This window comes from Uloborus diversus, chromosome 3 (genome assembly GCF_026930045.1).
Source record: "Uloborus diversus isolate 005 chromosome 3, Udiv.v.3.1, whole genome shotgun sequence".
NCBI classification, from domain to species: domain Eukaryota; kingdom Metazoa; phylum Arthropoda; class Arachnida; order Araneae; family Uloboridae; genus Uloborus; species Uloborus diversus.
The window spans coordinates 72,923,827-73,068,005 of NC_072733.1; the positions used below are offsets into that span (position 1 = coordinate 72,923,827).

General features: G+C 33.1%; 2 protein-coding genes across 2 annotated transcripts; one reads left to right on the forward strand and one right to left on the reverse strand.

Annotated features, from left to right (window-relative positions):
* Positions 1 to 7,772: 7,772 nt before the first annotated feature.
* On the forward strand, positions 7,773 to 110,986 carry LOC129218497 (cyclin-Y-like protein 1). Its single transcript, XM_054852783.1, has 9 exons — positions 7,773 to 7,901; positions 38,327 to 38,557; positions 47,827 to 47,901; positions 55,721 to 55,752; positions 62,969 to 63,157; positions 69,502 to 69,621; positions 102,773 to 102,939; positions 104,827 to 104,989; positions 110,870 to 110,986. The coding sequence occupies exons 2-9, from the start codon at positions 38,413 to 38,415 to the stop codon at positions 110,984 to 110,986; spliced, it is 1,008 nt and encodes a 335-aa protein (XP_054708758.1). The 5' UTR covers positions 7,773 to 7,901; positions 38,327 to 38,412.
* Positions 110,987 to 123,422: 12,436 nt separating this feature from the next.
* LOC129218795 (uncharacterized) lies at positions 123,423 to 125,523 on the reverse strand. The gene is made up of 3 exons (XM_054853117.1): positions 124,374 to 125,523; positions 123,687 to 123,828; positions 123,423 to 123,540 (listed from the first exon to the last, which is right to left on the reverse strand). Exons 1-3 carry the CDS (start codon positions 125,521 to 125,523, stop codon positions 123,423 to 123,425), a joined length of 1,410 nt encoding a protein of 469 aa, XP_054709092.1.
* Between the last annotated feature and the right edge of the window lie 18,656 nt (positions 125,524 to 144,179).

The following is a 144,179-nucleotide window of genomic DNA, read 5'->3' on the forward strand; positions in this document are numbered from 1 at the left end:
TTGTTAAATTTACATTGCATTTTCTGACTTTTTAACACTTATGAACAAAATTATCATTAATTAAAGTATAACATAATTAAGAATATCACACTTAGTAATTATTTTTGTAAATTTGTACTTGTTTTCATTCAGAGTTAAACTTTCTGTCTCCTGGCAGTTATTTTTAAGTATTTTCTTTCATTCAGAAGTTTGAAATCAAATTGGTACATTTTGTCAATAACTTCTAGATACAGCCGAAAATCTATAAACCGCATAACTTCCCTAAAAAAACAAAAAAGATGTGTATTTTCTTTTTTGAAAACTCTATTTCTGCATTCTGCAAACAATCTCACTTTAACGTCATCAGAGGTAGCCATTCTTCTAGACATGAAATTGCGTTTCCTACCTTTTTTTTTTTCGATCAAAGAAACTGGATAAAATTTTATTTCTACCTGAGAAAAAGTTGGGTTATTGACTTATTGTACTGGGTCTTGGTAGCCAGTGGCTACTATTCAGAATTTCTAGTCTAGAGCAGTGTTCCCCATACTGTGGCCCATGACAATGGACTTGCTTTAGGCCAGTGGTTCTCATTTGGTGGATTCGCGAATCCCTGGGTGTCCGCGAAAAAAATATTGTATTGGCATATTTTTAACATGCCTGTTTCTGATGAAGTCTCATGTTCAAGCGGATTTGGCTCCTTTTTTATTATTCGCTTGTCTCTCGCACATTCAATACTCAGCACGAAAATGTTTGCATACTTGCTGATATAATTACATTTAAAGAATTTAGTCATTTACATTAGAAGAAATATATAATGTTGATCATGTTTTCATTCCTGCCAATGTTGGTAACCACTGGGTCTTGTTGGTATTAAGAAATAAAGACAAGGTAATTGATTTTTATGATCCTATGAATGTAAAATATTCTAGTCATTATTTTAGTTTTATATCATCGTGGAAAATATATTTTTGTAAATTGTTGCACATTAATGATTTAGTTGTCCATTTTCCAGGTAATGTTAAGCAAGTTGATGGCATAAGTTGTGGTGTTTTTGTTTGCTATTTTGTTTCCCAGATTTGTCGAAATCAGAGTGTGAAATCACCATTTGTTGTGCATAATTTCCGAAGATTCATCTATGAAACTATAAGTGGAGTAACGTTAACACATTTAAAACATAGTAAGGAGTAAAATAACCTGCTCCTCATTTCTTTTTCTTTTTTTTCACAGAAGAATGACAAGTCAACATCCCTCCTCTCCCTCCCCCCCCCCCCTAAAAAAAAACCAAAAGAAAAAAAAGGGAAAAACTATATAAAAAAAGAGAAAAACCAAAAGAAAGAAAAAAAAAGAGAAAAACCAAAAGAAAAAAAAAAGAGAAAAACCAAAAAAAAAGAAGAGAAAAACCAAAAACAGAACAAGGAAGTTAAGAGGAAGCTGATCATCTTTCTCTTCAGGACTGGAGACAGGAGTATCTCAAGTCCGACAGTTGACACCTCAAAATTAAAAACACTTAGGTATGATGCATGTGCTGGATAAAAAAATCCTGGAATTTTTGTACAATTTTATTTATTTTATTTCTCGTTTAGTTATTGATTCTCAGTGGCAGCTGCTGAAGAGACTGCTCCTGGAACCCCCTCATTTCGACTGGCAAGACTTTGTTTAAATTAGTCGGTGCATAGCGTTTTGTGGGTAAGGTGCATGGTGCATGTGCTGGATGAAAAAAATCCTGGAATTTTTTTTTTTTATTTAATTTATTTCTTGGTCAGTTTTTGATTCTCAGGTTGCAGCTGCTGAAGAGATAGTGCGCAGTGAATAGTGTTTTGTAGGTAAGGTGCATGGTGCATGTGCTGGATGAAAAAAATCCTGGAATTTTTTTTTTTTTTTTTATTAAATTTTATCTCTTGGTTAGTTATTGATTTTCAGGTTGCAGCTGCTGAAGAGACAGTGCGCGGTGAATAGTGTTTTGTAGGTAAGGTGCATGGTGCATGTGCTGGATGAAAAAAAATCCTAGAATTTTTTTTATTTTATTTAATTTATTTCTTGGTTAGTTTTTGATTCTCAGATTACAGCTGGCGAAGAGACAGTGCTCCTTGATCATTTTATTCCGACTGGCAAAACTTCTTTTAAGGTAGGCGGTACATAGTGTTTTGTAGGTATGATGCATTGCTGGATGGAATAATCCTGGATTTTTTTTTAATTTTATTAAATTTTATCTCTTGGTTAGTTTTTGATTTTCAGATTGCTGCTGCTGTAGTAACGAAATGTATATTTACATGTTTTTAATGCAAATCTGTATTTTTCTTAAAGGTAACCAATGACCAGTGCTGCCAAGTTAAAAAGGAACAGTCTCAAAAGAAGAATTGAAGAGTTGGTTTTTTTTTTCTGAGTGTGTTAATACGGAATGGCTACATGACAGAGAGAGTTGGTGTGTTCTATTCTATCAATTCCTCTGCGGTAGCTTTTCAGTGGACACATATTTGATGCTTAGCTGTTCATTAGTTTTTGAATTGGATGTTTTGTACTTCCCTAACCACAGAATGAAATAGCCTTTACTATGAAAACACAGATTTCAGAGTTATTAAGTCAACTCATAATTATTAACAACTTCAGGGACCTTGAAAGAAAATTAAAGTTATGGAGGGTGAAATTTATTGATAGTTCAAATTTCCAAACATGTATATTTAAGCATGGATTGTCTCTTAAAAGACTCTCTGGGTGCACACAGCTTAACTTCTATACTAACAAAATGTACATGTTTTTAGAGCAAATCTTTTTTTTTTTTTTTAAGTTAACCAATGACTAGTGCTGCCAAGTTTAAAAGCAGCTGTTTCAAAAGAATTGAAGAATTATAATTTGCATGTACGATACTGAATGGTTACATGACAGCTAGATTTGCTGTTTTGTATTTCACCAATACCTATGTTGTAAGTTTTCAGTGTATGCACACTCCCAGAAGCAGAATTTTTTCAGCAGTGTTAGGTATTATATAAATTATGTTAACATCACAGAAGAATCATTTTCTTTCTGTTGTAATTGCAGACATTTACAGAAAAATGAGTAAGTTGGAAAAAAATCACAAGCATTCATTTCTCTTATGATTCCAACATAGAAGATATTCAGAGAATACAAGATGTACAAGTGTCATGCAAAATTTGCAGATAATTCGGATACAAGAAATTTACATGTAACTTATTTAAATAAAGGGTAATGCATAACCTTTAAAATTTCGTGCATTCAGAATGATGGAATGGATTTCAAATTTGTCGAAAGCTATTTAACAGAAATATGATCAGAAATTTTGGTGTATGATTTCATAATCAATTATTGACATTAACTTAGATTATTAAATAACCTGGGGCACCCTGAACCTAACTTTTTTGGAAGGGGTAAATTAATCAAATTAACACCAAATTATGTAAATAAAATACCAATACGTGCATGCATATATCTATAAAAATAGACATTAGGCATAATTAGAAAAGGATTGCAACATTACAAAACTGTCTTCAAATTTCCTGAAATTAGCCGAATAAGAAGCATTTTGTTCACAGGGACCTTCCATTTAAGGCTACTTGTTACTGCAAACTTTCATGCATGGCAACGTGATACAAGTTGGGAAGAGTATATGATTTAAGGAAAAACACTATAATCCATAAGTTAAATGCGAATAGTGACTTAAATGAAGAACTAAACCAGTTGATTTTTTTTTAAATGTTGATTGAAATTCTGATTTTAAAAAAAATTAAAATGTTCAAAAGAATGAATTTGATAGGCATAAAATTCTAAGTCTTCTTGTTAGGAAAAACAATAGATGAACAAATATGAATTATAAACAATATTACCAATTGTTGAATATTTATATTGTTGTTAAATAAAGTAAATTGAAACTGAAGAGGGAAAATATCAAAGTAGCAATAAAGTAAAAGAAAAGAACTTGCAAAGGGTATACAAAACAAGATGTTCCATTTCAATTAAATTAAGTATTATGAATGGGATTTGTTGGGAGCTAAGCTATATATTTAATCATTCATTAAAAAAAAAAAACTACTCATACAATCCTCTTCTAGATCCATTAAATTAAAAAAAGAAAAAATATTCATATTAATAAGACAAGAACTCCAAAAAAAGAAAAAGTCTGCTTTTCATTCCCTGATGAATTTTATTAAAGATGATAAGTCAAGAAGCAGGTACAGTCGACGCTCCACCTTCGTCCCACAGAAAAAGGTTTTTTAATGAGTAGTCGTTATAAGAGGTGGAATTAAAAAAAATATACACAGCATCAAGCGCGTTCCATTGCTCCAATAAAATTGGCAGCTTTTCAAAGATTCCAAAAAATGCCCAAATTATTTTTTATTATTGAAATTTTAAAGAAAATTCTGGGTGTAAAATATTGAACAGATTTTAAAGTAGAAAAAATAGGAAAATACTTAACATTTATTTTCTGATGAGGAAATCAGAAACAGTTGTTTACTTTTTCAGCACACACAATTTTCCATTTCAGTTATAGATGATAAAGTATTTTTCTGGCCTTTCAAAGAAACATTTAAAAGTCCCTCCAGCATTCGAAACATTTTTCATACTAGAAACTTTGTTAAGCCTCAATTTCTTCTTCATCTGATCATGATGCATCAAAATTGCTTTTGTGCACAATATTGGGAGATAGTTCATCTTCTAACACATGTTTGACACATTCTAAATCATTGTAGATTTTAGCATAACCGTCAAAGTTTTAACGCTTCATCCAATTTTATTATCTTAGAAATATTTTACAGTATTTCATCTTCATCAAAATTTTCACATTGGATTGAGATTCCATCTCCATTTCAATATAGATTCCATTTCCTTTCCAAATTCAGTATGATGAAGCAATTCGTGCTGGTTTTTTCTGAGGCTTCATTTCACATGGTGCTTTAGAGAGGTTCAAAGCTGTAAAGATATCCACTTTGTAATCTTCACCTTCGTTTAGTGCAGAAATGAACTCATAAAAAAACCCGTGATCCAAACACCGAACTAGCAATACATCTGTCAACCCTTTTTTCCTTAGGAATAAAACAATTTCACTTTTTTCCTCCCTGTATTTTTTTCTGTGCCAAGGTGAGTGGTATTTACCCAATCCCCCTTTCAAAGTTGGGTCGAACACTGAACTGAAAACCCCATGCAGCTGTCTGTAAACAATAATCAAGGTCATTTCAAGCTACAAATTTGTTTTATTGGAGTGATTTTTTGTTCATCATTTACTCATTTGCCTTTGACGCGTTCAATACTTTAAGCATGGAAATGTTATCCTACTTGCTGACATATTTTACCTATAAAGAATTAATTCTGTCCCCACAAGGCCCAAGTTTTACCACTTTCATTGAGACTCAGAATTGAAGATATGGCAAAAAAGTTCCACTTTTAATACAATGTATAATTAGAAGAAAGAATATTAATACTTTAGTTTTCTTAGTAAAAAGAAAATTCAATTAAACATGATGAAACATTGCATGGACCTTATGCAAGCGTGTGAAAAATCTTTAGTTAATTTTCTTTACAATTTGAGTGCGATGAAGAGCTATCGTACTTCACCTGGTGTGCCCTAGTGTAATTGCGCTGATATGTTATTATAATTTTCTCACTTCATAAACTACAATTTACTTCCAGCGTTGTTGCTGAAAACAGAGAAGGTATAGCCAGAGCTGGGCTTTACGAATGTGGGGCCCCATTGAAGAATTCTGGCGGGGCCCTTTAGAGAAGGATTGAATTTAATTTGAGATACCAAAAAAGAATGAAGGAGGTCTATAAGTTCAAAATTCGTCACATGTGTGTTGGTGGTTCTTCTTAAAACATAATTGGTACTTGGTAACTCGGCAACTCGGTACTCAGCCGAGTAGTGAAAGGCCGAGTACTCGGTCAAAGTGCCACTCGGTACATCTCAATTCCACTCCATTCTGCAACTATGTCAACATAGGTTGATAAAGACTGAAATTGGGTTCGTTTTGGGGAGCTTTCACAACATTTCATAAAAATTCGTTTGCTTAAAACTGCTTTATTCAACTTATAAGCTCAACCAACTCCCCCCGAAAACATACCATAAATATTTAAAATAATTGCTCGACCTGAATTATAAATCAAGCTTTCAATTTACTCCCTGCGAAATCCTTTAAGCGAGAAGGATTGCAGGTTTGTGAAAGCTAAAAATTCTCAAAATGGATATTTTACAAAATAAAAAATACAAAAGAAAGGAAAATATCCAAAACTAGCTTTTTTTTTTTAAATTTTACAAAAATAAAGTTCAAACAATATTCTATCTTTAACAAAAAGCGGACACAAAAATAAAAACCTGGAACGACTTCCCTTTTTTTTAATATACAAATTATTTGCATTCGTACTTCTATTTTCTGACAAAAAAAAAAAAAAAAAAAAAAAAAACAAGCTTTCTTTTCACACGTCATCTGAATAACAGAATCAAATACACTCTCGATCTTTGTTCTCCTTTATTAACTCAGTTTGCATAATGTGCTGCACAATTTTCAAAATTTTTCCAACCGGTTTAATTTATTTACCATTTACCATTATTATTACCATAAATATTTAAAATAATTGCTCGACATGAATTATAAATCAAGCTTTCAATTTACTCCCTGCAAAATCCTTTAAGACAGAAGGATTGCAGGTTTGTGAAAGCTAAAACTTCTCAAAGATAGATATTTTACAAAATAAAAGATACAAAAGAAAGAAAAATATCCAAAACTAGTTTTTTTCTTGAATTTTACAAAAATAAAGTTCAAACAATATTCTGTCTTTTACAAAAAGCGGACACAAAAATAAAAACCTGGAACGACCTCCCTTTTTTTTTTTTTTTAATACACAATTTATTTGTATTCGTACTTCTATTTTCCGACAAAAAAAAAAAAAAAAAACAAGCTTTCTTTTCACACGTCACGTCATAACTGAACAACAGAATCAAATACACTCTCGATCTTTGATGTCCTTTATTAACTCAATTTGCATAATAGGCTGCACAATTTTCAAAAATTTTCCAACCGGTTTATATTTATTTGCCTAGTTGTCATAAAAAATCATGTTTTCCCAATTCAACAGGACACGTAACCACTCGTCAAAGGTAAACATGAAGTCGAAGTTAGAGTATGCAATTTCTTCGACTTCTGAGCTTTATTTATTTAAGCTCTTTTCGTTTCTAAAAACTAATTGTACGATAAAACGTAAGGTTTTAAACAGTTCTAAACAGAAATACAAACAGGATAAGTTTGATACAATTTACCATTGTTTACGTGTATATTAATGTTTCTGTAATACCTTTTTCTTTAACTGTAGCCTATTAATAATATATCTTAGCTGTATCCGTAACGTCTCTTTCAGAATTATTTAAAAGTGATAATGTCGCCAATCTAGCAACCTTCTGGCAACCTTTCTCGTTTCCAACTCCATTTCCACTTCCTGTAATCTGTCGCGTTTTATTATATGCTCCAGACACCTCCATGCATTTTTTTTTCTCATTTCACTTGATTTCGTTAAACTCCCAGTAGTTTTTCAAAAAAGAAAATTTATACAGCATTAAATTAATTTTACTTTTAAAATTTTAAGAAAGCAATTGAATTTTTAATGCAAGAACCATTTATTGCAAAGCAATTCAAAGCAAAGAGCATTTTGCAATATTTTACATTGTTAGCTTAAATAGTAGGCAACATTGTCGTCGTGGCCGGCAACAATTTGTTCTGTTGAGAGTGGATTACGGAAAATTGTTTTGATATTTGATGTTATAAATTCTTAAGAACATATTAGCAGGAAAATGAGTTTGTATAAAGGTCGCCATCAAAATTATTTGGGGCTTCATCAACATCCAAGACTCACACCATAGTAAATTGTGAAGCTTAACTGCATGAATCTCATGCTCACAAATGAAAATCTTTCAAATGAAACTGGTGTGTATAAATAATTTTCCGTACTCATAATTTAAAAGCAAAGAATTTATCTTTCTATCTTTTCGAAAGCATCTAAGAATACAGTAGTTGTTGTCTGTTACTTCTCGTTTTTATTCGTTAGGCAGCGCTTCATTAAAATCATAATTTTTCCTTATTTATATCTGGGTTATCTGAAGTAATTGTTTAGTTAGTTTTATCGTAATCTAACTTTTTCAGGCGAACTTATCCATAGCTTCTTTTTCCGTGTGTTCCGTTTTATTGGTCTTTCAAAGTTATCTTTCGTAAGTAAACCTTCCTGTGACATACTTCATACACGATTTTGCATATAGAGTGTATTATGTATTTTGTCAAATATGATCACAAACGTTTGCATCTATCTCCTGTTGCATTACAAAGTATTTGTTGTCAGTTATGAACACTCTTTGAAGCATAATTTCATGGTTTTGTTTTTAAAGTTAAAAGGGATCACTAGTGGCATATCCTTCAAAATAACATTTATATCAAAATTTATTTCATGTATATCGTTGGTGCAATGAGTTTTCGAAATAAAAAAGCTTTTTTTTTTCAATTTCACCCCAAAAGTTCCATTTTATTGATGTTCATAGCATGTAGAATTTTAACAAAACTGTAAACATTCAATTTAGTTCAAAAGTAGTAGGGATGCAGGGATTAAGGATTTTGAATTGGTTAGCCAGTAAATTAGCCAAATTTTAAAAGTATAAATAGAAAAAATATTTAATCAAAGAATGATTTGAAGTAAAACTTAATTATTGACAATCTTTTGAGGATAAAGAGAGATTTTTTTTTTCTATGGAAATTTCAAAGAATTTTCTGTTTGCCAATAAATTTGTCAGATTAGAATTTTTTCCGATGAATTTACGATTTTATTTCATTTGGTGCAGTGGCAAATGTCCTCGGGATGCACGAGATATCCGGCAACTATTCGGTATCCGGCCTATTCGGCTGATTCTTTAATTATCTGATCTGGACAGGATATCCGGTACTAATGTGGGGGTTATCAGGTGCATATGTAGGGATTATCCAGTTTAATGGAAAATTTTTAATTGACAGTTTCAATTTTTGATAAATCTCTTGGACGATGTAATTATTTCATGTTTCCTTCATTATTTTTTGCTTTTAATGTCGGTGGCCAAATTATTAGGGACACTTTCAAATTCTGAAATTTTCATGTTTAGACTCACTTTTTGAAGAAATAACTTGCTTGAACTTTTTTTAACTTGCTTGAATTTTAGAAAATATATACAAGATATGAAAATCATGCCAGATAGACGAATTAACTGATTCCAGCACCAGAAAGAAATTTTTATATTGTAATGCAGTGCTAAAAGCGCAAAAGCTTGTAAAAAATATTGAAGACAAGTTTTGAGATTACAATGAGTCTGTTCTTTCAGTGAAAAAGATGCGATTAAGTGGATAAAAAGTCATGCATTCCATTCAAAAGCTCATATATTGTTGCATTAAAAAAAAGGTTCCTTGTAACCAGTAGCAGGGGAGGGGGCTGAGTCCGCACCGAGTGACACTTAATATAAAGGATTTCATATTTTATAAAAAATATAAATACTTAAATTCTAATTTCTGTAAATTATGTTTAATCTAATACATTTAACAAAAATAGAGTGACCAATATTGCTGAGGGAGAGGGAGGTTATATATGGCATCTAGAAGTACCGTCAAGCTCGCTTGTAACCAAGAAGGAACAGCAATATTTTCGGGTTATAACCAAGTGTTCATAGAAATATTTAAGGGAAAAATCATAAAAATTCGATCATAGTTCATTTGTTTTGTTTTTTTAAATAAATTTTTTCATTGTCGAATGCATTGGTTAATTTACTTTGAACTGTTTTACTATGTCTTTCTTGTGTCATTGTTTATTGGAGAAAACACATGACCTGGATTCCAAGAAAAGATTTTAAAAAGTAGTTTTTCCGAGTTTTGTTCATAAAAAGGTCTTTATCACTTGTTTTCAGGATTTATAACTCCAGACTACCTTTATGTTAACTTTAGGATGTTAAAAGTGATTTTCCAAGAAAGGATTTGTCGCACTGGCTAGGAATTAAACATTTTATAAATAACTTAAATATTGCTCGCGATATTCAGGGCGCGAGAAATGCTCCCATAGACTTAACATTGTACCAAACAAATATTTCTGATTTCATCGTTAAATCAGGGTTCATTATTACCGAGTTTAAGTGTATATGAGTATTTTTAAGTACACATTTGGCAAAAAATGATGAAAAAAAGTCCGTGGAAAAAAATTTCATTGTAAAACGTATTAGAAAATATATCACCAATTCTCGTGCAAACCGCCGAACAATGGCATATAAGAAGGGGTCCGTGTCAAATCATCACAGGGTTTATAACGCACCGTCACGAAACTGGATGAAACTTGGTACATCTAGAGATTTAACCTAGTTATGAATGAAAATGTGAATTTTTTTTTTTCAACCCATTCAAAAATTATTAATTATTCAAATTTTCGTTAAAAAATTCTACACTTTGAGACGGTTAAGCCTCATTTTGTCAGAAACTATAAAAGATACAAGCTTAAAATTGGTCTTGTTTTAAAGCTCTTTTAATCTGCTTTACTTTGATGTAAAACTTGATGAAATCAAAAAATATTTTAAAATTAATTTTAATTTTTCAAAAATGGACAATTTTAAAATTCTTAAAAAATTTATAAAATTACTTTGTGTTATCCTCTCACATCTCACCAAGTTTCTTAATGGGATGAGTTGATACAAAAAGGACACAGAAACTTCACATATATATCCAAATTTTCGCATTTTGGAGAAATGGCTTTCTGATAGATCGATCAAATATTATTCCAAATTATAAAAATCAGCCCAGCAAACTATAAATGGACTGCTAATAGCAAGGTAAAACCTTCAAGTGACTTACATAAAAATTGAATGAAATATAATAAATTAAAAAAAAATATTTTTTAAAAAATCATATTAACTAATTTTTCAGAAAAAGAGAACATCAGCGTTGTCCCAGGTTTACTGGAATTTTTTAGTCTCTCAGCTGCAAAATCTTTATAATTTTGTTCTTTTCTTCAGCTGGTAGAGTATATGTTCGTCCTGTTGGCGTGATAGGATTTACTTTGCAATTTATGTCCAAACAAGGTATCCAAAGAATGGTACTGATAAGTATGAAAATAAAGAAGGTTCTGGTGGGTGGAGGAAAGTGACTTTTACTTCATTCTCTTCATTTTTGGCCAAAGCATAACTTAGCCACTATTTTTTATTATAGGGTCAGACGGGGCAATTATGGGTCAAAACCCCATAACATCTCGATATTTTCTTAAGTATAAAAGAAAAAACGTTTTTATTTGCCATGGAGTAAGCTTACACAATTCAGAAATGATTTAAATAATCCCTTTACCTAAAATTGCATTATTATTTATTTTGTTTAATTTAAATGATTGACTAAGAATTACCCTGGATCGGGGCAAATATGGGCCACTCCCTTTTTTTAAAGTACATCATATCAAAAATAATTAACTATTCTAAATTATCATTTCTTAACCCATAAAGAGATTTTTGAATGAAGAAAATTTTTATGTTTAAGAAATAACACATTATATTTGAAATAATTTGATGTTTTTCTTACTAGTCTACTACAATTGGTTATGCTTTTTGCTCTAAGCTCACGATTCGGGGAAGAAATTTCTTTAATAATTGTATGATACCTTCATCAATCATGATTCTATAAACTGCAAGGGTTTTTCTTTTCAATTTCAATTAATTAGACAAAAAATTGCACTTATTTCTAATTACTTTTTTATTTGAGCATTGGATTTCTCTTGCAGTTAGAAGATAGACAAGGGAGTTTAATTTTTTATAGATATCGAATTTGTCTCCTTATTTGGTACTAAAGTGATTTGCATTAATTTGTTGCTTATTTTGGTTCTTGATGTGTGCCATAATTGCATGCTGACACAGTTTATCTTCAAAGCTGAAATTGATTTACTGGCCAAAAGGGCATGTTACTTCAGCTACAATTGAAGATGATATATGAGTATCATCCAATGTTGCTTTTAGAGGATTAAAATTTCTTTTTGAGAGAGAGTTTTGATTGATGTTTAAGTTGATGTTAATACTGGTATTATTTTCATAAAAATAAATGAGAAAAACATCTAAAATATCAGAAAATATACTGACCCAGAGTTATCCCGTTGACCCAGAATTACCCCACTAATCTGGCGTATAAATCAGTATACTTTTATAATATTTTTTTTTAATGAACGAAAAATTTATGTAGGCATGAAAAGCTTAGACCATTTGTTATTAAAAAACAGCACCAACAAAATTGTTCCTTTAACAGTGTTTCACCGACACGAATCTTGAAAAAAATTATGATTTTCCAAAATAATCTTTTTTGGAGATGTTTTTATTGAAGTGTTGAATTTTTTTTTTCTCTTGTTTACTTCACTGTTGCATTGTTTTCGACTTTGGTATAGGAAAATTGAACTTATAAGGCTGACTTAGCATAATTTAGTTTTTTTGTAAAAACATTTTTTAACAGTAAAAAGTTGGTGACCCTTATTTATCCCGGAAAGAGAGTGACCCATAATTCCCTCGTGTGACCCTATATGAAATAACATATCCATTTTGACCTTTCATCGTTGCCAAAATAACCCTTTCTCCAGTTCAGATGACAGAATATTAGGTTGATGATGGAGAAAACGAAAATGCTTCACAGCTGGAGGGAATAAAAGCATGCAGGTTTTGGGTATTGGCATTGCTTGCTGGAAATGGAAACAACGAGAGAGCTCTTTTGCATATTCAATATATTAATTTTGGGGTGGTGGAACTGAAGTTCATGTACATTGAAAGGTCAGATTTTGCCCTTTGGTACAGTTGCATAGGTGTCGTAGTTTGTTTTTTGCATGGCACATGAAGGCTTGCCCTTGCTGCTTCGCTTTTTAGTGTACCACCCACGCCATCACATGGGCTTTTACTGCAAGCAGTGGCAGGAAAATGCCACCCCGGCTTAATACTAAAATCTTTCATGGCAGCATAGATTTAAAAAGTTTTTTATTTTTGTACTGTGTAGCTGATAAATCGGAGAAATAAAAAAAAATGTCCCACCCGATTTTCCAATTTTGATTAAAAAAAAGCATATATATATATATATATATATATATATATATACAGTCGAGTCTTGACATATGCGAGGGATGTTTTCCAAGACCCCTCGCGTAAGTCGAAATTTCGTGTTGTGGAAAAGGGTATGTGTAAAAACTTTTATAAACATACCCATGTAATCAAAGACACTTGAAAACACCACCTCAAACTGTTGAAAACCATTTTTCAACTGTTGGTCGCTGGTTAGTGGACTGTATAACTTATTTTAAGAAATAGCTGAGGCTGATACAATTTTAATTTTGCTTGATTTATTGAAGAACAATTATATTGTATACATCATGCCGCCGCAGTCTTACAGTTTCTGTCCGATGGTCCCAGAGACTACAGTATAAAACTGCAATCCCAGAGGCATTGCCACAGGAAAAGTATAAAGATATAAATTTGCATATGCACAGTAAAATACATACTCCCGGCATTGAAATTGATAGATTTCAAAACTATTTACCAATAAAATTATCAGTAAAATACCATAAAATTTACACCATAAAAATGAACATATATGAAACTCAATTAAATTTAAAACAGTCAAACATGAAAATATGTATACACAATAAAGCAAATATACTTTACACTAAACTCTTTCGATTTGATTTCTGATTATTAAAAGGTCTTCGTAAGAGTCACGTTACCCATTGTGTGTTTTAAATGATATTTAATTGATTTGACACCAAATTGAGATTTAGGTGGAATAAAATTCCATTTGATTCTTTCAAAGCTAATAAATTTTGAAGTCTCATCTGGTTGACTCACTAAATTTTGCAAACGATAGAGTTCGTTGTGAGCACCAATATATGTTTTAGCGTTATCGCTGAATAGTGATGTGGATCGGGTAAATACCCAGCGGGTAGGTAAATATTTTTTGGGTATTTACCCAAGGCCTGGGTAAATACCCAAAAACCTGGGTATTTTATAAAAAATGCAAAAAAGTGAATGAGAAGTTTTTTAAAAATCTAAATATGAAATAATTGGTAAAACCGATATTTACATATGTATTACACAGTTTATAATATTTTTTATTGAAAGACTTGATGAAATCATGAAAGAAACATATCGTGAACCAAAGAATCTTTCTTTTCAATGTCATAATTGGAGAAGTATAAGCAATTCATTATGAACTTCAGGATTTCAAAATTACAATCTAGGTTAGTCGTATCCAAAATGAAAAAAAAGGAAGCATGAGGGATGTTTGGAAGAATAAACTGAGAAGTTATTAAGACACTATGGTGTTATTTTTTTTATTAATATTTAAGTGATAACATGGAAAATATAGAAACAGTTTTCACATTAATAAGCAAAAAAAAAAAAAAGCAAAATTTTCTTTTCTGTTACCTTGCTCATTTGCATTTGTTCCCCTGTAGGGTGGGAAGGTAAATATTTTTTTGGTAGGGTAAATCCCCTAGTAATTGCGCATTTTGCAAAAAAATTTTAGGTAGTATTAAAAGGTGACTATTTTCTTTTTTAACATAAACCCTAAAATAAAAGATTATGAATTTTAAATGTTTATGTATATTATGTGTGTGTGTGTGTATATATATATATATGTGTGTGATACAGAATACACCTGAACAATTGAACTAAGTTTGGAGGAAATTTCTGCATAAGATATAGGTGGGCAGTTCTCAAAAGGTGGGAACAAACACAGACCTCAACTTTGAAGCTTCAACAGCAAATAACTTTCATTTTAATTAACTCAAAAATTTTTGAGTTAAACTATAATACTGTATAGAGACAAGAATTGACATAAATTATGGAAAAAATGCTCTTCAAATGCCCTTAAAAAAATATTTTCTTTGCTAAAAGGTACAATTTTGGACCTACCAAAACGTTAACTGAGCAAATGTACCATTAAAAAAAAATTATTTTTTAATTATATCCATACATTTCAAAAAAAAATTAAAGGTATGAATCTTACACTGAATAACTTTTTGTTAATATTTTACACAAATAACAAAAGTAAAGATAGATTATTTACTTTGTAAACGATTTTTAAAAAATGTAACTTTGAAATTTGATGTATGTCCAAAAGTTGCAATCTTTACAATGCTATTATTTGAGAACTAAGTATATGATGTTTTCGTTTTAAAGGTATTTATCGATCGTCAGAATCAATTTTTAATTGTTTAAAAGTGTTTTCATAAGCTTTTATGCAGTATCTTAGAAGAAAAATGATTTTTCTTAAACATACATGTGAGATGTCCAAATGGCGTTACGATCTTGACGCCGATAATTCTGTCCGTTTATTCATAATTTTTGATGATCCACTGTCTTCTAACCTCAATAAAAAAGGTTATTATAATGTTATCTTCTTTAATCCATTGGTATTTTGCATAATTAATACGCTACACATTGAACAATGCATAAATTATAGTAGTAACATGTCCTGCTATGATCGAACGAAAGCCATTTTGCGCTAACATCGCCAAGCAAACTTCCGCTGGCAACATTGGCGACAACACAGTATACGATACGCTAAAGGTTACCAGAGGGGAATTCCAGTCTGACAAAAGGGAAGTTGCAACCTATTAAATGTTCATATTTTGGTTATTTGATATTGTTAATTGACCCTCAAAACTAAAAAATTCACCATCGCCGAATTTTAAAACACCGTGGTTGATTTTTAATGAATTTTTAAAAATCCACGAGCAAAAGTGCGCGCTTCTGAAACGTCACTAGCCTACGTCACAGGGCGCGAATGGGCAGCCTCCCGCCGAAGATCCCTTGTTTTCGCTAGGAAGATTTGGAGCGTACTGATATTTTTATTTTTTAGAAATTCAATCATCCTTTTGAACACACTATGGAGACCGGATTCGTTAAAGCACAATCTAAATAATCTTCCTCATGTAACATCAATGAGGATATTCGAATATTTCCGAGAGGATGAGAGGTTTAATGTTCCAGAAACGCAAAGGAGATAAGCCTTTTACGTTTCGTCTTCGAAGTCGAATGCGTGACCTTCGGTGTTCCCCCCTACCGGAAGAGCGCATGACGTCACTTCCTATGCCATCTGACGTCACAGGCGCTTGAACTTTAAAAATTAATTTAAAAAAAAACTACTTATCGTATCGCAAAATTTTTTTCACCTATGATGTTCATACATGTTACTCTATCATATAAAAATAAAATTGAAAAATCGAAAACTTCCCTAATGTAGTTTATCGTCAGCTGTACCACTTTTGGCGACTTTATCACCTGCGCTAGCAATTCCCCCCCCCCCTCGCTTTTATTAGTTTAGGGGTTTTTTTTCTCCTTTCTTTTGGAAACATAATTGAACAATCTCCAAATAGAAATACAAATTTCTTTTTTCAACAATTTTTTTTAAGACATCGTTTTAATTCTTATGACAATAGAAAGAATATTCATTATTAAAACTGATGTCACTTTTTACATTTGTATTATTTTTAAATTAAATAATTGTTTTAATTCTCGAATTTTTTAGAGTTAAAAAAAATTCGTCTGCAGTTGATTTGTGAACACATATCAGTTGGTTATTTTCATTCTGTCTTGAAATTTGAGAGATAGTAAGTCTTGTGAATTAACATGTTTTGAAAAAGTGCTTTAAACAATTTAGTTAAGTTCTTGTGGAATTAACGTGTATTTATATGATTTTTGAAGTCATTATTGATTTTTAATACCTATTTGAAAACGGATTTATTGCAAAGTTTAATGCTCACACGAGATTATATCTCCTAGAAGTAGAACAAAAAGTGAGGTTCTGGTAGAAGCACATTCTACGTTTGGAAAATATCTGCAGAAAATGAAAGTTAATAATCCAGAAAAATACAAATGTTATTTAATAAAGGAAGCTGCAAGAAATAAAAAAGCAAGAGACAAATTATCTGAAGAAAAGAAAACCATTCGAAAAGAACAAGCCCGTCTTCGTATGCAGAAGTTGCGTGAAAAAGGAAAAGCTGGGAATCGAACTGCAATACGCTCAACCTTTCAGAAGAAAATTAAAGATATGTCTCCAGAAGAACGAAAAGAATATGATCGTATAAGGAAAAGAGAATCCAGGGCTAAAATGAGCCATCAAAAGAAAAGAAGGGTTCTTGAAAGGGAAAAGAAGTATAGAAGTAATCGTGCTACTATGAAACAGCTTCAAAATTCCAAAACAGAAGTACCTGCAATAAAAATACAGCCTAAAAATTCTAAAACAGAAGTGGCTGTTGCAAAGAAAGAGCTTCAAAATTCAAAAGCAGAATTGCTTTCATGTGTCAGTACTATTCCTTCTCACTCATCAATATCTCCATCAGTACGTTCCCGAACATCAAGGATACGTAAAAGCCTGCCCAAATCTCCTACTAAATATGCAAGCATGATAAAAAGTTTAATCCGGTCATGTTCAATAGAAAAAAAGCATGCTTTAAGAAAAATTGGAATACCTAGCCCTAAGAAGACAAAAGATCCAAGTCATATTGAAAGAGAAATCAAGAGACAGGCTAGCATCTTAAAACAGAAAAGAAATTTAAAAGATTTAAGCAGGATGAAGATGTTAAAAACCATTTCTCAAGTTTCTCTGAAGATCATTAAACGATCAAAACAAACTATAAATAGTGTACCATACAAGCATAAAGTTTTGAAAGTTCCTCGAGAAAAAATTATTAATTTCTACAAAAGAGGAGACATAAGCAGACCTTTGCCGTGCAAAAAAACAGTTAAGAAATTTAAAGTTATGTACCTAATGGAAACCACTATATTAAATGCATTCAACCGTTATAAAAAGGAATTTCCATAGGACTGTATAGGTTACAGCAGTTTTGCAAGAATGCGGCCTAAAAATGTAAAAATTACAGGGTCAAAAGACTTAATTACATGCATGTATGAATATTGTGTGAATCTATTGTACAAATTGGACTGTCTTCGTCGCCTTGCCCCTCATAATGGGCCTAATTTTCCGAAATTGCCAAGCACTGTATATGAGTTAAATGAACTAAGTATGTGCCAGGAAAGGTCTTTGCTTTGTGCTGAAAGAGAGTGTGGCGACTGTAAAAACAAAATAAACATCGAATTATTGGATAAAATTGAAAACTGTTGTGCAAATGTTCCAACAAAGTGGCATCGGTATGAAAAAACTGAACGATTAGTTCTGAAATCATCAGAGTCACATAAGTCAAACCAAGAAGTTAAAATTGTGAAGGACTTAGTGCAAAAATGTGGAGATGGTAAAACTTTTACTGAGCGAATTACGTGAAGAACTGCAACCTTTTGGCATGCATTTGTTTAATGCAATGTGGCAGTTGCAGCAATTTAATTCTCTGATCGATAACTTATGTGACGAATGGCTGGTAACGGTAGAAGACTTTTCAGAAAATTTTCGAGTCAAATACCAGTTAAACCCTCAATCGTCATACTGGGATAATAAGGGCATTACTTTACATCCTACTGTATGTTTTTATCGAGATCCCCAAACACAGAAAATTATAAGGGAAGGTGTAACTTTAGTTACATCTGACTTGGTACATGATCATTTTGCAGCCGATGTGTTCCGTACCAAGGTAGTTAACCATATTATAACCAAAAGAAGTCTAAAAATCAAGCGTCATGTCGGATGGTCTGATGGATGTGCCAGCCAATATAAAAGTTGTGAAGTTTTTTTTGATTATTCACTATACCCTCAAACCTTTCAACATGACTACGAACACCATTTTTTTGGCTTTCGACATGCAAAAGGGCCTTCTGATGCAGAAGGCGCAGTAATCAAAACATGGGTCGATAGGCAAATTGTCCATACAGGTTGCCTGATTCAGTCAGCGGAAGACTTTGTCCAGATTTGCCAGGAAATGCCAACATCGATGCAGAATGGAAAAAAATTTAAAACTGAGCAGGCAGTAATTTTAGTTCAAAAAGCCGAAATCGATCATGCTCGACAAGGGACCAGACAACCAGCTAAGACTGTCAAAGGCACTCAAAAAATTCATGCACTTCGAGCAACAAATGACATTGGACTTGTGGAAATAAGACCGAGGTCGTGTTTCTGTACGCACTGCAAAAATTTGCAGCCATGTGTCACAAGAGAAGCCGGTGAACAAAAAATTGTTTCTATAATCAGCTCTGCTCCAGATACTGGGTCTCCACAATTAAATGAAGAATATGAAATGGGTGACTGGCGTTTTGTCATATATGATGAAAATTTATGGCCAGGAGTTATTGAGAAAATCACAACCATTAATAGTGTTAGGATGTATTCCTTAAATTTCTTAACTCCTCAAGGTGATATTAATTGTAATAGATTTCGCTACCCAGAGAAGACAGATGTTGCAGAACTGCAGTACGAAGATATACTTCTGAAATCAACGTCTCCACCTCATCCTATTACTACAAGAGGAGATTTTTCTTTTGATAAAGAAATTATAGCTCACTGTATCCAAAAAATGGTTTAGTGTAAATAAATTAAAAAAAAAAAAAACTGAAGTTTAACAGCAACGGCATTAGAAAAGGACAGCATTAGCAAAAATTTGCAGACACGTGTTTCTGGATTAAAGGGAATTGCTTTTTCAATGTAAAGAAAAATGAAAACAGTTTTTGTTTGATGCCTTTTAATTCACATGCGTGTGCCATTGAAAAAAAGATTCCCTGTAACACAGAAACACATGTCTGCATTTTTTCTTGTTTTGCAAACTTAGTGCCTTTAAAACATTGTACTTAAAATTTCATTTTTTTGTGTAAAAATATTTATTACTTTCTTAAAGCACATTTTGTTTATTTTTCCTTTAAAAATGTATATGTCGTATTTATTTGTCTCCATTTTTATTCCTTATTTGTCTCAATAAATCAAACTACGAGTCGGAATAGTTATTTCCATGAAGCTTTTTTTTTAACCTTTCATCAACTTATTCAAAATCATTCCAAAACTTTATTATATGTAAAGAGCAGTATGTACAGCCATTCAAGTACTTCATTAATATCCTCTTTGCTATTAAATTGCAAAATTCAAAAAGTAGTAAATAAAATTTTCATTGGAAAAGTTAAAAATCATATTGACAATTGTCAAAAATGGTGAAACTTGCATTATGATGATGTCCAAAATCCGTTACCTACAGGGCAACAATGTCCAAAATACGTTACCTACAGGACAACAATGTCCAAAATCTGTTACCTACAGATTGCTGATTTAATTTGCCAATTAACAATTTTTACAAATACCTGCTGTCTTTTCATGTTCATATATTGTGTTCCAGGTATGTATACTATAGAATAAAAGCAAAATTGATGTCAAATTTGAAAATTTTTGAAATTGTTCAAAGTTAACTTTTTTGTTCCCACCTTTTGAGAACTGCCCAGGTAAATAAATAGTAATAATAAATTGAGCGACATTTCGTTACATTTTGATGTCATGCTGGGACATATTACTGGGTTATAAAAGACTAGGACCTTAAAAAATTGATGTTTGCTTTTTTTTGTAACCAGTTAAGCTCTTTTTCTTTTTGTAGAATGGCTTTTTATATCTGAAATTTGGCTATCAACGTTGATTAGGCATATCCAACACATTTAATGTGAATATCATATTAGATTGCTAAGCTGTTTCACACAATAATTCTTTAAATCTGTGATCAAAATACAATTTTTGGGCAAAAATTTATTGTTTTGTATATGATTGGTTGTATATATACATAATAGAATACATACAGAAAAGTATTTTAGTTGAATATAAATTTTTGAAATAAATACCCGGGTATTTACCCATTTTGGGTATTTACCCGGGCATATACCCGGGGTATTTACCCCTAAAAATAAATACCCGTGTATTTTACATCACTATCGCTGAATAAACCAGCATATTTTCCAAGACAAGACAGAAATCTTTTTAGTAATGCAAAAAATGAATCAGATGTTAAAGCCGACACAATTTCAAATTGAAAAGCATGGGATGATAAACATACAAATATTGTAAATACCTTTTGCAATGCATCTTTAAATTGATATTTAATTTTAATATAGAATAGACCTACGAAGTCAGTGCCAGCATTCAAAAAAGGGAAAGGTTTGTTTGCAGCGTTCGGGTGGGAGGTCTCCCATTTTATGTTCTAAAATTTGTGGTTTGTATTTTGAACAAATCACACATTCATGTACAATTTTCCGAGAGAAATCTCTCCCTTGAATTATCCAAAATTTTAATGTAAATGCATGCAATAGTGCTTGCACACGTAGATGGGAAATTCTTACGTATAAATCTAATAAAATAAGTCTTGATAACTTATGATTTTTAGGCAATGCTATTGGATTCTTTGCATCAAAGGGTAATTTGGAATTTGATAAGCGACCTCCAACTCTTATGATATTTAAACCTTTATCATGAAAAGGTAACAACAATTTTAATTTACTTGAGATTTTAACCTGTTTTCCCGAACTTAGCTGCAGAAAGTCATTATTAAGACATTCATGCTGAACAATCGATAAAAGTTTCAATTCACTGGCAGTGACCTCATCTGCAGTAAAAGGTCCAGCCTTCTTTATTTCATTCTTGCAGTTATAAATGAACCTAAGAATATAACTAAATACATTAATTAATTTTCGATAATTATTACTCATATTCAAGGAATTTCCCAAAAACACGTTTTTTGTAACAACTAAAACAGTTTCAAGAATATCCTTCAATTCACTGAAATATAACGATTGATTGAGATCATTCAGTTCAAAAGAATGTTCACTTAATAGAGGTATTAAAATCTCTGATTCTTCCCACCTCTGCTGATTTGACAAGAGAACACCTGCATCTTGTCCACGGGAAATAATATCTGCTATATTATCTTTGGAAGAGGTATGTTGACACTGGTGATTTTGATCCATAGGTTGACTTACCTTCATTCTATTGGATACAAACGGCTTCAACTTCGCGGGATGGGTTTTAATCCAGGTGAAAACAGTGGTCGAATCACTATACAAGTAAATATGGTCTATTTGCAACTGTAACACAGGTACAGTCTTGGATGTAAGTTGCGCTAATAGAAAGACCGTTGACAACTCTAAACGAGAAATTGTTGAGGTCTCTAGAGGAGCTACCGCTGATTTATTGCACAAGAGACTCGTCGTATTTACGCATCTATCGAATTCAAGTAGACAACTGATCCAATGGCTTGTCTTGAAGCATCAGCGAATCCGTGTCGCTGAATAGTAATTGCATTAGGAAGAGGATTAGATCTTGGAATTTGCACTTGATTTACAATTGAAAGTTGTTTTAAACAGCTCCACCACTCTTTAGGGGGATAAGGATCCGACCAGTTGAGTAACAACACCCAGTCTCTGAAAGAACATTTTTTCCTTCAAAATGAATGGTTGTATTAGACCCTGGGCGTCGAAAATTCTAGAAATCGTAAAAAGAACTTCACCTTTCATGTAATTTTCCTTGAGATTCACAGTCACTTTAAATGTAAAATAATCCGAACTTGAACGCAACATTTCCAATGTCTTGCCAGTCATTTCTTGAGGTGTAAACGAATGTTCAAAGTTTGTGTGTAGTAAGTCGGGATGGTTACACCGATTTATGGAGTTCCATTTATTCTTTATGCAAAACTTGAATGAGATCAGACTGTAAGAACTTTGCCTGATCCAAATTTTCCGATCCTGAGAGAACGTCATTGACACAAAAGTCCCCGCGTGTGACTTCACATGCATCGGGAAAATCTTTATGTCCTTCATCTATCAAAGCCCTTAGAGTGCGAGTGGCAAGGAATGGCAAATGTATTTCCGCGACATCTCGGGAGCTTCCCAAATTGCTTAATGACCTACTCTTTTCCTCTATTAGAAGTTTTACTAAATCTCTACCAGAAACATCACGTTTAGCCATTTTACTGAAATATTCCTCGCTATACAACTCTTTAATATAAACTTTCTGATTTATCCCACTATTTTCAGGAAAGGGTTCAATCTCAAGAAATCATTGAGTTGCACGATTTAAATTTTCTTGTTCGGAAGTTAAACCCGCAAGGAAGTTTGTTTTTACGTTATTCATCATTCCAGATGACTACAAATCCGAACACAGTATTTTGCAAAAACATCGAATTATCATTTAATTTAAATCTCCCCGGCTTAAGTAATTCGAAAAAGAATTCGCACCCAATCAATACATGAATTTTACCAGGAATAAAAAATTCAGAATCCGCTAATTTTATTCCGCTGGGGAAATCCAATTGCGATACATCAAGACTAGTCATCGGCGTTAGTCCCGTAATTTTTGGCAAGATTAAGAAGGTAGTCGTTTTTGAATTATCTCCCTTCGCGTTCGAAATTGTAGCTGTTACTGACTTTTTTGTTACTGACTTTCTGTACCATTAATACCAGAAATAAAAAGATTCGATGTTTCCTTTTTTAGCCCAAGTAATTTAGCAGCTTCATAAGAAATGCAGTTTACAGAACTACCACTATCTAAAATTCCTCTCAATTTAACTTTCATTCCACGCGAATTGGTAACATATATTGAAACGTACTTAAAGTTTCAGATTTCTGACCTTGAAGCACACTGACGAGTGACGCTTCTTGTTTATACAATGATTCTTCTATCGCGGAAAACGAATTGTTAACATTTACATTTGAAGGTACCAATTTACCGCAATTATTGCCTTTTTTCATAATGTAGCAATGTATTATGCCTTTCAAAGCATACAGAGCATTTTAATGTTGATCGACAATCAGCTTTGTGTTGCCTTAAACAATTTTTACACAATTTATGTGTCTTTATAAATTCTAAGCGCTGTGAAATATCTAAATTGTTAAACTGGTTACATTTAAATAAAGATGGTTCCTTACACAGAAGGCAAGGTTAAATGTTTTTATCGGCATTAATTAATAAATTCCTGGGTTTTAACTTAGGATTTCGAAACTCTTTTACATTTTTGTTAGAAATATTCGTATTTAATTGATCAAGTACATTAGATCTATTATCTATAAATTGTAATAATTCATCTAATGACGGAATTTCTTTAGTAGCTACAGATAGTTCGTATGCCTTTCTAGTATTTTTGTCTAGCTTTTGAAGAACGATGTTTGTTATTATCGCATTTTAAAGATCATTACATTCTAAATTAAGCGCTTTTAAGCCTCCTAAATTCTTTTTAACTTTATCAGATAAATTTCTCAATAATTTTGAGTTTGCGAAATTTATTTTTTCTAATTCCAATATTTCCTGAATATGGAGATCCACAATTGCGCGTTTATTTTTATACCTAGACTCCAATGCACTAAACAAGGATTTAAACGTGTCCTCACTAGTTTCTAACATTTTTGCTTTACCTTGTAAGGCAGCTTTTAAATAGAACAATTTTTGAGTTTCTGAAATGTTTTCATTAGCAGAAATCATGGATTGAAACTAACCCTTAAAGTTAGCAAATTCTTCAAATTTACCGCTAAATTTAGGTAACGGGATAGTAGGCAATTTAGGTGCCAAATCAAACTTTAATGAATTGATAGTGCTAAAGTCTTCAGTTTTAGACTAATTCGTTTCATCAGTAAATCTCGTAAGGAAATATTTAATGTTTACCTCCAGAGTTACGCAGATTGAATCCAATTCCACGAAGATTTCATCACACTCGATTTCTTCTTTTTCATCCAACTTTAACTCACCATATAACTTGAAGAGCCTTTTCAATTCTTGTTTTATTTCCGAGATAGCACTTAATTTGTTTTCGCATTCAACTTTAGTCTTCTCACACAATTCTTTATCGTTTTCGTCGAATTTAGTTGTAAGCGTGAGCTTTGGTTTTACGCGTCCCCTTAATCGGTTCAACTCAGCTTTATTATACGTTTTTGCCATTAAAGCCACATTTGTAATATTAGGGCCAATAATTTTTCGAAATTAAAACTTCAAAAACACAATTTTAAGGGATTTTTGATGTTGTTCTGTAATTGGAGTATTTCCTCTGGAAAATTCGCGAAATTGTTGACTTGAAAATGAAATTTTAAATGCTCCGTAATGCTTCTGGTGTGTGAGGGGGGAAGAGGGGATCTTCAGAGGATCAATATTTTGAACACTTTCTTATTTTCAGACGAACTAAAGGGGAAAAAAAAGAATAGGGGGGGGGGAATTAGCTTATCAATAAGCTGTTGCTTTTGAATATTTTTAATTCAAAGATTTATTTTTAAAAGAAATCAAGATCTTTCCCTAACATTACTATTAATTTCTAAAAATCACTTTGTTTTCCTAAAACATGTTCTTTTCTTTTCATCAATAATAAAGGTTTTGAAAAACAATCAACTCAGCATTCTGGTGGAGGCTGTGGGCCCCCTTTCTGGTTGTGCCACTGTTCTATTTTGACCCGTCTATTTCATGGTTGGTTGGTTCATTCATGTGAGCGCCAGTTAAAGGATTAAAAGTAAATTTCATTTCAAGTAAAACTTTGGAAATACAAAATATCCGCTCTTTCTTCAAAACACTCATTTTTTTTGGCATGTAATCCTAGTTTACTACCTAAATTTAGTGAACTAGGATTACATGCCTATATATATTGTGGGGGGAGGGGAGGTTCACCATTACTTTGGGATCATGTACATGGGCCTCTTCTGAGTTTCCAGGGATGAGATTTTTCCGGCTTTGGCCGGAATTCCGGCTTTTTCTGTTGGCTTTTAAAACCTTTCCTCCTTTTTTTTGCCTTTTCAAGCCTTATTTTTCTCAAAAATCGGAAAAAAAAAAAAAATACTATTTTTTAAAATTTTCGGTTTCCAATTTCTTACTTGTTCTATTTTTTCGCCTTGAAGCTTCGTCCTCCGCGATATCTGCCAAGAACGTACGTTTTGGAATCATACCAACGACGTCAAACACATGCTGCGCCGAAAGTTGCATGCCTCGTTTGAGATTTCAATCTTTTTGCATCCTGAAAGTATTTCAATTATTTTTATTGTTGGGTGGTTTTTTACTCTTTTCTACCTTATATCCGCTTATTTTATTCATCATTTCAATAATATCTTTATTTCTTTAATTTATTTTAGAAAAAATGCAAAACTCAATCAAAAAATGTGGCTTAGCACCCACAGTCTCGATTTTTTTTTTTTTTTTTTTGATTTGGCATGGCTGCTTTTTTTGTGTATTTAAGAAAGCGTAAAAAATATTCATGGTGAATTTCAAATGGTTTAGGTTTTACAACCTGTTAAAAGTTTTGAGATTTCATGATTAAATGAGGCAGCTGCAAGTTGTTCTTTTTATTCCAAAATTGTATTAGGAAGTTTTCAAAAACAAATTTTAGGTTCCAATGCAAGGAAAAAGATAACCAATCGTTTATATACATATTTATTTATTTATTTTTAATTCTTACTATGAAAAGTATGTTCTACCACATAAAGAAATTTGAGATTTTTCTCTCTGTTGTAAATTTTTACTTTACAAACATATAATTTTAAAATTTATGTTCTCACTCGTTTAACACTATAAACTCAAATGTTCTTAATGAAAAAAATGTATTTTTCTCTAAAAAATATGAAAAGTTGACACTATTGTGTGATGCAGCCAAGATTGAACTCTGGTTCCCCCAACCCTTTGTTCAAGGACTCTGGTTAGAAATTGTTGCCTCTTTTTCAAAATTTAGATTTATTTAGGAATAAACACCCTTGCAAGAAATGGTACAATGCAGCAAATTGTACAAAATTATTACTCATATTTAATTAAATACGTATTACCTTTAAAACTGGTAAATTAGCCATTTTTTGTTGAATTTTTGGATATCATGGCTTCCAGGTTCTATTTTGATGCATTTTTGGATATCATCCCTTTCACGAAATTTTTTTGGATATCATCCCTTTTACGTAATTTTTTGGATTTCCTCCATTTTGCTCTCTGACCACTCTCATCCCTGGAGCTTCAGATTGCGCCGCTGTGGTGCAGTTTAAAAACAGATGAACTATAGGTTGAAATTATTAATTGGTGGATGAAGACAAGGATACAACTTTCACACATAATTCATAACAATTGCATTGATAATATCCAAATTACATTTCATCATCATTTTTAAATAAGATATAGATCAGTGGCGGCGCGAGAGCAAAAGTAGACGTCGGCGATGCAGTTTTGCGAGGCCCTTTTAATCGTAAAATATTCTCAGACAAATAATTGAATTCATGGAATTTAATTTTTGTACTGCTAGGACAAAAACATTTCGTGGTTAGTAGCGCAGTAAAGAAGTTTTTTTGGTATTGGGGGGGAGGAGGCGGCATATTGACGGGGGAAAAAATTACATGACAGAAATAGGGGTCCGGGGGTTCTCCCCCGAAAAAATTTGAAATTTATAGTTTAAAAACGCCATTTTACGCTTTCTTTGCTGATATTAAGGGAGAAAAGGTACAGGGGGTCTCGGTGGGAATTTCTAGAAATTGAAGCTTTAAAAACGCAATTATAGGCCATATTTATTGACTTTAGGATCAGAGACTGTCCCAGATCGATTCTTAAAGAAAAAAAAAGTCAAAATCAATCTTCTGCAAATTCTCGAAATTAAAGTTTCAAAAACGAAATTTTAGACAAACTTTGAAGATTTTACGGGAAGGAAGGGAGCTCTTCCCTCGAAAAATTTTGAAAATTATGGTACTAAAAACTTTAGCAATATTTTATATTCAGGAGCCATTCCACTTAAACTTTTTGTTAATGTAGTTTAAAAAGCCTAATTGCTTATGGTGTAAAAGAAAGACCGTATGGGGACCCTTGACCAAATATTTTCTGAAATTCAAGCCTTAAAAATGCGATTGTAGAGCCATTTTTTGTAATATGTAATTGTAATTTTTGAAATTCAAGCTAAAAACGCAATTTTTGATGTTGTTGAGTATTTGGGGGCTATAAGCTGGAAATATCGCGAAATGTTAGATCTAGAAACAAAATTTCAGTTGCTCCATAATGCTTTCGGTGTGTGTGTGTGTGGAGGGAGGGGGAGTTTGGAGGAGCAGCATTTTGAACATTTTCTTACTTTTAGATGAACTTAGGAAACAAGAGAAAAAAGAAAAGAACTGAAAAGAAGAGCAAAAAGAAGGGGGGGGAATAGAGTTAGCTGATTAATAAGCTGTTGCCATTGAATATTTTTAACTCAGGCCCCGACAGAATTGGGCCAAACATTTGCTAAGGCTGGGCTCTGTGCAGTTTCCCCTGCACACACTATTTTGATTACTTTTGCGTCTGTTGTATTTAATAAGAGCTTCAATCAAAGACATGGAATTATCTTAAAACTTCTGCGAATTTACTTCGGAGAATTTTGCGAGGCCCTACCTGCGCGAGGCCGTCGGCATTTGCCGACGTCGCCGACGCCTAGCGCCGCCACTGATATAGATCATTTGACAAATAATTTTTAAAAATCCTTTGCTTAAAAACTAGGGGGCAAAATAACTCTGCCCATGGCTCAGAAAACGTAGGGGGCACTTGCCCCCCTCCTGTCTTGTCGTTCAGTTGTTTTCATTGGTCATCCAGAACGAAAGTTTGCTTCAAAACAATTATCTTTTGACAAACTTTGATAAATACCAGCCCTACTTCGTCCAATTTTGCTTGCAATGCCCATCACTTTCCATCCACACCCTTTCAAACGATAGATTTGCAAAATTTCATTTTTAGAGAACTGCACATTGCGGGACATCTTGGCAATCGTTCAGAAACAGAAACACAGGTTCGTTTTTCTGTCAGAAAACGTGTGTGTCATAAGTAAATGACCTTGTTGTATGCAAATTTTGAGTATCAATACTAAAATCAGGTTTTAACATCGATTATCCATATATTTTTGGGGCAACATTTTTTCGTTTATATTTTTTAAAATTAGATCTATGATCGATGAAAATTGTTTGAGAGTTCTATAATTTTTGTCATCATTCGTTATTTGCACAGCTTATTTCGTCTCGCTTACTTGTATAGTTAGCTCTTGGTTTCAATAAAATGATTGTCTATAAACTTTTAGGGCTCACTTTAGCAACCTTTATTATTTATTATTTCCCCCATCTCCCCCCTTTTTGCCTGTCCCAATTTTTTTTTTACCTACCCCAGACATTCAGGCTGGCTACAGCCCTGATAAAAATAGCTCTTTAAAACATGGAATATTCTTTTTTTTAGTGCCAATTTGTCATAACCAAATTTTTTTTTTTAATTTTTAGGAATATTTGCTGCAAGAAAGGATTTAAAAGTTGAAGTAATTCTACCTTCAAATTTTAAATCCTTTCTTGCCATTGAATATTTAATTCAGGAAGTTCAGCTTGGCTATTTGAAAAGGTAAATAGAAGCAGTCATAATTTAGACATTTGGGGAATATCAGTATCAGACATGTTTTGGAGTTACTAAAGGAGACTTTTAAATGCAAAAACAAATCAAAGTTATGCATTCCATCCGCAAGCTCAAATATGTATGCTGTAATGTATTTTTAATTTAAATTGTGTGAAATAGATCATAACGTCAGATTTGCAATGCACTCTGATGTATAAATTCTTACATCACCCAACTCCAGCCAGACAGGCAGGCAATAGGGTGGGCCAAAAAAACTTTTTTCAAAAACTGTTTTTGGATAGTTCGGAAAAGTTGCAATATGTGTTCAAATTTCACTAATATACGGTAATATTTAATCATGCCCCTTTGGCATTAAAGAGTTGAAGTAAAGGCAAAAACATACTTTCTTTGTTAAAAAAAAAGTGTTCCCCCAAAAAAATTAAAAAAGGTTCTGGCATGCAGCAGAAATGTTACGTGTTAATCAGTTGTAACCCTCAGAAACTTTTATGAATTTCGTCCAATATTTAGATGCATCCCTTCAACATGTATAAAATGAAAAAATGAGGATTTTTTTTTTCAAAAAATGAAAATTTAAAAAGTATGTTTGAAATTAGTACTAATTTTTTTTAATCAGTACAAGAAAGTCAAATTCATTAGAAGATTTTTTCTTTAAATTGCCTGTTTATATAAATTAACCCAGATTCAAATCGTAAAATAAAATATTTATACTTCATAAAGTGTCACTACCTGAATTTGTATTTATTTACCTGAAAAATAAATACAAATGTAGATTTTAATGCAAAACTCAGATATTGAGCCAGACTTTGAACTTTTCTGTTCCACAACTGTTCCATTATGAGTTTTTTTTTTTTTATGCTTGCCAAATAATTAGTTGGTTTTTGAAATAATTTTGTGTTCAGTTTGTATTTAAATTTTTTTTGCAAGTATGATTTAGTTTGTTCTTATGAACAATTATGCAATATAGAAAGAAATGTTCTCCCTCATTTTATTGTTTTCTTACCTGACGCTAACTTACTACCACATGAGGGGTTATCCAATTTCTTTTGGATTTTGAATAGGGTTCACAATGGGAAAAAGAATTGGGAACCACTGTTATAAAGATTCGGCTCAATTTGAGTAGGGTCTGGTGGGGGAAAGTGGTCAATGGGGTAAAGTGATCATAATTCAAATAAATGGCTATAGCTTGGAAATTAATGTTCGAATAAATGTAAAAATTTTATTTTAGGGTAGTGCATTTATAAACTATATTTTGAATACAAAATTTTACAACTGGCAAAATTTTATTTGGTAAAAAAATATTTTGTGTAAATATGAAAATTCTTAAAATCTAAACACCTTTTTTAACTTCCTTGGGAAATTTTGTTTGTTAGAATTATGAACAGATTGACTGCACAGGAAGCTTCCTACATGTCTCAAGAACTCTTACTCATTAGCAGTTAGCTGAATCTATTTTAGGTAATTTTTTAAAACAATTTAAGTAAGATGGGGTAAAGTGGTCATAATATTAGGCTTAACGAATATTGTTCTTCTAAAGTCACTAAATCTTTAAGTATAAGGCAGATATAAATTAAACATTAATTTCACTTAATATGTATTGTTTTTACAATAAACAGGGTTAAATATGTGAGCATATGCGTATGTATACGCATATACTCGTGTAGGCACGTATAACATATTCACATAAATGCACCAATAAACACGTATTTGGGTACATGCAAGTATTTTTTATCTATACAGATATACATTCGACTATACACGTATATTCTTGCTTATATGCTCGTATATATACGAACAATTATATACTAAGGGAGACACGTATATACGCGTACGTACTCGAGTAGACACTTGCATACAAGCATATGATATACATGTACACAGGGTGAGTCTAAACTCTTGGTCAAATTATTAAGAGGTGTTAGACGGGAGGATAAGAAGCAAGAATCATAAGAAACATCCAGAATCAAACTCAAGGCTGACGCGCTACATGCACGCAAAGCCAGAAACTGATGGATGCAAAACATGTCACAAATTTATTACACAAAGACAATTTTACACAACATTTTAGGTTTTAAGAAAATTTTAAAGTTATTGATGAAATTTGCGGCCGGCAGATGTAATATATGCATCGCAATCACTCTGTTGCAATTACGAGACTTTTGAAAAGCTTTTATCAGTCGCTGCACCTTCGTTGCGATGCGTGTATTAGAACTACTAGAGGCCGTAACTCTTAACAACTGCTCTAAATATGTCTTGAAAACTAAAATGTCGGGTAAAATCATCTTTGTGTAATAAATTTGTGACCTGTTTTGCCAACGTCATTTTTTTTACTCTTTGTGCACGTAGCGCGTCAGCGACCATAAGTTCCTTTTGATTATTTGCTTCTTATCCTCCCCTTTCACACCACTTAGATTTTGCAAAAAATCTTGGATTCATTCTGTAAGCATACATGTATATTAGCGGATATACTCGTGGATATACGTGGATACATGTACTGGTGTATACACGTAAATGCACGTATATACGTCTAACAGGTATATAATCGTGTTTACACGTAAACATACCAATAATACTCGTGCTTTCATATATATTTACGTGAGTAGACACGTACAAACACGCACTGGATATATCCACGAATTAACTCGTGTATACTCGTATAAGTATGTATGTACACTTATATATGCATATATACGTCGACTGTACACATATATAATCAGGTATGCACGCATATACTCGAGATACAAGCGCAAAACACGCATATGATGTTCTTTTCTACGCTTTACTCGCATATACACGTATATACTCGTGTAGACACGTATACACTCCTATAGGTAATCACGTATACATGCGTGAGTATATACGTGTATACACTCGTGTATACACGTATATACTTGAGTAGGCATGTGCTTGCATCTGATGCATATATGTATCTATTCATATATGAACATGTTTACTCATGTCTACACTACACGTATAGTAGACTCGTGTATACCCGTATATACCCGTACATATACTTTTAACTATAAAAATAACCAAAATATACAAAAATTAGGGTTATTTGTAACGGTTTTGCAGTTTTTTTAAACTATGATCACTTTACCCCATGCTATGACCACTTTCCCCCATCCCATGGGGTAAAGTGGTCATAAATACAAAGGGAAATGAAAGTGTTATAAAACTACTTAAATTCCATTTTTTTCCCCTGAAATGCAATGTACCGTGTTCTTTAATAATGCAATGTAAAATAACAACAAACAAAGTTAAAGTGTATAAAGAATTTATTGTTTTTATTATCCACCTAAGTTGAAAACCTACGATTTTATGACCACTTTACCCCACCAGACCCTAATACCCTTAGCAAACCTCCTTCAAGTTTCTACTTCAAGTTTTAATTCAAAACAATAAGTGCGGTAAATCCTCTTTGATCTGCCACTCCTCTTAATGGCCAAATTTTTGCGGCACTGATTTTTTAGCCCATAAACTTAATGTTAAAAACACCCCGAGCAATGGCCGCCAAGTGGATACGTCAATCTAAATTTTTCGGGAAAATGTTGTTTCTAATCTATATGGTGTCAGCGCACCTAGAAAGTCATGGATTTCTACTTTTATAGAAAATGATCATGGAAAGTCATGATTTTCAGCAAAATATGTTCAAAAATCATAGAAACTGACTACTGGTCATGGATTTTGAGCTCAAAAACATGCATATTTATCGAATTGTTCTGATTAGGTGCAAAATTCACTCATCTAACCATTTTTTATGCTTTTTCGCATCGGTCCCAATTTGTCACACATTTAAAAATCCGATTGCATCCGCTCCTGCAATACTCTCTAATTTTTCTTTACTATGCGATTCTACAGTTTGGACAACCATAATTATGTGTTAAACATAACCCTCTATATGTGTCTAATTGTGTAGTTGAGGACTTGTAGACTTTTAATTTCGCCGTTTTCATTCAAATCGAAAATTTTAAGTCATTTTTATCTGACTTGATTCAAGTGACTCATAAAAATTATCATTAATTTGCAGCTGTCTTAAGTTAATGAAGATTTTGGAAGATAAAATTGGTCTAAATAATTTAGGATTTTATGGCCTAGAGAAAATTTAGAAATCAGGGAATTTTCCAATGTAAAATTTTTAGATTCCAAAAATGTTGCAGGAACCACAAATTCGGGAATTTTTTTTATATTTGTAGCCTATCCTATAATTTTAACAGTTATATCTCTGGTAATGTCTGGTAAGTTAATTATTCGATACTTTAATTGAATATTTTATTATTTTCTGATCATTTATTTTATTTATTGTAAAACTTAATTTTAGTAATTACTTGATTTTGTTTGTCACAGATTTTTTGGAAAATGACTAGCTTAAAAAAAATATTCATTTAAGGGCATTTCCTTCGTGTCGGACGTATTTTCAGTTTTAATTCCATTTACCAAGCATAAACTGTTCCAAAATGATCAAATTTATTTACAAGATACTACATCCCACTGAATAAAAAATCATGTTAGTTTTTGAAAATAGATCCCTAAAGTATAAATTAAAAAAATTTAAAGAGTTGGTGTCGGACGTAAACACACAAATAGTAAAATTGATGGTTCACTTAAAAATTACTAAAAGTCTGTGATTTAGCTTACATTTTTTAATTTTAAAAACAGCATAATTCTAAAGTATGCTTATGATTGAAGCATATTTCACAGTTTTCAAATGATATCATAAGGAATAAAATTATTTAAAAGTATTTTTAGCTTGGTGTTGGACGTAAATTTTCGGTGTCGTACGTAAATTGTTCATATTGGACGTAAACTATTGCTCTTAAATGTAAATACATAACAATGATTACAGTTATAAATATGTAAATTATAGGTTACATGTACTGAAACAAAATTTACCTAGTAAATTTAAAAGTAGGATTGATCGGGGGAAGTGGGATACTGGGGTAAGTGGGTCACCCCCCCCCAAAAACTGAAATATCTATATGGTTTTTATAATTTTTTACATTGATCTTGTCATGGTTCATCATAGTGATTAGTTTTGCATATATTTGGGTTACATGGAATTTTTTTCTAGGTCAGAAAACTTAGTCGAAAAAAAAAATCTGAACAATATTTTTTGGCGAGTTTATGCAGCATTTTTCAAAGAAGTGTTTCCCGGTTAGCATTTATTTTTTTTATGATCATTAAACATTCATGTACAGTTTAACTTAAAGTGCATACTGCAATCAGAATTTTTGAGAAAAATATTATTAAAACCTGTTTTAGAGGAGGGGCCCCACTTACCCTGTAAAATTTCGCTATGAGACATCCCCACACTATGGGGTAAGTGGTCCCCCCCCCTAACAGTGAGGTTTTGAAAATCAAAAGCAACTTTGATGAAATGTTTGTATTAGTGAAATACAATACAACTATGATGACTTAGTTGGAATTGATAGTTCAGCTACAAAAGCTGGTGATTAGTTACTTGTGAAACTTACCTGAAAGAAAACCATCAAGATTTAAATGGGTTGAATGTTGATAATGGTTCTTCCTTAGCCAACTTTACATAGATGCAGTCATTTAGTGTTTCTAATTTCTTTTTCCACTTATAGTTTTGGCAAATTTTCCAAAATTGATCTTAATCAACTGTACTACGTTCATTCAACACACCTTTTCTCAAAAGGGGTCCTACTTACCCCTATCAACCCTAAATGAATAAATTACCCCTACAATAAATTCACTAAGTTGTTTTTTATGCATGTTTCACTTTGAAATTAAAGGCAAAAAAAGGAGAAACACAGTTGAAAACATATGTTATTTAAAGGAATGTAACAGTGTCGGACCTAAATGGTGTCGGACGTAAAAAAATTTTTTACGTCCGACACCTAGGTTTTAGTAAAATATATTCACTTGTTACAAAATGAAAATAGGTTACATCAAAGAGATTGAAATTCTTACTTTGTACCCAAAAATACATGTATGTAGCTTGAAAATTATTGACTCAACATAATTAACTGCGTATTTTGGTGTCGGACGTATAACACTTAATGTACCCCAGAGGAATTCTTTTACAAATCGAAATGAATTATATTTTGACACATTTTTGCAACATCATCAGCAACACTCTGTATCTTTAAATGGTTATTCATCTCAATTCATAATAGTATGTATTTTTTGGAAAAAACAGAATTTCTTCGAGAGTCACCAAATATGGTTTGAAAATACTCAAGATGTTGACCTTGGTTTAACCTGCTGTAACTTATTTATAACTGAAGTAATCAAATTTTAGACAGGCATTTCAAAATATACAACTCTTTACCTTTAAAATGACACCTCATTTGTTTAGAAATTTTAATTTTGGAAATTTGATCATCTAGTTGACCTTATCATGGAATTGCCCTTAATTGTTTATAAAATATTTATTTAAAAAAATTCAAGGAAAAAAAGGAATAAAAAAAATAAATAAAAATCAAGCTTTAATGTTTTGCTGTTCACTAGTATTTTTACATTATTATTGCTGCATACATTTAAAGCTTCTTTTATTTTGAAAAATCATTTTCGAATCAAAACTTTTTCAATATTTTTAGTGACTGAAAAAATATTGTGTATCATATCAGATTTTTCAATAAATTTGTTTACATATAAATTCTTACCTGTGGAAAAATTTTGTATGATTTATTGGAATCCAAAAAATATTTTTAAAAATTTTATATAAGTATGTCCTTAGTAGCAAAATAATTAAGTTAAAAATCTAATTTTTGCATAAAGCAATGCAAATTAAAATCTTGTATTAAGTAAACTTATTTAAAATTTTGTAACAGAGGGGACAAATTAATCTCTGGAAGTCTTTTTAATGTAAAAAAATAAAAATATTCGTTGAATGAAGAAAATCACTACACCCATATTCAGAAACAATGAACCTTCATGTATAAAATGAAACTGTAAGAAAAACCACTATTTTAAACAATTATTGCTGTTTTATACAGCAACATTTTAAATGAAAATCAGAAATGCCTCATTTTTCTCAAATTGTTTATATAACTATGCAGTCTGTCAAAAAGTCATTTAATCCAAAAACTTCAATAAATCTCCTTCAAAACAGTATCAAACCAAGGCCGTAGCCAGAGGGGGAGGGGTTCAGGGGACCAAAATTTTCAAAATCTTGCATGCTATAAAAAAAAGCTGTTGCAAATTTCGTTTTTCATACTTCAACTCGTAAAAAATCAAGATCCCCCCCCCCCACCATATCACCAAAAATCGTCTAAACTTTGTTTTCAGAGCTTCAATTTCAAAAGAAATTCTGTTAAAATTACCGAAGAAGGGCCTCCAAACCTCTCTTCCCACTAACATTACTGTAGATGTTCTGAAATATGCATTTTAAAGCTAACTTCAAAATGTTTTTGAAGGATGTATCTCTGCCCCCCCCCCCCCCCATCTTGCTAAAATCAGTAGTCTTTTATTTAGTTTTCATGGCTTAAATTTGGAACATTTTCCAGGGGAGAACTTCCGAAAACACCTCCCCCTAACATGATTGAACCAAAGACAATTCAAAATTGGTTTTTAGGCTCTTAATTTTGGAAAAGTTTCAGATCAGAGTCTCCAATCCCTGTTATCCTCCCTAATATTCCTCCTAATATAACCTAAATATCCTCCCTAACTAAAGGTAACTTAAAATTGCATTTTCAGAATTTTGATTTCGAAAATTTGTGGGAGGACAGCAGCTGCTTACCCGCCCCTTATGCTGTCGTACCAAACATAATTGAAAATCATATTTCTTGGACTTTTGATTGCAAAAAAATTTCCCTGGGGAACCTCTTTCCCTTGTCTAACGTTACCAAAGAGAACTTTAAAATGTGTTTTAAGAAGGGAAAGCTCCTAAATTTCCATCTCCTTCCTGTAAACTCACCCAAAGAAAATTTGCAAATTTTATTTTTAAAGTGTTATTATCAAAAATTTGAGTGCCCCCCGAACTTCATCTTTTCTCCCTCAGCGTGTAGACCTTATTATAACTTTGAAAAGTTTCTAAATTAGAGCGACCACCTCCTCCTCTAACATGTCAACATGTATCCCAAAATTGCATTTTTAAAACTTCAATAACCAAATTTTCTGTGATCAACCCCAAATGAGTTTTTAAGGCTTCAAAAATTTCCAAGGGAGCATTCACAAACCAAACATTTTTCCTTGTGTTACTACCAAATATAGCCTGAAATTGTGTCTATAATGAGATACCAAACCAAGTGTCAGTTTGGCATGTATTTCAAAATATTAAAAATACTCCTAGGTCTGCTCCTCCCCTACAAACAATAATTTGGGCGCTCCTGACCTTCAAAGCTCATGAAAAGTGATTAGTGGTACATATTACTATTTCATGTTCCAACTTGAGGACCAATTAAAGGTCCTCATGTCATTGGTATCTTTTGCAATTGCGACATTTACAACACCACACATCTTTTTCTGAACCCACGAAACTTGCACATTATTGAATTTTGACTAAATGATATTATAATAATAAATTTAAATTACTGAGGAAACATTTGCTCACATTTAAACATTTTGAAAAAGTAAATTTAACTCTTGGTAATTCAGTAAAACTACTGTTCAAAAGAAAAAATTTAAACAAGCAATAATTCCCCTCCCTCCCCCCCTCCATCTTCTGATTTTTTTTTTTTTTTTCATTTTTCTGTTTTGCCTTCCATCTATTACCGTATGTCTACCAATGTGCAATAATGCTTCAAAAATCAAAGAAACACGTGACTTTTTTATCTTTTGGAAATTTAAGACCCCCCCCCCCCAAAAAAAAAAAAAAAATCCTGGCTACAGTCTTGTATCAAGGAAAAGGTATTGCTTTAAGTTCAAAAAACTATGGTTTCAGTTGGCTTTGAATGACTCATACTATTTCCCCTTTAGAAAGGTCTCAAAATTCATTTATGTGTTCGATATGCTTATATTATCTGTTATAGAAATTATATTTGGAACTGTAATGATAACCCTTTCTAGCAGGGGGGGTGGCCACTCAGAGAGGTTTCACTGTAACTAACAACAGAAAAAGGTATGTTACTTTTTAAAAGGCTGTGTTAAAAACTGCAATCATAAACTAATGATTACTTTTTTCATAGGTTATTATTGATGACATGCAGTTATATCATGAAAGGACACTGTTGCAAGGTTTTTGAACTCTTTTCTACTCAAAGTACTCTACAACATGGGGAATAAACTTTCATGTTGCGCTTGCCAAAGCCCTATATATGAAAGAAAACTAGAAGATCATTATTTAGAAGCTTATCGAAATTCTTTTCCTGATGAAAGCATATTTAATCTTCAACACATAAGTGAAAGAGAACCTGAAGGTAATGTATAATATTATTTACTATTGGTTAAAAAATATCTCTCTGTATTGATTTTGATAACATTTCTTACTTTAAAAAAAATCTTTAAAATAATGAACTATCACAAAATTAGTAAGGTGAACAAATAACATAAGTTTTAAAAGTCAACTATTTTGTAGTTAAAATAAATAACTTTTTTTTTAATTTCTTTTAATTTTTGAAGGTTAAATTTTAACAAAGTGAGAGAGAGAAATTGCTGAGTTAAATTTACTATTGGGGTACTCACATTAAATAACTAATTATAATGAATACTGAACAACTGAATCTATTGTAACGGATTCGGTGCGACTTCCACTTTCTTGAAATGAAGACACAGTTCTTGATAAAAACACAGGAGCTTTATTTACACTATGTACAGGAGAGATCGTCAACAACTGCTAAATTATTCATCAGCAATTAAGCAATTATCACACAACACCGTAAACTCAACGTTTACACACGTATTTACTTCCAAATACGAAAACAACACAGCAAAATGCCTCACTATAAACAGAGCAAATACGCTCTCAGTTCGAAATCTCAATCGAAACTCACTCTTTATCCAGCATAACGGTTTATATACACACCGAAAAGAGAGCTCTCAAAGATTCCAGAAAATGCTACAACGTTCTACAACTACACTTTCATTGATAAAATCAGTGAATGAAATAAGAAAAAAAAAGAATAGGGGGGTTGTATACTTCGGCCGAATGTTAAGGGGTTGTATATTCATTACGGGAAACTATTTACAGGTTACGTTACTACAATAATTACTATTTACAGGATTTGTAACATTGCCCCCTTCCCAAGGACTGCACGTCCCGGGCAGTACAATCCCCAGAAAGGGTGCCAAACTTCTATCACAAGTTCACAATTACACACATTAAATAATAACCAATAGTGCAAAGGAAACAATAATAACAAGAAATATTGCTAAACATTAAAAGCAAAAATTATCTACAACTTTTATGTTATCAACCATTGTTGTTTACGTAATACTCATGAACAATGGCCATAGTATGGGGCTAACCGATCATAATGTACAACCCTAGGTTTTGCATTAGGTGATTTTTGGATCCTCACTACGACGTCATTCAGTCGGTTAAGGACTTTGTAGGGTCCATCCCAATGCGACTGCAATTTGGGTGAAAGACCTTTCCGTCGGATGGGATTCCATAACCAAACCTTGTCGCCGTCGTTGAATTCATGTCCAGTAGACCTTGTGTCGTATCGGGTCTTCATCTTCTCCGCCGTGATGTTGATTCGCTCTCGTGCGAAGTTATGAACGTCTTCCAACCGGGCCTGGAGATCCTGGATCTACTCCTCAGGCGATGAAGGCGCATCCGGAGGACGACCGAAGACGAGATCACAAGGTAGCCGAAGCTCTCGTCCGAAGAGCATCTGAGATGGGGCATATCCGGTAGTCTCGTGGACAGCACTGCGGTAGGCCAGCAGGAACAAAGGTAGCTTCTTGTCCCAATCCTGTTGATTTCTGGATACCATAAGTGAGAGATTATTCAGGATTGTGCAGTTAAATCTCTCCACCATGCCATCCGATTGTGGGTGTAGTGGTGTTGTCCTAGTTTTCTCAATTCCGAAAATTTGACATAGGCCCTTAAACACAGCAGAGATGAAATTCCTCCCTTGATTGGAATGAATCTGCAAAGGTGTTCCATATCTCGAGATCCAATGTTGGACTAGAGTTTCTGCTACGGTGGTAGCTTCTTGATCTGGAATGGGATACGCTTCAGGCCATTTGGTGAAATAGTCGATGGAAACAAGAATGTATTTGTTCCCATCAGCAGTTCTTGGTAGAGGACCCAGGATGTCGATCCCAATTCGTTCGAAAGGAGCTCCAACGTTGTACAGATGTAGCTTCCCTCTGCTTCTTTTCTTCGGTCCTTTACGAGCAGCACAGGCGTCACAAGAATGGCACCACTTCTCCACGTCATCCTTCGCCTTGCTCCAGAAGAAGCGCTCCCGAACTTTATTGAGGGTTTACAAGACACCAAAATGTCCTCCAGTCGCACTACTATGTATTTCTTTCAGAACATCTGAAATCCTTGATCGGGGAAGTAGTAACTGCCACCTAGATGCTTTGCCGTCATCAGATTCCCATTTTCGGTACAGTACGCCATTCCGTAAATGGAGTGAGTTCCATAAAGCCCAGTATCTTTTTGTTGCAGGGCTGAAGATGGAAACGTCCTGCCAGCTAGGGCGCTGACTGTCACTTTCCATGAACTCCAAAATTGGTTTTATGTCGGGGTCTTCAAGTTGATCTTTTCGAACTTGGTCGTCACTCCATGGATCAGATTCTGATGACGTTGAAGTCACTGTCACCTGATAGGCAGTAGGGCTAGTCGTTCCATACTGTTTCTCGATTCGGGAACAATAATTGCAGTTCTCAGGACAGGGTCTCCTTGATAAAGCGTCTGCATTACCGTGAGACAACCCTTTTCAGTGCTTGATCTCCATGTCATATTCCTGGAGCCGCTGTATCCACCTGGCTATCTGGCCTTCCGGATTTTTGAAGTTCAGAAGCCAAGTTAATGAGGCATGATCTGTCCGAAGCAGAAATTTTCGGCCGTAGAGGTAATGGTGTAAGTGTTCTACAGCTTTCACTATGGCCAGTAACTCCTTTCTGGTGACACAGTAATTTCGCTCCAACTTTGATAAGCATTTACTCCAGTAAGTGATTACATGTTCATTTCCGTCAATTTCTTGGGATAAAACAGCTCCGATGCCCTCGTTGCTCGCATCAGTGTCCAGGATAAAGGATTTTTCAGGCTGAGGATAGGCGAGGATAGGCGTTGATGTTAAAGCCTCCTTCAGTCGTAGAAATGCATCTTCACATTCTTTGGACCATTCAAACTTTTGCTTGCTCTCCGTCAGCTTATGCAAAGGTCGTGCAATGTTGGAAAAACCCTTTACAAACTTCCTGTAGTACGTGCAGAGCCCCAGGAAACTTCGCAGCTGATGGATGTTTTCGGCACGACTCCAACTCTTGACCGCAGATACCTTTTCTGGATCGGTTTGTACACCTTCAGAAGAGATGATGTGACCAAGGTAGTTCACTTCCCGGCGGAACAAATTACATTTGGACTGGCTTAACTTCAGATTGGCTTCCTTAAGCCTCTGCAGCACCTTCCTAAGATTTGCGAGATGTTCTTCGAAACTGCGTCCCACGATGATGATATCGTCTAAGTAGACCAGACAGGATTCGTAGGAAAGTCCTCTTAACACTGTCTCCATAAGACGCTCGAACGTAGCTGGTGCATTGCAGAGGCCGAAGGGCATCACTTTAAACTGCCATAAGCCTTGTCCAGTTGTAAACGCTGTCTTCTCTCGGTCATCAGGGTGTATCTCAACCTGCCAGTAGCCGCTCTTCAAGTCCAGGGTCGAAAACCACTTGTGTCCGGAAAGAGTGTCCAAGGTGTCGTCTATCCGTGGAAGAGGGTAACTGTCTTTCTTGGTGATTTCATTCAGTCGTCGGTAATCGACACAAAATCTGGTGGAGCCATCTTTCTTTCGGACCAAGACGATGGGAGAGGCCCAAGGACTGGATGACGGTTCGATTACATCATTCTCCTTCATCTCTTTCAGGAGGGTCTCAACCTCTTCCTTCTTGGCGAACGGTAGTCGTCTTGGATGCTGTTTAATAGGGGGGGTGTTCTCCAGTGTAGATCCTATGCTGCGTTAAATTCGTCCGGCCCACATCCTCCGATGTAGATGAAAACAGATGCTTGAAGTCGTCCACCAATTGTTCCGCAGCAGTTCTTTGATCTTTCGTTAATGGTGCACTCCCAATTAACTTCGATGTCAAGGACTCAGAAGACACAGTCTCGGGGGAATTGATTCTTCTAATGATGCAGTTTACTGGAGTACAAGTTGCTAACACTTCACCTTTCTGGATATTCCTTGGCCTTTCACTCACATTGGCGACTCTCACAGGAATTACATCCTTAGAAAGGTCCACAAGCGTAGATGCTACCAGCACTCCTTTTGGGTTATTGCTTAAGTTGGGGGATTCAATGAGTCCAAATCGAAAACTATTGCTTTCTTCAATGGAGCCGGGTATTAATGATTCCGACCTTGAGGGAATTGATAAATCTGTTTGGGCAATTATTTGATGAGCGGATTTTACATCACTTTCTGCGGGAAAGACTGCTATGTCTTCTCTCGTCGAGTGCAGCTCGTTAGTCTTGAAGTCGAGGTTGAAGTCATACTTCTTTAAAAAGTCCAATCCGAGAGTGAAGGGGTCTATGATTGCAGCAACGAATGCGGTATGATGGTAAATGGCATTTCCAAACACAATTTCTAAGTTCACTTTACTTTCAATCTCGATCTTGTCGCCTGTTACAGTTTGGAGGGTAACGCAGGGCGGCGTCCACAGAATGTTGAGTCCAAATTGACGAGCCACATCTGTTCTAATGATTGTAACATTGGCTCCAGTGTCAATAATCAGTTCGCAGGGAAACCCGTTTACATATGCGTAAACAAACAGTCCATTACTGCCGCCACTCGTCGATGAAATCTGGAAAACTTTAAGATGGGGCTCATTCCAATTTGGCGACCTCCGCCCCCCGAGATTGCCATGGCTTAGTTTTCCTGGTCCTGAGAGGGAGAGGTGCTCTTCCTTCTGGTATCTTGGCGAGCTTCACAGTTTCTTCGTACGTGACCCTCGCCGCCGCATTTCCAGCACTTAAGTGGTTGTCGATTTTGGTCCTTGGGCGTCGAAATCCTTTTTAGGGTTCCTGCAATTTCTTTTATTTGCTTTTCAAGTTCAGCAAAACGTGACGAAACCGGATCAAGCTCATCAGTTTTCACGCCGCGGATTGAATGGCGATCCTTGCGGGTTGCTTGCTGGGCGGCCTCCAACTTCAACGCATACACAACAGCAGAATTCAGGTCTGTGACATCCGCCATTCGTAGAGCTTTCTGGATTTTCGGATCTCGAACCCCGTCGATGTAGTAGTTGAGTGCCAAGTTGTCTCGAACATCCGCAGTGCAGTTGCAAAAAGCAAGATGAGACAGTCTCTCGATGTCTGCCGCAAGCTCTTGCAGGGTTTCCCCGGTTTTCTGGAAATGGGACTTCAACTGGAGTCGGCTGAAATCTTTCTGGCACTTCTGAAATCGAAGCGAAGCTCCAACGCAGATGTGAGGGCGCCGAAATCCAGGCGCTGGCCGTCCGGAAGGGTCTGAAGAATGTCTGCTGCGTCACCTCTCATGGATGCTGCAAGATGGCAGGCCTTGGTAGCAGAGTCCCATCCGTTCGCTTCCGCCACTATCATGAACTGAGTTTTGTAAACCTGCCACGAAGCTTTCCCATCAAATGTGGCAAGTTTAATGGACGGTCGAGCAACCGATGTGGGAGCTCCAAACTGTACAGAGCTGCTTTCCGCGGTCGCCAATCTCCTATCCAGGTCAAGATGTCTTCTTTAAGTTGAATGAAATTTTCTATCTTCTTTTTCCAGTTTATTTTCTACAGCATTGCATCGGCCTTCAACGGTACTTAATTTTTCTTCAAATTTCTCTTTGATTTTATTTTCCACTGCGATGAATCAGCCTTCAACTGCCTCAAACTTTCCTTCAATAGCATCAACTCGATGCTCTATCTCATTAAATTTATTTTCCATCACAGTCTTTACCGAAGTAAGATCGTTTTTAATTTCCTCTTGGTTAGAAACTAGGTCATTTTTCAGCACCGTTAAATCACTTTTCAATTGATTTTGATTAGCCGCCATATCATTTTTTAATTGTTCTTGATTAGCTGCCAAACTTGCAGTCAAGTCACTTTTTAATTGTTCTTGATTAGCCGCCATATCACTCTTCACAGAGGTGATTGCATCAAGAAGTTGTTTTAACTGTTCATCCATTGCACGAGTAATCACCATAAAAATGAAGTCCTAATTCAAAAAAAGTCTTTATGAAAAAATGTCCAAAGTCATACTTACTGCAAGAAAGTCCTGAAGTAGCCCCACGTTGGGCGCCAATTGTAACGGTATCGGTGCGACTTCCACTTTCTTGAAATGAAGACACAGTTCTTGATAAAAACACAGGAGCTTTATTTACACTATGTACAGGAGAGATCGTCAACAACTACTAAATTATTCATCAGCAATTAAGCAATTATCACACAACACCGTAAACTCAACGTTTACACACGTATTAACTTCCAAATACGAAAACAACACAGCGAAATGCCTCGCTATAAACAGAGCAAATACGCTCTCAGTTCGAAATCTCAATCGAAACTTACTCTTTATCCAGCATAACGGTTTATATACACACCGAAAAGAGAGCTCTCAAAGATTCCAGAAAATGCTACAACGTTCTACAACTACACTTTCATTGATAAAATCAGTGAATGAAATGAGAAAAAAAAAAGAATAGGGGGTTGTATACTTCGGCCGAATGTTAAGGGGTTGTATATTCATTACGGGAAACTATTTACAGGTTACGTTACTACAATAATTACTATTTACAGGATTTGTAACACTATTTTTATTAACTGTAAGAAAATGAATTTACAGAATTTGAATAAAATTTTGAAAAAAATTTTAAAGAAAAAATCATTGCTCACAAAAACTAACGATTAATTAATTTTGAAAAGATCGAAACTATAACTTTAAAAATATTGATTGAGAAATTATAGTATTAATAAACATTTGCATCATAATTAATCGGCATCAGCCGATTTGCCGATCAATTGGTATCAGGCCAATTTGATTTTTAGTGCATCTCGGGTTATAATGACATTTTATCTTCATGCACTCATAAATGAGAAGAGGCTACTTGAATGTGTTTAAAATATTTGTATGAGGAATTATGTATGAGGAAATTATGTAACCTATAAAATTTAAATAGACAGTTTTTAAAGAAGAATAGATTAAAAAAAGAAATAAATTGAAAAATAAACAAATTCAGCAGCTACTGGTTGAGCTCCAACTCCTGTTATGTGTAAAAGTATGCAAGGTTTTTATAAAGTTCATATAACATCTCTGCCATATTTGGCAAAAATCTGGCACAAATTGTGAATTTGCATTAATAAAATTGCCATTTGGTTAAATATAATATATAACATAGATGAAACTATTGTTTTCTGACGATACACACATTTCTTAATGTTGATTTTAAAAATACAATCAATTTTCCTTCAGCAGATCCAATTCAAAATAAATATTGTTAGGTAAATCAATTTTCTCATCAGTGTCATTATTTCACAAACAATTTAACAGAAAAACGAACACGAAAATTTCTTCACTTTTTTAATTCCGGTATTTGACAACGACTCTTATAAACTAAACTCAAAAAATATCAAGCAATAGAGCTGCAATGAATCATTGCGGCTTCAAATCCGTTAATGCTTAGAACTTATATAAAAACCCTATTTTCACGCATCCATCCAGAATATGCTTGATTGCCAAAAATGCGTAGAATTTATATAAAAACCCAAGTTTCGCCCATATTGCCGTAAATGCTTAGAACTTACTTAAAAATCCCTATTTTCGCACATCTCTCGGAGCTGCCGGCAGTAGCGAGAATGTATCATTGTTTCAAGAATGTGTTTTTCCTTTTAACTTCGTTCAGATGAGTTACACTCCATCTAGTGAGATAAATATGCCACAAAAGTAATCTCATTAGGATTTTTTTGTTTTTCATTTTTTTTAAATGAAAATATTTCTGTTCAGTATTTTTCTTAAACCTTTTATTTAACACAATATCAATGGGTTTATCTGTAATTTGAACTATGAATTGTGTTGATACCTCAATTGATTATTTTTTAATTGTTGCATTAAGATGCTTTTTTAACCAACACATATTCATTTTTCAGAGCACATGAGTGGCTATGTCAGGTTTGTCAGAAATTAGGGGCGCGGTCCTTGGAAGGGCCTCGCTCTGAGTCATAGTAGTATAGGTTTCAAAAACTTTATAGGGGGAGGAGATTCGGAGACCTTGACGGCGTTGTTAATTTTCCCTTTTACTATAGTTAAAAATTAAGTAACTGTTTGAAGAAAGCAGATAATTTCTTGAAATTTCAAACGCTTACACATCTTACCGAACTATGAAAGATTTTGTTTTTTTGTCAGTATTTTAATTTCTCCGTAATTGAGTCCTGTATTTCCTTTTCAAGCAATATATCATACGGATAGAAATTTAAATATCATTATCGCGAAAGTAGATACATACCGATATATGACGATATATCGGTATATCGCCCAGGCTTAATCCAAACCTTTGTTTACCAGTGTAATCAAACCTAAATGTTATCTTCAGTCAAGTGGTTAAAATTAAAAAAATATATTTTCATATTTTGTTTGATGATTCAGTTCAACTAATATGTAAAATTCTTTAAAATTTTATTTTGATTATAAATAATATTTAAAACTAAGCATTTGTCCTTAGAAACTAATATTTAAGAAAATCCCAGGAACATTATTAACATTTATTTTTTTTTTATTTATTTTTTTTTTTTGAGCTTAAAAAATGATTTGTTCATGTTGCCGTTAGGGTCACACTCACAACGCATACAAATCATTAATTATTAATAAAGATAACTTTTTAAACAACTTTAAAATGAAATAACTTCACAGAGAAGTTGAGACAGTCGTTTTCCCCCAGATTCGTGCTCTGGGTAAGGACACTGGTGCAAATTGGTTCATGCAGGATGGTGCCCCTCCACTTTAAACAGGCAGAGCATTTGACACCATTAACAGTGTTTGGAACCAGTTATTGCTTACCAATGCCCTAACAACCTTCCTGGTGCATTGCACAGTACTCACCGGATATGAGTCCGTGCGACTTCTATCTTTGGGGTCACATGAAAGACTTTGTGTACAAGAAGAACCGCGACTGACCTATATAACCTCAAGAAGTCCATAACCACTTTGCAGTTGTTAAAAGAGAAACTTGAACAAGTTTCTTATGACTTTGTAGTTATAGGGTGTGCCTCTGTGTTGCCTTTAAGGTTCTCATTTCAAAAATATTCCGATTTAATTTCCTTTACAATAATCATTTCAATGAATAAAGTTTTACAGTGCTATCTGCAGCAATTCTTATGTTATTTCAGTTTAAAGTTGTTGGTTAATTAAAAGATATTTTGCACTTGTAATAGTTCCTTGTATTCAAACGCATCTAAACTGAAAGTCAAAGTTTAAAATTTGAAGAATAAAGTACAAATGTATGCATAAAACCTCTCATTTGTGCAAATAGATTGAGCATTATATAAATAGTGTATTCCTTTCTTTAAGATTTTGATGGCGATCCTTCTACACATCCTACTGCTGGTCCTTTGTTTATGCAAAGATCGAAAAGTGATATGCGATGTAAGTATAAAATATCAAAAGCATGTTTCTTCTGATTCTTTTGTAAGTCTTAACTTAATAAGTACTGTAAAGGGTAGTTAAAACACTCTTTTTTGTTATGAGGAGAATAAACTGCAGACTTTGTAAGGTACAATATTCAAGTTATTTGCTGCCTTTTCAACAGGTAATTACATTCATAACCATATTTAACTTAAATTATTTAAGGTTTAAAAACTTGAATGTATTCTTTTGTTTTAACACTGTCCAAAAAAAAAACTAAACCATAATAATCAAAACTTCAAAGGTTGATGGGATGATAATGTGGTGAAAAGTGTCATAATGTCAGTGATTTGCCTTTTTTATGTGAGCATTGGGGCAATTCCGTAGTAAGGTCAACCAGATGATCAAATTTTCAAAATTAAAATTTCTGAACAAATAAGGTATCATTTTAAAGGTAAAGAGTTGTATATTTTGAAATGTCTGTCTAAAATTTGATGACTTCAGTTATAAATGAGTTACAGGAGGTTAAACTAAGGTCAACATCTTGAGTTTTTTCAAACCATATTTGATGACTCTCAAAGAAGTTCTATTTTTTTTTTCAAAAAATACATACAGTAAAATCTCTCTAATGCGGACACTAGCAATACAAAATTTTTTGTCCGCAATAGAGAGGTGTCTGCAGGACAGGGGTTTAATAATGTTATTTGCATTGGAACTGGGGAATTAAAAATTGTCCGCATAAGAGGGGTGTCCGCCTTTGAGGGATGTTTGTTATGAGGGGTTTTACTGTATCAATATTATGAATTGATATGAATAACCATTTAAAGATACAATGTGTTGCTGGTGATGTTGCAAAAATGTGTCAAAATATAATTAATTTTGATTTGTAAAAGAATTCCTCTAGGGTCCATTAAGTGTTTTACGTCCTACACCAAAATGCGCAATTAATTATGCTGAGCCAATAATTTTAAAGCTACATACATGTATTTTTGGCTACAAAGCAAGATTTTCAATCTCATTGATGTAACCTACTTTAATTTTGTAACAAGTGAATATTTTTTATGAAAATCTAGGTGTCGGACGTAAAAATGTTTTTGTCGGACGTAAAAATGTTTTTGTCGGACGTAAAAATGTTTTTACGTCCAGCACCATTTACGTCTGACACTGTTACATTCCTTTAAACAACATATGCTTTCAACTGTGTTTTGTCTATTTTTGCCTTTAATTTCAAAGTTAGTTCTCTGATCCAGAAAAAAAATTCCACGACACCCAAAAAAGTGCAAAACCAATCACAGTGATGATCCATGACATGATAAATGCAAAAAAGCATAAAAACCTTATGCTTTTTTCAGTTTTAGAGGAGTGACCCACTTACCCCAGTGACCCACTTCCCCAACCAACCCTACTTCTGAATTTACTTCGTAAATTTTGCTTCAGTGTAGTTAACCTGTAATTTACATATTTATAATTGTAGTCATTGTTCTATATTTACATTTAAGAGCAGTAGTTTACATCCAACATGAACAATCTACGCCCACACTGCAAATTTACGTCCGACAATTTTTTTCTTTATAATATCATTTGAAAACTGTTAAATATGCTTCAATCATAAATATATTTAAGAATTAAGCCGTTTTTAAAATAAAAATGTAAGCCAATTCACAGAATTTTAATAATATTTAATTGAACCATCAATTTTACTATTTGTGTGTTTACGTCCGACACCAACTGTTTAAATTTTTTTAATTTATACTTTAAGAATCTATTTTGAAAAACTAACATGATTTTTCATTCAGTGGGATGAGTTTGAGTATCTTGTAAATAAATTTAATCATTTCGAATCAGTTTATATTTGGTAAATGGAATTAAAACTGAGGAATTTTTCAGGTGGTTCCATGGTAATTCCATGGTTTTTTACGTCCAACACCATGGAATTACCCATTGTCCAATTCCAATAAAGATGACAGTTTTTACAAGAATGTAATAACTGATAACTAAAAATTAAAAAAAAAAAAATAATTTTGTATCAATCATTTTTATAGCTTTTTAAACTTTCATACATTTTTTTTTTACTTGTTTCTTATTGCAGTGTTAGTTTGTTTCAATGTTCTTTCCCCATAAGTATTGTTAGAAAAACCAAACTCTCAGAAAGTCACCCCACCCTTCAGGGTGATTTTGTGACAATTATTACTATTGGTCAATCCATACAGATCCATCATATGACTGTGCTCAACCTTTTGTAATTTTTTTGAAACTCATGTCCCTAGAAGATGCAAATAAAAGATGTTAAAAACCACTTTTATTTTTATCTATTCTTGACTTGTGATTCTTTAGAGGACATCAAAAGCTGTTTTCATAGTCAAATTGGAACTTTTAGACCTTTGCATTTTGGCCCAAACAGGGATCAAAGTCGTCCAATATTTCCTATAAATCTTATATTTTTACAAAAAAGCTAAAAAGCCATCCTATATTTAAAGAGAAGACCCTATACTTTTGGTACCCAAGGAACTACTTTCCAAATTTCGTAATATATTATAATAATTTAATACTGCCTTTGTTTTCACTGTGACTCATGATGTAGTGTTTTGACCAGTTGATGCACACATGCTCTGATGAGTGGCATAAATATATCAATCATATAGATTTTCATTAGAATACAGTGGACAACCCTGTTAATAATTATTGGTTTCTTTTAATCTTCAAACAAAAAAATTTAAATTTAAAACTACATATCCTCATTTGATAAGGTTTATAAAGGCTGTTCTAACTTTTTTCTGTGGCTAATATTCCATATAAAGAGGTATTTCCATGAACAAGAGAATTGTAATAAATCAAATAAAAAGCCAAATGTCAGTTTGGACGCTATAGTTACTCTGGAAGTAATAAAAGACTCGGTAAAAGATAAAGTAGGAAATTTTTATGTAATTAAATGCATGAATTTTTATTATAATGCAGCATAATCCAGAGAGCAAAAAGAAGAACTTGAGTAATTTTGCTAGTTAACCCACACACTAAAACAAATGTAAAAAGTATGAAAACACCATTGCATATTCATAAATTATGTTTATCATGCACTACGTAATTATAAATGTATATACTTAAAAAACATATTGTAAATATAAAAATAATTATTTTAATTTAATCAGTTAAATATTTGAACATGAATGAGTAGTTTACACTTGAGTGACATTTCAAGTAGTTAACATATAAATTATACTGAAAATGTATATCACACACAAAAATTTGCAATACACACAAACCCAGTGGCAGAAATGCCGCAACACAGCGACATTGTCGCGGACAAAGAAACTTTATCGCGGACAGTTAAAAAAAATGACTATTAAAAAAAATGTCCCCAATAAAGAAAAAAAAACTGTCCACAACTCTCTGACATTTATTTGCATGAACTGCTGTGCGGGGAGGGAAAGATTCAAGTTATGTCATGAGGCACACGTGAGTGTTCGCCACACGTATAAACCAAAACAAAACTGATCTTTTTCAGATTGTTTACTGGAAAGTAAATCTGAAATCAAAATTATGCATATTTCTGTGTATAAAAAAAAAACACACTTCTGTGATGCAAGCGATAAATAACTTATAGTGCCAAACATAGTGAACAATTTTGCTTGTTTGTTTTATCATATTGGTAGCAGTGGTGGTGCTATAAACTTCTCTGAAAATGCAGTGTGTCAGGACTTTTTCTCCCCACTAATGACTTAAACAAAAAAAAAAAGAAACATTTATCAGCGAATTGAAATGTGATCACTTTAATAAACAGGGTTACCAGCTATAAAATTATTGCCATGTAGAGTATGGTGTTAAACCTTTACCATCCCAATTTTTTTTCCTGACTCTGAATTTTTGGTGAATATGTCAGTGATTATTAATAATATTCATCATGCAGACCTGTTAAATGGTAATTCTAAAATTATTTTACTTTAATAAACTTTTTTATTTACCACTTTTTTACTTTTAATGCCTTCATTTTGAAAAATGCAATCTGTTTGCATCCGATATGAGAATCGAATTGTTATTTTTTTTTCAAGCTAACTTCGCTTTATATGGAGGCAAATACATGAAAAACCTATTAAAGCTGTCTTTTTAAGATTTTAAAACAAAATTCCATTTTTGTTTGAGTCAAAAATTTAAATGCTGAAAATAGATGGTTTAATTTTAGTTTTGCTTCAGCTGTGTCGACAGATATTAATGATATGTTTATCATAGGCCTCTAAAAGGCAATTCTAAACTAATTTTAAAAAATAATTTTTTTATGATCTGTTTTCATACTTTTGGAGCACTTTCAGAATTGCAATTTCTTTGCATCCGCTATGATAATCGGATTCTTCTAATTTTTGATGTTCAGTACGCTTTGTTAAGAGGTAAACAACTAAAATCTCCTTTTATTTTTATTAAAATCAAAAATTTAGTTAAACAAAATTCTGAGACTTTGAAGAGTTTCAAAGAGTTCTAATCAGTTAACATTTATAGCATGCCCACCATGGACCGGTTAAGGGGAGTTATCAAAATACACTGTTGAAACTTTTTGGGAAAGGTGGGGAGGTAATTTGAGAAAGACTTTAGTCTCAGTTTGGTGGGGGGGGGTCTCATTCTTGGGGGGGGAGGGGAGTGCTTCATAGAATTTAGGGAGGTGCACCATAGTCTTTGAGGGGGGTGTCACCTCCTGCCATGTTTCAAATAACATTATTTAAAATAAGACTCGGTTTTTTTAATTGAAACTACGCTCAAATTTTGCATACAGATTATGAAGTTCTAAAAGATTGTCGCAGACATCTACAAAACTTTTTGCCACTGGGCACACAAACATACTCTGTGTACAGAATATTTTGTAACTCGTCCTAAACATATGCATAAAAATTATATATATATATACACACACACACAGTTGGCTCTCTGTTTAACGACTTTCAAGGACCACAAAAAATCATCCTTAAATAGAATGCTTTTAACACAATAGTGGACCATTTGGGACCGTGAAAAGCCGTCGTTAAATAGTGTGTCGTTAAACAGAGAGCCAACTGTATATATATATATATATATATATATGTGTGTGTGTGTGTGTGTGTAAGAACCGCCGCTCGGTTCTTATTACGAATCTTGATTTTCGCAAGTTGCAGTGTTGTGGCGTGATAATCTACCACGTAGGAAGAGGACAGAGCTACATTCACAATATCTTTATTTTTACATGGAATATAACAGCAGAAACTTCTCTTAACTAACTTGTTTAGTTGTGCCACGATTTTGATATAGGGTATATCATTAAAAGGTTACAGATAATTATCCCTCGATCATGTGATCGCACGTGATCTATATAGGAGGAGCAGATTGCAATAACGAAATATTATTGGGCTTTGCACCGCAGACAGAGGCTGGCTTAAGTCTGGAGGGAAAAAAAGTGTCTGGTAGGTACTTTAAGGGGAATCTCATCTGAGCCCAGAACATAGCCATATATGGTATGAGAAGCATTTAAGTGTGTAATAAATAATGTCTGTGACTCATACGCTCTGACATATAAGTGAACAGAACTTAATATGGAAAAGGCCTAGCAAAGGATTTTTCATATTACATATATATATATATATAGGCAGTTATCAAAATAATGGAAACATTTGAGATTTATAAAGAATTCTTTATTATTATGGTGTAGGACAACACCTTTGGCATGTAATACAGCTCGGATTCGCCAAGGAATCGATTCATACAAGTGTTGAACAGTGTTCAGCGGTGCTTTGTGCCATTCTTCATGGAGATATTGTGAAAGCTCTGGGAGAGAGGCTGGTAGAGAATATTGATTCTGTATTGATTGCTCTAAATAGACAATAATGGTTCAATTATGTTAAGGCTAGGTGACAGTACTTGCCAAGACAGATGTTTAACTTCATCCTTGTGTTGATCAAACCATGTTTGGACAAGTCCTGCTGCATGGATAGGTGTATTATCATCTTGGAAAATTCCATCTCCTTCAAAAACCAAAGTTTGCATCATAGAATGGATCTGGTCAGCTAAAATGCCTCTCTACTTCTCCCCAGTGATATTTCCTTTTAGGGTTAAGACTGGTCCAGCGAAAAACCTCGACATAGCTGCCCACATCATGACAGATCCTCCTCCATGCTTAACAGTTGAAAGGAGAGAATCACCATCATACACTTTTGCTGGTGTTCTCCAAATAGGGAAAAGTGTCAAAGATGATTCGTCAAACCATATTACTCTCTTCCACCCGTCAATCAACCACTATTTGTGAGTGGCACCACTGTAGATGACGTTTAGCATTAGCATCTGAGACAAGTATTTTGGGAATCGCTACTCTTCCGTAAATGTGCTGTATATAAAGGTGCCTTCCAACTGTAATCACTCATATATGTGAATCCTGATGGTGATTGAGTTCTGTGGTCACTTTTGCTGCTGTTGCTCATCATTACAATCCGTTTCAATACCCGTTGGTTTCTTTTACTGAGCTTTCTTCTTTCTGCCCACTATTTTGCTTTGCGGAGCTTGTTTTACTGCGCTGTGTGTATGCTGTCATGACTTTAGATACTGTACCTCTAGAAACACTAGAAATGCGAAAAAGTCAAGATGTTTCAGTTACACTTGCTCCAGCAAGACAGGCTCCAACAATTTGGCCTCTTTTAAAATTTGAGAAATTCGACGTTTCATGCACTTGAAAAAAAAATCTATGATATCCAGAACTTCAATTAAGCCACCATATACTACCAGAATATATGCATAGCTATTTATATTTAAAAAAAAAAAAAAAAAAAAAAAACAGATTCCTAGTTTTGCTCTTTATTACTTACAAAGTGCATTCAAAAATCACTTTATTCACAAGTGTTTCCATTATTTTGATAACAACCTGTATATATATATATATATATATATATAGTCGCCTCAGAGCAACAGTAGGATATCTTAGTGTTATTCCTGGGATTAGATGTCTTAGTTCTAAGTCTAGTCATTTTTAAGTTCTTGTTTGAATGTAGTTTTGATGGAATGAACTCATCCAGTAGTACTGCAGTTCTAATGATAACACTGTATGGGGCATTTTGGTATGCTTTACCCCAGCGCATTACATAAATAGAAAGAACTATGTTAGTTTCTGTAATCATGAAACGGGTGTCAACTGAAAAACTGATTGTTATTTCTATGCAACATCACATGGTAATAGACATATAATTGGATCAGAGGAACCATAAAAAGAGTTACAAAGGGGAGCTTGCAAGAACTACTTTAACACACATTTTAACTACTGCAGAAATGGGTAACTTGTGCATTTCTGCTGTCACAGAAATTGAATTTATGCATGTAGGCACACAGTATATTGAATTGACTGAGAAAATGCTGCAGGAAAGGTTCAACTCTGCTAATAAGTAATTTTGCCAATACAAGAGCAAATCATAGCTTTATTCTAACTAGCTTAAATACACTCACAGTGAAACTGTTGTCTACTAACAATATGTTTTAAAAAGTGTATTACTAAAAAAAATCGTCAGAAGAAAATGCTAATACTGAAATCTGATTACATAGCATAAGTTTATCACTGTAAACTAAGGCCCTCTGTCATTGTCTTGGTTCAGATCTAGTTTCCAAATATAAAATTATAAATGTGCTTGGGTAAAGTATTTTAGTATGCCACATGCTGTGTCACCATTAGAACTGTAGTGCTACTGGGTGGGTTCATTTTATCAAAACTACACTTAAACAAGAACTTAAAAAGGCACTTTTTTTTAAAATAATACATTGAAGTATTCCATTGTTCAGTCATCAAAGTTTGCCTGTAAAAGAGTGATATACTTTGTTATTATTTCATTTTTCTTTTCTTCCTTAGATTTTGGGGAAAGGAGGCGAAGCCATAGTAATGTGAGTACAATTTTTCACTAAATGAATTCACTGTCCAATATTAAATTATATACATTTTTGAAGAATAAATCTTTTTGAGATAGTCAAATTAATTGTTATTTTATTTACTTTTAATAAATTAAATGTGCAACTGAATTGTCTAATCTCTTATTGATTATTCTTGCAAAAATTGAATACATACAACTAGAGATGTAAAATTTCCGGAAATTTTGAAGTGGTGGAAAAAAACCTGTTTCTTACCAATTTTTCTCGGGAAAAAAGTGGAAAAATAGAATTTTTTAGGAATGAAAATAGGGTCTCTTAATAGCTCTGTGTTTCTTGGAACATATAAAGAATTAAGCATTAAAAAATGTATGCAATCCACACATCTTTTTCTGCTTAATAGAATTACACATAAAAGTAAGTTAAATTAGAAGAAGAAACAAAACCTTTATGTTTTATAACTGAGAGCTTTCTCGGTCAAACACCAGAAATAAGTCGTTGTTTAACCAAAAGTATTGAGTAATATGTGTCTAATCATAACAATTACATTTTCTGTTTTCGATCGCCTTTGAAACTTGAAATAATAATTGTGATTTTTGACTTTCAAACATGATCGATATTGTTTGAAAGAAAAATAAGTATTATTTCCTTTTCTTGCAATGTAACCTTAATGTCTGAAAATGAAAGCTATTTTTTGATTTTTTCCAATCCAGTCTAAGTCCAAATCAAAACTAGATTGGTTTTTCTTTTCCTTTCCAACAGAAACCCCAAACCAAAACTGTGTAATGATTTCTAAAGCTGAACCATAACTTAAACTGGAGTTTCAGTTCATTCATATGGTCATGCTAAGCACAGTAGTAAAAGAAGTCATACCTACACTTTTGAACAAAACTGAGTTATTGTAACCAAGTTTTTCTCTATTTCGTATTTTACTTAATAAATAAAATGTTTTTGGATCATTGCGTCAGGAGCTATTTTTTAATAAATTCTGAAGGAAAAAAAAGATATCTGATTCAACTATATGGAAGAGCCAAAATTTAAAACACAATCTCCCTGCTTGAGCTCAACTGCAGATTCCACTTTTGTGCTTAGCAGTATAAAAAACTCACATTAACTTTGCATCATCGAATGGAAGTAAAGTAATTTCATTTTAATGGTTGTCTTTATTTATTTTTGCCTCTCACTTTATTAGAAAATAATTTACAATATATATCCTAGTTAATGTATTGTTTTTCAGTTTTCTTACAATTTTAAGCAAAAGACCTGCTATTTAAAAGTTGTTTAACCAAGCAGAATTACAGTTCGTTTGCTTGTTGTGCCTTGACAAACAGTATTTGATGCGGTATGCCGCTTCAAATGGCTTAGAAATTATAGTCGATGTTCGACACTCCAAGCACCTTAGAAAATGTTAAGCATCATCAAAATCTGAAATCAGGCTTTCTTCGGTAATGGAATCAGCACAAGTCACAAAAAGTCTCTGGTTTTTTGTGGATGAGGGCCGTAAAATGAATCAAAAAGTATACGGGAAGGACATTTTAGAAGCTGTTGTACTTCTGTGGACCTAAGAGCACTTCAGCACAGCTATGTAGATTGGACATTTCAATGTGACTCCACACAAGTTCATACGGTCAAAAAGACGATTGGTGCAAGGCGCATTGTTTTTGACTTGATATTATCTTTAGAGTGGACGCTCTACTCGATAGATCTCAATCACATGTTGTTACACTCTATGGCCTGTTTTAGAGTCAAAAGTCTACCCTAAACTACACATAAGTTTGGACTCTCTAAATCAATAGCCTTATAGGGAATAGGGTTGATTAAAGGACTTGCAGGGGGCTCTTGAATGAAAATTTTCAATCACTTGCACCTTTGTTTTACTTCAAAAGGCGTCTAGTTTAAAACCAATTAATTTATTCATTGCTAAAGGTCTTCTCATATTTTTTTTTGTGTTTTATTTTATTTATTTTTAATAGAGCTATATGGAAAATTTCTCGCCTTTTTTTTTTTGCCACAGCCTGTACATTTGGTTCACACAGTTAGCGGGAACATAGTTCTGTGATTAAAGCTATGCTTGTTTGTTTTATGAAGGAGGAAATTAATTTCTTCACTAAGGATATTGATTTATTTATTTATATTTCTTTTTTGCGAAAAGTTTTAAATGTCTTTTGATCTATATGCAAATTGTATTATTATCAGGGTTGGCTTTTTGCCGACAGAAACTGGTTTTTGCCCTGCCGGTGGCAGAAACTGGTTATAACCGGTAAAAACCGGCAGAAACTGGCAAAAACTAGAAAACGTTTTTAATAGCTCTAGTAATTACTTAATGACAGACAATTAAGTAAAATAAAATATATAACTCATTTCGTCATTGCAAAAACTTAATATAATAGTAATAGTTATTTAATAATTAGTGTAAAAATATGTTAAATAACAAGACTGACATTTCTAAAGCAAAGTAAAATTTATCGTAGTTGAAATTGCTATGTGTTAGAAATTTTAGCCTTGTAATGTTGTAAGTAACAAATTTTTCAGTTTGTTTATAATTATTTTGTTTGCATTTAATATAAAGTGTGATGTATCAAATATTTAAATAAATACAGATTTTTTTTTTATTTCATTAAATTCTAAAATTCAGAAACTTGTCATTTTACACTTAATATAACTGAATAAAGCTATTCTCAAAGAACAAAGAGCTCTCCCCCTGCCCCCATTTTGATTTCTATGGAAAGCTAATAATCCAATTATATAAGTACTAACACAGTCTTCAACTTTGCTGTATGTAAGAAACAATATAATTGGTTAGGTTCACTGACTCATAAATGTAAAGAGTTTCATTGGTTGAAACTAGGGGTGCAACATGGATGTCGATGTTTTGGAAACATTGATTTTTTTTGTTAAAACGTCGATGTTTTTAACATCGATGTTTTACTTTCAATGTTTTTGGACTATCGATGTTTTGGTTTCGATGTTTTTTCGATGCTGATGTTTTTACATTTTAATTGAAAATTATCATAAAATTTTGCTCCAATCTTCTTGCTAGGTAATTAAGTTTACTTATGGAGTTGCCAAAAAAAAAAATCATTTTTTGCACCCGTTTTATAAGAACAATTTTTCTGCGTAGAGGATGATTTTTGGGAAGATCACTACAAGATAGATTTGATAAAAAAGAGATCAAAGCTATTAGAAGAACCTGACACTGGTAGTCTGGTGCCAGAACTTGCAGTCTATTTCAAGGCTCCAGTTCTTAAACTAAAGGAAAATCCTATACGCATTTGATAGTGATGGAAACTTCTGTTCCATCGAAAGAGATGTTTCTCAGACTGGTGGGATAGTCTGCGAAAAGAGAAATGCCCTTCTGGGGGGACAAAGTAAGGAAACTTCTTTTTCTCCAAACTGTCAACACCAATATTCGGGCTTACTTATCAATTTCCTCCAACAAGTCGTCCGTCTATTACCTTAAATTTGTGTTTAATTATTAACTAACAGTACAACACATATTTCTTACTCTTAAAAATTATTGTTAGAGTTAATTTTGTATTTTTAAAATAATTAGCACAACTTTTTCTCATCATTCAACTGACGGTAAGTGCATGATGCATTTTTTTCTTAGATTCTTTTTTGATGTAAATTTACTTTTAGTTTAATTCAGTTTGAAAATATTTCCTTATTACTATAACTAGATTGTATTAACCGGTGCTTGTCTTATTATCAATTTTTGCCCAACTATAATACCAAGCTGTTGCGAAATTATTCTTATTAAATTATATTCATGATTTGAGGTTCAGTATTTTCAATATATTCGCCGGATACGTATTCTTTTGTATTGCTTAAATTAGTGTAGTATATTCAAAAAAGTAGGTTATACATTGATAAAAAGATCAATGTTTTAATTTCTAACATCGATGTTTTGATGGGATTGAAAGAATCTTCTCAAATTTCTCCTTTGTGCGCAACAAATTAAGAAATTGTTTAGGTTTAGAAACAGCGTCAAAACTTGTATTTTGTTACAGGCTGCTGCAGTGTGAAAACAATGTAAAATTTGATTTTGAATGGTGATAGTGTTGTAAATAAATTGTATTTGGGTTAATATTTAATTATTTTTCTAATACATTTTCTATTGTATGTCAGGAATTGCATTTATGTCATTTTTTGAGTTTCTGCCAGTTTCTGGCATAAATGTGGCAGAAAGGGGTTTTTGCCTTACCGGTTTTAACCAGTTTCTACCAGTGGTTTTTACCGCCTTGGCAGAAACCTTCCATCCCTGATTATTATACAACAAATTGTATTATAATACAATTAGACATTATTTTAACATACAAGGAGGGGGGGGGGGGGAATTGCATCATAATTTAAGTATGAGAAAATTCTAATCACTTTTTGCTGAACATTTCAATAAAACTTCCTGAAAAGTTGAAAAAATTCATTTTTTCAATTTTTTCGAAGTGAAAATAAATCCCTTTGGGAAAAAAATTTTTTTTTTCATTTTTTTCGGAAATTTTCCGGTTTTTTTCCAACTGTTTTCATCTCTAGATACAACTGAAGTAATGTCACTGGACTTAATTTTAATGCAAACATTTTATTTCCTCCCCATATTTTTCTTCAACAGTATAGCTTGAAAGGTCGGCAAATCATGGTATTTCCATGATTATGAATGTTTTTATCAAAAGCTGCTTCATTACAGTAAGGTAATTTAGTTCTCCTTTTTTTATCCTCCCCCTCCCCCAATGTATTTTTTGCTCTACAGTAACCTCTCGTTATATTGCGCTTTTTGGGGTACAAAGAAAAGGCGCGAAAAACCAAGGTCATAAAAAATCCATCCAACATGCAAGTATATTAGCATTCTTTCCTTTTGACATAATTTCTGAAAGATTTTGATGTAGTTCACAAATGTACTATCATACATATTAAACTTTAAACATGAATTTCAGCATCAGAAAAGTACAAACATCAAATGGCGAATGAATGATCTTTCTTAGGAACCGCAAGATTAGAGTGAGCATACCAATACCTCTTAGTCCCAGTAGACTTGCTAATCCCTTCCATTTTCTGTAGAAAGGATGTGAAAAATAAAACAAACCATATTGTTTTCAGGAAACTCTTTCGACTGTCCAGATCGTTCTTCCTTTCTTTGATACAATTTCCGATTTGGGCACTTCTTGGGCCAGTATGACACCTGCCTGCTGTCTCTCATTGTATAGGCCTTAGTATCAATACAAAAGGAAATGTCAATTAGTTTGCAAACCATCTTAAACTCAAATATTTTCGCGTGTGTACACTTTGAGGGCAGGAACCGTCGCTGGCTTTTTTAGCAATTTCAGAAGAATAGAAGCATCTTCGTTTTGTTCATGGACAAAAGAAAAAGAAAAAAGAGACCTTTTATGAGTAATACCATATGTTTTCATAAATGGTTTCAAACTTAAAGCAAGGTTTTTTAAAAAAAAATTTAATATTTCGCGAGACAAAAGAAAAGAGCAATATAATGATTGGCTACTGTATTTATAATATTTAATAACTCAAGTCAGTGATGTTCCTATCAATTTTTCGCAGAGTATACTACCAGTAATCCATTATGCACAATATGTATATGTGATTATAAGGCATTGATTTATTAAGCATTAAGAAATATAAAGAAAAGAGATTACTTGTAGGAAAATGTGGTTAATGTAAATATATTATTTTTGCTTTAGGGGAATTTTAAAATGCGATGATAGAATCTGAGTTATAAATGAAAATTTTTGAAACTTGAGGGTATATGCTAAAATTCTAAAAAATGTTTGAGAGTATACAGCGTATATGAAGTATACCCTATGGGAACACCACTGAACTCAATGATACCAGCACCTGTATGAAACTGCAGTTTAATGTTCTATTGAGAGGGTTTCGAATATTTATTTTATTTATGTTCAGGAGTCCAATGATCCATAATTCCATTAGTATTTTCAAACTTTTTTGATTTAATATGCAAAACAAAGTTTTTTAAGAAACATTTGAACTTTTTCCGATTTACTATTTTTATTTTATGAAATAAGTTAGATGAAAGTTGCAAAACAAGTACTCTATAGCTATATAGTTTATTCACTAGAGTATTATGATATATTTTAACTAGACAGGTTGCCCTTTAATGGATCGCATAACCTTGCTTATAATGTTTTCATGCTTATCCAACAGTTAACATGGAACATAAAACATTGGCAAGATATCGTCAAGCTGGCTTCCTTTTTGGGAACATGTCTTTCATGACAAATTTTGTGAGAAATTGCCAAGTGTCATCAACCTCGTTTGCATTTCAAACCTAATAGATGACTCTATAGAATTAACTGGAATATTGCTGTGTTTTCCTGAGCCTAAGTTGCTTAGCTCTTTAAAATCAGTTGTCAGTCAGGTTTGCATTTTATTAAATGAGTTTATTTCTAAAGGACATTTAGAAGATACATTTCAACATTTTAAATCTTAAAATGTCGCTGTTTAGGAGCTAATCCTATACAAATAATTCTACCAAATAATAAAATAACCCTCTCAAATCATAAGTTTTTGCTTTTATTTTGAAAGTCTTTTGCTATGAGTTTTCACAAAAATGAAATTTTTACACTAACGGAAACTTCATGAAATCATTGAAAATTATTAAAATTCTATGTCACTTTACTTTATTTTTACTCATGTACGAAAAAAAGGTCTTGTTCAGTTGTGTATTTGTCTCAAAGGAAGTCCACAAAATGTATGATTCTAATACAGTAGTATCCAACCTCTTTTTACCTGGGGCCACACCTCATAGTGAAATTATTCTCGCAGGCCAGAACACTTTAAAAATTTCAAAATATATTTTTTTTAATTTCTAAATAACATGGAAAAGGAAATAAAATTTAAAATCTGAACTTTTTTGTTGTAATCATTACTTAGTGCTTATTTTATTAACTACATCTGTTTTGCAGAAACTAATTTCTGAATATTAGACTCAACACTTGGGACTTTATGAGTAATTGTGGTTTTAGATTTGTAACTTTGAACAAAACAACAGGCCACATCGGTAAGCTTTGCAGGCTACATGTTGGGCACCACTGTTCTAATACAGTGCATAGATAGTTCAATTTTCCTGACACATTGATATTCAAGAATGTATATATATATATATATTTTTTTTTTTAATTCCTTTCTTAAGTTGTATTTCCATGCATGTTTTTCAGTTGCCTGAAGTTGTCTTACATAATTCTTTCAATAACGTTGTATTCTATTGCAGTTGTTAGAAACTAGGCCATTGAAAAAATCAAGCTCATGTTCCACTATATACCTAGATGACAGTACTGTCAGCCAACCAAATCCGAAAAATACACTCAAATGTGTAACGTTAGCAATATATTATCACATAAGGAACAGAACTTCCAATCGTACACTAGATATCTTTGATGAAAAGCTACATCCCTTATCAGTAAGTAAAAAATAAATTTAAGTGAAATGTTTTGTTTACCTTTCTCTAAAAAATAAAGATAAAATATAAAACTTCTATAAATATTTAATCTCAAAAGTTTATATATCCTATGGTGCTCATTTCAATTGGCATTTTTTAAACCTTTTAAATTCATAAGAAATAAAATTTGAACTACAGTGACTTTTACTGTGAATTAAATTTTCTTAACTTGTGATGTACGAAAATAAACTTCATTCCAAATTTGATATGTTACGAAATGTTATACTTCATAAATCTGGCTCAAGACTTTATTTGGACAAAATTTTTATCAATTGTAATAATTTAATATAGTGTTTTAGTATAATTAAGCAGAATGTTTACCCACCTGGTTTACTTGATAAAGTTGGGAAAATATTTCACACCATCAGAAGTGAGAAAAAATTTTATTTGTGGAAAACAGTTGGGAAAATATCTTGAGGAAAGGGTTGATTTTTTTTTTCTTTTTCAACTAAAGTATTTTTGTCACATTGGAGTTAACAATATCATCTTTTTAACTATACTATTTACCGTAAATTTTTTACAGTATAAACAAATGCGATAGGATGGTTCCAATTTGTGAAGATGAAAATTTTTTAAGTCCTGCCCCCCCCCCCCCTATTAGTTACAATACATTGAAAAAGAAGTGAGACAAAATTTTGTAACATTTCAATAATATTTAAAGGTAACTCAAAGCAGGAAGTTTGCATCATTGCTGAATATACTTGTATTGACCTAATCACAAATACGATTGCCATTTCCATTATCAGAAATTAATTACATTATAAAATAACTATTTTATGCACACTGTATCAACATTTGCACTGAAATATCTTCTGTAAGTTAGCATTTTTTTTTTTTTTGTCAGATCTTGTAGTTTATGCAATTCTGTACAATTCTTTGTAAGTTGACAAAGTGTTGTGCTTTGACCAAAGTAGCATCATTACTGGCAAAAGCAACTGCACCTGTTTTACTGGTACAAAAAAAAAAAAAAAAAAAAAAAAAAGATATCATTAATTCTCAATGTCAACACTACATTATGGATTTGATTATTGGTGCCGTTTTTAATAATTGCATAGGGTTCTCTTCCCTGCCAGAAGTACTTTGTAAACAATTTCAAGCCTACTGGGAATTCATTGATAAGGATAAATGCATTACAAGTGTCAATAATAAGGAAAAGTGGCTGATGTAAAGGATGATAGAATAAAATTTACTAAAAAATTGCTCTATGACTCTCACTCAAGGTGATTATCAAGAATTTCTTGAACTGATTTTACAAATTCTGCGTAAAATCCCTTCACGTGGAATCAGATTTATTGTACTTAGAGCTATGCACCATACTCAATGGATCTTAAATCTTGCACTGTTTTAAAAGCTAAATGTTTAATCACTAGTTTGCCATCACTTCAGTAGTAGGGAATTCAGTAGCATTGGATTGCATAAGATATGGTATGTTGGCTGAACATGTTTATTTAAAACCTTGGGTAAAAGCTTCTGTACTTCAAAATGCACTGTGCAAGGATTTCAATTTAATGAAATATTAATTTTGTAAATAAAAAATAAATTAAGAAGTTAGTAAATTCATAGTTTTTTTTTTTTTTTTTTTTTTTCAATGAGAAATTCACTAGATAAGTTTTTATAAAGTTACTACTTCAGTTAAAAAAACAGCATCTTTTTAAAATTTACTTTAAGTTATCAGCTTAAAACGTTTTAAATACTGTATTTTATATAAACATCCAATGGTTTTTCAAGTTGGGCAAAGAGAGGAAACTATTATCATCAGGGTTCGTATGGGTCATGGAAATCCTGGAAAGTCATGGAAAAAAATTAGCGAATTTCAGACCTGGAAAAGTCATGGAAAATTGAAATTTTTGTTCAGAGTCATGGAAATTTATTTAAAGTCATGAAAAAATGTCCTGGGCAAAAAAAAAGTAACAGTTGCTAAAAGAGCAGCAGAAATATTGAGTGATTTAATAGTCTTACATATTGAAACTGGAAAATTGAATGATCCCAAAAACAATTCTGAATTTCGAAATCTCATTACATCCACTTTTGTGGCAGCCGCTCGTTTTTTTTTTTTTTTTTTTTTTTTTTTTTGCAGTGTGATTTTACTGCTTGAACATCACTCATTTTGCATTTACCATTATTTTCAAGACTTTTTATATTCTGTAGTAGCGAATTTGCACATTCTTGATTTTGCCACGCTCACTTAAAAAATGCAATTCAATTGCCTCCGAGTTTGTTTCCATCACTCGTAAAAACTTAATTACTAAATGTATCAGAGTTTATCTCAATTTGTTGAAAGTTTTAGAAAATGAATATCTTTAGTCAGGTGATAAAACACAGAAATAGGAGAATTCTAATACTCTAAAACAGTACTGCTCAACATACGGCCCGCAGAACTAATCCATGCGACCCACTGCTACGTTCAATGTCAGGAATCAAACCCTAAGTTCAGGAATTTCTGAACCCACTAAATTATATGCATTTGAAAATGTGCAAATAAGTAAACAAGTACATTTGAATCAAAAGATTTATTCGCTACTGAATGTTTTTCTTTCTTTTTTTTAAATATAAATATCTGGTTTAGAAACATGAATTTACTAAAGAATGGCTTTTCTTTAATGAACCAAAGTACTATCAAGCTATGTGTATGCTTAAATGCACTGCTGATGCTAAAAGGCAACCTTTGAAGCAAATTTATTGCAAGTTAGTTAATGACTCATTCAACCTTTGTCCCATTCATTATCATTTTACCTGTTTATAAAAATTATTAGACATTTAAGCACTGGTATATTTCATTCACTGTAGTTTTACTAATTTTACTAAAAGTTATATGATGAAGACAAATAAGAATAGTTGGTTTACACTAATATATTTTCAATCACAAGTAAGTGCTTCGATGAGGTAGAAGCATTCATGTAGAAGTTTTGCTAATGCTCATTTCCCAAAAATTTCCTGTTCGAAATTAAATAGTACTATTCTCTTCATGTAACAAGATCATGAATTTTTTTTATGAAGTCATGAAAAAGTCATGGAATTTTTTCATCCAAATAGAGTATGAACCCTGTATCATTGGTAACATAAATCAGGGAAAATTGGTGAACTTAATCAGGGAAGTTTTTTTCATAGTTCCTGTCACCACCCTGTATTTTTGTCAGCCCAGCTGAAAAAATACCCCCCCCCCATTTCATTATTATTTAAAAGATCTTTCAGTTCATTATTTATTTTTGGAAATTTTTTGTTATTTACAGCCTTAATCAATAACTTCACCACAAATTTCATAGAATTTAATCGCTGATGTTTTCCTGTGTTTTTCTAACCATCCATTTGAAGCACAATAGTCTTCTGTCCCTACTCCTTGATAAGAAATTTACTTGAGCTTGTACCATAGGACCAGAGCTAGGCAAATTTACAGATCTGGCATCAACAAACAGGATGCCCAAACAGTTTCTATTCACTTATTCATTTCCTGTCTTGTGCATTTTTTGCTTTATTTTCTTCTGTACTTTTTACCAAGCTTCTTTAATTTCATCTCTTGTTTTTCATTGCATCATAAATTCAAGTCTTTTAAATATTAAACAGGTTTTGTTCTATGCATAATAGTTAAATATTCTCTTTCCCATTAATACTTTTAATTTTTTCCTCTAAATTCAGCCAGTGCATCTTATAATCAGCTGCCATTTTTTCGCTAATTCTGTCTAGCCCTCCTAGTGACAGGACCAGGCCCACTCAATGTCAAACTTCATAGAACAGCTTGAGTATTGTAAATGCGGGCTACTTTGGCCCTGGGGTCCTTTGGCCCAAATGGAGAAAAAGATACAACGTCCTCTGTCTGCCTTAAGGGTGCAATTTTTTCAACATATTTTGACAGATTCCAGTAGAGAACATCCCCAGGCACTCAATTATATATACCTACCAGTTCTATAGCTCTGCTCAAGAAGCGACACTAGTGGTTCTGTGTTCCTTGTGCTAACATGTGCCTTCATAACTTCTCCATGAAAAGCAGTTCTACATCAGTTAGGAGTTTTTTAAATGCCTATTTGGAAAAGTAAAGAATAGCTAAAATTAAGACTCTAAACTGGAAAAACACAAGAAAAACGTGGAATTCCTGGCAACGGATAAAGAGGGAGATTGCATAGTCAGGGCTCAGCTACATAGCTTTCATTATGGAAAATGAAGAGGAATTAAAAGTTGCAGATTGTGTAGAAAAATGTTTACCTACTTCTTACAAATATTGTTAAATTTGTTGGAAAGTTTATAGAATTTTATTATTGTACAATGGAATGAGCTTAGGTTTCCAAAGATCGCTGTTCATGCGAGAGAAGAAGGAGCGAATGTTGAGAGCATGGAACGCACCAAAAAGTTTTGATAGTGACCAAAAATTTAGGATCCTTTGTCTTACAAATTATGCTATCTTAATAAAAATATTCAACTTCTAAAACTAATTAAAAGTTGACTATTCTCCATCAGCAATTTCTGAACTAGGTATGCACACACGTTTAAAAAAAAAAAAAAAAAAAAAATTTCCTTAAAACAAATATGTGGGACTCAAACATCTTGTAAAATGTATTTTTCTTTCAAATAAATATTTTCCCCTTTGAGCACACATCTTTCTTTGGCTGTAGTTAGTTCTACAATGATTTTTAAAAGGAAAAACCACTTTGGCCCAAAATAACCCAAACGCAAGGGAAACATTGGCCCAAATAAAAAACAGTAATAAAGGGTAAAAATACTTGGAAATAAACTGATCACTATTTAAAAATTAAATTAAAAGACTTCTGCATGTGTAAAATAAGTATCCACAGCATGGAAATATGAATACTTACAAAATATTTGAGAAAAGTTCCAAAATCTGGGCCAAAGTAGCCCACATTTACGGTATTTGCAAGTTTGCCACCAGGAAAGTTAGAGTACTTCCAGGCATTTATGAGCATGAGAAAATGGCATTAGTATCTCTGGTAAAAGGCTAAAACAGAATTTTGTGTTTACAGAGCAGTAAATGTAAAAGAAGAGGATGGTTGTAGAATGTGCATGACTCCCAGAAGAACACTTTCATGTGCACCCAAACTTTTGTTTGGAACAATTATTATGTTTGAAGGGCACACTAAGAAATATTTATTGCACTTCTTAGCACTTAATTTTCATACAATTTCAAAAAAATAGTACCAGTCTAAACTAACTTACCTTTAAAAGAAAACTAAATCCTGACAGCAAAATAACCCAAGGAAAAAGCTAACCTACACATTTTATCTTGACAGATTTTTTCTCCTAAAATTAGAAAAATATGGAGTTCTTCGTTTAGCAGTTTTTATTTCATGCAGGCTGTAACACTATGGTTGTTTCATTCATGGTTTAAGGTAATACTAGGATGTACTTCTATTTCACAGATGTTTGAAGACAGTAATTAAAAGAACATGATTTTTACAAACAATAGATATTTCAGACAGTTATTTCAAATGGGGACATGATAGCTCACAGTGCTTTACTGTTGCTAGCTCGCTCTTTTCTTTCTGCTAACCCCTCAATTTTTCATTACAAGGAAGCTGCTTTCGTGGGAGAGTTCACAGTAAATTTACATGGAGCCAGACAGTGTTGACAATGGTAAGAAATTGTATTCTCTGCGCTTTCAGGAATTTTAAATCATGAACAAACTGGGTTGAATCTATATTTTCTTTACTGCCAGAGAAATCACCTCACATTCAACAGAGATACTTGTTGAACAAAACGAATGTCAAAAACCTTTATAAATTAGACTGTAGCCGTTTTTTGTTCATATTTTTTGTTTTTGTGCCAAATATGGACATTTGTTTACACTTCTACAACCCTCTTGTTATTGTTAAATGACGAAGACTAGATTGGTGTTTCTATCTTAATATATTTTTCAGTGAGTGTGGTCTGGACAAGAATTTCAAAATCGGCCTCACAAGTAGATTAAAAAAAATCATGTGTTCCAGACACATAAGTACAAGGCTAACGTACGTGGAAAAATCTTAAATCATCACTACGAATATTTTGTTTTTGTGAAGTTACATTACCATTACATTAAGAGTATTTATCTGGTTTCTGTACAAATTTTGTCACAAATGTAACATAACATATTTTTTTTTTACTGAACACTCAATCCAAACATTGCAATACAATAATGAGCAGTAAGAAAATAGTTTGTCACACTTATGACATAAAAATCTTCATATACTACTTTTAAAATTCTTAGTGTTTCCAAAAACCATTAAAAAATATATATTTAGATGTGTTTTTGTATATTTAAAGAATTGTGTTTCATGATATGTAATTAACTGTATTTTATCCTATTGTTTATGTTGTAGAAAGATAAAGTGAGTGATGATTATGATCAAAAGGATCCTGATCATAGAAGCATTTATAGGTTTGTTCGTGCACTATTTAATTCTGCCCAGCTGACTCCTGAATGTGCCATAATAACTCTTGTAAGTTTAACAAAAGTTTCTGCATTGCTTCTGTTACATTTTGTTTATAATTGCCAATAAATTAAAACTAGAAATGTTAAGAGAAGTTTATTAGAGTGGTTTACAGACCTGTAAGACCTCCCCCCCCCCCATGGATAATGATATTTTTTACATGTACTCATTCGAATATGCTAGCAAAATTGCTAGCTCTTACTCATAGCAAAGGTTCTTGTTATAGTTTCATACTACTAATTTCTAAAATAGTTGTCAACGTTGGTGATATTTTGGGTGATAGTAATAGAAATTGCTTTAAATTGTCTCCAATTTAAATTTTGTATTTTTTTAATAAATTAAAAATATTGAAGCATATTAATATTTTATTTTATATAGTTATCATGTTGTGTTAAATTTCTCAAATGTATTCCTTAATTCTTTTTGTTTGAAAGATATTGCTTGATGGTCCAGAAAAGGTTGTCAAAGTACATCACCATAAAATGTCATCCAGGAAAGGTACCCAGAGAGGTGTTGATTATACACTGCCGGAGCTTTATGCACTTCCGGGGTTTATCTGCTTTTTATTTTCTCAATGCCAATGCCTCAATTTACTTGAACCTCACTTTTCTGCAGGATTCACTGATCGAGACCGTTTTGCTGACTGTAGGGTGATCTGTTTTTACATAGTTTGATTTTTGCTCTTACGCAATTCAGGCTATGTAAAATAAAGAAGCATACAATCAAGGAAGAAGTTTCAATTTGCACAAGATTAGACCATTTGCTTTAAGTAATTTATTTGAAACATGACAGGAGGTGACCCCCCCCCCCCTCCAAAAACCGATGGCACACCTCCCTCAAATTCTATGAAGCACTTCCCTCTCAAGAACGACATCCCCACCCCAAATTGAGACCAAAGACTCTCAAATGACCTCCCCCCTTCCACCTAAAAGTTTCAATGGTGCAATCTGATGACTCTCCCCCCTCCCGCTTGGTGGGCACCTAATATTTACTGACTACTGAACAGGGGTCTGACTAGGATTTTTCACAGGTTCCATTTTTTTTTTTTTTTTTGTGGAATTCTATTTACTTTGTGAAAAATCAAATAATTTTGTGAAAAATCAAAAATTGTGTATGTGTGGGGGGGAGGGGGTTGTAAAAAATTTTTTCAAAATTTATACATGTACTTATGTATTTGGGATGACACAAACTGCACCACTAAAAACATTTAGGTGGATGTTTTTGTGGTATTTTTTCTCTTTTTTGTTGATAATATCGTTCTTGAAAGATTTTCCTAGTATGGGGGGGGCCCTTGAGCAGCATCGCTCTCTGGGAGATGGACACCCCCTTAAGTATTAATACAAATACACCATTCCAGGGGTGCCCATCCCCTCCAAGCTCAATGGCGCAAATTCCCCCCCAAAAATTTTCTCGCTTTCCTATCGGGTTAAAGATAACGGTTTTTAGAGTGTAATTTCCAGTGAAATTCACGGGGGGGGGGGGGGGGGTAGCGCTAACAAATACCACTTGATTACTGTTGGATTGTTGACCCGCCTTGCCTTCCCAAATTTTACAACGTGGAGCTTGAGTAAAAAGTTTTGGGTACCCCTGAATTTTGCTACGCCTTATTTTTTTTTTTTCAAACGTATGAATGATTACAGGGAGAGGGGATTCAACTTTCTGGCTTGAAATAGAGTAATTACTAGAATTATACAATATAAATCTATACAATATGAATTTCATTTTTCTGTCACATTGGTAGGGGAAGGGCGGGGCCGGGGATTTCTCCCAGGAAAATTTTCGAAATCATAGTTTTAAAACCAGTTTTAGACAATCTCTGGTGATGTTAGGGGGATAAAAGGTTTGGGGGCCCCTTCCCGATAATTTTTCAGTATTGAAACTTTAAAAGTGCAATTGTAGATAGTCTAATGTTGTGTTGCGGAGAGCTCTCCTTTGTTTTCAAAATTGTAGTTCTAAAAACACAGTTTTAGACTATCTGTGGTAACGTTAGAGAAAGAAGAGATGCTATAGTACTCTCCCCAGGAAAATTTTCAAAATTAAAATCTTAAAAACGCTATCTATGGTTCGGAGAAAAGGAGTTTTCTAAAACTGAAGCTCTAAAATCGCAATTATAGCCGACCTTTGTGACATTAAGAAAAATAGTTTTCGGAAGCTCTCCCGGCATTTCTCGAAATTAAAGCCCTGCAAACCAAATTTAAGACGATTTTTTAATAATGTTAACGAGAGTGGGAGGGTGGGTAGAGGGGGCACTCTACTTAAATTTTCGAACTTGTAGCTTTAAAAACGCAGTTTTAATGGATCTTGAGAATGTTAGTGAAAGGTGAATTTCGGAGGCATTCCCCCGACAATTTTTTGAAATTGATACACCAAATACGCAATTCTAGGCTTGACTTTGATCGTGTTAAGGAAGGGGGGAATCAGGGGCTCTTTCCTATAAATTTTTCAAAATTGCAGTTCTCGAAACGCAGTTTTAGATGACTCTTCTTGATAAAGAGGGTGTTATTCTGACGTTACAGTGGAGGCGCTCTAATGGAAGTTTGGTTTCATCACTGTCACACGTATTCATCATACAAAATTGTGTGCTACTTCCAGAAAATTTATAAAAAATTGAATAACCAGGGGTCTGGCCAGAGGATATTTGGGTCCGTTAACGGACCCTTCACAAAAATCCGATCAACCAAAACGGACCTTTCACAAAATCCCGATCAAACAAAACGGACCTTTCTGTTAAATTATGATACATTTATCTTTACCATTGTGGCAACACATTAGTACTTTTACTATTTTTGAAATGGTCGTTGCTGTAGTTTCGTTATATTTTCGTTGTTGTCCTTTTCTAAATAAATACAAGTAAAAATGCATCTGGATCTCTAATTATTCTTCAAGCAACATAACAAATTCACGGAGCTCACTTAACATGGTAGCAGAAGCAGTAGTTATTGAAAACTATCGAAGATCAAGAAGATTTGTTAGTAAGTTGCTTTAGAAACAGTGATATAAGAGAAAGAAAACTAATATGGCGTATGCAAGAAGTAGTGATATTGGTATACCGCTTTTCAATGGTTCAGATTACTTTAATTGGAAAACACGAATGATGAAATTTTTGCAGTTCAAAAAGTGTAAGGAAGTGGTTCAACGGACAGTTAATGCTAACGATGATCGAGCAAAATGGGAAGAAAAAGATGTTCAAGCAACAAATTATATTTATGGCGCTATCACAAATAAGCAATTAGAATACATCCATGAATGCGATTCTGCGTTTGAAATTATCGCCAAATTTGACACAATGTATTTGAAAACTTCCACTTCTTTGCAAATTGTACGTAGAAATAATTTAGAAAATGTGAAGTTAAAGAATTATCCAGATGTAAGTTTATTTTTCGATGACTTTGAAAAATGTGTGAACGATCTTAAACAAGCCGGTGCTACCGTAACGGAACAAGAGAAATTGAATTATATGCTAAGAGCGTTACCATCAAACTATAGCCACATTGGCGATTTAATCGACGTTTTACCGGAAAAGGATAGAACAGCTGAATATTTGAAAAGCAAAATTAAAGCGAAATCGCTCGAGGAGAAAAATGATTGTGACGAACGTGCGCCAATGGAAAGATCAAATGCTTTTAAAATTGAAACAAAGAAATCGGGCCCACGAGGAAATATTTGTTACAATTGTGGAAAAGCTGGACATATTAAAAAGAACTGTTGGTATGGCAACAGCAAAATGAATTATCATGGCAGGGGTTACAAAAATTATCGCGGACGAAGCCTAGCAAATAATCAGGAACGAAGTCAAAGTTTTGGTAATCATCGCGCACGTGGAGCGAACTTTAACCACAGTGTAAATAATAATCAGTTAGAAGAAAGTTTCCATACTACAATAATTGAAAGCAACATGTCAAGCTCTGATGAAAGTATTATGACAAAGAGAAATGAAATTAACTGGTTGCTGGACAGTGGGTGTACCGATCATATAATAAATAGTGATGAATATTTTGAAGAGCAAGTAACATTGAAGGACCCAATTAAAGTAAAAGTTGGAGACGGAAGGTTGTTAGAAGCGACAAAGGTTGGAAATATTAAAGTCTCTTTTCCTGTTTATGACATTGAATCGAAAGTAACTTTGAAAAATGTATTTTATGTTAAAGAAATGAAGGCAAATTTATTAAGTTATTCGAAGATCACAGACAATCATAAAATAGTTTCAAAAGGACGGTTCTCAAAAATTTATAATTTTGATGGCACATTATTAGCAATAGCGAAGAAAGAGGAAAGATTATACAAAATAGTAAGTTATGTTTCAAATAAAATATTTGCGAATGTTACCAATAAAACACTAACATTAAAAGAAAAGCTGCATCGTACATTTGGACATGTAAATTTTAAATATTTGGACATTATGTGTAAAAATCAATTATTAGAAGGAATACCTAAAGAAATAGAAACAGAATTTATGAAGTGCGCTATATGTATTGAAAACAAGATGCATAATTTACCTTTTAAGAATAATAGAAGAAGAGCTGAAGATATATTGGAGATTGTACACACTGATGTAAATGGACCTCACAGAACTACTGGATGCAATGGGGAAAAATATTTCGTTACTTTTATCGATGATTATAGCAAATTGGCAAAAGTTTGGTGTATTAAGTCGAAGGATCAAGTCTTTGATTGTTTTATGGAATATGTAAATGAAGTTCAAAATTTAACTGGAAAGATAATAAAAGAGTTGAGATGCGATAATGGTAAAGAATATATGAATAACAAGATATATAACTTTGCAAAAGAAAAAGGAATACAGATAAAGCCATGTCCACCATATGTACACGAATTGAACGGCACAGCCGAAAGATATAACAGAACAATAATGAATATGGCTAGATGTCTCCTAGCAGAAGCAAAAGTTGATCGGCGTTATTGGCCTGAAGTAGTTAAAACAGCTGTTTATCTGAAAAACAGGACATTGACAAATACTGTACAGAGGAAGACACCTTATGAAATATTTTTTGACAAAAAACCTTCTGCAAAAGAATTAAAACTATATGGCAGTAAAGTGTATGTCAGAGTACCAGATGAACTAAGAGAAACCAAATGGGATAAAAAGGCTGTATTTGGAATTTTGCTTGGATATACGGAAGTTGGATACAGAGTTTTGGTTAATAATAGAATAATAGTTGCAAGGCATGTTGACATTATTGAAGAAGATATTATGTGTATAAACTGTGGTGATGAAGATGACAGTCACGATATAAATAATAGGACACTATCTGAAGAAGTGTCAAATGGGCAAAGTAATAAAAAGAGTTTCAAAGACAATGCAAAAAATGATGATGAAATTAAAAGTCAAACGAGACCGAAAAGGCAAGTCAAACCACCCGTTCGATTCGATGAAGAATTCGGATATTATAGTGTTTATGTGAATCTTTGTGATGCTACAATTCCAGGTAACTTCGAAGTGGCAATAAAATGCAATGAGGCTATTCGACGGAAAGAGGCAAAGGACATAGATATGAACAGTGTTGACAAAAATAATTCTTGGACACTAGTGAGTAAACCAGAGGATAAAGGCACTGTATATGTGAAATGGGTGTTCAAAAGAAAACCAGGAGATGATACGAAATCAACTACCGAATTTGTAATTGAATTATTTGGAAATCCCATTTATTGGAAATCTAAAAAACAAAATTGTGTAACTAAGTCATCTACCTTTGCAGAATATATTGCATTATCTGTAGTTGTGACAGAATCAAACTTTGTAAGAAATGTTGTTAATGATATTATTGTTGAAATTCTTAAGATAGATTCAGAGTCAAACATTGCTGATATCTTTACTAAGTCGCTAGGAAAAATTAAATTTACAAAGTTCAGAAAAATGTTGAAATTTATATAAATTTTGTTTTTGGTAGAAAACTAAATTGTATTTATGTTTAGTTCAACGTTTTGGATTTATATGTATAAAATATATACATATAGATATATTATTTAATAATTTGGACATTTTGTGCAAAAACGTTGAACGTAGTAAAAAAAAATATTTTTCTGTTATGTTTGTAATTGGTAAAGATAATTGTAAGGAGGCGTGTTAAATTATGATACATTTATCTTTACCATTGTGGCAACACATTAGTACTTTTACTATTTTTGAAATGGTCGTTGCTGTAGTTTCGTTATATTTTCGTTGTTGTCCTTTTCTAAATAAATACAAGTAAAAATGCATCTGGATCTCTAATTATTCTTCAAGCAACATAACAAATTCACGGAGCTCACTTAACACTTTCAAAAAATCCCGATCAAAGAAAACGGACCCTTCACAAAATTCTGATAAACAAAATCGGAGCTGTCACAAATTGTTTATTGAAAGAGCAAATCTAAAAGCAAAATATCGCATATTTCTGTGTATAAACTGATAATTTTTGGAACCTTTTTTTAAGTCAAATTAGAGGGATCAGCTTATACAAAATCGGCTAATTTTGAAAAAAAAAAAGAAAAACGGCACTCTTGGGATGCTCCTGCAAGTGATAAATAATTGCTACTGCCAAATAAATGTAATGGTTGTTTGTTTTATCACAGCTAATTAGCAGCGGTGTTGTTGTAAACTTTTCTGAAAAGGCATTCGTAAGCACTTTTCTCTGCTCATGCTTTAATAAACAATAATAATATATATCTGCGAAATGAACTTAGAACTGCAAAGGGATAGTAAGGGTGAGGAAAAAATATGATCGCTTCAGATAGGGTTACCATCTTCAAAATTATCACCACTTAGCGTCTGGCATTGAACCTTTATAATGACTTGATTAGAAAATATTCTCATCACTTTGCCAGCTTGTCAATATTTGCGTTTTTACGATGCTGGATGCTATGTTTAATTGTTATTTTGGGAGAAAATTATATGGGTTTTGATTTTTCGATGCTAACAAGGATGATTAACTTTAAATAAACTCTTTTAATTACCGTTTTTTTTTTTCTTTAGATGTCTACATTTTGAAAAATGCAATCTTTTAACATCCGATATGATAATCATATTTTGTTCTATTTTCAAGCTAACTTCTCTTTATTAGGATTCAAATAAATGAAAAGTCTCTTAATTTCTGTTAGAACTCTCATTTCAAGTTTTAAAGCAAAATTCCATTTTCTGTTATGAGTCAAAAATTAAAATGCTGAATAGATGGTTTATTTTATTTTATTTTTTGGGTCAACTGTGTCCACAGATATTAATGATATGTTTATCATAGGTCTCTAAAATACAATTTTAAAATAATTTTATCAAAAATATTTCTTTTACAAGCCCTTTTTATACTTTTGATGCCTTCAGTTTGAGAATTGCGATCTCTTTGCATCCGCTATGGAATCCGATTTTTCGAATTTTTGACGATTATTACGCTTTGGTAAGAGGTAAACAATTGAAATATCTTTTTATTTTTGTTAAAATAAAAAGTTTTAAACGAAATTCTGTGCTTTTTATGAATGTCTTGGGTCAAAAAGTTGAATGCTGAACCCTTTTCTGAATTTTATTTTATTTATTTATATTTTTGTTACAATTATTTTAAGTACTGTACAGAAATATATCTAGTATAATTTAACATAATGTAGAATGGTAGATAAATATTGATACTTGAAAGAGCGATCCCCCCCCCCCCCCCGGTCAAATATCAGGAAAAAAATCCAGAATGATTTTCTCGACATAGAAGAGGAAAACACTCAACTTTAAGTTTAATTGATGCAGTTTGTGCCATCTCTAAATTCTAAAATTTCGTTTTAACAAAAAAAAAATTTTTTTTTTGCGAAATTTTTTGATTTTTCACAAAATTAATTCATTTTTCACAAAATTATTTGATTTTTCACAAAAAACGGACCCTGTGAAAAATCCTGGACAGACCCCTGATAACTCAAATCGTCTGATCCAGCTTTGAAACGGACACCAACTCCATGCCGTCTGTGATGTTCCCTTCATTGAAAAAGAGACACAGTCATTAAATTTTGGACAGGGGGGGGGGGAGTACCAAGGCTGTTGCTAGGTCAAGAAACTTGGGGGGGGGGTACACTTTTAGCTGCCCCTTAATTGTATCAAACTCATGTTCAAATATGCAGAGAGGGAGGGAGAGAGAAGATTTGGCTTCTGGTTTAGCAGGGAAAGTCATATTACTAGACCTTTGTAGTAAATTAGGGGGCGCGTCGGAGGATACCTTCTTGCATTATTTCGAAATTGAAGACATAAAAACGCAGTTTTAGACTATATTTTAAGTTTGGGAGGAAGGGGAGAGAAGGTCCAGGATAGCCTCTCCCGGTAATTTTTCCTAATTTAAGTTCCCAACACAATCGTATATCATATTTAATTATGTTGAGAAGAGGGGGTCCGGGTTCTCTCCCTGAGAGTTTTCAAGATTTTTATTTGAAAAACACAGTTTTACACGATCTATGGTGAAGTTAAGGGAGGAAGAGACTCGGGGTCATCGTTCTATAATTTTTCAAAATACAAACTTTAAGCACACATTCCCAATTGTGAATTATTTCTGATTATGACACGTAAAGGGGGGGGTGTCCGGGGGCACTCCCCCGGGAAAAACTTGAAAATTGTAGTTCGAAAAATGCAGTTTTAGATGATCTATGGTGATATTAAAGGGAAGAGAGACGCCGGACAACCCCTCCCCGGAATGTTTTGAAATTTTGAAGCCTTAAAAACGCGATTGTAGACTTTTTGCTAAAATTTAGTACATCGCCAGTTTCTTGAAATTAAAGCTCCGAAAACATAATTTAAGCCAACCTTCGATGAATGCGGGGGGGGGTTGGGAGTTTTGAAGGGACTTGCAACCAGAAATGTTTTGTAATTGAAATATTGAAGCACTAAAAGCGAGATTTAAGACATTTTTGATGATGTTGGCGAGAGAGAAAGAGAAGGGGGGGGGGGAGGGGTGGCATTCTCTGGAAAAAATTTCGATTTGTTGAAACCGCAGTTTTAGAAGATTTTTTGGTAATGTTATGTTAAGGATTGGAGAGATTTGGAATCCTCCCTTGGCAAATTTTCAAAATTGAAATTCAATTAACGCAATCGTAGACAATTTTAAATAATGTTAGAGGGGTAGAAGGTTTTGGAGATCTCCCCCGAAAAATTTTCTGAATCGAAGCCTTAACAATGACATTTTTGAAGAACTTCGGTAAAATTTGGAGGACGACAGTTTCAGGACATCTCAGGGAGTTTTTTTTTTAAATTAAGGTCCAAAAGACAAAATTTATTCGGCCTTGAATGATGGTGAATGATTAATTGAGAGGGCGTTTCCCGGAGGCTACGTTGGGAGCACTCTCACGGTTTTTCGAAATTACAGTCCTAAATACTCATGTGTAGGCCATCTTTAATGACGTTAGGGTAAAGGATGGGTTTGAGAACGTTTTCCCGGGATTTTTTCAAAACCTAAGTTTTAGAAACTCACTTCCAGGCCAGCTTTGGGGACGTAAAAAGAAGGGTTTGGAGTTTCCCACTCTTTCCTTTCAATTTGGCTACGTCCCGACTATCTTCATTGTAAATTTTAATTATTGATAAACTTATTGTGGCAATATTTTTTTCGATTTTTTTCTTTTAAACACGTTTATTTGCTTGGATTTTCCATAATAAAGTTTTCCAATTCCCAGCTTAATATTTTTGTTTTCTTGCAATACAAGCGTTTACAGCCTTAGAAAAAGGACTTAACATTTTGAACGGATGTGGTAATTTTCTGCGATACCTTAGGTCTCTATTCCACTTCATTTTATTTTAAATATGCCACCTGCATGTCTTGATCAAGCTTTGATTTACTTACGATTTTTACATTCAAACATTTAGAATTTTTGGGGTGAGTACTCATTACAATACTTCGGATTCTCTTTGCATTTAACTGTTTCGTTTCTCTCTCTCTCTTTTTCAAACTTATTTTGGCGGCCCATACTTTTTTTTCCTCTTAGCAATGATTTTCAGGACATTTTTCATTTAAAAAAAACATATGGGAATGTTTCGGTGACCCCTATCCTATGGGCTGTCCTATTTATTTATGTTTTTTTTTACTGAAGAACCATAAAGCAGGGTTTTCGATAACCAAGGCCGCCGAGAGACAAGGCATGCACCATGTTAGTTTGGCCCCGGTCCTCCCTCCCATTATTCTAATTTTACTCTATGCACAATAATTTGAGCCGAGCCCATAGTTTTCGACAAGGCAGACATACCCACTCTGTGGCCTAGTGAAGAGTGTGCTGTACTGAATACTTTTTTTTGTGCTAATGAAAATGTTTGAAGCGTACATTTCTGCGGCCCTTACTTTGTTCCTTAATTGTATTTTTAAGTTACATTTTCTATTAAAATTTTACAGAAAAAATACTTTTTGTCACTATTATTTCAATTGTTCATTTATAATTACTATTTTAATTTTTCAAAACAACGGAGAGTTCGCTTTTTCTTCGTTAGTTGCATCGCCAAAATGATATTGCAGCCCCACTTCTGAAAAACTGGGGGGAGGGGGGGACTATGGCAACGGGGGGGCACTGAGGGGTACGTGAAAAAAGTATTATTAATGCATCTATTTCTTGTTAAATGAGTTTAAATGTTTTTTCTTTCCAAAATTCAAAAATTTCATGTTCTAAAGAAAAACAAAACCTACCAGAAAAAAATCCCCCCCAAAAAATTTTGATGGCGCAACTTGCGCCATAATCCCCCCCCCCCCTGTGGGCACCCCTGCACCATTCCACATTTTGTTAAATTATGCAATAAATGTCAACTGGAAATTTTACACACACATATTTAAAATAGTTGAAACAAAAAATATATATATATGATTTGAGCAGTGGTTCAGCTTTTAAATTTTTGACACATGACACTCTTAAAAAGGAGTTTTATTTAAAATTTCTATATTTCAGGATTTTAATAAAAATAAAAGGAGATTTTATCTGTTTACTCTTAACAAAGCATACAAAACATCAAAAATGTGACAAATTTCATTCTCATAATGGATGCAAAGAGATCGCAATTCTCAAAGTGAAGGCTTTAAAAGTATAAAAACGGCTCATCTTAAAAAATGAGCAAAATTCGATTCTCATATTGGATGCAAACAGATGTAATTTTTCTAAATGAAGGCATTAAAAGCATAAAATTCACCTATAATTCGGAGTCGAAGGGGAGGAGGTTGAGATTGGGAGGAGTGAAGGAAAACGTAATAGACAATACCGGTTTTCCAATATCAACTCATGAATAATTAAAGGAATTCCAGTATATAACAGGAACTTAATTACTTAATCATACCTGTTAGCATCCAAAACTGAAACCCATATATTTTTCTCCCAAAATAAGATTCTAACATCCCACCATAAAGGTACAAATATTGCCAAGTTGGTTAAATGATGGGAATATTTTCCAACCAAATCACTACAAGGATTTTACACCCTACGCTAAATGACAATAATTATAAAGCTTCTAACCCTATCTCAAATGATCACATTTTACTTTCAATTTCTCTGATATGTTTTTTTTTCCTTTTTAAGTCATAAGGGGAGAGAAAAAGTCCTTTTGCTGCATTTTCAGAGAAATTTATAACAACACCACTGCTAACTATATGATAAAACAAACAAGCAAAATTATTTACAACAAAACAACTGACTTAAGCTATTAATTTCTTTTAAGGAAATAAACAACAAGCACTATATTTGGCATTATTAGTTATTTATTGCTTTCAGGAGTTCCACAGAAGTGTGCTGACATTTTTTTATGCACAGAAACATGCATTATTTTGATATCAGATTTGCTTTTTCAGTAAACTATTTGAAAGATCCATTTTTGTTTATTAGAATTTTGTGAAAGGTGCATTTTGGTTGATCGCGATTTTGTGAATGGTCCATTTTGGTTGTTCGAACTTTTGTGAAGGGTCCGTTAACGGACCCAAATTTCCTCTGGCCAGACTCCTGCTGAGAAACCGATTTGCAGCCCCGGGCCACAAACGATCACGTGTACGTCATGGTATAGCTTGAATTTTTCCCTCCCAGCGTACGCAGCTCATGCAAATATGCCAATGTCTGTGTACTGCCATGGGAAAAAGAAAAAAATGTTCGACAGTTGCGAACATTTTTTCTTTTCGTGGACAAATTGATTTGTTTTAGCTGAGACAGAACTGTCCGCAATAGTCTTTCTATGCCCACGACACTGTTGCTGTGTCACGCCGTTTCTGCCACTTGGTAAAATTGTTCATTTCAAATCTTTATAAGGTGAGGAAATAGTGCTTTGTGAAGTATACTTCAGATTGAAACAAGGATGTGTTCTGAAAATTTAAAGGTACATTATAGAAATTGGTAGCATCTGATTGCAATCAAATACAAATGTGACGACCAGCAACAGACAGGGCCCAGCTAGGTTGGTCCAGCATATTCCAAGGAAATTGTTATTTTGTGTGCAAGTGCACACAAACACCAGAATAAGTATGCTTCTGGCTTATTTTTATTTATTATGATAAAGCGAAGTTTATTTTATATAATCATGGCATTGCATATTTTTATATTTCAATCATTTAAAATTTTCCACAAATGAATTAATATTCATTTAAAAGAAAATTTCACGCTGCATGGACTAAAACAACTTGCTGGAATGATAAGTAACCATATACCTATTTTACCCCATTTTCAAAATTTGAGATAAAAAATAGAAGTTATTTTTTTTTATTCCCTGTAAGTTGAAGCAGCAACAAAAATGTCCAACAAAAGATATTTTTAAACCATATATTATGACTACCCATTTTACCCCACCTGACCCCTTGTATTTTCCTCTTTCTCTAAAAATAATTTTTATGAAAGAATAAAGTCTGGTGCAAAAAAATAAATTAAAAACTAACAAACTTAGAAAAAAAAAAGCTTAAGTTTCACATGTGTGTAAAACTATTCATTTTCATCAAATACATCCTCCATGGAAATATTCTTTTTCTATCCTTCTCTCTTGAAAACCGTCTATAAAATAGCTAGCCTAAAACCCTTCCTTTACTATTCTGTCAAATATTTGTCTCGCCCAGTAGAATCTTTTTCCGAAATCTCAATTTGGAGGAAAAGTTCTCTTAAAAATGAAGGGCACCTGTTTCAGCAGTTACAAATTTCATTGTTTTCAACAGATTTGACGGTGAATCTTGATATAATTTCAGAATTTCACTTATAAGAGATTGGATTTCACAGGGTAGCAATCTGTGATATGTATGTGACATTCGTTTTACGGTCCCAAAATCCCTGTAGCATAAAACAAATGAGTGTTCACTCGGAGGAAAGTCGTCAGCAATCTTGTTTAATTTCTTCAGAGTTATTTCTAAAAAAAAGTCCTGCAAAGTTGTTCTTATTTTGACTAGCGTATAGTTCCAATGATGACCAGGCTCAGTATGCTTCTTGGAGTTGTATTGGTGGAGACATCATTCCACCCAAAACCTATTTTTGCACGCTATATTATTGTTGGATGGCAGAATCACACTTGAGCAATGATATAGCATCAAATTTTGCATGTTTTTTGTGAAGAATGCTGCTGAAGCATACTAGGGGTGATTCAACATGCCTTCAAAAAGGACTTCTAGCCAGGATCCCAAGTCGGGGAAATAAAACTAGTCTGTCAAGGAAGATTTTTGTGAAACATGTGCTCAATGATAAGAAAATGAACCATTGATTAAGCAATCAACAAATCACTGAGGCTCTGAACACTTAAACATTTGCGGCACATGACAAGGTGACAGAGGATATGCAAATGTGTAAGGTCTGTGCAAAGGTCAAACCAAACGTGTTAACCGACGAACAAAATAAACACCATATTGGTTCCCCAGCCAACTACAATCCGGCTAGCTTCCTGTGTCTTTCTTTTTTTCCTAGATCAAAGAAAAACTTTGGAAGTGTGTAGAGAACATTCAAGCCTTTGTTACAAAGTTCCTTAAGGATTTCCAAGCCAAGAACTTCTAGGTTGTCTTCTGGACATCTATTTGAATTTTCTATCCTCACTCTACTTAAAATTCAAATTTTTATTTAGTGGCCAGTGGACACTTTTAATTAGTCAGTTTTTTATTAGTAACTACTGTATTCTGCACATTTTTTAAAATAAAAACGATGAGGAAAGCTGCTGGCACACTATGCTAGAAGTTGCGTGTGAAGAAGAAAATTCTTGCCAAATGAGGTCTGCTGCTATAGTGTGCATAATTGTATAAAATATGAAATGAAACTTAAAATTGAAAGTGCTTCAGCCATAAAAAAATCGAGACATGTACATAGAAATTAAAATAATAATAGTACACAAGCCAGGTCGAAAAACAAGGGGGTCATTTGACCCACTCGGAATCTTATTGTAAGCCGCAGTGTAGCTCATAAAAAAGAGTTCAAGAACCACGCCGTACAATTTGGGTGGTACATGTGACTACACTAGTAGCAGGAAATAACATATCGGGAAAGGGTATTTTAGGATAAAAAGATTTTGTATGGCATACAGTTGATTTAAAGTTGATCAATTGAAATTCATTTTTAACATATTGTCGTTCAAAAAAATTTAGTTAGGAAAGGCCCAAAAGTTTTTGTTTTCCAATTATTTTACGGAGTTTTTCAGTGATTTTACAATGTACGGCATTAGCATATTTTCTTTTTGTGTATAATTTAATTTTTTTTCAGTATTGTATTAATTTATTGATACAGGGGTGAAAACATGGGGTGCCAACCCCTCCTTTTAGACCAAGGGATGCAGGTTGTTTGATCCATCATAAATTTTTAAGATTTTAAAACTTTAAATATATAACGATATGTTTGATATAAGGCCATACATTTTGGGTGGAACGGTACATACGACGACACCGGAAGCAGGAAGTGACGCATCAGGAACGGGTATTTTAGGATAAAAATATTTTGTATGGGAAATAGTTAATTTTGAAGATAATCAATTTAAAGTCATTTTTAACTTATTGCCGTACAAAAAAAAACGGGTCATTAAAGGTCCAAAATTTCTGGTTTTCTTATTATTTTACAGACTTTTTCCATGATTTTACCATGTACAGCATTAGCATATTTTCTTTTCTTTTTGTATATCATTTTATTTTTTTCAATGCCGTACCAATTTATTGTTATGGGGGTGAAAATATGGGATTACCAACCCCTCCATTCAGATCGAGTATTGTAGGTCATTTGATTCATCATAATTTTTTAAAAGATTCTATCACTTCTTTAAATAATTTTGATTTGATACAATGCCATACATTTTTCATGGAACGTATGACCAAAAAAAAGTGCTCTCGAGGACAGGGAAATACAGTAAAAATTTTTTGTATGGCATATATACATACTTTTTTAGTGATGATAATAAAATTCAGTAAAAACTAAATGCCACCTGAAAAAAGTAGTACCTGCTGGATAAAAAAAAATATACCTGTTTTTATTAATCACATAAATCAATCACTTTATAATAACTTTAGATAAGTTGATACAGTATGGTGTTTGCAAAATTCAATGTGATGCTTGCAATACTTAATTTTTTAGTTATGTCGTATATACGAGTATTTACAGGTACAAGAATTCAAACAATACCTTACATCATTATTTTTATTCAAAAATTATTAAAGCATCTGAAACTGTTTTTGAATTAAATTGTCCTTGTATTAATAAAAGTGTAGTGTTTTAAAAATCCATAAATTGTTGGTATAATAAATTGGACGAACCATGGTGTTTATTTCAATTCTTATACTGCATAACAGACTATTACATTGCAGTTAAAATCAAGTAAGTATACGAATCATAACAATAATAATAACATTTAGAATATTTATTTAAAATTAGCCACTTGTGGCGACTAGCTGGATCGCCTTGTAATGCCATTACTCTTTCTATGCAAGCATCCGCCTACGGCGGCTGTTTGGCTTACTTGTTATTCAAATTCACCTTTTTACGCCATGATTGCCACCCTCGGCGGCTGTTTGAATAAAGTTGACTGCGGTACTAATCAGTCTATATCTATCTTTATCAATATGAATATGAATAAAATATTTTCTGTGTCTATTTCCAGTTCTGTTTTGCGCCATTCATCAAGAATGCCGCCGCCGCCGACTTCTATCTCTTTATACAACCTATCTCAAAATTTTCTAAACCATCTCTATTTATTTTAACCTAACCGCCCATTCCCTAATAAAAACAAAGATTTAAAAAATATGTATCTCCTATATTCCCCGTAGTGGGCAAAAAGGAGCATTTGCAAAAGAAAACGAGCTGATGTGTGCATCACATGACTTCCTTTTACACCAACTTAATATTATTTCCCAATTATTAGCAATTTTAATGTGATTCAATAGGGTCTGGTGGGGGAAAGTGGTCAATGGGGTAAAGTGGTCATACGTCAAATAAATGGCTATAGCTTGGAAATAAATGTTCAAATGAATGTGATAATTTTATTTTAAGGTAGGGCAGTTAGAAACTACATTTTGAATAAAAAATTTTACAGCTGGTAAAATTTTATTTGGTAAAAAAAATATTTTGTGTGAATATGAAAATTTTTAAAATCTAAACACCTTTTTTGACTTTCTTGGGAAATTTTGTTTGTTAGAACTATGAACAGATTGACTGCTCAGGAAGCTTCCTATATGACTTAAGAACTCTTAGTCATTAACGGTTAGCTGAATCTATTTTGGATAATTTTTTAGAACAATTTAAGCAAGATGGGGTAAAGTGGTCATAATATTAGGCTTAAACTGGTATTGTTCTTTTAAAGTCACTCAATCTTTAAGTATAAGGCAGACATAAATTTAAAAAATAATATCACTTAATATGTATTGTTTTTACAGTAAACACGGTTAAATATACGAGTATGCGTATGAATTCGCATATACTGGTGTAAGCACGTATATATACTAGGGTGGTCCTTATTTATATGGGATTTTTTTTTTTTTTTTTTTGGAATTCAACAAGTGACGCCCCCTAATTTTGTGACACTATAATAAAAAGTAATCGGTGCAAAATTTGAACTCGATCGGTCAATAATAACACGTGCCCCTAGGACATTGAACTTTAACACTTTTGATAATTTTCCCACAAATCTTCGAGTTTTTACTTCAGATCCAGTACATCGTTTCTCCTAGGTTTGCAAAATATTTTTACAGCGAGGTATCACTAAAATTAATCTTTTTAATTGCTTTATATCGTCTAAAGATTTTACATTGAATAAGAATGAAATATTGTTTTAGAAACTTTACCTTAATTGTACGCTTTTCTCAATATATCTCAATCGTGTGCATTTTTTTTCTGATAGTCTTAGAGTGTCTGTAAAATACTAAGTTGCTTTTGTGACTCATATTTGGTAAATTGTTTGTGAAATTCTTAGATTAATTGTGCTCCTCTTTCAGTAGTATCATTCACAACTTTCAGCATTTTAACGATATCTCTTCCCTTTAAATAGCTTCCTTCATTTTGCCATGAATCAGGATCAAATAGGAAAACATCTTTTGGTTTTTGTAACTTTTCAAACAGTTTTACTGACTTGTAATTGATTCTATAAAGAGAAAAATCTTTACTATTTTTTATACAGTCATCAGACACGTCTTCCTATTCAACAAGCATTTTTTTGAAGTAGTCTTTTCCTATCTTAGTTAATTCCTTCATCCAATACGGACAAAGCTACTAGTTCATCCCCAAGGTACCATAAGTGATTTATAAATTTTTCAATCACTGCTTCTGCTGCATGTTTGTCATCATTTTGTACGCTGCAGGTTTTTTAGACACTAGACTTTATATTAATTTAAAAGGCCTAGAAAGGGTTGCTGCGAAAAACCATATCTTCATACAACATTTAACTGTAAAACAGCATTTACGGGCAATCTCTTCATGTAAGGTCAATTTAAATTGTTTCCTAAATATATAAATATTCAAACAATAAATTCCTTTTGCCACCCATCTGGCTCACATATAAGCTCCGGGTTGCCGAAAACATATCCCTGTAGGAGCGAGGACTTCACCAAGAAATATTATTACACCTTATGAGAATTCTCTGTAATATTTCTTAATTCCGCTTTCTATGAACAATAATATGTCATCAAATTCTTCTTTTAGAATTTAAGTGGTATGTGAAATTTTTGAATTTTGAAGCGCTTAAATAATGGAATATCGAGTCTAGAACTAAGAAAGGCAAGAACTTCTTTAAAGACACTCTGCAGTACGATTTCAAGTACATGATGATAGCAATACAAATGCAATATATCACCGTTCAGCTTTTGCTCTAAAAATTACATGCACAATTTATACCGCCGGTATTGTAAACCGCTGTATAAAACACTACAGCTTGAACAGTTAGCAATAAAGAGCAGTCATCTAAGATATCATATACAACTGAAGAATTATCTAAGAAATTCTGAGTAGTTGTTCAACATTGGAACCTGAAGCTATCATGGTAAGCCTATCGGACGTTTTTTTCCAGTTACATTTGGATGTAGCTTTGTATCACAGGGAATAAATAAAAAACCTAGATTTAAATTCATGAAATCTGATTTTACCTCTCGAAGATTTTCTCTTGCTCTCTTAAAGGATGTACGATTGATCATAAGGTTATTTGGATTTAAATTTACTGCATCTACATAGGCTGCTAATAAATGAGCAGCATCTTTGTCCCTAATATAGCATTTGTTATATAGCTAGAAAAGTTAGCAATAAAGAGCAATCATCTAAGATATCACACACACACATATACAACTTAAGAAATATCTCAGAAATTCTGAGTAGCAGTTCAACATTGGAACCTGAAGCTATCATGGTAAGCCTATCGGTGTTTTTTTTTCCAGTTACATCTGGATTTAGCTTTGTGTCCCAGGGAATAACTAAAAGATCTAAATTTAAATTCATGAAAATTGATTTTACCTCTCGAAGATTTTCTCTTGCTCTCTTAAGGGATGTACGATTATCATAAGGTTATTTGGATTTAAATTTACTGCATCTACATAGGCTGTTAATAAATGAGCAGCATCTTTGTCCCTAATATAGCATTTGTCTAACATTGATAAAATGCGAGCAGATCTCAATAGTTGTCAAGCTTTTTTGCATTGTGGTAGACCAGATATAAAAAAAAAGGTTCAACAGGTTAGGCTAGATACCCATTTCGGTTTCTAAATCTTGTGAAATGCAAGAGAAATTTGATGATAATAAAGGACTATGTACTGAAATAGAAGACAGTTTAAAGTATAGATTTTTACATTATTCCGATCAGGAATTTTTTTAAATTTATATTTTAGATATGGAAAATAGAGTTTATTTTTATGGTAGGGTAATCGAGGATTTTTCAAAATTTAAATTATAAGAATGTAGAACATTTAAGTACATAACTAAAGAACAGCGAATTAAAATATAATTGTCATTACTTATATTTATAGCATGGAAACCTAGTGACTCTATTTGCCACACCTATTACATACACAGAAAATTTTTTAAATCAACACACCCAAAGCCTGGAGGAGGCAATTTGTTGTTGTCAAAATTCATTCATAAATGTCCTAGGCCATTCATTAATGGCCTTTAGAATCCCTTGTGTCCATCTTGGTGGAAAGAAATGTTCCCCTGCCGCTTGGTTTGAAACGATCGCGAATAGCGGTAGGCCTGTCCCAAGGCCATTGGTCTACTTGTACCCTATGTAATATGTAAAATTTTACAGAATGAAAGTAAGAGAATGGTTGGTCTGGAAGTAGCAACATATATTGATGTTCAAAATTACTTTAAATATGAAACCTAGGAATATTTTTACATAAAAATGAGAAAATCTGCAATTTTTGCTTCAAAACTCAAAAAAGAGGGCCCTAGGGGCACATGTTAATATTCATGGATTGACTTAAAATTTTGCATGGATCATTTATTTGTATAATGGAACAAATTGAGGGGGCGTCGTATAAAATATCTACAACTTCAAAAATAAGGACCACCCTAATGTATACGTATTCACATAAATGCACCAATAAACACATATATGAGTATCTACAAGTATTTTTTATCGATACAGATATACATTCGACTATATACGTATATACCCGCTTATACTCGCATACATACGAACACTTATATACTCAAATAGACACGTATATACGCGTATGTATTCGAGTAGACACTTACATACAAGCATATGATATACATGTATACTGGGTGAATTTAAACTTTTGGGCAAATTGTTAAAAGGTGTTAGAGGGAAAGATAAGAAGCAAGAATCATAAGAAACATATGGTCACAAACACAACAAACGCTGACGCGCTACATGCACGCAAAGCCAGAAACTGATGGATGCAAAACAGGTCGCAAATTTATTTCACAAAGACAATTTTACACAACATTTTAGGTCTTCAGAAAGTTTTAAAGCGATTGATGAAATTTGCGGCCTGCACCCTGCAGCTGTAATACATGCGTCGCAATCACAAAGCACTCACTATTGCAATAACTAGACTTTTGAAAACTTTTCACCAGTCGCTGCGCCTTTGCAGCAATGCTTGTATTAAAGCTACTACAGGCCATAACTTTTAACAACTGCTCTAAATGTTTATTCAAATCTAAAATGTTGGGTGAAATCATCTTTGTGTAACAAATTTGTAAACTGTTTTGTATCCATTAGTTTTTGGCTTTGTGTGCATGTAGTGCGTCAGCGACCATAAGTTCCTTATGATTCTTTGCTTTTTATCCTCCCTTCTCACACCCCTTATGTTTTTTCCCAAGAGCTTGAATTAACTCTGTAAGCATAAATGTATATTAGCGTACATACTCGTGTATACATATATGTACTTTTCTCCGCACACACCCCACCACTTAGCTGTTAGCCTTTGGCTCCATCGTCTGGGGGGTCCGCGTAGCGGGCCCCCTGCACGACTGGGTGCGACGGTTGATAGTCGTTAAATGCTATGGACGGGCTTGGTGCTTATTGCGCCGGGGAAGGTCCCCATGCTGGGCGTTAGCCCAGCTGAGAGTTTACCCCTTAATGTGTGAACCTTGCTCACTGTGAGATACGATACATATATGTACTGGTGTATACAAGTAAATGTACGTATATACGTCTATACAGGAACATAATCATGTTTACACATAAACATACGTTTATACTCGAACTTCCATATATATATATATATATATATATATATATATATATATATATATATATATATATATATATATATATATATATATATATATATATATATATATATATATATATATATACACGCGAGTAGACACCTACAAAAACGCACTGAGTGTATCCACGAATGAACTTGTGTATACTTGTGTATGTATGCATGTATTTACATTTATATGTGTGTATATTCTTCTACTATACACGTTTATACTCACGTATATACTCGAGATACAAGTGCATACACGTATATGATGTTCATTTATACGCTTATATACTCGTATATACACGTGACATGTATATACTCGCGTAGACACGTATACACATCTGTAGGTAATCACTTATACATACTTATATACTCGTGTATACACATGTATACTTGATTAGACACGTGCATGCATGTATCAGATGTATACATGTATCGACTCATATAGGAACGTGTTTACTCGTGTATAACACGACACGTAAATATTCGTGTGTACACGCATGTGCTTGTGAATATACTTGGAACTACAAAAACAACCGAAATATGCAAGTATTAGGGTTATTTATAACGGTTTTGCATCTAGTTTTAACTATGACCACTTTACCCCTTGCTATGACATAGCATAAATACATAGGGAATTGAAAGTGTTATAAGACTAATTAAATCAATACTTTGTTTCCTAACTATCAATATACCGTGTTCTTTAATAATGCAATGTAAAATATAAACAACAAAAGTTAAAGTGTTTAAAGAATTTATTGTATTATTTATCCACCTCTCTAAGTTGAAAATCTACGATTTTATGACCACTTTACTCCACCAGACCCTAGTTAACTCTCTAAATATCACCAACAGTGGCCAAATTGAAGCCAGATTTTAAGATATATATTTTTTAAATTGCTAAATTTGTCGCCAAGTTGGCGATTAAAAGACTGGCGATATGTCGCGAAGTGTCCCCCAAATTATAACACCACTTGAGTTTACATTGAAATTAACAATGATTTCCCCCCAAAAAGGAGCAAAGGACCCCTTTGGAAACATCCAATTGCAAACAAAAGGAGAGGTGCACAACTAGACCCCACTAGGAGTCTACGTACCAAATTTCAACTTTCTAGGATATACCGTTCTTGAGTTATGCGACATATGGATGTCACGAGAAAACTCGTTGTAATTAACTCTGGGATTGTCAAAATGGATATTTCAGGGGTCTAGACGTTCTTAGGAACTTATCTACGTGTGGTCAGGTTGAAAAAAAACTCAACGTTCATTCAGGGGTTGAGCAAAATGGAAATTAAGGCTGATTTTTGAGTGAAATGTTTTTCGCGACTACAATTCTTCCTTTTTTTGTAAAAGGAAGTAAAAAAAATCGCAATTTTTATTGAATTAAAGGCCCGGGCTGCACTGGGTACCCGGCTAGTTGTGAACTAATTTCATGTTTACTCCAGAGAAACCTTGATTCAAAATTTTCATTATGATTTCTATTAATATTACTGTTGTAAGGCAATCAATTTTTGCAACAGTGAGTTTTATATTTAATCATTTAATGGGGAAATTGCATGAAATTTACTGTTTTCCATAATAACATTTTTAAACTAAGTTTTTTTAGAAACAAATTATGGCCTGTTTCTTCCTGTTAATGTAGCTATCTATGGTGAAAAAAATAGTTAAAATCAGTCCATTACAGGGTGGCGACAGATCAGGGAAATCAGGGAGATCAGGGAAAAGTCAGGGAACTTTATTAATCAGGGAGAAATCAGGGAAATATCAGGGAATTTCGAAAAAATAACAAAAAATCAGGGAAAATTGATATTATGAAGAAAAAAAAAATTTTTTTTTCACTTTACAAAATTGAATACTTTAATTCCCTACGCATTTTCCACCAATTATCTGTTCAAAAGGTAAAATTAATGAGGTGTGTTTATACACTACCGCATATTTGTGCATCTTTTTTCCTCAACATCAAAGTATTGAATCTTACTTATTAACCACAGGATGAACTTCCTAAGATTGCTTCTATGTCTGTTAGGTAGTTTATTTTACCTAGCTTGAAATTTCCTTGTACGCTTTCAATGCTACGTAAAATATACAACCGTACTGGCAAAGAGGAAGCCTTCATTAATGCCTTAGCTCCTTTACCTTTTTTCATTGTTTCGAAGTAATTAAGTACTGTAACGATTTCAAGAAGAAATCTTTGGTTTTTGAATTAATACTATAAAAGCTTAAACTTCTTCGCATTTTTAATTTAATTGCTAAAATTAAACTTTCAATTTAAAAAAAAACTTTGTTTTTTGCCGTTATACTATTTGTTGTCACCACAGATCGTCAGGGTTTTCTTTTCTTCAGACTTAAGTAATTCTTTAATTTTATAACCAAGTTGTATTCTTCTTTTATATATTTTGAAATTAACTAATTGCTTTTTTTTCCTTGTATTTCAAAGTTGTTTGTTACAAAAGCAATCTAAGATTTTTTTCGTTACATACTTAAATCATTTGAAATAGAGTTAACTTGTGTACTTAAGTAAATATCTTTATTTTTTATTGTTAAAATGCTGTATTCATTCATTAAAACCTATGTTCTTGATTAGAGAAAAGCTTCCTATGAATGGATGTCAAATGGTTTCATCTGTTTTGCATAAATATGTCAATTAGTTATATAAGAATACTATTACTTGTTATTCTTGCAACAATTATTATACTGTTTAAAAACTTAGTTCAAAATAATTTCAATTACTTTTTAGTTCTGTCATAAGGACACATATGATTTTAAAAGTCATTTTGATAGCTTCTAAAAATTCTTATGCTAAGTGGTTTCTGGAAGTGAAGTATTTTTTTTTAAATTTTCTATAATCTTTCCATGTGTAAAAATTTAATATACTGTTTTGTAGGTCCCCCCCCCCCCCCAAAAAAAATGTCTTTTTTTTTTAATCCATTTTATTAAAAAAGTAGCATTTTTTTAAAATATATCTTTAGTTCAACAAGTTTACACAACTTAAAATGTTTAAAATACTGCATTTTATACAAACATACAACGGACTTCAAGTAGAGCAAAGAAAGAAAACTATTATCATTGGTAACGTAAATCAGGGAAATTTGGTGAACTTAATCAGGGAAATCAGGGAAAAGTCAGGGAACTTTTTTTCACAGTTCCTGTCGCCACCCTGCATTAGTTTTGAAGCTTATCCAGAACATACTTACATACAGAAGTAGCCATTTATGTATATAGATTTAATTGAATAAATTGAAAGTTTTCAATCTATACATACATATAGTAAAATAAGAAATTTGTATGTGTATTTGTGATGCAATTTCTAGGGAAAACGGTTTGGCCTAGAAATATAACATTTGGTACACAGGGGTAACTTTTGCCGTACAAGGTTTGTCCGGAAAGTAATGAGCCTCATTTTTTAAAAAATACTTTTAATGATCAGATTCTTACATATACTTAAAAATCTTCAAAGTACGACCCTTCTGCGTCGATACACTTTTGCCAGCGCGATTTCCATGAATTGAAGGCTCCCTGGAAGTCCTCGACCGATAAGCTCTTTAGTAGTGACGTCGTAGTAGACTGGATGGTTTCCACGGTGTCCCAATGTTTCCCCTTCAGCTCTCGTTTCAGTTTGGGAAACAAAAAAAAGTCGGGCGGGGCCAAGTCGGGACTGTAGGGTGGCTGGGGAAGCGCGTCGACGCGAATTTTGGTCAAGTAGGAGGTCACAACAAAGCTGGTGTGAGACGGTGCATTGTCATGATGGAGTTTCCAACATTTTTGATCTCCTTTCGGACGCGGGTGACGTGGTTATTCAGCCGTTGAAGCACTTCTTTGTAGAACTGATCCGAAACAGTCTTGCCAGGTGGGACGAACTCGTAATGCTCGTGATTCCTTTAACATCGAAGAAGACAATGAGCATTGATTTCATGCGTGACTTGCTCATTCGAGCTTTTTTCTGGCGAGGCGACGCCGTGGTGTGCCATTCCGCACTCTGTCTTTTCGTTTCTGGGTCGTACTCGAATATCCATGACTCATCTCCAGTGATGACGTTGTCCAAAAAATTAGGGTTGTCCCTGCACATTTTTTTCATCTCCTTGGAGACTTCCAAGCGATGCGTTTTTTGAGCATCGGTCAAAACTTTGGGCACAAGTTTTGCGCAAATCTTTCGCATGCCCAATTCTTCCGACACAATCTCATGGACAATTGTTTCCGGCAAGTTCAACGAGTCTGACAACAAACGAACACTCATTTGGCAGTCTGAGTTCAACAATTCGCGCACACAACTCACATTGTTGTCCGTTTTCGAGGTTGAAGGGTGTCCAGGCCGGGCCTCGTCGGTGACATCCTCACGACCCTCTTTGAAAGCTTTGTGCCACTTTTTTGCCTGCAAATAGGACATGCAAGCCTCCCCGTAACCCTCCTGAAGCATATCGAAGGTTTCCTTGGCAGTTTTGTTCACTTTGACACAAAATTTTATCGCGTAGCGTTGTTCAATCGTTCTTTCCATTTTTAGTATGACAAGGGCGCGAAACAGGGGTCTCCTTAAAATGACGTCCTCACCGTTTCAGAGCTCGGAGGCGACTGAGGCATGGCTCGTTGGAAAGCTTAGGGTTCCCCCCACCACTTCCAAGCGGTCGCGCCGCTCGGCGGTGTACGGTCGCATCACAATAAAATAAGGCTCATTACTTTCCGGACAAACCCTGTAAATGTGCACCTGGTAGCCCAAATTTTGATAATTTATTTGGAAAAAAGTTATTTAAGGTTTCATGCAATTTTTGGCAAAGTTTTTAGCATTTTTTACTTCACAGACCAAGGACTAATTGAGCCACAGATATATTTTTCGTATCCAAGTGTAGGAAATTTAGTTTTAGTGAAGATACAAAAAAAAACTGTGAAAAATAACCCGTTTATTTTTGGATTTTTTCCGGCCAGTAGCATTTTCTAAAACCATACCATAAAAAGTGTGAAAACTTCTGTTTTAAAACTTAGGTACCTTATAGTACTAACATATCGCCCTTTTCAGGAAAAAAAAGTTTGCTTAAATATGCAGCAGTTTTCTTTTTTCACGATTTTTCGAAACAGAACAACCACGGATCTCAATGCCACAGATCCTTCACGCTCAGTCGGGAGAAAAAGGAAACAATCGTTGCAGCTTCCAGCCGTGACGTCACTGCATTAGTTGGATTCTGAGTAGAATACTGCAATTTCCACTAAAATCCCATGTGAAATGTACGCCATTAGAATTTTTAATAAAAACTACATATTATGAATAAAATAATGTTAATGCCATACAAAAATGTATGAGAAAAAAAACCTTAAAAAATACTTGAAAACACATTAGCTACGATTAACTCTTTACTTAAAAATGTACAGCATTATTAGTATTTTCTTTTTCAACCTTAGGTTAATATCAAAACCCATATAGTATTATCAATTTACTCCTTCAGTCAACCACACTGAATTTAAACATTTTTACAATTGATCAATTGAATCGCTGATTTTGAAAAGGGCGTAAGTCACCAGTAATTGATTTTTAGAAAACTTGATAAACCGTTTATCTCAAGTTACAAATATGTTATTATAAATCTATACCAGTTGTTCCAAAGTGCATTGCTTTTACATATGTTCAGTGAAGTTTTGGTTAATTTCCAATTTAATTTGGATCAAATACCAAATTTACAAATTAGATGACTTACGCCCTTTTCAAAATCAATCGGTTTTTAGCAATAAAAAATATTTTCTTTGCACTTACTTCAAAGATATTTTAATTGTATAAATGTTAAAAATTCGTTTCTAAACTACATTTCATCGTCGTCGCTGGCATTGCCAGAAGCCGTGGTTTTCCAAGAGAGGATCCTTTTGTAGAATCCATGGTGTCACTCGAGAATGTGAGGGAGGAGCTTTCTAATGTAAGTCAACTTCTTTTCATTGATGGGCACCTGATCAGTGAGTGTATGCTGGCGTAGTTGGTAGATTGGGGATGTTCTTGACTTTCAGGAGTTTGTAACTGATGTAGTTAAGACCATCAGTCCGGTCAAAAGCAATAAGGATCCCTGGTGTTGAAGAACTAAACATGTACATCTTGTTGGAACTGACGGAGAATAAATCGCAATCATCACTCTTCTGGCCCGGGCGGATCTTTTTCAAAGGGTCGCAGGATTTCCTATAAAACTCTGGTCACCATTGACTGAAATCTTTGACTTCTTTGTTTTCTGGTAGCCAGAATCATTGCATAATATTCGTCAGGGACGTAAACGTTTTCTCTGCTGGAATAGTGGTACGTTTTCATGGGAAATGATTTAATATGCTCCACCATTCGGTTGATTTCAATGGCAGAAATCTCGAAATTTGGTCGAGGAGCTTGAATGCGCAGTTCTTTTGGAGTGTATCCTCCTCTTAAAAATCCCTGTAAATGCTTTATCTTCTTTTTGAGGATGCTGTGAAGACTGAGAAAAACCTTTTGACAAACAGGTACTTTTTTGGAGCCCTGCATAACGTGATAACTGAAAGTGAACTGCCTCACTCGTGGTTCTCTTTTCTGGGACGATGTTTTTCGACTTCATGGTTATCAACGAGGGACTAAAGATAGACGTCTTGTATTGTCTTTGATTGCATATAGTACAGATTAGCAAGGACACCGTCACGTTTCTCTGGAGAAAATGAATCAAAACATGTTTCGGACTCCTTTTTTACGTTTTTTTCATTTACTTCATCCATCATTAATGTTTAAAAGAATTACGTAAATCAAAACGGCATAGATAATGACGATGCAATATTGGTAAAATAATGATGCAATATGGTGTAATACTGACAGAAGATTACCCACTACAGTTCATAAAACACTGTACCACAAGAAAAACAAAACATATTATCTTGCACAACCAGCGACATCTATTAGAATTGTCAATGAGTTTGAAAAGGGTGTAAGTTCAATGACTAACGCCCTTTTTAAAGTCATCGCGAATTTCCCCTCCATTTTTCTCAATTACTTCTCATACAAACTTAGGCCGCTTTTAATCTCATTTAGTAGGTTTACTACCACAGTACCATTTCCCATTATTATCTTGATTTGTCAAATATTTACGCCCTTTTCAAAATCAGCGATTCAATATTACCTCATTGTTTAAAATTATTATATTGTTGTACCACTCACTTTAAATGGCAATAGTATAAAAAGATAATATATTCTAGCCTGTTATCAAAAAACTTATTGCCGTACAGAAATAAATGAACTAATGTAAAAAAAATTGTTATAAATTTAACCTTTTTTTTAATAATTTTATTTTGGACCATATTTTTTAGACGGCATTATTTCAAAAATTTATTTTGAATATTTAAGTATATTTCTCAACTAATGCCATACATTTTCAAATGACCGGCAACCCTTGTTCTGAAAAGAGGGGTTGGCACCCCCATATATTCATCCCTGTACCAAAAATAAATGATATACAAAAAGAAAAGAAAATATGCTAATGCTGTACATGGTAAAATCATGGAAAAAGTCCGTAAAATAATTAGAAAACCAAAAATTTTGGGCCTTTAATGACCCTTTTTTTTTTTTTTTTTTTGCAGCAATAAGTCAAAAATGACTTTTAATTGATTATCTTGAAAATTAACTATATCCCGTACAAAATATTTTAATCCTAAAATACCCGTTTCCTGATGTGTCACCTCCTGCTTCCGATGTCATCGTATGTACCACCCAAAATGTACGGCCTTATATCAAACATATCGTTATATATTTAAAGAAGTTTTAAAATCTTAAAAAATTATGATGGATCAAACAACCTGCAACCCTTGGTCTAAAAGGCGGGGTTGGCATCCCAATGTTTTCACCCCTGTATCAATAAATTAATACAATACTGAAAAAAATTAAGTTATGCACAAAAAGAAAGTATGCTAATGCCGTACATTGTAAAATCACTGAAAAACTCCGTAAAATAATTGGAAAACAAAAACCTTTGGGCATTAAAAAAATGAAATTTTGTATAAAAAGAAAAGAAAATATGCTAATGCCGTACATGTAGTGATGTAAAATACCCAGGTATTTATTTTTAGGGGTAAATACCCAGGGTATATGCCTGGGTAAATACTTAAAATGGGTATTAACCCGGGTATTTATTTCAAAAATTTATATTCACCTAAAATACTTTTCTGTATGTATTCCATTATGTATATATACAGGACTATTCCAAAAGTAATGCAATTTTTTTTAAAAAGAAATTTATTGAACAGATTTGCACAAACACTTAAAATTCTTCAAAGTAATGTCCTTGGGCTTCTGCACATTTCTTCCATCGTCCTTGCCATGACTGGTAAGTGCCCTGAAAGGCATTTTTGGGGACCTTCCCTAAGGTCTTTGTCACGGCTGATTGAATCTCTTCTAGGGATGAAAAATGGGTTCATTTCGGGCTTGCCTTAGATCCGAGGGAACAAAAAGAAGTACGTCGGTGCGACATCAGAACTATAGGGGGCTGGGACAATGTTTTCACCTGGTGTTTAACCAGGAACTCTCGGATTTGCAGCGCGTTATGACAAGGTGCTTCGGCACGAACTTGCCTCACACTTTTCTCATCGCTAAATCTTGAGTAATGCAGAACACAGCAGTAGACGACATGTTCAGTTTGATTGCAACCATCTTGATAGTCAATTCAGGGTCAAAGTCCAACAATTGAGGAACACGATCCACATTGCTCTTGGTTTTGCTGGTTGCCGGCCACCCAAAGTGTTGTTCATCTTGAACCTCTTCCTGGCCCTGTTTAACCACCTCAAAACTTGTGAATAGGACAGAAAAGAGTCCTGGTAAGTCTCACCATGGGCGCCCATAGAGGGGGACAAGTGGGGGCTCAAGCCCCCTCTTAGAAATTAGAATTTCATAGCTTTTAGTACTTTTCTCTTTGCAAAAATGTAAAAACATTTCTTTTCCAGCCATTAATGAATAAGTTATTAAAAATGTCAAATTTGAATAACTCTAATCGGAACTGAAATCGGTTTCTATGAAGAAATATCCTGCTAAATTATGGGGAAAATATCTGAGCCCCCCCTCCCCTCTAAAAATTTTGCCCTGAGCCTCAAGAATCATTTTGTTAGTCTCGTCAAGAGATTTTGTTGGATAAGCAACAAAACTTAATCGCATACCATTTTTCCCATGACACGGTGTCAGGAAGAAAAACTAATTACAGTTTTTAGTGGACCTCACAAATGTGTCTTGGTTGAGTCAAATTAGGAAGCATATTTAAGTAAATCATTAACATTTACTAGTACTGTAAATATACAACATGTTAGCAAAAAGCTTCTTAAAAATAAAGTATTCGTGTAGAATCCTATCCAGCAATAAAAAGTATTGCAGCGAACGAGGACAAGAAAAACAATTATACCACAGGTGCTCCTAAAAGTTCATCTTGATAACAAAAAAAGTCCAGAAGTCTTGAACTGTCTTTAACCAGGTTATTTCCAATCGAAGTCTTGAGAAGTTCACGCAAGGCCGATCGACCTAATTCATTCGGCAGAAGGATCAGCTCAAGCACGATTCCATCATCAGCAGGATGACAAAGCCCTGGACAGCTAGCCCACTACAGGAGCTTATACAGGAGGAGCCATCTTTGCTGTGGAAGCAGGGGAAAGAGAGATCGATGGACGGATGTCCACCGCTTAAATACCACCTTGATGACCTTCCACACAATTTACATCTTCCTTCTTGAAAAGTTCGATGAAATTCTCCAAAGAAACTCAAAAAATATTATTGGCAACACTTAATTTCGTTGAAACCGTTACTTTGACGAAAAAGATTCTCTTCACTGTGAGTTTTAACTGAACCGTTAATCGTGCACCATGCAGTTTGTTTACATTTTTTTACTATGCATGCTGGAATGAACGAAAGTTTTGGGACTGCATTTAACTAGTGCAGCGTCAAGATATGGAGAGTCCCCTCACATAAAAATAGGTAAGTAATATTAATATCATTTTCCCAGCACCGGAAAGTCAAGAAAAATAAATAAAAATTTCAAATATTTTGACACACGGTCGATGCACAGAGGTTAACATTAACTTACGTCCGGCCACTTCCACAGCTCTGAGAACCCTGAGACTAGTTTTACGGAAAACCTTAGGGTCCCCCTCACCTAAACCAAGTAGTTCGATTATACTCATACCAATAAAAGCGGCCTGGAAAAAAACATTGCATTACTTTCAGAATGCACCTTGTACCAACCATATACACAAAACAATAAATTTTGCCCAAAATTGTATTTTGATCAAATATTTAAAGACTTATTGTGTTAAACAATTTAGCAATCTAATATGATAGTCACATTAAATGTGTTGGATATGCCTAATCAATGTTGATAGCCAAATTTCAGATATGAAAAGGCATTCTACAAAAACTAAAAAGCTTAACTGGTTACAAAAAAAAAAAAAAAAAAAAACATCTTCTCCAAGTATGACATTGAAAAGAAAGATTCGAAAAAAAAAATTGAATACCTTTGTTTCACGATATGTTTCTTTGATAATTTCATCAAGTCTTTCAATAAAAAACATTATAAACTGTGTAAAACATATGTATCAGTTTTACCAATTATTTCATATTTAGATTTTTTTTTAAATCCCATTCACTTTTTTTTTTTTTTTTTTTTTTTTTTTTTTTTTTTTTGTAAAATACCCAGTTTTCGGGTAAATACCCAAAAAATATTTACCTACCCACTGGGTATTTACCCGATCCACATCACTACGTGCATAGGTAAAATCACTGAAAAATTCCGAAAAATAATTGAAAAAGCAAAAATTCTGGGCCTTTCCAAACCCATTGTTTTTGTACGGAAATAAGTCAAAAATTACTTTGAATTGAATACCTTTAAAATTAACTATGTGCCATACAAAATATTTTTATCCTAAAATACTCTTTGCCGATGTGTAACTTCCTGCAACCAGTATAGTTGCATGTACCACCCTATATGTACCGCATCATGCTTGAACTCTTTTTTACAAGGTAGACTATGGTTTGCAATAAGATTCCTGGTGGTTCAAATGCCCCCCCCCCCCCGCCCCCCAATTTTTGACCTGGCTTGCGTACTCAACAGAGACTTACGAATGTGCATAAAATGAAAAAGTTAAACTTATTAAATATTTACTGCAATTATACTTATGAATATATAAGAATGAATTCATACATTTTTATATAATGCAAAAAAGATTTTTTTAAAAATGGTTTCTGATTTTAAATTGCCATCTTGATACATCAAAAGTAGAAAAATTCATCTTTAAAAATCTGATATGTCTTTTTTTCCAAGAAATTATTTCAATCCAAAAAAAAATTAAATTTTTTTGCCCCTTCATTTTCCTTTTTTTTTCCTGACATTCTTAATTAGTTGAATTGTCCTGATTTGTTTGTATACTTTTAATGTATAGATGCTACCCCTTTTGTTTTAAATTTGATTTGAATCATATGCATTTATATTTAAGTTGGTTTACATTTCACTGTGAAAGTTTTTTGATGGGTTAATACTTGAAATAGAATGATTTAGTATTTTAGTTAATTATTACTTAAGTTTTAAAAGTCTTTTTGAAAAACGTTAAAAAAAAAAAGAAAAAATCTTTTTTTTTTGCACCCTGTCTTAAACGTACTTCAGCAGGTTCAGAAGACCTGCTGAATATATGTCTACTTTCTATATTGGTACATCAGTAGAAAAAAAGTTCCATTTTTCGGCATTGAAATGGAATCTCACAGAAACTAAAAATGACTGAATAACTTAATTCTACTAATTTAATTTTTTCATCAGTTACCATTGTACATTAATAATATGTTGTTCAGAAGAAAAGTAAAAAAGGTTGATGACGGCAAAAATTAAAATTTTGAAGCAAACAGAAAAGTGAAAAAAACACTGCACAAAAATTATATTTGTAATGGATTTTTTTTCTCTCTTTTTCTGAAAAAGCTTTGCACCTACTTAGGGTTTTATCAATCTCCAATGTGACCTAGCGTAGAAGATTTGTTGAACCCTGTGTGGTTAAATTATATATACCTGCATACATGCACACATACTTTATAAATGTTTTTAAAATATCTGTTACCTTTTTCTGTCCAGAAAATTTAATTTTTTATTTTTTGCATTTAGGTTTATTTAGAAAGACTTTTAACCTACGCTGAAATAGATATTGTTCCAAGTACGTGGAAGCGTATTGTCCTTGGTGCCGTTTTGCTGTCTTCAAAAGTATGGGATGATCAAGCTGTGTGGAATGTAGATTATTGCCAAATTCTTAAGGATATTTGTGTAGAAGATGTGTAAGTATTGATTTCAGTTAGATATGAACTATGAACTTCAAGATAGCTAAACAATTTACTTGTTAACCTTTCTTTTTAATTTTTGTCAAGCTTAAATCCCCCCCCCCTTTTTTTAAATGTAATTTGTTTATTTACACCAATAATTTCTGCTTCCTATATTCATTAATCCCCTTGACATATTGAAAATTAGCTGAGGCGATTAAATTATGGTAAATATTTATTTCCCTATGTATTTATTTTCGTGACTTCATTTTCCCTATAATATATTAAAAAATAACTGTGTGATGATGTGGAATAATTAGATGAAATCTGGTGAAGCAGGCAAATAAATAGCACTTACATAGCATAGAAATCAAACAGGCAGCAAAACCTAGACTAAAAAGAATTGTTTCTGAAGACATTGTACTTTAACCGCATGCATATGTTACTGGTCATGAGAGCCAAACAAATGAAACTGTAAACTGTATTTTACAGATTCCAACAACAAACCTTGGTTATGGTTTGCAGCTTAAATAGATTGTGTACTCTCCTCTAAAATTCCTTGAAATTGCCTTACTTTTCATCAGTGTGGGCGATTCGGAGGGCGGGGTGACTGCCCCTGCACTTTTTTCATCATCAAACATTGCCTCAAAGTTAAGATTTCAATTTCAAAGCATTCTGGAGCGAATTTGGCCAGAAATATCGCAGGACACCCTCCAGGAGCTTTATCGGTGTTTGCCACGCTGTGCTTTAGCTTGTATCCAGGCTAGAGGTTGGTCAATACCTTATTGAGCTTGTTACTGTAACTGCAACATAAATTCTTCAATTGTTTTGAGAATTTCATCATTTACTATTCTGTGCATTGTCTTCCTTTCCAGTAAATTTTCGTCTCAATCGGATCACTTCTTGGTGCGTCGAATATTTTGTTATAGAGTGTATTTGAATTTGATTCCATGATGTCTCAAGTCTAAGAAGCAGTAATTGCATATTTTTGCTATGCTATTAGTTTAGTATGTTACATAATTTTTCTGAGATATGTTTTAAAGAATGCATCTTTAAACAATGAACTTAAAAAGTAAAATGAACTCCTGCAAAACTCCTTAAAAACTCCTTACTTTTAATTTTCAAAGTTGAGTATGAACCCTGATATATTTTTAAATAAAAATTTGGAAAGTAAAATTTTGAGAAGGGAAATGTGTTTTCCGGTCTGTTGCCAATAAATTTCACTGGTGGATTTACAGGTTTGAGGGCCCATTGCTAAGCAATTTCGGAGGAACTGTACAGATCAACAGAAGAAAGTAAAATATTTTTGTGTTTTTGTTGATACCCTTTGGGTCACGTATGTCTTGGGTGCACCTCGCCATTGTAATATTTGGAATGTGTAATCTATTTTCTTCATTAAAATATGTTTTGTTATGAGCATACCTGAAACGTCTTGTCCCAGACTTGATCTGGGATAGGATGGATTCGAAGCTTAGCACGCTGCCCATTTAGCTATTGTGATTGTTAGTCAGATTGCGCTATGCGACTATATTAGTATGTGTAGGAAAACTGGTGTCTAAACTTCAGATGTGTAGTTTGATGTTTTACTGTTTTTAGTTAATAAAAGTTGAAGCTATTATTTGTTCACATCTAAAACAAGTTCGGTATGAAATTTGAGCATTTAATGGGATTTCCGAGGAGCTATTATTTATTTCAAGAAATTAGTTACCTTGCCATAATTCGTTGAAAGTATCCTTTACATAATCTTTCATTAGTTGTTTTTACGACATAGCAACTCTAGTAAAGGGCATTTACAAGTACTTCAAAGAAGTCTCGATCCAAATTTGGATCCATAATTATTTTTGGAATGTAGAATATGTTGTATATTTTTAACCATTAGTTTTATACAATTTTTTCCCCGTTCAGGAATGAACTAGAAAGGCAGTTTTTGGAAATGCTGCAGTTTAATATAAATGTTCCTGCTAGTGTATATGCTAAATACTATTTTGATCTAAGAAGTCTGGCTGATGAAAATGATTTAACATTTCCTTCAGAAGTCTTAAATAAAGAAAGGGCACAGAAGCTTGAAGTAAGTAATGTAAATTTAAGCAATATCCTGCTGTATTTCTTGAAATGTTTTGCTACTTCCTGCATTTTCCAGCTTTTCGTCTTTTCCTGTTTTCTCATGTATAATTTTTCATTTATACAGTTGTTTTTTCTTGTGCTTTCCTGATTTTCTCTCTTTTGTAGCTTGTAGATGAATCAAACAACAATGTTCTTTCTTATGTTCTTTAAGTCATAATTGCATACTTCATTACTCCTCTTTCTTTTTTGCGCTTCCCTATAAGTGTTCCTTATTTTATGTAAACCTTTTTAGTTTTAAAAAAAATTTAATGTTTTCTTTGAAAAGCATTTTAATTGTACAAGAACAATTTATGTACTAATGTGTATTGAACTAAAATCACTAAGCTGTCTGCTTCATAGCATAAAATTGGGTTAGTTATTAGTATAACATGAACATACTTTAACGTCTTATCAACAAAAAAATTGCTTAACAATGAAAATGTTAAATGCTTGTAGGTGCAGAAAAACAAACAAAAATATGCATGGAATTTCAATATTCCTGCTAAATGTATTCTATGTTTTTTATATGTATTTATATACTGTAAAATCCCGAAAGTAGCCCCCCCCCCCCCCCCATTTTCAAAACAAAACGTTTTAATTTCTGGAGGGGGGTTATAATCGAGATTTCTTTGAAAAATTAGCCAAAATAACTGTTTTTAGTGGTATTAATTTTAGAGTACAGAAAAGAAATAATAAGTAAGTAAGAGTTAATATTAATGAAGAGTGAGAAATTAATTAAATAAAACCTGTCATAATCTTCTTGTTGTAATAAATTGCACATGGCGCACCATTTTTTTTTTTTTTTCGAAAGACAGGATTTTGCACTTTAAGTTGGCAAAACCCTAATAATTTATCGCTTTAAAAATTCATCATATGCTGAACATAATAAGGTTCCAGTGAAAGAAACAAAATTGTAATGTTCTTGTTTAAAAGTAGCAGCAAAAATCAGAATCATGACCGCAAATTCGTTACGAAAATCGTAATTTCGAAAACTGCACTTTACAAAATTTGCAAACTTAAAAACAGACAAATCTCTTACTCTATAAAGTAAAATATACATTTCTGATGATCTTAAACTCCTTCAAGTACTTTATTTCTCTTTTAAAAAAGGTTACTTTTTAGTTTCGTGTTAATTTTTAAGCAACACGTTTCCAAAATGGCATCGCATTTTCAAAATGGTGTCGCGTTGAAGGTTGTTTATTTTCACATATCAGAACAAAAAAGCTCCTTCCAAAATGATTAAAGAGCAGTACAATTGCATAAACTTCTTTTGTAATGCATATGAACAAAAAAAACACGCTCTTGCATCAAAAAGAGTCTAGACATTTTCGAAGGAATACACCGTGGAGACCATTATTATTATTTTTTTTTGTTTGTTTAAATATCCATTGTGTTTTCTTTTCTTTCTAGAAAAGAAAACCTGCACATGGAGGGGGAAACTAAACCTCTGTAAAGGATTTCTAAGTAAAGCAGAACATGTTATATTTTTTTTTTTTTTTTTGGAGGGAGTGGCAAATGAAGATGATCAGAAAATTTTTAGGTGAGGGGTGGGAGAGGGTAAATTCAGGGTTATAAAATGATTTCACTTTCCACTAAAAAAGGGGGGGGGGTTACTTTCGGGATTTTACGGTATATAATATGTAAAATCATAGTAAAATTTAACAAACTACAATTTTTCTCTTATTTCAAATAAATCCTTCATCGAAAATTATAACATGACAACTCTCAACTTAGAATAAACAATTTTAAGGTTGTTATCAGTAGTATAGCAATTCCATCTGCTATCAAACACTTTGCAAAGCTTACTTCTTTCCTATTTCCTTCAAAAAGCTTCTGTAAATTTAAAAGGGTATTAAAAGCATCCAGTCGTTTATCATTAAATTGTTCATGTTTACAAATATGGCCTAGCAAGATACACTAATTAATAATAATATTTTAATTTGTGTGATTTTCATATAAGTAGTTCTATTGCCTACCAAAATAATGTTACTTGTGTTCCACTTATTCATATTCCTATTTTAGATAAAACTACAGTTGAGGCAGTGAGAAGCAAACGGATGTAAATGGACATTTAAAAGTTTTGGATAAAATGGCTTTTTAAAGATAACGTCCTAGGTAGGCTAACATTGAATTTTTTTCAATGTGCATGCTGTACAGCAGCACCTACCAGGGCTACTAGTACTATGTCTTGCCCCAAGAGAGAGGAGGGGTTCACCTACCATTTGTACTGGTTATCTCCAAATTTTTAATTTTGCTACTTACATCCCTTTGCTTCTCACTGCCTGAGTTGAACTTGGTAAATACAAAATGTTAAAAATTCATAAATTTGTTTGTATTAGCCGTTATTTATAACAATCCTGAATAAGAGGTGCTGTGAAGTGTTAAAGAAATGCTTATCTATATTTAAAAAATAATTACTATTTATTATTGTTAAAAAAAACAAATTGTAGTTTTAATTATTAGAACGTTCAGAAAAATTTAAATGATTTCTAAAAGTAATTGTTTGTGAGGAAAATGAAAAAAAGGAAAAATATAATCAGCAATGGGAACAAAATGCAATTTGCAATGGAATATGGAGTTTTACCTCGAAGCAAATTGATTTTTTTTTTAGGTAAGCCAGTGTATGGGCTTTACTTTGTAGGCCAAAGATTAACATTTTCTTCTTAACGCCCAATGAGTCTTCTACAGTCTCACAAAACGATTTATAAAAAAAAAAGGATTCACTCATGAACATTTTCATTGAAAAGGTCTGAAATTTTTGTTTGTCTTCGCCAGACTTTCATTATAATGCTCTTATTATGCATTAAATTTGTATTGTAGTTAAATGGCAACCCAAACTTAACAAACAAAATGCTCATCTTAGCCATAATTTTGTGTTAAACGTGATCACATTAAAAGAGTTCATCTGTATTAATTGTTTGGCATTCAAAACAATACAAATGGTACATTATTTTTAGGTTAAATTTTTTAAACTGAAACTTATTAAAAATACTTTTAAATTCTTAAATGGATGCATGGAACTGGTATTTATTTTTATTTTTTTAATGACTTCCAAATCCAATGAATTTTTAGAAGTTTTGTTATTAGACTTTAAACTGTGAAGAAATTGCCCAAAATTCAGCTTTAGTATGGAGGAAATGCCCAGATATTTGGCTATTTGTTACATCTATAGTAATAACACTATTGTAACAGGGTGGCGACAGATCAGGGAGATCAGGGAAAAGTCAGGGAACTTTATTAATCAGGGAAATATGAGGGAATTTCAAAAAATTATAAAAAATCAGGGAAAATTGATTTTATGATGAAAAAAAAATTTTTTTTTTTGCTTTACAAATTAAGTATCCTAATTCCTTACGCATTTTCCACCAATTATCTGTTCAAAAAAAAAAGTAAAATTAATGAGGTGTGATTATACATTGCCGCATATTTGTGCATCTTTTTTCCTCAACGTCAAAGTATTGAATCTTATTAACCACAGGATGAACTTCCTAAGATTGCTTCTGTGTCTGTTAGGTTGTTTATTTTACCTAGCTTAAAGTTTCCTTTCCCGCTTTCAGTGCTACGTAAATAAACAACCATACAAGCAAAGAGGCAGCCTTCATTAATGCCTTAGCTCCTTTGCCTTTATTCCATTGTCTCGAAAAAAATTAGCGTACTGTAATCACGATTTCAAGAAGAAATCTTTGGTTTTTGAATTAATACTGATGAAAGCTTAAAAGTTATTACTTCTTCGCATTTTTAATTTAATTGCTAAAATTGAACTTTCAATCAAAAAAACTTTGTTTTTTGCCGTTATACTATTTGTTGTCGCCGCAGAGTATAAAGGTTTTCTTTTCTTTAGACTTAAATGATTCTTTTATTTTATAACCAAGTTGTATTCCTCATTTATATATTTTGAAATTAACTAATTGCTTTTTTTTTGCATTTCAAAGTTGTTTGTTACAACAGTAATCTAAGCTTTTTCTTCGTTACATACTGAAATCATTTGAAATGGAGTTAACTTGTTTACTCAAGTAATTAATTCATTAAAACTTATGTTCTTGATTAGAGGAAAGCTCCCTATGAATGGATGTCAAATGGTTTCATCTGTTTTGCATAAATATTTCAATTAGTTATATAAGAATAACTACATTGCTTCGATTCTTTCACAATTACTTGTTATTCTTGCAACAATTATTATATACTGTTTGAAAATTTTGTTCAAAATAATTTCAATTACTTTTTAGTTCTATCAAAAATACTTAAGAGTGATTTTAATAGTTTCTTAAAATTTTTATGCTAAATGGTTTCTGGAAGTAAAGTATTTTTTTTTTTTAAATTTTCTATAATCTTTCCACATAGAAATATTTAATATACTGTTTTGTAGGGGTTTTCTCCCAAAAAAATTGACTTGATATGTTTTTTTTTTTTTTTACCATTTTATATAAAAGGTAGCATTTTTTAAAAATATATCTTTAGTTCACCAACATTACACAACTTAAAACGTTTAAAATACTGCATTTTATACAAACATACAATGGATTTCAAGTGGAGCAAAGAAAGGAAACCATTATCATTGGTAACACAAATCAGGGAAATTTGGTGAAATTAATCAGGGAAAAGTCGGGGAACTTTTTTTCACATTTCCTGTCGCCACCCTGTGTAACCAATATTCAATATATATTTTCAGCTGCAAAAAAGCTAGCAAGCATTATAGTGTTTAAAATAGCTAGTTTTAATGGTTTCAACCACCCTCTAGGTTGAAAGTATAAATAAAAAATATTTTAGCTCCTGTATTTTTGTCCCAAATGTCAACTCTCCTTTTTTTTTTCCTTTTGAAGCCTATTCTAAAAATGTTGCAACAAGTTTTGTGGAATACAGAGTTAAAGCAAACATGCAGAATTTTGCTCTTTCTTCATAGTACCAAGTGACAAATTTTTCATGTTATTAAAAATTGAATCTTGGGAAAAAGATACTTTAGCCTATACTTTCCTTTCAGCCTCATGCAATGACATATGAGCCCTCATTCACTACCGATATCTTGCATGTCAGTACTTTGGAGGCAACAGAGCTCATAGATCTTAATTCTAGGCTACTACTCCAAACTCCTTATCAAAAAGTTGCTGTAATATTAAATTGTTTTTAAAATGTTTTTCTGCTAAAGAATGGCTTTCCAAACTAAGAATCTTGCCTGTAATAGATAATCGGTCGTGGTGGCCTGATCCGTGTAGCATCATACCCAAAACTGGAGAGTTGTGTGCTTGATACCTATGAATTGGATTTTTCATGACATGCTAATGGCAACTGGTGCATGTTATATCATAGTCTCAAGCTACTCAATTTCCTATCCCACATCAATTACTGTATAGGTACTGCATCAAGGATTGCTTGTCTCCAGTTCTGAATCAAAAAATATAGCTGTCTTAAGTGCCATCCAGGTGGGCCAATGCAAAATCACATATAATGGAAGGTACAAAGGACCCCAGAGTTATTGTGTTGTTTAGTGTGGTGTAACTCACAGATGCAGAATATGTCTGATTCGGCAATCTTCAGGAAAAGTTGAGCCATCTGGGGAAATTTTGCAAACTTGGATTTAATGAACAATTCTTAGCAATTTAAAAATTTTCCTGACAGTATAAACATGCTATCAATTTTTAAAGATGCAATTTGTGTATTCCAAAATTCTCTACACCTGTAGTGATAAAGAAATAAATTTTTCCTGAAGCCTCTAGTATATTATAAATTTTTGGGAAATTTTGTTTTGGATTGGGGGAAATTTTGGTAGTAAAAACATTTGGTGTAACCACTGGTATAACTGAGGTAACCACAAGTTATCAATAAACATGTTTTTTTTTAATAATTTTAGGCAATGTCTCTTGCTTTAACTGGTGGTGGAGCGGAAGTGCAGCGAAATGGAGTTCGAAAATGGTCTAGTTTGGACAATTTGGTTGCTCTTCACAAAAGTGCAGCCATTCTTTCCTGACATCTAGAAAGGACCATAATATGCATTTTAGCTCAGGTGCTTGCCAAAACTACTTTGGAAAGAAATATCTGGCTGTGATCTTAATTCCACTTCCAAAGCATATGAAGAAAATTTGATCCTCTGTGTGCTGGAACTATCCCTAAACCATCCATATAAATTTAGTCTCTAAATACTAGATCTTTACTTTGTTTTTGTTATTTTATATAATTATATGTGCTGAAGTTGAGAGAATTATTGTTTTTGCTTATTTTTTATACAAAACTGTCTTAATAGAACATGCCTTACAAATTGTTTTAATATTGCATTTCTCAGTACAAACTTTTATAATCCCAATGATGACTTGTATATAGTCTTGTAAACAAAATACTAAATACTTTTTAAGAATGTTTATTACTCTGATGTTTAACAAAGCTATGAAGTAAATGCTTAGCACATCATAATTTTCTTCAATTTCTCATTTTGATTTTAGTTGGTTTTTAACATTCAGCAGATATTCTGATTTGTAAAATGATTCTGAAAAATGTATTGTTTCTTTTGAATTGTTTGTTTATATTTTTAGCTCTATGAACAGTTGTGTTATCCATTTCAAAATGATAGTATTCAAAAAATTTCATTGAGTTGATCTTTACATGTACAAGAGTTAAAATTTAAACTTTGTTCAGGGAGTTACAAATTACTTTTTGTTATATGTGAGTATTTGATGAATGTATGGTTTATTGTGTGTTTGGAGAATGTGAAATTTACCCCTTTGTTTAATTGAGAAAGGGAACTAGTCAATTTTGGGCTGCAGATTGTAAATTCATTTTGGATGCATAGTTTTAGTTCTCAAAAATATAAAGATTTTTTTTTTCTGCTCTCTCTTTTTTCCCCTCATAATGCACTTTAAAGATGATTTTCCTATATAAAAACTCATTCTTATTGATGGAACAAGTTTTAATTTTGAGTAAGACTTATATTGATTTTAATTTTTATTTTTGAATTCAATGGAAAAGTATGCAATATATCAAATGCTTTACTTACAATATTTTAAAACAAAATTTCTGAAACAAGACACCCTTTTTTTTACAAAGCATTTTTTTAGTAGGAATTAATTTCTATAACTATAAGATTCACAATTCAGAGGAACAGAAAGTTATGGTTGTGCCTTGGATGTTTTTCTACAAAGAAGCAGGTGGTTTTTAGTGGTTTTTAATGTTTGCTTTGCATTTTTAAGTATTATATCTTTCAATGGTGCATTTATCATGTTAGTATATCTTAACAAAAAAACCTTTTAAGTGTCCTGATTTAAGCTTTACTTTTCATTTTATGTCCTATTCTGGAGCATAGAAAATTAAATGTTTCAGTGTTAATTTTGTCTGATAATTTTGTCCTTTTCTGGAATATGGAGCATTAAATATTTTCCTGCGCAGAAAAACTAAAAGAAGCACCATTGTTAACCATAAATTTTTTGTTAAGTCATTTCATGATGTACATTGTCTTCCATTTTTTTAAAAATATCTAAACAATAATGTCTTGTGTGTATTTGGTTTTTGAATATTGATGTGTACTGTAAAAATTACATTTTTACCTGGATCAAAATGCTAGGTTTTTTATTGGCTGGATCTTTATTGATGAGTTTCATTGAATATTATTTCTCAGTATTAACATAGCCTAAATTAGTTGGTTTGTCCATTGTCCATTTGAAAAAGAAAAAGAAGAAATTGAAAATTACTAATACAAACTTTTTCGTTTGTGTGTGCATATATGTATATTATGAGTTAAGTATAAAAGGCTTCATATTAGTTCATTTCTAAAAATGTCTTGGTATTATAAATAATATGCTTCATGAGCAATACTATTTTTCTTGTCTCAAATTCAGTTCTTCATCTTTTTTTCTGCCTATGAAAATACATCCAACTTTAAGAACATTTCACCTAGAGAAAATAACTAAATACATAGAAGTTGATTTGTACCAATATACATTTATAAATAGGTATTTAAAACTTTTTTCAAATGATATTGTTCTGTAATAGCTATGCAATGTTTTGCTTCATGATGGAGCATTAAGCATTTGTATTACCAAATGTGTGCTTGTTCTTCTGGATTGTGGTATCCTTGTTGCATGAGTTTTTCTCGAGACAAATTAAACTCATATTTATGTATACAAATATTCTTGGACAAAATGAAAGCTGTGATTGTAACATTAAGATAAATAATTTTTCCAATGGAAATTGGAGTAGCATTCCACTCTTGCGCTTCAGTTTTTCCTTCACATGTGTGAATATTTCACTATACATGTGAGCTTCACTTTAGGAATCTTTGGCTCTTACGAGAACAATAAATAGGTTTGTGCAAATTATTTTGTTTTTCTTTCTCTTTGAGAACTGAAAAATGAATTTGAATGGTTCAATTTATATTTTTCTGCACCTCTTGAGTTTAATGTGAAGCAAACTTGCATTGTAAATGCTGTTTTGTGATGGATGTATACACCTGTCTTATTTTGTCGGAACACTTCTTTGAATGTAAGATTTTTTAGCCAGTCAAAAGATTTTTAGTTATTATTGATGAGTGAAAAGTTCAGTCAAAAAAAAAGTAATATGTTAAATAAACAGCTTTAACTTCATATGCCACTACTTTCATCAAATCGCACTATTGTTTCATTTGATTGCTCAAACTTGTAATTTTCAAGTTCATTGTACTTCCTAGAAACATGAAATAGCCATGCATTAAAGCTATTGTTTGAACTAACTAGAAAACTATGATTCAGAATCTGTACCATTTTATAAGCTATCAAGAAACAAATGATAGAAATGATAAAATTGTCAAGAAAAAATATGATGTAATTTTTTCAATACAGGAATGCAAACTAGTCAACAGAGCTGCTAGAATTGCTTTATAAAAGAAAAGTGCAAATTGTTGATATGATTACTATTGGTGTATTTAGATCAAATTTTTGCTTATATCTTTGATATTTAGATGGTTTAGAAGACATTTTCCATTATTTCTTTTCTTTATGCTTTGCATGTTTTCTAAATATAGTTATTACTTATTCCAAGGTTTTAAAGTGGAAAATGAGCTTTTAATAACTATTTTGTTATAATTAGATGTGATACTTTCTTTTTCTTTTTTCAATTTTGTATTATCATATTTATGTATATTGTGTACGTAGAAATGGTACAGACAAATTCTTTAAAAAATATATGATTTAAATTTTTTGCAATTGTTGCTTCAACATGCTAGTTTGTACCTCCACGTGTATGGGACTATACAGGTAAATTTTTGTGCCCCAAATTATCACTCAGTTTGTATTATTTCTTGACTGTATCAAGTGAACTTTATGTGTCAGGTATTTACTTGTCAAAAATATTTCTAAGTCAAATATTCAAAATATGCTACAAAAAATAAAGAAAGCTTCTCATCTTACTCTGATATTGGTTTTGAACAAATGTATTTTTATGTGCTTTGTTTGTTCTAAATGCAAAATTTTTGCATTTTATTATTATTTATTAATAAGCAAATTTGTCATGCTCATTACTTGTACAAAATGGTTTATACTACTAAATATTTAATGTGTTGTGTGTTTTATTTCTCAAGAATTGCTTCGACTCTAAAAACGAAATTAAAAAACAATTTTTTGATTACTCATCTACATCCTTTTACTTTTCATCTTAAAGTAAAATTACATATGCCAAATTCATCTTCTGAGAATTAAGGTTTCTTTAAAAAAAAAACTAATATGTTTGGATTGTTCTTTCTAAGTTATGTTCAGTACTGTGTATATATACTTTTACACATTTAAAGAACAATCCTCTAATTTCTGGCAGAGTACTTCAAGTTTTTTATTGATTAAAGAAAAAAGCCCAGATACAATTGACTTATGTTGTTTCCAGTTGAGGAATTTAAATGAAAATTGTGCAAGGATGTTTGTCATTTTATAAATATGAAATTTTAATCCAAGTGTATTATGTTTTAATATGATTATTTTATAAAAATTCTTAAATGCATGGTGCATTTTAGTCTTCAAGTACAAAGATAACATTTTAAAGCTTCATTGTTTTTTTATTATGAGGCAAATTAAGAAATTTTATCTTATATTTTATGTATTTTATGTCATTAAACCTAGATTTTTTTATGGACCAATGCTCCAGTTAAATTGTGTAGTGTATATAAAATGTTGATGGTGGTTGGGGATGTGTGAAGCAGTTAGATTTTAACTGATTAAGAAAATTTATGGTTTGACTATGACATTTTTTTTTTTTTTGTAAAAGAGCTCCCAGATAAGTCGCCAAAAAAAAATTTTTTTTTTTTTTTTTTTGTTGCTTTTGAGCATATGAATGCATATCACTCAATATACCTCTTATTTGTGCAAAAGGAAAATGATAAATTTGTTGTGTTTAAACTATGTTTTGTTCTGATTAACATTTTGTTTTATATGAAAGTTTACTTCAAATATTTTCATTTGTAAAATAGAACATTTGTAGTTGGGGTTGTCTGATCAGTAAATGAAGCACTAGAGCACACTTTTCATTTTGAGTAATTCCTTGCATTGTAGAGAACACTTTTTTAGAAATGTCTGGAATTGAAAAATTGGAGTGCATCTCAGTAATTAAACATGTCTATCAATGTGCACACATAAAATTTTCTAGTCAGATTCTTTCGGGAATTGTATGAAAGGAACTTACTGTTACCAATTTATAAAAGAAAACAAAAAGTAAACCTTAGTTTTAAAATGTACTAACCACCAAGATTGTCCACCTCCTGTCTCACTTGATCCACTTTCGCTCCAACCAGGAATATTAGCATGTCACCAACCAATTCGCTTCTCACTCATTCCAGAGGAATTATTGGCAATAAGCAAGCTGCTTCGTACAGGAAAAAGGCAGCCAATGATTAATGTTCTAAATTGATTACTGCTAATAAAAGTCAATCAAAAAAGAGCACAACCAGTCTAAGCAATAATTTGTTGTTCTTTAGGAGATGAGGTTACAGAAAACAGACAGACACTGACAGATTTATATAGTGGAGAGACATAGTTATGAACAATTCATTCACTGGTAGACTACCTTATACTGCAATGTTATGTATTATTTTCCCCGTTTATGATCCTATTGATGTTGTAAAGCACATGGGTTCAATTATTTAAAAGTTGTTTTGAATTTACTATGAAATTTCAATTTTACTATCAAGTCTCATTCTAAAAACAAATCTGAACTGTTTGTCCACTGATTGGCCTGCTTTATATTGTAATACTATTTTTATTTTTCCTGATTTTGCTCCTTATATTGTAAAGCATGTTGTGTTAAATGTTTAAAAGATGTTTTAATTTTCTATGCAATTTTAATTTTACTTTTAAAGCATTACTTTTTTAAAGTAAATAGTAAGTGTTTGTTCATTGGTTGACCAACCTCATATTGTTATGTATTGTTATGTTTTGTGTATAATTTTTCCCTTTATGCTCCTCTTTTTGTTGTAAAGCACATGGTGTCAAATATTTACGAGTTGTTCTCATTTTACTATGGAATTTTAATTTTTTGTTTAATTCTACTTTTCTTAAGTTTGCTCTACAAGATTATTATTTACATGTGGAATTTTAAAAGTCCAATTTGCAAATTTTATAAATACCTCTAAGAGCAGCTACGGCAAGCAAGTGTTTAAAATATTAATTTTTTGAAGCACTTTCAAAGTAAAAAAATATTAAAGAGAACCCTTTTTCACTTGCAAAAAAAATGTTTGAATTCAAAAACATGAAACTTTGCTTGCAACTAAGTGATAGTGTACTGCTTGAGGATCTATAATATTTGATAAAACAATGAGGTTTCATTTGATCATTACTATTTCAAAAATAGTGTTTGTAGGGAGGGGGGGGACTTTAATCTTTCCAAGAGGGTGGGAATGAACTTCCCACCAAATATCTCAGTTTTAAATGTTTACTGTTTCTATTTCAATTAGTTTTAATGAAAAATCTTAGTGATTTTTTTTCCTAAAAAAACGCCAATCTGGAGAAGATTTTAATGTGCTCCTGTTTTAAAAAAATACAGTAAAAAGTTAACTTTTGTTTACATTTTTAAAAGAATAATGTATCACTAATAGGAAAGCAAAAAACTCCCTGTGGTGATTTTACTCCAGAAGCTCCACCCCCTCAACAAAAAGTAAGAAAACTAAAGGTAGCATTGGTTTGCATTTTTAAAGAAATATAGCCGTGGTTTTGGAAAAGAGTAAATGTTCATTTGTTCATTTTAGAATTTTTATATGTCTGCTGTTTCCAAATATCTGTGTTTATTCCAAATTTAGTTGATTTTATTTAATGACCTAAATTAATTAATTTTCCTACACCAGTCTCAATCAAAAAAATATTTCAATGTACTACTGCTGAAAACACTTTTTAAAGGATTAAAAATTTATTTGCTTTTTATTACTACTTATTTTAACGCAGAAGTTATTGACACATGAAAACTAAATTTTAATTGCATGGTATTAAATATGCATTTTTCTGAATTCCATGCTTTCCCAGTTTAGTTTAGTAAAAGTTTAATTAATCTAAATTTATATAGTGCAAAAGTTTACTTCTAACTTTTTTTTTTTTTTCATGATCTTGTTTGTTGATGTTTTCTTTGAAAATTTCCATTTCATTTGCTATTCATTCTTAATTAATGTTACATATTTTTTAAAGCATCCTCCTTAACACACAATGTCATGCACATCTTGTAAAGCTCTCCTAAACAAAAGTCAAATAACTAAACATATGATCACCTATTTGACAATTAGTTTCTTAACTTTTACTGACACACACCCATGAACTTATAAAGCTACTCTATGTTGGTACTTTAAATTTTAGTATTCTAGTCTAGTTAATTTATAAGACTTCTTGTATATTTTTAAGTACCAATAAAATTATAGCTGGGGATTAGGTATCCTTTATTTTCAGTATGCATATCTGGTTTTCAGTTTTATTTGTCTTATTCAATAGGCTTTGACATCTTGAAGACTTTTCTATTTAGATGTTTGGTTGTAATGGTTAGTACTTAAGCAAAGCAAAAAGAACAGTATACAATCAAATCTCTGTTAATATTAATAATATTTCTTTATGTCATGCAGTTAAGACTATTTATTTTGGTATAATAAACTTCTATACACATGTAATGAACTTCTATACACATGTCAGCTATTCACTGCTTATTTAGCATGCAGTTTGCCATCTAAATAATATTTTAACTTTTAAACAAGGAATTAACCTAATGCTATATTGCATTTTTCATGATGCATCACACATATAGCAGTTACCTTTTTTTTTTTTAAATACTTATTAACTTTATTACGTATAATTTTAATCATAGTATATATCTTTCTAGTGATTTTTTTTTCTCACCATTTTGAAAATCATCAAAATTCAGTTAAGAAAATTATAACTATTGAAAGGTGTTTTAAAATTCTTTCATTTTCGAGATAGTGTCAGCAATAATAATTCTTATTTGTGCACTCATATGCAAAATGCTTTATGTAAGCTTTAATTTTGTGTATAATTTATCATTATTCAGGAATGATGTTTATGATAAAAATTTACCCTAATTTGTCGGTTCTACATTTTGTGGTTCTATAACCTCAAACTCAAAACCATTTTAAAAGATTTAAAAATTCTCACTTTCAGAAAAAAAATTGCTTACAAATATGCATTTGCTTATACAGCTTAGCACCAAAAAATGAAACAAGAAAATTCTAAAATACTCACAATGAAAAGTATTTAAGTGAATAACTTTTAGTAATACTTAAATGTTGCATCCCACCTTCAATTTTAGTTTCCATTCTATTAGAATCAGATTAAAATTTATGCAACTTAAGAAAAAGACTAGTCTTTTGCTGTTAATATGTAACATTTTCATGCTAGATATTATATCATTTGAAGCATGTATATTATCTTTATGGTACCAATAAACTTTAGGGGTGATTATTTCTTACAGGTGTTTTCCTGATTTATTCTTTTTAGCGAAGCACAGATTGGGAAATGCTAGTCATTTATTGAATTATAACCTTAAGAAAATATATATATATTCTAATATGGAACTCACATGTTATTTTCTACAGTTTAAATTTACAAAAGGGGGATAGAAAGAAATCCAACACTTGATGTCTTATTTTCAAAAATCTCTTTAAAAATCATAATGTCTGAAAAATCAATTGAAGGTGCTCTAAAATGTACCATACAGGTTTTTTGTTTCTTTTTTTTTTTTTTTTTGTAAAGAAAAATTGTTTTTTCTTAGTTATATTGATTATTAACTTTACCATTTGATAGTTAACCATTTAATAATTTACTTTTATCTTCATAATCACCAAAAACATTGCAAACAAATGAACGTTGTTTACACTTAGAAGAAAAAGTACACTATTTTAGAAACTGTCCGTATCATCTTTTCAAACTATAATTTATGGAAAACTGTTCTAAAACTTTTCTGGTGTCACTTGTATGTAATGTGATAAAAACGTTTTTTAGGCAAATTTGCTTAAAACCTATTTTTCAAAAGAAATTAACCAGTCATTATTGAAGCATTTTTATGCTTGTAATCTTGTCTTCTTTTCTTTTGTTTTCCCTCCGGCAACAGCTTAATAACTTTTACGCATTAACTTATCCTTAGAAAACTGGAATTGCATGTGAGTAATTTATCTTTCTATGTTAGGTTTTTTTTTATTTATTTATTTTTTTTATGTATGTATTTTTAAGAAAAGCATTTTGTTTGCTTCATCTAAAAAGATTTCAAGATTGAATTTGTCACTTTTTTCTTTGGGTTATAATATTTAGAAAGAAAAATGTTTTCAGTGTTGTTTTTCCTTTCGTTTCTTCTGTTTTTCTTACTGTATTGCAAAAAACACTATATTATCTTTTATTTCCCATTTGTCAATGTAATATGCGAAATAGTGCTGAAAACTTGGTTTTGTTATGTTTTATTAAGACTTTCTTTTTCTTGTGACAAATTACTGATTTGATTGTACCTGATTACTTTTAAATTGATTTTATTTTCATGCCTTTTTGTTTTCCTGCATTTTGTATACTTTGTCATGTTTTGTATCTATGAGTTATGTAAGATTTTTTAACACCCTATATTTTGGGCAACGATTTATATGAGGTATTACAGATATAATGGATGAACTCAACATGGGGTCATTTTTTTTAATTATTATTTACTCTGAAACTTTTGATACATTTTTCATGTTGAGTTGGCTTTTCTTTTCCTCTTGACACATGCAAAGACCAATTCGAATCAGATTGTTAACTCTTATGGTAATACTTTACTAACATATTTATCTGAAAAATATTTTTTGTTGAGTTTACCCTTTGTTCCTGTGACGTCTCATATAATGCAAAGTTAATACAAATTTCTCTTATTGTGTTCAACGAATAAACTTTTCTTTTCATATAATTTATTTCAAACATTGCTATTTCTGAGTGATTAATGTAAATAAAAATCCTCCTAGTAGTGCTTTTGCACTATTAAATTGCAAATTTCTAAATTTGTGATGCTTTCTTTTAAGTTCATAAGTTGACAGTAAAACTTAGCTTAAAAATTATTTCAGTATATTTCATTTATTTGGAAAGTAAAGAAATAGATGACCAAACAATAAATTATTGTTTGGACTTTTTACGTATTTGTAGTTCTATAAACTGAAAAGGATAGCATTAGTAGGAATAAAATTGTGATCTTTTGCCCCCAAAACAATGATCTAGGTTTCTTAAAGTTTTTTCTGAACACAGTTGAAATAAATTTTATTTACTGTCTCTAATATTTTTTTTAATACTTAAATTGTTACATGGAACTATCTAAACTCCATTCCATCATATTTATTTTTATTTATGGAAAGCACACACATTAGCTTTTCTATATCTTTTTTACTTCTTTGATTTAAATATCAAAATTTTTGAAGATAAGTTATATTCTTCTCTAGGAGAGAGGTGATTTAAAATAATACATCAGGATTGACAAGTGTTTTTGAAGTTGCATTAATGTTTCCAAAAATCTTGCTTTGAAATATACTATATAAAAAAAAAGGCATTTGAGGCAGTGAGCAGCAAAGGGATGTAAGTGGACAGTTTTGAGTAAAACATGTTTAACGATAACATCCTAGGTAGGCTTTTATTGAATTATTTTTTTTTAATCAAGTCCTATAGCAGCACCTACCAGTGCTACTAGTACTATCTCTTGCTCCAAGACAGAGGAGAGGTTCCCCTGCACTTTGTGTACTGGTTATCTCCACATTTTTAATTTTGTTACTTACATTTCTTTTCTTCTCACTGCCTCATTTGTTTCTATGAAACAGCTGCTTTTACAGTTTAATTAAATTTGATGTTAGTTCAGGGGTACATTCAAAGGGAGAATTCAGAGATATACTCCCCTCCAAAACTCAGAAATATATCATTTTTGACCATAGAAAATAACAAATTATGTCTAGAGCTGCAGAGTCAGAGGGAAAATGACCCACTCCAGGAATTTTAGAGACTTACTCCTTTGTCCCAAAATCAGTCCACCTCCACAGCCCTGACCATATCCCCAACCCAAATTTGACCATATCTTCTTCCAAAAAAAAAATTTTGGCTGTTCCATCAATTAGAATGATACATGAAAGACAATTCACGATGTCCTAGTTAACTTTCATTGCTCTTAAGTGACCATATCCAGAGGACCATTTTATAGGTGATGATTTTATTGCTTTTGTTACCATATATTTTGTAGAATAGTCTTTCAGTAAGACCGCTTGGGTTAAATTTGCTTTAAAATAGTAGATGTGTACAGTAGACCCTCATTTTAAGCAGATTCATTCTAAGCATATTTTATTCTTCACAATTTAAGATTTGACATTTTAATTTTGTTTCGCCAATAAGTTTAGATTTTGAATGAAATGAAGGAGAAGGGCGCTCAGTAGAGCCAAGCACTACGACCAGAGGTCTATTGTACTAAACCCCAAACAGAAGTCCTAAAAAAGACCAGTAGCCAAAGCAAAGATTAGCAGGCATTTAATGGGAATATCATAGTTCTCCCACGGATCAAGCAAGTGGCGGCCAAGGTGTTCAAACCTGTAGGCAGAAAAGGCATCCCAATCACACAGAATGTGTGCAGCAGTTTCCTCGTGAAAGCGACGGCCTCTACAAATTGGGTCATCAGTGACGTCCATTTTAGTAAGATGCTGGTTCAAGGTACAATGATCAGTAAGGAGGCCGATAGCCTTTCTGACGCTGTTACGATTCAGACTTAAGAGCTCCTTTGCCCTAATATTAGGGCAACCTCTATTAAGTTCTTTGGCCTGCCACTGTCCATCAAGGTTGTGCTAGTTATAGTACTGTTTTCTACCAAAAATATCAAAAACAGCAGTCCTAATAAGATTTTTCAAAATCCCAATTGCTGGCTCAGGGCCAACAAAAGAAATATCAGTGCCTTTCCAAGCAAGATAGTCAGCTTTATCATTTCCCTGCATTCCAGAGTGTCCAGGTACCCAACAAAGAGTAACCTTGTTCAGTTTTGCAAGATTGCAGAGCAAATATAGCAATCCCAAACAATTGGATGTCAAAACAACCTTCTTAAGTGCGTTTAAGGCAGCCTGACTATAAGAGCATATATGAACACAATGGTCTCTATAGCCACGACTCAAGCAAATACCACAACACACCAGGATAGCATAAATTTCAGCCTGAAAAACAGAAGTAAACTTGCCCAAAGGACAAGAATACTAAATACCATCACCGGGACAAAAAGCCCCAGTCCTTTCATTCATTTTAGAACCATCGGGTGTACCAGAGAGTGCAACCTTTACCATGAGATAAGGCAATATCTCTCCAGTCACTCCGAGAGGGAAAGATAACCTGATATGGCTTGTCAAAAGCATACTTGCCAAGCATGTAGTCACTTGGCAGGCCAGAAAGAGGATGACGAAGTACATCCTCATCAAAATTTTTCCAGGAAAGGTAACAAGAGTAGGCTTTCCATTGTTTTGAGGGTTTAAGCCTCTCCATACACAAAAAAAAGCTTCAGCTTCAATCCGGATATGGAGCGGGCATAAACCTAAAAGTAGTTCCAGCGCAGCAGTAGGCATTGTCCTAACACATCCAGTCATGGCTATGCAGATCATCCTCTACAGCTTGTTGAGCTCATTTCTAGCAATGTCAACTTTGGTTCTTGACCACCAGACAATAGAGCCATACGTAATGATGGGACAGATGACCATCTTGTAGATCCAATGGATAACCCTGGGGCTGAGCCCCCAGGTTCTTCCACTAGCTTTCTTGTAAGACCAAAGGACCTTACTAGCCTTTGCTAGACAGTAGGTGAAGTGCTTCTTCCAGTTCATCTTGGACTCAAAATAGATCCCACGATACTTGACCTCGTCAGAGCATCTGAGAGTTTGTCTAAAAAAATAATATTACTCACCTGGATTGCTCTTTTACATATAAAAGCAACCATAGTGGTTTTAAGAGGATTTACTGCAAGACCCTCAGAATGACACCATCTTTCCTTTGCACTTTAAACCTTGTGATAATATTGACAGTGTCCAAGAACTTGCCACTGGCCACAATGATGACATCATCAGCATAGCCACTGCAAAAAAGGCAGAAGAAGTAATGCTTTCAAGCAGTGAATCAACAACAAGACACCAAAGGATAAGTGAAAGAACACGAGCCTGTGAACATCCAGCATTTGCGTGAACAGTTAAATCGACACCTCTAAGAGAGGCATTGACAAACCGATACCGTAACAGATTTTCAATCCAATTAACAATAGTTACATCAATACTCCTTCTAGCAAGGGCCCTCAAGATAGTAATAACAGGTACTCTATCAAATGCACCTTTAATATCTATGAAGATAGCCAGAGCTAACTTGTTGTCTTTAAATGATTTCTCCAAAATAAAGGAGAGTATATAAGGCAGTTTGAGTAGACCTCCCAGGCTGATAAGCATGTTGAGAAGGGGAGAGAGGAGAGGCTTTCAACACTCTCGCCCTAATATGTCTCTCAACTAACTTTTCCAAAGCCTTCAATAAAAAGGAGGTGAGACTAATAGATCTAAAAGACTTAGTCACATAGTAGTTATCTTTTCCAACTTTTAATATAAAGATAACCTTGGTATGCCTCCAAGCAGTTGGAACGTGTTCGAAAGCAATGCAAGCTCTAAAAATCCTACAGAGTACAGGGGCAAGAACCTCAATGCCCTTCTGAAGAAGGGCAGGAACAATGCCATCCATATCAGGAGTCTTGAAAGGCTTAAATGAGTTAATTGCCAAAAGAACCCTTTCATAAGTGACAATACTTCTGGCGCAGTCCCATTTGCGTTTTGTACACCAGATAACAGGTAATGTGGCCGAAGGGAGTGGGCCATCTATAACATTTGAACCAGGAAAAATGGACCTTTATCATCTCTGCTAGGGTATCACCTCCAAGTTCAGTGAAGCTACCGTCAGTACGCTTTAATATATTTAGATCGCAGTTCCTGTCTCTGGTCATGAATTTTGTTATTCTGGCCATAGCAGGAACATCCTTAATATTATTACAAAAATTCCTCCAGGAAGCATATTTAACATCCCTGATGGCTTTATTGTAATCAGTGAGGATGCTTTTATAAGTATCCCAATCACCATTCTTTTTAGCTCTGTTGAAGAGTTTTCTGTATTTGCTGCGTAGGTCACTGATCTCGCTAGACCACCAAGGAACTAACCTTGGCGAGTCAGTGACGTTAGCCTTGCAGTTCTGGTAGTAGGATCGGAGAATGGCACGTTGCAACTGGTCAACAGACAACTCCAAATCCAATAATGAATTAAACTTACCAGACAAACCATGAATAGTCGACTTGAGGTCCTCCTTAAAGGCATCCCAGTTGGTGTTCCTGGGATTCCTATAAGGGAAAGTATGCCTCTTTAGACCTGTAACAGAGAAAAAGATTAGTCGGTGATCAGATAAAGGGTTTTCATCAGATACCTTCCAATCCATAACCTTATCAACACAAGAATTATTGCAGATTGTAAGGTCAATAACTTTCCTATTGGATGTAACAAAGGTAGGTTCATTGCCTTTATTTAGAAGACAAAGGTCATACATTAAGATATCCTTCAACAAGTTATCACCACGTTTGTTACAGTCGCAGCTGCCCCAAACAACATTGTGAGCATTGGCATCACAACCGATGATGAACTTCTTATTGTTGCTTTTAGAATTCTCAATGAGCGCCTTCATGGTCTCAGAGAGAGGTTCTTGCTTTACGAAAGGTAAGTAAGCAAACATAATTTCTTCCTTATGTCCATCATCTCCGTAAGTGGCCTTGACGGCAACATTATCTCCGTCTAAGTACTTAATGAGATTGACTGCATTTAACCTAGTGCAAACAATAATGCAGGCTCTGGATCTAGCACAGGTAAGATCATAGTGCAATTTATGATCTTTAACATTTAGACCAAAGATTTTACCATGTCCGGTCCAATGTTCCTGAACCAATGCAATATCAAAATTGCCTCTAGCCATCCTCCTACTTAAAAGAGCAGAAGCAGCACAGCTATGGTGAAGATTAATCTGCGCAATCTTAATGCCCATAGCCATAACAGAGAGAAAAAAAAAAAAAAAAGAGAGAAAGGGCAAAAGCCCGTCAAAGACTAAGTGGGCTTAACAGCCACCACCCCCTCAGATCGAAGTAGGCGTGAGAATCTCATCAGAGCCAGAGTCACTTTCTAACATGCTGAGAGAGCACAGTACTCTTCTTCAGAGCTACTTACTCTTGGGATTTCCTCCTGTGAAGGGGGGCCCTGCTCCTTTGATGTAGAAGCCTGCTCCTCTTGAGCTACATCGGTCTTGACATTGGGATCATTCAAAATCTTGAAAGTACCACGATCAAGGCCAGTATAGACTCCATAATCAGCAGTTTTGATTGCTTCAGCAGGCTCCTGATCAACCTCAAAGATCCATCTTATGGTGTATTGTTCCTCCACTTTGTGGATGAAACACCACTCCTCAAACTTCAACTCGGGGTTTAATCGGTTGATCTGCTTTAGCAACACTCCAGCATCTCTAGTAAAGACGTCCTTAGTTTCGAAGCAACTTTAATAGGTTTTGGTAGCTCATTATACCCAGAAACCTTTAATGCAGTGCCACTAACAACCTCACCATTGCCATTGAGTAAGTTCCTCAGCCACACAGTGGTTTCAGCATCGTTACAGTGGACAATTAGTGCACCAGCATGTGTGACAGCCTTTGGATGTTTGGCGTGTGCTCCCCAGTGGGGATGAGATCCGTTCTTTTGAGGATTTCAAATTGGATCCTTTCCGCCTCATTTTGGGATAACCTCTCCGTAGGAAAGGTTTCTTTAATGACAGCCATCTTAAACATACTTGCTGCCTGGGCATAGGTCGGCAAGTGACCTGTCCTCACTCTTTTAGATGTGGTAGTTTAAGCAGGAGAAGGGGTTGAAACCTCCGACCGAAGCCGTTTGGTTCCACCAACCTTCCCAGGAATGGCTGGACCAGTGGCTTTCGCCTTCCGTGCCTGCTTCCTTTTCTCTTGTCTGCGCTTTTGTGATTTTGTAGGTGCACTCTGCCCCCCTACTGCAGAGTTGGCAGATTGCAGAACTGCATCCTCGCCGCCTCCAACAGCAAGGTTGCTAGTTGCATCCTTTGCGTAAGGATCCAGTTCCATAGGAGCCGTTTCACAGGCTGGTTGGGTACCTTCAGCAGAAGAACCCAACCCTTCTTTTTTTTTTCAAATCATTTTTTGTTTTTTTACTAGTAATTAAATCATCCATAAGAAATCCTGAGAACTGGGAGGTAAAAAAATGTCAACACCCACATAGCCACCCTGTGCAGGTGCAAGGCTGGATACAACGAGGCTTCGCCTGGTTCCTCGAGGGGACCGTTTGAGACATCAGAAAACCCAGATGCCATTCATCCATCAGCACGGTGCCTCACACCTTAGATTGGGTATCCATTTTAGTCGCCTTTTATGACATGCATGGACTACGTTGGGACTATTCTACTCTGGTCACCAAACAGAGTGCTGGCGTTCAGTTCACTGTTAATTAAAACAGTTATCCGAGTGCAGGACGAGGACCAACCAGCTCACCCCCAGTTTGATTTTACACGGAAGTGGCATGCTGAGGGAAAATTTTCCCCTCTTTCAAAACCTAAACTCCGGTTGTACATAAAATGCGATGAACTGCATTTTGGCGAGGCAATAAGCAAGCTTAGGTCATCGGAAACATCCTTGCAGTTGATTTTTAGAGCACTTTCTTTCCAGAAGTAAAGTTATTAAAATTACACAATTCAGAGCTCACTGAAGAAAAGCTCTGAATTGTGTGATTTTAATAACACAAGAAGGACAAAGCCAAAAAGGATAGTGACTTCGATGACTCATAACAAAAAAAAAATCGCATTGAAAGGTTTGAACCATTCCTTGACAAGCACTAACATGGGTGGTAACTGGGAAATGATCTATCTGAAACAAAACTTCTTTAACAAAAAGAGAAGTTAGACATCCTCACAAAAAAAAAATATGCAGGGGAAAAGGGGCTCATGTGAACGTGGCATGGGCCTCTCGGCCCGGGGGGGGGGGGGAGGGTGCGGACCCCCTCAATAATTGAGAGTCGGACCCCCATAAAAATTTGAATTTGTTAAGATAAAATCCATTATTTTGAGGAAACTTATTTATGTTTTAGTTACAAAAAAGGACGATAATGGACAGTTACATAACACATAATTTATTCTGTGAAATACTGTTGTGAAATGTTTAATTATTATTTAATAATTTAGTCAAAATTAACTTTGCTTGCACAAAAGGAAAGCAACTATCTGCAATGAAAGCTTAGAAGCGAAGAATTGTTGCTGAAGCGCTGCTAATTGTTAATTATAATCAGGAGTCGAAACTACCTCGCAGCAGGGAAAAGAGAGCAAGGATTTTTTCTTTTCAAATCTCTTTTTTCCCCCTAACATCAGCAACGATAGCCTACAATTGCATATTTACAATTTCGATGTCGAAAAACTACCAGGAAAGGGCTCTCACCGTAATCCCGGAAAAACGCCCACTCCTTTCGTCTTCAGGGCTTCAACTGTAAAAAAATTCCTAAGTTTGGGAAAGATGCCATTAAGTTCTTTTTCCCTACACCATCGAAAATCATCTATATAAATTCAACTTTTCCAGAGCTTCAATTTCAAAAAACTTTTTGTTCCCAAACATGGCCTACAATCATGTTTTTAAAACTTCGATTTCGAAAATTTCCGGAGACGGCCCCCGAATTTCTTTTTTCTGAAACATCACCAAAAATCGTTTAAAACTGAGCTCATAAAACAATAATTTCGAAAAAATTTCCGGGGGAGAAGCCCCCGTATCCCCATTTCTGAGTAAGATTATGCTTCAGTAAGTTAATAAAGGTCAAAATACACAAGAAATGATTAAATCCTGTTGACACTTCACTAATAAAAAGTCGCAGAGATGAAAAAAAAAAGTTATTTTCAATTCACTTGCTGGCTAGGAAAAGTTCCCTTATTTTGCGTGAAATATGCTGATCAAGATGTTTCAGTTTTTAAGATATGTATTAAATGGTAATGCTTTTTCATTTTTACTATGTATACACCTGTATATATATATATATATATATATATATATATATATATATACATTTTTTTTTTTTTTTTTTTGAAGCAACTTGAAATTACCAGTGTTAAAAGTTGGTCCTCCCCAATAAACTTGATCTGACGACGCCAATGGAACGTGGTATATTTTACTAAAAATCAAGAAAAATTCTCAATTAAGGATAGTACTAGTATAGATAGTTTGTCCTCTTGGACAAACATTTAGAGCAATGAAGCAGTTTATGGTTATTATATTATATATATATGGTATATTATATATATATGGTTATTATATATATATGGTACAGCATATTATGGTTGGCAACTTCTTTGTTTTAGCAGGTGTTGAAAAATTTTACCTGTCTTCTTCATGTGAAAACATTTTTAAAACAAATTGCTAGTCTAAATCTACGTATTTACGAACCATTGTATGAACATTCAAGTAAATTTATGACGATGTTTAATTTTTTTTTTTTTTTTTTTTAATTAAAAATTCTTGACTTTTGCGAGTTAGCTCGAAAATAGACGATGGGAGCACTTGTGAACACAACATCTAGGGGCACAAGTGAACAGTTCCCATAGCCGCTCTCCTTAATATCATTGTTAGTGTAGGATATTGCAAGTGTTAAAAAATGTGTAAATGTGTATAATTATTATTTTCCTACAATCAGTTTGTAAATTTATTGTCAATTGTTATTAATATTAATAAATACGTAATATTTTTATTTTTTAAATTTTTTGTAACTAAATAGTTGAGCTATAATTTAGTGAAATACTGACAAGAAATAAAAAGACACAAAATATTTTCATTTAATTAAAAACTAAAGTTCGAATTCATTTCAAAATACATTATCAAGCAATGTATGAAGCTTAAAAGCAAAATATATATGGAGTAACCCTTACATAAAAATAAAAAAAATAAAAAAATCTTTGTATTATGTAGTGATATAAGTTTTTTTCTAGTCTATTCAGTGATCAGAGCTGGCTACGAGACTTCAGAATTTGATAGTGCGCAGTTATATATTTGGGAAAAATATTTTCTTAGTGAGACAATAACTGTTCAATTGAAACTGACGCAGTATAGGTTACAAACCCTTCAACGTATTTGTTATTTAGGTATATGTTTCATATTGAAGAATTTTCCTTTAAAATATGATGCTTCTTCTGCATTTTTTTACCCTTGTTCATATGCGCCCCCCCCCCCTGTAGGGGCACATGTGAACAACTGCAGACGTTTTTTTAAAAATACCATAAAGTAAAGAAAAACTTTTTAAAAAAAATCCATGAAAGTGTATTCAATCATGGAGACATTTTTGCGTTGAGAAATAGATAATTTTTTTTTTTTTTTTTTGAAAAATTAAGAAATGAAAAAAAAATGTTCATATGTGCCCCCTTTTCCCCTATATATTATAATGCTGTCTCCAAATTAACCGAACTGTCAGATATTTTCATCAAATATGGAAAGTTGGCGGATGACACAGTGACCCTCCACTCCACCCATCGGGACGCCTCTGCCAATCATATCACCTATTTTGCACAAAATATTCATCACCGACTGTTTAATTTTCCACACGCAAATGGATTGCATGCAATTTCCTAATAAATTTGTAACCAATTTTATACATTTTCATTTATTATTATATCGGTTATCGAGGTTTACCTCTACCATATATTTATGAATACTTTTATTTAACTTCATCACAAAGATCAAAACAAAGTGGAATCAGGAATGAAAATCTTCCGCGGATCCGCGATTTTCCGCTTTTTGTATTTTTTTCCATTTTCCGGCCGCCGAGCATTTTCAAGCGATCGGTCGCGACCGCGTTCTTCCTGTCAGGATTTTTTCTGACTCACGTGTTCTTTCTAAGTTAGAAAGAAGAAAGGAACTTCGTTTCATGGGTGGGGAGGGAAAAAGGCTCGAGAATGACGTAGAAAACGTCAGCGTTTATGCATTTCGAAATCCAATTGCATCCGCTTCCATAACACTCGCTAATTTTTGTCTACTATGCCATCCTATCACTTAAGCCTTTATAACGTTTTCTAGACTATTATTTTCAACTCTTCTTGCATGTATTTTATTTTTTGCTGAAGACTTGTGCGCTCATTGTTTTGCCACGCCCATTTCACAGCCACTTTCTAGCGATCGCGCAAATACCCCCTCACCTCTCCCTTCTGCCCCAACCTTCCCATCAGGATTCTTGCTGAGGCACACGTTCTTTCTTGAGTAGAAAGAATTAAGGAACTTTTTTGCTGTTGGGGTGTATTAGTGGAGGGGGAAACCCAGCTAGCACACGAACAACGTTATCATATTACATTGGACCAGCATCGGCATCTTACGTCGGAACGTACCTTAAAACGGTACGTCGGAAATCGGTTATCCAACGGTTGGTTATTGGTTAGTTTCCAACGTTATTCTAATGTAAAATACAACTGTAAACTAACTATTTACAAACGTAATTTCGATGTAAAATACAACGTTCAACCAATGTTATTCCAATGTAAAATATAACAGTAAACTAACCATTTAGAAACGTAATTTCGATGTAAAAAGCAACACTTAACCAACATTTTCTAATGTTGTTCCAATGTAAAACACAACAGTAAACTAACACTTTCCAAACGTAATTTCGATGTAAAAAAAACAACGCTTAACCTACATTTTCTAACGTTATTCCACTATGAATTTCAACGCTAAACCAACTATCTTCCAATGTTATCTACTTTAACTGTAGCATTTCATTAATAAAATAAGTATTACGAGGTGCTCTTAGAAGAACGAGTGTAAAGAATAATTTTCGATCATATTAACAAAATGATAAAATGGCTGAATTTAATACAATTTATCATTTCCCTATCATTTACAAACGTTTCAATAAAATATGAACAAAAATTAAGATATTGATAATTCTTACCTTTTATTTTTCTGAATAATTACTCCAAAATTATCTTCATAAGCATACATTAGTTTCTTTTTTTCTTTTTCAGGAAATATTAATTACCAGCAAGGTTATTCTTAAGACAGAACAAAATTTTTGACTTTAAAATTCTGCCATGAAAAATAACCTAGCTTGTTTGAAGGTTCAATTTTGCTTTGACCTGAAATAAGAATAAAAATTAAAAAAAAAAAAAACATACGCGTAAACATTTAGTTAGTAAATCTTCATAGCAATTAAAATGACGTGGCTGAAACTTGAATATTATGAAAAGTACTTATTTTATTGTTTTGCCGAACTATTATACTCTCCCATTTCATTCAAAAGTTCATGTTCACTGATTTTTTTTTTTTTTTTTTTATTATTAGGGAAGGAATTTTAATGTATTTTATCCATCAACGAGAAAAGCTCATTCAAAGACACAATTTTATTTCTATGGTAAATTGCACATGTAATTTGTATGATGAGGAAACTATTTTTAAATATTGTGCGTTTAAAATTACCGAAGCTAAACAAAGAACAACGCGAAATTCTGAAACGAGTTCAAAGCATTCACAAAATTTTCCAGAAAAGTTACAGCATCTATCAAAAAAAAAAAAAACAGTTTGAATATGCGCAAAAATTTTAAGAATTTTGATTCATCGGAGACCCCCCCCCCGAAAAAGAGAAAATACCCCTAGAAACAACCTCCCCCTAAAAACCCCTGCCAAAACGAATTTGTAGAAAAAATTCGAGTAGTTTAAAACAAAAAAATCTGGGCCTGCACACCCAAAATGATTTGTCGTGCTTGGAAAACAAATAAATGTAGAATGCATTTAATAATCACACACACACACACACACACACACACACAAAAAAAAAAAACAATGTTTTATCTTAGTTTTAAATTTATTGAAAGAAAGAAAACTAGTTGGAAAAATGAATTGATTTACTTTGAAAGACTTGAGTACTTGCGAGGATTCAACACTCGCCGTTAGCAAGTACGACACGTGTGAATGTGAATGTGTATGAGACCCTGGAATGAAGAAGAAAATGGCTATGCTCCGGCGCACCCCTCCCTCACCCCTTTCAAGTCCTGGGGTCTTAACAAAACTGCAGAGGGGGGGGGGGGCTTATGGAACGCATTACGCACGCTTCGCTGAACGTGCAAATCAGCAACGAGCTTGCAATAAATGGGCGTAAATGTGAAACAGGTTTGAAAGTTAGAAATAAGTTGGGAATGCGTTTAGTCGGATATAGGTTGGTTTTAAACCATCCTCCGATGCTTCGAATGATCGGATGAGCGTATGAAAAAAACCAATATCTAACCAAAACATATTTCCAACCATTGCGATGCATTTTCAACCTTTCTCCAACGTAAATCCGATGGTTTGTGCTACCTGGGAATGCTGGAGAGTGACAGTGGGTGCAATCGTTAGATGTAGCTTTTGAATCCGATTGCATTCGTTTCTGTAACACTCTCTCATTTTAATCTGCTATGCCATTTTACTGCTTAGACATTAATACCTTTTTGTAGACTAATATTTTCAACCCTTCTTATACTTACATTTTTTTTATGAAGACTGCCACGCCCATTCAAAAATGTTTATCCTATTCCATTTTCATCCATTACCATTTAATGTTTATCCATTTAAGCCAACATCATTCTTCAAATCTAGTTTTAATGCTTATCAGGCTTACCAAAGACATAGCTCTTGAAGATCTTAATAAATTCAAAATTATTTTAATTATACTGTGCTATTTTATTATGACGGACATGTAAATATAGGAAATTAAAGATGCTTATATTCTCAAATCATGACATAGTGTTTAAAACTTTTTTATCAGTTTAAAAATAATCATTTTTATTGCTAGTGCTTAAAATGACCATCGGACAGGGCGAGGACTGCTGATGACCTTTGAAAAAAGTGAGAAAGGTGACAAATTTGAAAACAAAGGTGACTAAAAGGTGACAAAAAAGTAACTAAAATGTGACCAAAAGCAATTTGTTAAGAACTCAAAAAACAGAAAAGGATTATCCCTTTTTACTGACTTTTACCAAAATAGGCCTATATGCTTTTTGTAAAGATTTCTACAGTTTCTCTTTCAATATATGTTTTAATTTTTTCTATTTTCTTAGTTTCTTCTTCACAATCCTTTCTTTTTTGCTCTTCTTTTTGCTTCTGTTTCAATTCCAAATCCTTTTTCCTTTCACATTCATCCATGTATGTTGTGTAATTTACGTGTGCTTGTTGTGCACATTTAATTATTTCTGGACCAATTGGTAAAGAAAGCAAATGAGGATATTCTTTTACAGCGTCTTTAACTATAAGTATACTGTTTAAAAATCTTTCAGTCCTTGCTGTCTTATTTTCACCAAAAAGGTGCTTTGAAATAGAAAATAGTCTTTCAATGTCAGCATTTTCATGTGATAATGCAAGTGAAGCAGGGTTGGCAAGGTTTTGGACACTATGATAAAAACCATGGTTTTTACCGTCCTGTCCAAAACCCTAGTGTCCAAAACTATATTTTAAGAAAAATAGTATTGTGTGAGAAAACATCAAAAAACAGAATAAAATGTATCAAAGTAATGTTTTGTATTGAACATTTATTCAATGAGAACATTCAACTTACTTATGCAGCTGATTTTAATCTAGTCGCATAGGAGTTGAATTCTTGATAAAAATTTCAATTTTTATGCATAAGTTTATTTATTTTTGATAATAGGAACAAAATTTCCTTAAATTTATGCATGTGTGCAAATGAAAGCAGGGTTGGCAAGGTTTTTACCATCCTGTTCAAAACCCTTGTGTCCGAAAATGTCCAAAACTATTTTGTGAGAAAATATCAAAAACAGAACAAAAAAGTGTCAAAATTATTTTATTGACTATTTAACATATTTATTCAATGTGAACATTCAGGTATAAATATATATGTAACTTATTTATGCAGCTAATTTTAATCTAGTTAAGTAGAAATTATTAAATTCTTCATTAAAAATTTCAATTTGTATGCAGGAGTTTTTTTTTGCATAAACTAAATTTTTTGACATTTATGCATGTGTGCAAAAGAAAGTGTTCAAAATATAGTGCAATAATTGACTTAAATGCAGTAAATTACGATTTTTTTAGTTAAAGAATGTATATTAAAAACGTAAACTAAAAAAAGAATAGCACAAGTTTTATAATATAAGTGTTTAATCATCAATTTCTTGTTCTTTAATCTAAGATTTAAAAATGATTTTTGTTAAAAAATCATGTAAAACTTATTTGCAAAAACCATTTTAAAAATTTAGCTCTTTTCTTGCACCTAAATATTGTACATTTAATAATATTCCTTTGTGTTATGAATGGAACTGAAATTAGTTGTCTTGGTATTGTTGTTAATTTCCTTTCAAAACTCTACCAACTGTTAAATAAGTTTTTGTGAAAAAGTTATTGGCAATTTTTTTTAAGTAAAATGTTTTTTAACTGAACATTTTGAAGAAAAATATTATCAAATACAGATTAATTAAACCTCATTAATATCTTTATTTATGCATCATGAATACTGCAGTGAAAACGAATTGATTAGATTACACCCCTTTAACTTTAACATAGTTTTGGACAGTTTAAGGCAGTTTCGGACACTTTTGAACAGTTTTAGACGGTAAAAACCACCTGTCCTGTCCTAAACCAGTTTTGGACAGTCCAAAACCCAACCCTGAAGTGAAGTTTTTATCACCTTAGAAACATTAGATTATTGGAAGTTGAGTCGTTTTTTGAAATGTGCTGCTGCCAGTAGATATCAAAGGTTTTGTTTTCGGATGCTTCATCATCTTTTTCCAGCTGCAAAAGTTTCCATTCATCTTGCAACTTATCGAGTGGAACATTAAAAGGCATGATTTTGGCAACCTTTATCAAATCCTTACAGATTCTAGATTTACTTCTCTTTTTTGGATCCAAAAATTTTAAACTTTTCAGTAACCCGTTTGATGTGCAACTTTTTTCTATTACATACTTGCATGCAGTCACACAATGCTTTTTAACAGCTCTTAAAAACATAACCTTTTCATTTTCTTTTAGTTTTGACAGTTCATCTGTCACCTCTCCACTAACAACGAGATCTTTAAGAGGTAGTCTGTTACCAACTGCAAACAGTTCATCCGTGTCTACGTTTAAAAAATCAACTCACTTTACGACAGAGGCTGAGGGGGGGGGGGCATATTTAAGGCTATTTTTTAATTAATTTCACTGTTAAAGCTATCATTCAGATACTTTTCAAAGATTTAATTATTTAAAAAAAATCCTAAGACGCATTTCAAGAAAGGTGAGAAAGGTGACAAAAGTTGCAAAAGGTGACTAAAAGTAACCAAATTTTCAAAAGGTGACTAAAGGTGAGAAAAGTGACTGACTCCTCGGCCTGCCATCGAAGCTCAAAAAGTTTTAGATCGGGTTTAGTTTTTTAATGATTTTTATAGAATATACCCAGCTGCTCCACAAAATTTCAAAATGCTCCTCAAATTGTTTCTCCAAGGTTAACCACACTGATAATGTCATTTTGTAATTATGGCGTCCAATGATTCAGCTTGTATTAAGTGTTTAATTATATGGAAGTTTTATAGCATTAGATGTCACCTTATAAAGTTTTAATTTTACCCGATTTGTGGGCTATGGGAAATTGAAAGTGGTAAATGGAATTGATATATCTGTTAAAATCTTAAATACATGCAAGCTTATTTTATTTATTCATTTGTTAGCATTTCTACTGGTAAAAAAAATATCTATTAATATTCAAAAGACAGTATATAGTGTCAATATAATTTCTCGTAATGTAAATAAATAAATAAATAAATATATATATATATATATATATATATATATATATATATATATATATATATATATATATATATATATATATATATATATATATATATATATATATATTCAAATTTTAAGTCTCGCAATTTTTCCTCTTTTTCAAAAAGTCGATCTTTTTTTAACTTTTTTTACGATATTTAAAATACATAATTTTGAAAATGCTTAGAGGTGCAAACTTTAACTCTATGTAAGGTTAACATCTTCTAAAAGTTTTAGCTTGATAGAATAATTTCTTTAAATTTTCTAAGAACCACAAAATAAACCAAAAATTGACATTTTCTTCCATTTTCACACGACCTTGCAGAACAAAAATAAGTTAAGTGCGCACAATATAAATATTTTTAGCACAAAATCTATAAACTTATTTATTAGTTAAAAAATTTATTTCATTCTTGTAGTTTTAGTGTACAATGATGGGGTACAGTACAATTAACAAGAAAGCACCCAACAAGAACAATTTTTTTTTTTACCAATTAAAATTTTTCGATTTCCAAAATCTTTGTTACCGAATTTTCCATTACGCGAATTCGTATTGTATCTACTCTACTTGCGAACAGAGCCGCCTTCTTTTTAGGATAGACTGAAAAAAATTCAGAATTTCGAAACGTTCAAGTGATTCTCTTCGCAAATGAAAAAGAGCAAAAAACATTGCATTACAACTCCTATCAAATATCATTAATACTATAGAACCCGGTTCAAATAACACAGGATATATAAAAGTTCTGCTCCGAGAAGCCGAAATTATACAGTATAACATTATTAATTTCCTAACAGCTAATGAAAAGCCACTTGACAACTTGGTTGTTATTGGTGAATTGGTTACTACGGTAGCAACACCAATACTGTTGTGACAGGAGGAGTCATTCGTCGTCTATAGTTAAAACTAAACAAACAAATGCAGTGGTTGATTTCGTCTGCGGTATGCAAATGAATGTTCATTGATTGAGACATTTAATGCAAAATTTGAACAGAACAACGAAGGGGCCCGCAAATATTTTTAGTGAGTAACAGAAAAGATATCAAAACCTGCGAAAATCTGCCACTGGTGAAGTTAAAAAATATATCCTTTTGAGAATGTCCCTTCTGGATATTGCTAAAGCAATCTTGCTGCTAAAAAAATTTCGTCTTATAGTACATTCCAGATAGATAAAGATTGCCACCCGTCTATTAAAGTTATACATTTCAGAGAATCAGAGTGACAAGAGAATATCTAGAGAATCTCTAGATGAAACATCTTGGCAAATTTTATACGAATATATTGCTCATGTGGACTAAGATCTGTTCCAGTCAAAGTTGAAGGGACAAACTCTAAGAATATATTTTTTAATTTCACTAGTCGTAAATTTTCGCTGGTATTGATATCTTTTCAGATAATTACTAAAAAGACTTGTGGGTTCTTTCGGTTTTCCGTTCAAATGTTACATCAAATGTCTCTATAAAATAAGTGCATTTGCATACAGCAGACAAAACCAACCACTGAATGGGATAGTTTAGTTTTAACTTTAAACGTTGAACCACACCCCCTGTCACACCAGTAATGGTGTTGGTACCATCACAACCAATAACAACCAAGTTGGCAAGTGGCTGCTCAATTGCTCATTACTTGTTTAGAAATTAATAATGTTATACTCTATAATTTTAGCTTCTCTGCACAGAATTGTTATATGTCCTGTGTGTTTTGAGCGGGGTTCTTATATCAGAGCATAATGATATTCAACATTAGTTGTAATATGCTTTTTGCTCTTTTTCATTTGCAAAGAAAATCACTTGTACGTTTCGAAGTTCGAAAATTCTTTTTTTTTTTTTTTTTCACTGCAGCCTAAAAAGAAGGCGGCTCTGTTCGCAAGTTGAGTCGAGTTAATTCGGACTCGCTTAATGGAAGATTCTGTAAGAAAGACTTTTATAATCAAAAAACTTTAACTGGTAAACAAAATTATTTGTTCTTGTTGGGTGCTTGTTAATTGGATTGTACAATTATTGTATAAAAAACACAAAAATGATGTCAAAAGCTCTTAAATGTAATGTCATAAATTAGCTGAATAAGAAATTAAATATTTAACTAATAAATAAGTTTAGAATTTGTGTTAAAAATATTTATATTGTGTGCACTTGATTAATTTTTGTTCTGCAAGGTCGAGTGAAAATGAAAGAAAAAATACGATTTTTAGTTTATTTTGTGGCTTTTAGAAAATTTGAAGAAATTAATCTATCCACCTAAAACTTGTAGGAGATATTAACCTTACATAGAGTTAAAATTTGCACCTCTAAGCATTTTCAGAATTATATATTTTAAATTTCGTAAAAAAAGTTCGAAAAATATCGATTTTTTGCAATTTTGGACTTTTTTGGGGCGATTTTGGAACCTAAAGATATTATCCTATGAGGCTAATATTTTAAGGGTACCCTATTGATGCTAAAAAGCAATTTTTGAGACCCCAGGCGTTTCGAAATTCGAAAATTTATTTTTTTCACTCCACCCTAGTGCACAACTAGATCCCACTAGGAGTCTACGTACCTAATTTCAACTTTCTAGGACATACCGTTCTTGAGTTATGCGACATACATATGCACATACGTCACGAGAAAACTTGTAATTAACTCGGGAATCGTCAAAATTTATATTTTGGGCGTCTATACGTTCTTAGGTATGTATGCACGTGTGGTCGTGTCGAAAAAAAACTCAACATTCATTCGAGGGTGAGCAAAATGAAATCAAGGTCAATTTTTGAGTGAACATTTTTTTGCGAATGCAATACTTCCTTTTTTTTTATAAAAGGAAGTAAACTAGCTGATGTGTGCATCATATGACTTCCTTTTACACCAATTTAAATTTATTTCCCCATTATTGGCAATTTTAATGTGATTCAATAGTTAACTCTCTAAATATCACCAACAGTGGCCAAATTGAAACCAGATTTTAAAAAAATATTGAAAAATCGCCAAATTTGTTTCAAAGTTAGCGACAAAACTTGGCGACCAAAAGCTTGGCGATATATTGCCAAGTGTTTGCATAAATTATAACACCACTTGAGTTTGCATTGAAATTAACATTGATTCCCCCCCCAAAAGGTGTAAAAGACCCCCTTTGGAACATTCGAATGCAACCAAAAAAAGAGGTGGACAACTAGACCCCACTAGCAGTCTACGTACCAAATTTCAACTTACTGGGACATACTGTTCTTGAATAATACGTTATACATACGCACATACATACGTACATACTAGTGATGGGCATAATCGAGTTCTCATAATCGAATCACTCGATTATCAAAGATCACTCGAGAACTCGTAACGTATCTCGAGTTCTCGATTATCACATCTCGAGTTCTCGATTATCACATCTCGGGTTCTCGATTATCATAGATCTCGAGTTCTCGATTATCGCATCTCGAGTTCTCGTTATCCCTTCGCGAGTTCTCGAGCGATGACTGCTCGAGTGCTCGATTATCACTTTCCGAGATCTCGAGCGATGGACTGCTCGAGTGCTCGATTATCACTTTCCGAGTTCTCGAGTGATGGATTGCTCCAGTTCTCGCTTTGTGAATTTCTCGAGATGTTGATTTCTCGAGTTCTCGAGAAGTCAATCACTCGAGCAGTGTACTTTTCAATCGATTTGATAATCTGAACTTTGACTTCTGAAAGGATTCAGTTACCTGGACAGATCTGTCATTTAGTGGGTCAGAGGCAGGGGTGCCCACAGGTGGGGGAAGGGGGTCATGGCGCAGACTACGCCATTGAAATTTTTAGGGGCGTTGTTTTGAGGGGTATTTCTTACTTTTTTTTGGAGAGCTATTGTTTTTTTTTGGGGGGGGGGGATCTTTGCAAAATTTAGGAGAGGGGTGCGCCCTTGCTGTTAGGGGGTAGGCACCCCTGTCAGAGGGCTGGCTTTGAAAAATTAATGTTTTGACTTATAAATGTGCGTGGGGTTTTTTTTTTTTCCGAAAAAAAAAAATGCACAGGAAAAGGGGATCATGGCGTTCTTAAGGAGGGGGGGGGGAGGTTCGTTTTTAAGAGGTGCGCTAGCACACTTGAGGAATGGATACTCCTGCGGTATAAATGATTTTACGATTAAAGATTTGCCTCTCGAATATTTGTTGTAGAAGTTTGTGTGTTGTGCTTGCATTCGAATAGTGTTGTAATTAGTTCCATGTATGCTGCCGAATGCCTGATTATCAAATGATTCTTTGGGATGATTTGGTAGCCCAATGATATATTTTTGGGAGAAATATGTTAGCGAATCAACACATGGACGGGTCTATGGGTGACAAGGGTGGTGTGTCCCGGTGGTGGAAGCAAAGGGTGGGGAGCGCTAAAAAGGTTCTAACTTGAGGGGCATTAAAACTAAAATTATATATCATGTCAAAAGGGGGAATACTTTAGTTAAAACCTGAGGGAACCTCTCCCCCCTTACGTCCACCTTCGACTAAACCATTGGGTAATCAAACCCGAGACACGTGTCTGCAGTAATCTATATATTTGTGCTACAAAAGTTAGTTATTTCCTGTTACTTCTTGGCATAAAGATATTTATTTATTTCTTAATAAAGCAAGTAGCCTAGTTCTCGTGTAATTCATTCGCAGGGGGTGACAACCAGGAGAAGGGGACGGGAGTTAAGACGCAAACTGCGGGATTGTAATTTTCAGGAGATTTTGTCTTTTCGGGATAGCGCTCTTGGGGGAGAACTCCATTCGTGCAGGGGCGCGCACAGGGCGAGGGGGAGAAAAGGGACACCTGTTGGCCCGGGCTCGAGATTTTTAAAATGAGAGATGATATGTATTAGGGACGTAGATGTAAACAATATAGAGGGGGCCCGTCAAAGTCATTTGTGACGAGCCCCGAAATTTCTGTGCACGCTCCTGCATATGTGGCGCGTCATCGCTCTTGGAATTGATGGATTTGGAATGGTTTGAAAATCGAATGATTGCTTCTTGCGTGCTTTATTTCTGATGGGGTTATATTTGAATGTTTGGTGTCAAATTTTCGATTATCGAGAGATCTCTTTATAATCGAACGATATATTTTCGAACGAAAATAATGAAGGAATTATATCATATGAGCGCGTTAAAGGGGGGGGGGGGGGGCACGGGTTGTGTATTCCGTTGATGAAATCTTGAAATAACAGGCAGAGAAATGCTTTGCATATTGCTTTGCACTTGACAGTTATTTAGATCAAAAAAATTTTAAAAAGTGGGGGATTGGGCAACACAAACAGGTTTGAACTTGAAAGTTGTTTACATCAATAATATATTGAAACTAAAAAGTGGGAACAGTTCAGCTAAAAATCGGGAGGGACACCTTCCTCCTACGTCTCCAACCCCTCAAATGTGACCCTGAGAAATTGAACAAACCTTTTGAGTGGTTAACTTTTCTAGTGATTCATTCGCAGAGGTTATCGGGGAGACGTTGTGGCTTAAACCGGGTAATTCAAATTTTTGAGGGGTCTTTGCTCTTTTTGGGACTATCGTACTTGGAGAGGGAAGGTGATTGCCACGAGGGGTCCCGTTGCTCACAAGAACGAACGGACATCCTAATTTAGTTTAGAGTAAGAGCTTCTCGGGTGCTTTTTTCGAATGGGGTTAACCAGATAGTACATTTCGTTGAGTAAACGTTTTAAAACGGTTGTTACGCTGTAACAACCATTTTAAAACGTGTATGAAACATTTAAACGATGTGTGTTTATAATACAAGGCTGCCTATCTTCCTAAGGGTGAGGTAACCCACTCCTCAAATGCGACGGAGAACCCCCAGAACAAGAGCCTCCTAAAGTAAGACCAAAAGCCTTCTGGCGTTACCCCCTCCTCATTTAAACTTCATTTTGGCGCGGTCTGCACCATTGACCTCCCCCTACCCTCTCGTGGGCACCTCTAGATAATTGCTTGTTGTTGAATGTTCGTTATCGAGCGACGCTTTCGGATGATTTGAAAATCGAATAATCTGAATTTTTAGAGAAACTTGGTAATCAGTTAACCCTTTTTGAGGACCAACGCAAGGAAAATGAAGCGGAGCCACGGGACCCAAAGTTTCGAAATGGATCGCTGCCAGCCCAAACAGTTTCAGCAGTTTAAAAAAAATCATAAAATAAGCATCTCAATAGAATGACTCCAAATTTTTAAGTTGAGTAAATAATGTACTACTAATCAACATTTTAAAAGTATAATGACTATAACATTATTAGAGTATGCACACGCGAAAATAAATGATACGCAAACAAGAATAGTTACAAATATCATACGTATGGAATGAAAAAAAAAAAAAAAAGAAAATAATGATCTGCATATAATGTAATTTCAATTAAAAAATTGGACCAAGGAATGTGAGTTAAAATTAATTCCACACGACAAGCATCAAAACTTCTTTATGTACTCAGAAACATCTCAAATTCACTCCCTGCACCAGTGGCGGATCCAGCCGATTGTTTTGGGAGGGGCCATCCAAAATTTTTGAACAAACTCCGAAATCCCCAGACATTTTATTAAAATGAAGTTTTAAAAACTTAATTTTCGGGGTATCGGGACATTAGGTGAGGGGGTGGATTTCGGAATCTCCCTTGAAAATGTTTCAAAATTTAAATTACCGTGTAATTTTTTAAAATTAGGAAACTAAAAACGCATTTTGTCTATTTTTGATGATGTACCGAGAAAGGTCGGCTTTCAGGTGCTGGCCCCAAAATATTTTTTGAAAATAAAGCTGAGAAACCAAAATACTCTGTCATTATACATCGAGAAGTTAGAAGAGGAGGGATGCTCTTCTAGCTCTTCAGCTATCCATCATAAAAATGCACCTTTAGGTAATGTTTGCTTACATTTCAGGAAGAGTGAAGGTGCTTAGAATCCTTCATTTCTGGAAATATTTTGCATTTGAGGCTCTAAAAATTCCATTTTTAACTATTTTTATACATATTTTAGAAAGAGATGGAAAATTCGTGAGCTCCTCCAAAAACCTTCTTTTAAAGCTATTATCACGATATAAACTAGGGAGGGAGGGGGTCCTTCATTTAAGTTGCTTTTAAGCAAGTTAACTGATAAGGGCTGGATAAGCTAGTTTCCGTTGACAGTTTTGCCAAATACTTAAAATGCAAATTTTTTACTACATATCAAGGCTTTTGTGAAAGGGTATGGGAAAAGGGGTTCTCCTCCTAGTTTCAAAATTAAAGCCATAAAAACGAAAATTTAGGCTCTCTTTGGTCTTGTAAACAATAGGTATACTCTGAGAACCGCAGCATTTAGAGATCGTCCACGTGTCTGTAGTTGGAATCAAGAAATGATGTAAAAGATGGAGAAAAATTTTGGAAATAAGTTTTGTTTTGAGGGTAGAGACATAATTTATCTCCCAATTAAGGCTTATGCTTCTTTTTCAGTATAACACATATGTTAAATTTTGTTATCTTCTCATAATATTTTTTTTCTCTTTTTTCTTAAAAAAATTCCTACAATCACAAGGCTTTGGGAGGGGCCATGGCCCCCATGGCCCCCCTCTAGATCCGCCCCTGCCCTGCACCCATTGTTATTAGATTTTCCCCTAATCAATAAAAGTGAAAAATAAAAATAAAAAAGAGCGAATCATGAAAGAAGCAAAATAATGGATTCCACTTAAAGTTGCACTATTATTAATGCGTCGGGAATCCTAATGCCCTGTAAAACATGGCGAGAAATATTTTACCCTTCCTCCCTTCTCTTATATAAGTCAGATACTAACTCTACTACCAACAGCAGAAGCAAGAAAAAAAAAAAGCAAAGCTATAAACAAGAACAAATGAGCCCTTTTGTGCAGAGCTGCGATTCCTCGACTTGTTTACATTATTAAATTCTTGCTTAATAAGCGTCCGAAATCTTTCGAAATAATCACGTGGTAGAAGAGAA

Excerpts from the sequence above, each read along its gene's own strand:
- LOC129218497 (XM_054852783.1), top strand. The coding sequence starts at position 38,413 with ATGGGGAATAAACTTTCATGTTGCGCTTGCCAAAGCCCTATATATGAA. Across the intron at positions 63,158-69,501 it reads AAAAGCTACATCCCTTATCA|AAAGATAAAGTGAGTGATGA; the intron begins GTAAGTAAAAAA and ends TTTATGTTGTAG. Across the intron at positions 104,990-110,869 it reads AAAGGGCACAGAAGCTTGAA|GCAATGTCTCTTGCTTTAAC; the intron begins GTAAGTAATGTA and ends TAATAATTTTAG.
- LOC129218795 (XM_054853117.1), bottom strand. The coding sequence starts at position 125,523 with ATGGGCATTAAGATTGCGCAGATTAATCTTCACCATAGCTGTGCTGCT. Across the intron at positions 123,829-124,373 it reads TAGCTTCACTGAACTTGGAG|ACAACAAGTTAGCTCTGGCT; the intron begins GTGATACCCTAG and ends AATCATTTAAAG. Across the intron at positions 123,541-123,686 it reads GAAAATCTGTTACGGTATCG|TGGCTATGCTGATGATGTCA; the intron begins GTTTGTCAATGC and ends CCTTTTTTGCAG.